The 130,731-nt window shown below is 35.1% G+C and overlaps 8 protein-coding genes and 1 long non-coding RNA gene across 24 annotated transcripts; 6 read left to right on the top strand and 3 right to left on the bottom strand.

The window, feature by feature from the left end:
• The first annotated feature begins 16,324 nt into the window (after positions 1-16,324).
• LOC122315342 (hexose carrier protein HEX6-like) lies at positions 16,325-18,897 on the top strand. 4 transcript variants are annotated; one of them, XM_043131209.1, is made up of 3 exons: positions 16,325-16,617; positions 17,196-17,518; positions 17,625-18,897. In XM_043131209.1, exons 1-3 carry the CDS (start codon positions 16,488-16,490, stop codon positions 18,696-18,698), a joined length of 1,527 nt encoding a protein of 508 aa, XP_042987143.1. In that variant the 5' UTR covers positions 16,325-16,487; the 3' UTR covers positions 18,699-18,897. The 4 variants fall into 4 exon arrangements, with proteins under 4 accessions (XP_042987143.1, XP_042987146.1, XP_042987145.1 ...); XM_043131212.1 differs by having other exon boundaries at positions 16,473-16,625; XM_043131211.1 differs by having other exon boundaries at positions 16,491-16,617; positions 17,091-17,518.
• Positions 18,898-40,902: 22,005 nt separating this feature from the next.
• LOC122315341 lies at positions 40,903-43,118 on the top strand. Its single transcript, XR_006244010.1, has 3 exons — positions 40,903-41,425; positions 41,908-41,995; positions 42,901-43,118. It is a non-coding gene; the product is annotated as an uncharacterized LOC122315341 (long non-coding RNA).
• A 2,931-nt stretch (positions 43,119-46,049) lies between these two features.
• LOC122315339 (hexose carrier protein HEX6-like) lies at positions 46,050-48,501 on the top strand. The gene is made up of 3 exons (XM_043131204.1): positions 46,050-46,280; positions 46,865-47,187; positions 47,294-48,501. The coding sequence occupies exons 1-3, from the start codon at positions 46,151-46,153 to the stop codon at positions 48,365-48,367; spliced, it is 1,527 nt and encodes a 508-aa protein (XP_042987138.1). The 5' UTR covers positions 46,050-46,150; the 3' UTR covers positions 48,368-48,501.
• Positions 48,502-50,999: 2,498 nt separating this feature from the next.
• LOC122315340 (uncharacterized Rho GTPase-activating protein At5g61530) lies at positions 51,000-56,470 on the top strand. Of its 3 annotated transcripts, none has more exons than XM_043131207.1 (10): positions 51,000-51,161; positions 51,377-51,481; positions 51,620-51,882; positions 52,608-52,670; positions 52,803-52,821; positions 53,380-53,478; positions 53,581-53,658; positions 53,754-53,998; positions 54,718-54,877; positions 55,860-56,470. In XM_043131207.1, exons 2-10 carry the CDS (start codon positions 51,421-51,423, stop codon positions 56,003-56,005), a joined length of 1,134 nt encoding a protein of 377 aa, XP_042987141.1. In that variant the 5' UTR covers positions 51,000-51,161; positions 51,377-51,420; the 3' UTR covers positions 56,006-56,470. The 3 variants fall into 3 exon arrangements, with proteins under 3 accessions (XP_042987141.1, XP_042987140.1, XP_042987142.1); XM_043131206.1 differs by having other exon boundaries at positions 51,617-51,882; XM_043131208.1 differs by lacking the exon at positions 51,000-51,161 and having other exon boundaries at positions 51,607-51,882.
• A 3,772-nt stretch (positions 56,471-60,242) lies between these two features.
• LOC122315030 (U-box domain-containing protein 35-like) lies at positions 60,243-68,649 on the top strand. Of its 5 annotated transcripts, XR_006243931.1 has the most exons (11): positions 60,243-60,845; positions 61,437-61,686; positions 62,415-62,533; positions 62,619-62,740; positions 62,891-63,084; positions 63,928-64,247; positions 64,746-64,847; positions 65,893-66,321; positions 66,872-67,621; positions 68,087-68,384; positions 68,464-68,649. XR_006243931.1 is itself a non-coding variant. In XM_043130713.1 (10 exons), the coding sequence occupies exons 1-10, from the start codon at positions 60,711-60,713 to the stop codon at positions 68,267-68,269; spliced, it is 2,604 nt and encodes an 867-aa protein (XP_042986647.1). In that variant the 5' UTR covers positions 60,243-60,710; the 3' UTR covers positions 68,270-68,649. The 5 variants fall into 5 exon arrangements, 4 of the variants coding, with proteins under 4 accessions (XP_042986647.1, XP_042986650.1, XP_042986648.1 ...); XM_043130713.1 differs by having other exon boundaries at positions 68,087-68,649; XM_043130716.1 differs by having other exon boundaries at positions 60,244-60,415; positions 68,087-68,649.
• Positions 68,650-69,297: 648 nt separating this feature from the next.
• LOC122315031 (putative kinase-like protein TMKL1) lies at positions 69,298-72,529 on the bottom strand. Its single transcript, XM_043130717.1, has 2 exons — positions 71,600-72,529; positions 69,298-70,612 (listed from the first exon to the last, which is right to left on the bottom strand). Exons 1-2 carry the CDS (start codon positions 72,081-72,083, stop codon positions 70,020-70,022), a joined length of 1,077 nt encoding a protein of 358 aa, XP_042986651.1. The 5' UTR covers positions 72,084-72,529; the 3' UTR covers positions 69,298-70,019.
• A 3,742-nt stretch (positions 72,530-76,271) lies between these two features.
• On the bottom strand, positions 76,272-82,195 carry LOC122316606 (acid phosphatase 1-like). The gene is made up of 3 exons (XM_043133273.1): positions 81,442-82,195; positions 77,839-78,048; positions 76,272-76,595 (listed from the first exon to the last, which is right to left on the bottom strand). Exons 1-3 carry the CDS (start codon positions 81,852-81,854, stop codon positions 76,418-76,420), a joined length of 801 nt encoding a protein of 266 aa, XP_042989207.1. The 5' UTR covers positions 81,855-82,195; the 3' UTR covers positions 76,272-76,417.
• A 785-nt stretch (positions 82,196-82,980) lies between these two features.
• Positions 82,981-86,996, top strand: LOC122315378 (subtilisin-like protease SBT4.3). The gene is made up of 10 exons (XM_043131251.1): positions 82,981-83,571; positions 83,744-83,844; positions 83,973-84,070; positions 84,140-84,283; positions 84,372-84,474; positions 84,552-85,068; positions 85,187-85,509; positions 85,614-85,725; positions 85,849-86,062; positions 86,146-86,996. Exons 1-10 carry the CDS (start codon positions 83,494-83,496, stop codon positions 86,709-86,711), a joined length of 2,256 nt encoding a protein of 751 aa, XP_042987185.1. The 5' UTR covers positions 82,981-83,493; the 3' UTR covers positions 86,712-86,996.
• A 339-nt stretch (positions 86,997-87,335) lies between these two features.
• On the bottom strand, positions 87,336-121,796 carry LOC122315066 (uncharacterized protein At3g06530). Of its 7 annotated transcripts, none has more exons than XM_043130770.1 (39): positions 121,457-121,796; positions 120,474-120,687; positions 120,262-120,357; positions 120,057-120,174; positions 119,810-119,983; positions 119,048-119,218; positions 114,889-114,944; positions 114,699-114,788; positions 114,463-114,611; positions 114,119-114,201; positions 113,901-114,029; positions 113,642-113,716; positions 113,251-113,419; positions 111,830-111,969; positions 111,625-111,717; positions 109,973-110,195; positions 109,625-109,722; positions 109,355-109,507; positions 109,068-109,224; positions 107,392-107,525; positions 107,114-107,195; positions 106,864-107,026; positions 105,570-105,645; positions 105,275-105,448; positions 105,119-105,184; positions 104,922-105,026; positions 104,633-104,725; positions 100,406-100,617; positions 100,091-100,301; positions 99,791-99,973; positions 99,186-99,281; positions 99,021-99,088; positions 98,552-98,900; positions 91,992-92,204; positions 90,622-91,308; positions 90,104-90,513; positions 89,382-89,622; positions 88,185-88,355; positions 87,336-87,839 (listed from the first exon to the last, which is right to left on the bottom strand). In XM_043130770.1, exons 1-39 carry the CDS (start codon positions 121,614-121,616, stop codon positions 87,609-87,611), a joined length of 6,513 nt encoding a protein of 2,170 aa, XP_042986704.1. In that variant the 5' UTR covers positions 121,617-121,796; the 3' UTR covers positions 87,336-87,608. The 7 variants fall into 7 exon arrangements, with proteins under 7 accessions (XP_042986704.1, XP_042986705.1, XP_042986706.1 ...); XM_043130771.1 differs by having other exon boundaries at positions 104,633-104,722; positions 121,457-121,795; XM_043130772.1 differs by having other exon boundaries at positions 109,973-110,150; positions 121,457-121,795.
• Positions 121,797-130,731: the final 8,935 nt, after the last annotated feature.

Raw genomic sequence — 130,731 nt, 5'->3', positions numbered from 1 at the left:
TCATTAGCAATTTGAAAAAGACAGTATTAGTACTTATATAAAAGAATAATAAGAAAAAATATGAATTATTGTGTTTATTAATTACCATTTTTTCAGCAAGACGATGGAATGATCTTGAACCAGCACGATGGTGAATAGTCAGAGCAGATCTATTATTTGCATTTGTAGAACTTAAGTGCTACAAAAATAATTCTCACCGTTAATTGTAATATATGTACATACATATAATATAAACAACAAATATAAATGTAAATAATTATAGAAAATAAATCTAGAATACCTGATATTCTGGAGAGGCAAAAAGATCACAACACTTTATCCAGTCGTCTAATTTCATCTGCTGGAAAGGGGACTGTGCAGCCTCTTCAAACGTCTCAAATTTCTTGAAATGGTCGTGACATCGTCCCTTGTGACGTCGGAATAGTGTAGCCATTAACTCATTCACAGTTCTCAAATCCTCGCTACGACCAAAGTCGAGGTCAAATTCATCCTAATTATAAATTAATTACGTTAAAAATAAAATAAACTAATGTAGGTGAAAAAAATGATATAATAAGTAAACTCACCAGCACACGACTTCGAATGTGTTCCTTAATCTCATTCGGCACATCTCTCCAGGAGCGCACATAAAATGGAGCGTAAGCTCGAATTACTGTGCCAATATAGGAGGAAAGCGCTGCTGCACTATCATTCACTCCTCCAGTGGAATTATCAGGAATTGTGATTTTCAGTTTACCATGCCTTCGATTTTTCTCAAGTGAGATGCCGCGTGTATAGCCACGACCACGACGAGCCAATTGTTCATCAACTAATAGATAATAGTATAATTTTGAAGGTTATATATATTATTTATTGAAACAAACATCTTGATTATATATAATATTAACGTAAACATTCCTTACCGGTAGGTGTCGATTGTGCATCGTTCTCTGTAATGTTAACTTCATCTTCGGGAACGGACTCCTCAGGTGGGGAGTCCTCAATGGGTTCAGGACTTGGACTCGGTGGAGGAGGCACATTTCTCCTTTGTCTTTTTGGCGGCATACTTGGAAATGATTATATATAACAAAAAAATATTATTAGAATAAATTTATATTTATTATAAAATTCTATAATGGCTGTATATGAATAAACTTTTTAGTACTTTTAGTCTTCATCTTCGGATGTATTTTCCATGTTTGTTTCAGAATCTCTTTGTATAACATCTTCGTCATCATCATCAAGCTCTTGTTCGTCATCCTTATCCACTTCCCCCCCGGATTCTTGTTCGTCTTCTTCTTCTGACTCTTCTTCTGTACTTTTCTCACTTTCTTCAATTGAGTGATAATTTAATGAAGACGGGTCGAGATGGATGAGTGGGACGTCATCTCTACATAAGGGGAGCAACTCGAGTGCACCGAGGTCAACAAATAAGTTAATACCCCCTCCTCCATCTTCCTGGTAGGCCTCTACATTTAGAGTGTCATCTTCATCTCCACTATTATCGTAATCTGCACTCGTTCCTACTTCATATATATTTCGAGGGACAAATTTTTGTACAACTCGCCAAGTTATCTCTCCACTATCTTCATCAGCACTTTTCATTGGATCAATCAAGTAATAGATTTGAGTAGCTTGACAAGCCAGTACGAATGGATCATCTTCGTACCATTTAGATGCAGTATTGACACTCGTAAAATGATTATCCCTATATATCGAATCCCGACCACCGCCTAGATCCCACCAATCACATTTAAAGACATATGTTATAGACCCACCCAGATATTTCAATCCGATAATATCACGAACGACACCATAATAATCAATATCATCTGTTCCATGACTCCCCTCGACCAAGACACCACAGTTTTGAGTTTTTCTATTACGTTCACGGTCCAGAGTATGGAATCTATAACCTCGAACTGTGCATGCAGTGTATCGAAGTGCTCTGTTTGATGGACCACGGGCCAATGCATACAATTCAAAAGAGACTGATCCGGGATCACGAGCACGTTGTTCCAATATCTAACAATTTAAATAATGTCATTTATTAAATATTAGCTAGAGTTAAAACTTTCATCATGTAACATATAGTATAGAGTTTAGTTCATACACGTTGTTCAAACCATCCAGAAAATTCTGACTCGTGTCTTGCCACTATATCCTCGACGCCTTCCATCTTAAGTTTGTCCATGTGCTCACTGTATAGTATAAGTTATCATATTATTTTACATAACAATAGTTAAAGTTGTATATAATCTTTAAAATTATTTAAACCTTGTACAACGACATACCTGAGATAGTGATCAATCTCCTGACAATTATTTAGTACGTACCACCGAACTTTACCCAACTCTGTATCAAGTAAATCGTAACCCGTTTGTGCACCCAAAGGTCGTACATTCTGAGAAAACACTGATAGCTCACGAGAAGGCGGAGCAGCAAGATCAGCATTTCGTTCTTGACGAATAAATCGTGTCTCAACACCACGAAGATATAAAGAGCAAAATGTTAACCATTCATCGTGTATATAGGCCTCTGCTATTGAACCCTCAGCTCTGGCTTTATTCCCAACAGTGCGCTTCAGTCGACCTAAATATCTTTCGACTGGATACATCCAACGGAACTGTACTGGTCCACCCAACATGATCTCCCGGGGTAAATGTATTGCTAAATGGACCATGACATCAAAAAATGACGGTGGAAAGATTTGCTCAAATTTACATAGTATAGTAGCAATGTCTTCTTCCAGTTTCTGCAGCATATCTCGCTTCACTACCCGAGCACACAAATCCTTAAAAAACATACACAGTTCAGTTATGGCAACACGTACAGCAGATGTTAGCTTCCCACGAATTCCCACCGGTAATAACTTCTGCAAAAATACGTGACAGTCATGACTTTTCAATCCACCAATTTTCCAGTCATCATGGCTTACGCATCTACTGATATTTGAAGCATAACCATCTGGCAACTTCACACCTTGCAACCATTTGCAGAAGTCCATCCTCTCCTCCCTTGTCATTGTAAAACATGCATGCGGCATGACCACCCTCTCACCATCCACTCGTAAATGCAAATTATGTTTAATTCCCATTCTCTCAAGATCTTTCCTTGTCTTAATCGTATCTTTCGTCTTTTTATTGATGCTCATTAATGTACCCAGTATATTATCACAAATATTCTTCTCAATATGCATTACATCCAAACTATGTCGCAACATGCAGGACGACCAATACGGCAAGTCAAAAAAAATACTACGCTTTGTCCAATTCAATTCTGCTATGCCTCGTTTTCTCTTGTTCTTTCCCCGACCTTTGCCAAAATTGTTCGCTGCCACATGTACCAATTGTTCCAGGATCTCTTCCCCAGACAACTCATTTGGCGCAATTCTATCTTCTACACGTCCATCAAACTTAGCGGATTCTGTTCTCCATGCATGATTTGTTGGTAGATAACGTCGATGACCCATGAAACACAACTTTTGAGAATATTTTAACCACTCACTAGTAGTTTCTTTATTACACGTCGGACAAGCTAACTTTCCTTTAGTACTCCAGCCGGAAAGATTCCCATATGCCGGAAAGTCATTTATCGTCCACATTACCGCAGCATGCATCTGAAAAGTTGTTGATGTGGATGCATCATAAGTTCTGACGCCTGCTTCCCATAACTCTTTCAACTCTTCAATCAACGGCTGCAAATATACGTCAATGTCATTCCCAGGTGATCTCGGGCCGGGGATAAGCAAAGTTAACAAAAAGTTGGGCGCCTTCATGCACCTCCATGGTGGAAGATTGTACGGAATCAACACTACAGGCCAAGTGCTATAACTTGTACTCATATTTCCAAAAGGGTTGAATCCATCAGTTGTGAGTCCGAGACGCACGTTCCTTGCTTCTATCCCAAACTCTGGATACTGATTATCGAAAGATTGCCACGCAAGTGAGTCAGCCGGGTGCCTCATAAATCCATCATTTTGAACTCTTTTCTCTTTGTGCCACTTCATATCGTGAGCTATTTTCTTACACATGTATAATCTTTGCAATCGGGGTTTCAATGGGAAATATCGCAATACTTTAACCGGAACGCTTTTCTTATCCTTCCACCTCGACTCTCCGCATACAGGACATGCTTGTTTCTCCTCGTTCTCATTCCAAAATAAAACACAATCATTCTTGCACGCATGTATGGACTTATACTCAAATCCTAATCCCTTTCTCAACTGTTTCGCTTCATAAAAGTTCTTCGGCAATGCAGATCCTTCGGGAAGCACTTCGTTAAATAAGTCTAATACCATGTTAATTGCTTTGGTTGACATTCCACACAATGATTTTATGTGAAGCAACCGCACAATAAACGACATTTTAGAATGTTTTGTACAACCTGGATAAAGCTCACGCTTTGCATCTTCCCACATTGCTGGAAAATTATCTGACTCATTCCGTCCCCCACTTGAGCCATTGTCATCAACCTCATCCATAAACATCCCAGCTCCAATGTCACTCAACATCTCCTCCATCTCATCTCGCTCATAATCATCATCCACGTTGTGCAAATTTTCCCGCTGACTGAATAAGTCATCCGCTGATTCAGCATACGGCTCACCATGCAGTACCCATCGAGTATAGCCCAAATCCATACCGTTCACAAATATATGACTTTCAGCTTCATCCAATCTTATCGCACACAAATTTTTACAACCTCGACATGGACACTTAATGTAACCACGACTATCAGCAGAGGCCTTTGCAAAATCAATGAAGACCCTTACTCCACGCGCATAGGGTATGTAATCTTTTCCAAGTCTATCGCGTAGACGCATCCAACTTTTATCCATTTCTAAAAACATCTAATTTTTTAGTAATTAAGGTAAAGTTAAATACACATGCATGTCATGATACATAATGTTCAAAGTACTCTTTCTCAAGGTAGTTGGTCCTATCCCATTCGAGATTATATTCTCCATATTGCACAAGTCTCGTCACTCTACTACTTTGAACGTTAGTAAAAATTTCGGCAGCACTTCCCCATAGTTCTCCAAGTATACATGTTCACATATAGGGATTATGACCCTAAGAACAGTATACCCGAAGAACAAATGAGGAAGACACCGAAACTTCATACTAAACGTTCAAAGTAGGAATAACGTTTATGTGCAATACGGATAATATAATCTCAAACTGTCCACACTGGACAATTCAGGAATTAATGTACACCTAAATGTACACTAATTCCCAAACGGGTCTAAGGTTATTTATGCAATGTTATACAATATCTAACAAAAAAGTCTACAAATAAATTAGCGCACATTGTTTGAATTATCCCGATGTACTAATAATATTTATATTATTAATGATTGATAACACTTAGAAATTATTTATAAACTTATGTAATTCCTAAGTTATTATATTATATGTCATTTATCAGCTATATAATATATAACACTACTATAAAATATCTTATAATTACTATTATAAGTTACTGATAACACTTATATTTTATTTGTTATTATATAGCATAAAATAACAAATTTTACTTATTTATTTCATATTTAATATAATATATAGCAAATTAGATTATAATTACTAGTTATACTATATATTGATAACACTTAATTGTTATAAGTTATTATATAATATGTACCAATTATTGCCAAAATTATTATAATTTTTATAATAATTTTTATAATTAAATAAGTAATTATTATTATAATTACTTATCTATTTCTTAGTAATCATTTTTTAATACTATACATTACATGATAATTATTATTATGGATTAATACTAATATACCCTATACTATATATTATTAGATAAAATATTTAGGATCATCAAGCTATTAGATTTTTAGGAATTATTATTTTATAATACTTATTTATATTATAATTTTAGTAATTCGATTTTTCTGCTATATACTATATAGTTATGCCTTATAATTGACACTTAGTAATATATGATAATTTATTATATTAGTTATTTAACTAATTATATATATAATAGTTTTAATTGTAATATTATAATTTATAATTATGGTTATTAATAATTCATCTCCATAATTTTTATTCTTACACAAATAATCACACTATTTATCTAACAAATAAATTGTTATATATATTCTTTTATCACAACAAATTACTAAAATAGACACATAAACTAACAAATAATTATTATTCAAAAACATACACTATACTAAAACATTATCACATTAAGAATAAACATATTCAATAACAATAATTTTTCTTTTTAATTCATCCAAACAACACAATCTATATCACAAATTAAATCCACAATAAAATGTAACAATATAGTTTAGTATATATACCTTGTGCTTTAAATAAATTCTTCTTCAAAAATCACAACTTCTCAACAATTCACAACAAATGATCCTTCAAAAAATACACAATACTAGTTAGTTAAATATATATGAAATAAAACATTGAAATTATCATGTATATTACAAATAAAAAATGAGAAATATTATTTACCTTAATGCTTAAAACAATATTTCTAGAAAACTCTCTCTCACTATAACCCTCCACTTCTTCTTCACTTCTTCTCTTCTCTTCCCAGCTCCCTCTCTCTAAAACTCTCTCAGTCTCTCACTCTAACACGCACGGAGGAAAGCAGAAATGAATCTGCTTTCCCGTGCGTGAAAGTTTTATTTTCTGCTTGTTATGCAATTAACGTTCGGACGTTCATTAAAGTACGTTCGAACGTTTCATTTTACGTGCGAACGTTTAAGCATAAACGTCCGAACGTACAATAGTCCCGCCCACAAAATATATAATACGTTCGCACGTATTATTGTCATTCCTACGTATTCGTCAGTAACATTCGAACGTTTATATAGTACGTTCGAACGTACTGTGGAAATTTGGTTTAAGCGGGAAATTTCCCTCCGAATTTATTATAACGTCCGAACGTTTCACATGAACGTTCGAACGTAAAAATTATTATTTACATATTAAAATTTAGTATATTCCTCATAATATATTTATATATTAAATTATAAATTATAAAATATTAATTAATAAATAATTTGTACCAATTATAATATATATAACATAAGTATAATATAAGAACGTACTACATATATATTATAACCTTATATTAACTAATAATATAAAATATATATTATATTATAACTATAATATAATAAGTATATTATATATTATAGTTATAACAAGTATATTATAATATATTATATAGTACAAAAATTGTATATTATCCTAGTAATTAGTATAGTATACTTTAATATAGTATATCTAATAACTATATTAAAGTAATATAGTTATTAGATAATATAGTATAAATATTATATAATATATTATCTATATTATAGTCTATAATATAGTATTATTATTTATATAATATATTATCTATATTGTAGTCTATAATATAGTATAAGTAGTATATAGTATGTTAAACATACGTAATAACTATATAATATCGTATAATATTATATATAGTAAATATATAATAGATATAATATAGTACTAGTACTATGTTATATATACTACTTGTATATAATATAGTATATATACTACAAATATCGTAATATATAGTATACTATACATTACTATACATATATATATACTATATATATTATATACTATATATTACTATAGTTAATATATTACTATATATTATATAGTAGTATATAATGTTAATATATATAGTACATACTATAGTTATTATATAGATACTATAGTATATTAACTATAGTATTGGATAAATAAATAACTATATAATACTACTATATAATATATACTATATAATATTAACATTATATACTACTATATAATATATACTATATATATAAACATATTAAATAGTATTAAATATATATATATTAATATTATTACAATAATATATACAATAATATTATATAAGTATACACTAGATATAATATAATATATTAGTATATATAATATAATATATTAGTATATATAATATAATATATCATAACATACGTATATATACTATATCTATATACGTATATAATATAGTATACTATATTACTATATACTATATAATATAGGTTTCAATAATACGTATATAACACTATATACGTATTAAAACTACATACTATATAACAGTATATAGTATACACTATATAGTATATAGTGTAATATACTATATACTATATAGTATACACTATATACACGTACAACAGTATATAGTATACGCTATATACACTATTAACACTATATACTATATAATATACGTATATTATACGTATATAATATTATACATTATATGATATATAATATTACCTATCATATTATATAGTAATATATAGGTAATATAATATATATTATAATAATATATTATATAATATATATAATATAATATATAGTATAAAAACGTTCGAATGTTATAACTAAAACGTTCGGACGTTTTGATTGACGTCCGAACATATACGTTATACGTTCGCATGTTAACACAACGTCCGAACGTAAAAGTTATACGTTCGCACGTTTGATTCAACGTCCGAACGTAATCTACATAACGTTCGCATGTACATTTAACGTTCGAACGTTAATTAATTAACGTTCGAACGTTAACTGTATATAAGGCCAGGCACGACGGTTTCCAGGCCGTAACTTGTACGAAACCGGCCACCGAACTCAAACTCTCTCTTCCTCTCCGCCACGCAAGCCGCCGCAACCGTCGCCATCCTCCACCGCAACCGTCACTAAAAGGTAATGTGCCCTCTCTCTCTTCTATTTCCTTGCTTTTAATCGGTGGGTTTCAAAAATTCGAAACCCACCGTACCCGGTTATAAAACTTGCATTTTCGGCCACCATTCGCAGTAAATTGATAAAATAGGACCGTAGAAACATTCCCCACTGTATATAAATGCTTATTTTGGTTGTTTGTGGCTTCGAAACATGCGTTTCGAAGCTTTCGGTAATGGCTGAGTCGACTCAGCGATTACGTGTCGTAACGTTCGGACGTCACGACACAACGTCCGAACGTGCGACCTTTGGTATTCTTTACGTTCGCACGTTATATTGTAACGTGCGAACGTATTAGTTTCACGTGCGAACGTTTTTATCCAACGCTTTAACAGAACGTTGGATAAAAACGTTCGAACGTAAACCGTTGGTATTCTTCGGCTAGTAAGAATGTCCGAACGTATGACGGTTCAAATTCATTACGTCCGAACGTTTAGATAATACGTCCGGACGTAATGAACTCATTCGCACGTTTTTATCGAACGTTTGAATGAAACGTTCGATAAAAACGTCCTGTACGTATCATCTTTTTGTCGAACGTATCCTGACTAACGTGCGAACGTTCCTTCAATAACGTTCGAACGTTTCCTGTTAAAATATTTTTATATTGTTCCTTTTAAGTATTATTATTTTATATATTGAAAAAGTGAAATTATTTCAAAGTTTTACTGGCGAAATTATGTAAATTTATAATAGATGATATTTTAATTTTCTGTATAATCCATATATGTCATAATACGTATGTATCTGTGATTATAATCATTTTTTTTAAATGTTACAATTTATATATTTTTTTTAATTTTCAGGATATGGCTCAGTATATGACGACAAGGAAGCGAGGGAGGGATGGAGGCAATCCGGACATTGCTCGACTGGGGGCACGAACTGTTATGGGGGAACGAGAAATTCTCATTAATGAGTTTGATGAGCTCAGCTGGGAGCAGAAGACGCTGAGAGACGTCTTCGTCACCAGAGGCTGGGGCCCCATATGCACATTGAGGGGAAAGATTTACCCCACAATGGTTCGAGAGTTTTACATTGGGATGGCCACCATGCCTAACGATGCATCATCCCATACTCTCAGTGTACGCGGTGTACAGTTTCAGTTCTCGGCAGATGTTCTCGCTGACTTACTCCAGATTCCGCGTATACTACCTGAGTCGACAGCTGCTCAGGCTGATGACATAGCAGCTGCATTTTCCCCGGGCATATTCGAGGCAGATCCAGCCGCTTCTGCTTCATCTTCGGGCCCTGTTGAGTTTATGCCCAGTCATGAAGAAGATCGACCCGAGGGCGATCCTATTGCTGCTGAGGTTGGTGACGATGAGCGGGACCAGGATTTCTACATCCTCACTGGCACGGACCGCACAAAGCTCGATAGGCCGAACTCCTTCAGCCAGAATCAGCTGCTGCCTTTCTTTCGCATGTTGCACATTTTTGTTGCAACAAATGTAGACCCGGTGGCACATAAGAGCACATTCAGTCGGGCTCGTGCACAGTTCCTGATTGGCTTGGCACGTGGTGAGCCCATTGACTTGCCCCTTGTTATATTTGAGCGGATCCGTTACGAGGCCAGCATCGTTACCACGGATAATCTCCCGTACGGAGTCATCATCAGCCGCTTATTACTAGCCCGGGGAGTGCCACTCCAGGCAGAGGAGATGGTGATAAACCAGATGAGCCCTATCGACATAACCACACACCGCCGGAGCATTGCACAGGGGAGAGGCTCAGCTCGGCGTCAGTCTGGTCCTACGCCAGATCTTGTTCCCCCGACTGAGTCTGGGGCCGATGTTGCTCGCCCGTCGGCGAGTACTAGTCAGCAGCCGGGAGTTACATCTGCTGGGGATGTGCGACCTGCTTGGGTTGATACAATGATGACAGATATGAAGGCGCATATAGACCGACAGATCGATAGACAGATTGCACATATAGATCAGGCTGTCGCACATCTTGCACATCATGTAGATGTGCTAAACAATAAGGTTGAGACATTGACTGAGGAGTTTCGATCTTTTGTAAACCAGCAGTTCTGAAAGTGATTTGTAAAAATTTATCATTCGAACGTTTTTTATTTTCGACATATGTAATGGACACAAATATTTAATGTATGTATTGTGTAGCTTAATTTCTACTCTTAATTTTTTTTAATATAACGTTACTCAACCTTACTATTAAAAAAATATATATTATGGTTAATTTATGTAATTTAACATATAACGTTCGAACTTTATCACATTAACGTTCGAACATTAGCGCTAATATATTCACGTTCGCACGTAATAAGTTAAAACGTTCGAACGTTCGCGCTAAATTTTTTTACGTTCGCACGTAAATATACATAACATTCGAACGTTACTGTGACGTGCGAACGTATTATGTAAAACGTCCGAACGTTTTGAAATTCTTGCCCAACATTTAGTGACAGTTCTCACAAACCGTCACAATAAATACCTTTTAGTCACAGTTTAGAAACCGTCACTATTTATAATCTGTCACTAAAAGCCATATTTGTTGTAGTGAGGGTTTTTCTTAATTTTTTCATGCATGGATATATGATCAAGAGAATGAGAGCCACAAGATTATCCAAAATATTATGTCGTTTGTACGGAATGGGCTGTCATATATCATCATGTATACATTACGTTAATAATCTAGCACAGTTATGATCTGAACGTACGTCAAACCCAACCCAACCCATTGGTCGACATGATATATGTTTTGCTGTTGTAAACTTGTAAGAAGAGTGCAGCTTTCAAAACAGCCGGGTACGTGCATATTATTGTATTTCCTGGTTTGTATTTTCATGAGTTGTGTAGATAAGGACGCGTTACGGTGATGACGCTAATATTCCAACTGCATTATTAATTAATGAATGAGGGGCACCTACTATTAGTTTATTATTGTATATGGGTCATTTCAACTTTTAATTCCAAGAAGGAAGGGAAAATAAAAATAAAAAATGAAAGCATGAGAGCGACCAGATACCAATCGACGCTAGCTAGTGTATTTGTGTGCCAACGACAGGTTTCATTAATTAATTAATTAATTAACTCGTGTGGTCTACTTATATATGAACCCATGCATTCTTGATATATATAATAGGGGTCAATATATACAGTACAATAGAATAGTAGTGACCAAGCCATTCAACAACTACATCTCATAAGGTCCTAACTAATTCCTTGGACACGTGTAGTCATCATAGACACCGTTCCAAAGTTGGAAGAAGATATTAATTAAGTTTATGGACTTAAGCCTTAACGCTTATTATATCATGCCAGCATAGTATTTAATACAATAACTACATCATTTAAGATTTGATTGGTAATATTTAAATTTTAAAATTTATTTTATAAATTAAATTATATAATGTAAATACTTTATTGACCGTATATGACCCTCAAGCTTAGTAATAGAATTTTTCATAATTAATTTGTTGCACGGATAATGAGAAGATCTCTAAATAGACATGTGTGATGACCCGCTTTTGCGTGTATTTTCACTAAAGGGTTGTTTTTAATTTAATTAATATATTGGTTTATTTATTTTAAATTATTGTGTTTTAAATTGGTTTTTAATTTAATTTAATTTATTTGAGGTTGTGTTTTATTTCTTTTAGTTGTTTTGTGGTTTTAATCTTTTTCGGCGGTTTGTGTCGTTTTCCCGGAGTGAGGATTGGACCTCATTTCTTTTCACATCATTTTTTTTCCTTTTTTCTCTTTTTCCTTTTTTCTTTTTCCATTCTTTTCTTTTTCCTTTCTTTTTCTTTTTCTTCTTTTTCTTTTTTTCTGTTTTTCTTTCTTCTTCCCGCTCGTTCGGACCCCCCCGTGCTCTCTCTCTCTCTCTCCTCCCTCTCCCTTACGCCGGCGTCTCCTTCTCTCTACCAGACCGCCGCCGTCCGGCCACCAATCGACCCCCCATCGGTCCCATTCTCTTCCTCTCCCTCCGGTGCACCACCCCACCCAAGCTCACCCCCAACCGGCCGGCCATTTGGCCGGAAAAAGTCCAACAAAGCCGCACGGTTTTGGCTCCGATCCGCCGCCGTCGCTCCACCTCCGGCCACCACTTCTTCACCACTTCATCACCGACTCCTTGCCGTCCTAACCCACCCATTTCCGGCCTCCAACGACCACCGGAACAGCTCCTACGAGCTTAGTTTCCTTTTTGGGTAATCCGGCCATTTCCGGCCATTCCGCCGCCACCCACGGCCGTTCATCACTTCCAATAGCTTCACAACCATCCCTAGACCATACCCTATCAATCTCGTGTTCTAGTTTGTCCCCGTTCAAAAGTGAGTTTTTCAAACCCACGGCCACAGTGAATTTTCACTGTGACGTTGCTTTTCCGGCGCCGTTTGCAACGCCGCTTGTTTTCTAAAATTGCCGTATAGCGCTGTAAGTATTTTCCAAACCCTATTTTCAGATTTTAATATATATTGCTCATTCAATTATTTACTGTTGTTGGTTGTTGATTCCGGACTGAATCCGAGGAGTTTCGGGGGTCGGATGGATGGAGGACGGAGTTGTCTGTTTAATTGTTTTATGTTGTTTGATTATGGTATTATGCATTGTTATGGCATTTCATGGTGCATGCACGTGTGTTTGTGGAATTGTGTGAAAAGCCTGTGTATTGGCGTAAGTGTATTGCGGGTGCGTGTGTATCACGAGCCCAAGCCGGGATGGGTTATTATCTCGGTGGAGCTCCTCTGGTCACTCGGGAGCGGAATAAACTGAGTGATATCCTCTGAGTTGTCGAGAGCGATGACGGGAGCGGGGCTAGGGGATGCTTGGCTACGAAAGCGCCGGGCGTGGAACCGGGCATCGCCCTACTTACCGACTCCGTGGCCCTTCGCTGGTGAGGGCTAGAGGATGCTTGGCTACGCACGCGCGGGGCGCGGAACTGGGCATCGCTTGTTAGGTGTCACATGCGTGGTGGTACTCTGTGGTGTGACACTGGAGCCAGGGTGTGCGGATGACCCCTAGGGGAGGTCATGGTGCATACGGTTAAAATTGGATAATGGTTTATGAGGCCAAATGGGACTTTTGGCGTGGGCCAGATAGACTTCTGGCGAGATATTGGGCCGGATGGACTTCTGGCGAGATATTGGGCCAAATGGACTTTTGGCGGCCAAATGTGACTTTTGGCGTGTTTTTCGGAAAGGATGTGTTTTTGGGCCAAACGGGTTTTTGGCGTGTGTGGAAAACTGGTGTTTTATGGGCTTTGTGCATTGGGCATGGTTCATGCATCTTGTTTGAGTTTTATGTGTTTTTATCTGGTAGTGTTTGGGTTTTACTTACCTGCGGTACCATTCGTGGTTCCGTAGCTTTTGGTGCAGAGTTAGAGGACGAAGAGGAGGAGGCTGAGCCCGAGGATGCGGCTCCGCCGGGTTGCTGATGCTATCTTTATATTTGTTTAAATCTGTATTTGTGTTTTGTAATATTTTATCTATGTATGTTTTAAACAGCTTGTATTACGTTAAGAAAAATTCTGGTACTTAGTTATGATTTTCGTTATCCGCTGCGTTTCCTTTTTGCACATTTGTTGCCTTTGCACACACTTGGCACCCGTCGATGGGATGGTGACCCGGGTTGTCACCATCCGGACGTCTCAATTTTCCCGTATTCGGGCGTGAGGATTTGGGGGCGTCACAACATATATTAGAAAATTTTATATGAAATAATTATCTTTCTTCCGGACAGTCTATCATAGGAATTAATGAAAAAAGTAGGTTAAAGGAAATGAAATATTGATACTGACGGGTAAAGAATAATAATAAATACCCATAGCCAAGTAAAGGCAGCAATACACGATACATATGTTTTTTCTTTTTGATAAGTAATATATGATACGATATGTGAACATGTTGAATTCAAAGTTTTAAATTTCATATAATTATATATTTACATATTAATTTTAATGATAACAAATAAATTTAAACAATAAAAGAGTTTCAAATTAAAAAATAAAGTAATATATGATACGATATGTTTTTTTTTTTATAAGTAATAGATGATATAATATGTGAATCCTATAAGAATACGATACAAAATTAATAGATTTAGATTTGATATTAATAGATTTAGGTCAAAACAAATTGATCTGTTAAGATATGAATTATAAATGGGTTATTAACGGGTCAATCCACTTAACATGAAAACCAACATTTTTATGATCTATTTAGATTTGTACTCACAATCATAATTTTATTATTGTTGGATTGTAATATTGATATTTTTCAATATATTTATATTTTTATTATTAAAATTATAATTATGAACCTATACTCATATTTGTTAATATCGAGATTGTAATATTGATTTTATTATAAATTAAAATATAAAAAATATCGATATTTATTGTTAGTGGGTAGTCTAATTATTATTATTTTTTATAAAGATATTATGGCCACTAATAAATATAAATTTTAATTTTTATGTGAAATTATGTTAATCAGGTCAAATAAGTTATGCGGTTTAGATCAATTCATTTACATGAAATGGGTTAACATAAGTCATATCGTGTTGATCAATTTCTAATTAATTATTAAACAGGTTAAAATAAGTGACATGACACTACCTGTTATTTAAATGAGTTGTGTTAGGATTTAAAGATCTAATACGTTTAGTTTAATAAGTCAAGTTCGGGTTGAGCCATATAGTTCAATGTCCATAACTTAACAAGACACAAACGCTATCCGCGAATGTGAATTGTTAGACTGTATTTAGATATAGAGTTGAGTTGAGTCTTTTATGAATAATAGTGAGTTGAGATGGTTGACTGAGTTTTTTAATATTTACTTAAGATGAATTTAGATGTATTTAAATAATTAAGATGAATTTAAATATATTTATATGAAATTATAAAATAAATAAATTTTATCATTAAATTCAACTATTTATCTTACCTACTAAAAATGAACTGTCGGCGTCAAATTCGTAAAATGGCAAAAAAAAAATTTCCAAGCTACACTTGCAATCATCCACCTAAAGTTAAATAATGGCAAAATAGACAAAACATGACTTATTTTTCCACCCTTCGGTTTGCAAGCATAATGATGCCACTGCAGAAAGTTGCCATTGGTCAAGACTGGTTACATCTATGTACAATATAGACCACTAAACTGATTTACATATGTTGCAGTCTAAGTTGCTGTTTAGATGATAAAAGATGCTTAAAAGTGAACTGGACACAATAGATCCAGTGTAATCAAGGAAACAATCGGGACCTCACCCTCTCGCCATGGATCCGTTGCCTTCGTTCGTAAGTAATGAAATGAAAATCCATATAGTAAAACGGGCCCTAGGCCTGTAGGCTATTAGTCCGATTGGAACTTAATTGCCTATTCAATGAGAATATTGTATTTATTGCTGCATCTGCGTACGGAAACTTTTTTGTCCTCTTTCCATTCAACAGTTTTCTCGGGCTAGCCAATAAGTCCACGAATCGTGCTGTGATTTTTCTTTTTGAAAATGACGCGTCTCAGTGTCTGATAGTGAAGCCCATAAGGCTCCAAACTCAGCATATCCCCATATAATTCAAACCCACATGCGCGAATGAGCTGCATAAAAAATATCCATATTCTACGTTGTTTAGATTTTTTTTATTGACGACTATGCAGCAAGCATGATTACTTCCAAAATTGACATCAATATCAATAATGCATACTGCCCTCTACCAGTCAAGGAAGGCTGCTTCAGCTGATTCTTTACTTCTCTATCCATAACCGAGTCTCTTGTGCGAGCAGAGAGCTCGTAAAAGGCCATGGCAGTGGGCTTAGCAATTGCAGGTGAAGGCAGGCAGTACAATGGGAGGATAACCCGGTTTGTAGTCCTGTCTTGTATGATGGCCGCCATGGGAGGTGTTCTCTTCGGCTATGATATTGGAACTGCAGGTTTGCAAGTACTGATGCAATGAGATATTCAACCATTAATTCGTACTAAACTTTGTATATATGCTTTAGGAGGATGTGTTATTAGTTATATCTAAAGGAATATTCCATTAGTGCTAGCTGTTCCATCTATCTTAACGTGTTGATTCCATTCAACTACTAAAAAGATATCTATATATCCTTGAAAGAGTACGTGAGATAGAAAACGAAACTAAATTCTGCACTGTTGGATAAACACCCTCCATTGAGTTATTAAGATTTTACATTCAAGAATTAGTTCGTTGTGTGTGTAAATTGAGAGAAGGTGATGATTTTTGGATGCAAAATTTTACTTTTTTCATGAGAAAATGAGAAAATACACTTTTTACAGTAGTCCAACTGGGCAGAATATTTATAATTTCCACTGTAAATTACCAAAATCAACACATTGCAAGCTCAAGATTACTTTTCTTTCATATTCAGTACTATTATATCAGGTGGTGAGCAGGATGGCTCAAGTGTCATTGTCATTGGTTGTGGAACTTGTGTTTAGTCATTGTAGAAAATATCAAACGTTTGTTCTTGGACAATTTACTTTGAAGGTGCAGTGACCTCCATGGAGTCATTTCTCAAGAAGTTCTTCCCAGAGGTGTACACTAGGATGAAAAAAGATATCAATATTAGCAATTACTGCAAGTATGATAGCCAACTGTTGACTTCCTTCACATCTTCACTCTACGTGGCTGGCCTTGTGGCAACTTTCTTCGCTTCCTGGGTCACTAGAGCCCTGGGACGCAAGCCATCAATCCTCGCTGGAGGCGCTGCTTTCCTTGCGGGTGCAGCCCTTGGCGGTGCAGCCTTCAATGTCTACATGCTTATACTTGGCCGCGTCTTGCTCGGAGTTGGGGTCGGTTTTGCGAACCAGGTAGCATTCTTTTAACTTTTCCTTTATATGTTAATGAATTGTTTTGGGTGAAATGATTTTAGTCCTCTTATGAATTATCTTCTACTATATACTGTAAATTTTACAGGCAGTCCCCTTGTATCTCTCTGAAATGGCCCCACCTAAATACAGAGGCGCAATCAACAATGGCTTCCAATTCAGTATTGGCATCGGTGCTCTATCAGCAAACATCATCAACTTTGGTACAGAAAAGATCAAAGCAGGCTGGGGCTGGCGAATCTCTCTAGCAATGGCCGCCGTTCCAGCCTCCATTCTTACATTGGGTGCTTTTTTCCTCCCGGAAACACCCAACAGCCTGATCCAACGCAGCAGCGACCATCACAAGGCCAAACAAATGCTACAGCGTGTCCGAGGCACCAACGATGTCCAAGCAGAATTAGACGATCTCGTCAAAGCTAGTTCCATATCGAAAACCATCGAACACCCATTCAAGAAAATTTTAGAAAGAAAATATAGGCCTCAACTTGTAATGGCAGTAGCCATACCTTTCTTCCAACAGGTGACGGGGATCAATGTCATTGCCTTCTACGCCCCAATACTCTTTCGGACGATTGGTTTGGGGGAAAGCGCATCACTTTTGTCGGCGGTCATGACAGGGATTGTTGGCACAGGCTCAACCTTCATATCCATGCTTATAGTGGATAAACTTGGCCGAAGAGCTTTGTTCATAATAGGGGGTATTCAAATGTTCATCTCCCAGATTATGGTGGGAGGAATAATGGCAGCTCAGCTAGGTGATCAAGGTGGGATAGGCAAAGGGTATGCGTATTTGGTTCTGATTTTGATAGAGGTCTACGTTGCTGGGTTTGCGTGGTCATGGGGTCCATTAGGATGGCTAGTTCCGAGCGAGATTTTTCCAATGGAGATTCGATCGGCCGGGCAAAGTATTACGGTAGCAGTGAGCTTTATATTCACTTTCGTAATTGCTCAAACTTTTCTGGCAATGCTCTGCCACTTCAAGGCCGGGATTTTCTTCTTCTTTGGGGTATGGGTAGTGGTGATGACGGCATTTGTGTACTTTCTATTGCCGGAGACGAAGAATATGCCGATTGAACAGATGGACAGAGTATGGAGGGAGCACTGGTTTTGGAAGGGAATTGTGGGAGAAGTGAGTCAGGAGTGTAAGATTGAAGCAACTTAGGCCGTTTGGCTACAGTTCATATGAGATATGAGATAATTTTGGATAGTAATGAAATTTTTAAGTTAATATGAGATGAAATAATTTGTAAAAAATATATGTTTAGATTGTGAGATGAGATAAGATAGTTTTTAATTTTTAAAATTTAAAAAAGATGCAAGTCCCACCATTTAATAAAAATAGCCGAATTGTTTACTGTTTACGTATGATTTATGTCAGATTTTAGTGTTGATGCATGGTTTATATACTATTTATATCAGTTTTTTACTATTTATATATTTTTTATTACTATTTATTTAAGGAGATATTTTTAAAATTTAAAGACTTAATATAATATGATTGGATAGAGAAAACTAATGTATTATATAGATGAGATGAAATTAGTGTAGTAATCGCTTCTTCCTTTTGTTTGGTTGGCCTTTTCAAAAGCTGGGCTACTTCAAATTTGTAAGAAAAATTAATTTAAATTTTTTTCTTACAAATTAATTACTAATATGTCAAAAATATAAAAACCAAAACATCCAAGGCCTTGGCTATTAGCAATAATTAGTTTTTTCCCCTCGTGTTTATGCTTAATAACCCAAACTATCAATGTTTACCCTTTAATTCCAATTTGAGATCCAACTTCTCTACATTTAGGTTCGGTTTGGCATTAATAAATTTTTGTCTTAATTTTAAAATTTACATCTCATCATTATAATTTTTTAAAATTTTTATATAAAATATAAAAAATAATTTAACTTTTTCGTAATTTTTTTAAATCTTAAAATAATAATAATATTAAAATTTTATCTTAAAATTTAGAATTTTATCTCACAACCAAACCGAACCTTATTTTGAAGTTTAGACAATAAAGTAGGGCAAAGTTGCAAATCAGTCCTATCCCAACCCCTATCAACCGAAAACATTTTGGGCCTTTCGTCATGTTGGACAGCCCAATATTCATGTCTTGGATTTAATAAAGAATGGCAGATAAAAACTACGAAATACTTTTCATTAATGTATTTTTACCTATGTAAAAATTATGAAACTGGGCTTACCCATAAAAATCAGGTCCCTTTATAAATAATAATTAAAATCATGATCATAGTATCTCTTAAACTATACTAAAAATATTCAGTTGATTTAAAATAAGAGAAGTGTTATCCATATAAAAAAATTATACAAAAATAAATTTATAAAAATGATATAATTTAAAGTAATTTGATAAATTTATTTTTAAATTTAATAAAAATAATTTTACAATTTAAATAAATTTATTTTTTTAAAAAAATGAAAAGGAGGAGAATTTATTTTCCGTCAACAATAACTTACCTTTTATCATCAATTTATTTAACTCAGGTCAACTTCTCGATAATTGAAATTTGAGATTCAGTGATAGGGATAAGAGTTGTGCAGTTGCGTGAGATTGATTATTGACAGAGAATTAATTCTCTAAAAATATCGCCAGGTGGAAACACCACGGGGAGAGAGAGCTGTTAAAATACGGGAGAATATTACGAGAGGAAAACCATACGTGACTTTATTTCATTGGTTCGTGCTATCAAACAAAATTACTAACGGCTCTACGTTAAACTATCCTACCTTCCCACGGCGATTGAATGTCTCTCTCTACGTCGTTACGACTTGTAGACCCATTCTCTTTCTAGCCTCGTCTGGCTTAGCTGGGCTGGACAGGCTTTCGAATTTTGCTCGAATTCCTCCGATTAGTCGTCAACCGAAGGTGAATCATTTTCTTCCTTTTTCTTTCTCCATTATTAGGGTTTATATCTTTCTTTCTTTTCTTTTGTTTCATCAACTGTTGATCTTTATTGGAAGCTAATGTACTTTTCCTTCATGATCGGAAAAAGCCTTAAAGATATGTATATAGGAAAATGATAGGGCCACCGCTGGGGGCCACCGCTGGCCCTATTTTTTTTTTAATTTTTTCTTTTTCTTAATGATTAAGTAATTTTTTTATAATATTATTATAATATTTTTATATTTTTTTAAAATGTTTAAAAGTATTAAAAAATAATTTAAAAAAAAATCAAAAAAGCAAAAAAAAATTTTGGTCTAACGGTGACTCCCAGCGGAAGCCACCAACGGTGCCTGTACCACTGTCCATGTATATATAATGCCTTTTTTGAAAAATGAAGAAGTTGAATCTCTGAAACTTGTATTATTACCTACTTATCTTATAGGAATTCTTGTTGGAATTCAATTTCTGTTGATTGAGATTGCTTCAATGCCGTCCGTCACATCGCCCCAGTGGCAAGAGAAGGCTAGCGGTTTCTTTTCTTCCTCAGGTATGGAATTCATATACTCGTACGTAATATAAGCACGTAAACATATCGAGCTATACCCAAATTTTCTTGTTTGCCCTCTTTTATTTTCTTGTTTGGTTATTTGTTGATTTACTTTCATGTAATTTTTTTATGTTTGAAGTATTTTCTTTAAATATTTAGAATATTGAAACGAAAAACGTAGAGAGATTCATGGCATAGTGTGGGTGGCGGGATAAGTTCATACAACGACCATGTAAAAGTTTTGTTTGTTTTCATAAATAAGATGAGATGAGTTAAAATTAAATTTAAAAATTAAATAAAATATTATTAGAATATATTGTTTTAATATTATTTTTATATTAAAATTTAAATTATTTATTTTATTTTGTATAAAAATTTGAAAAGATCGTAATGATTAAATGACATAAGATAAAATAAGATGAGATATTTTTTAAAAAATAAACTAGGCTAATTGTTTTTAAGTTGTTCATCTCAACTAATCAATATAATTTTTTAAATTGTGATATTTGTATAACTAAATAAACCCTGTTCCTAGCATGGGTGAAGCCAAAAGTCCTCCGATGGCATAGGCATGGTCAGTCATTCTAATGAGTTTTGCTACATACAAGTAAAGTCGCGTACTAATCTGCGTACCAATACTGATTCTTTCATACTTAAAAGTTAAATTAGCATTGTTTTCAATAAAATCTACTTTTTGACCAATCACAATAAATTAGTGCACATATTAGTATACAAGTATACTTGCAACTAGATTTTTTCCATTCCAATACCCTAACTAAAAGGTATTGTACGTATAGCCATAGGCATGGCCATTCACGGTCCCCAAGTTCTAACTGCACCTATATATATGTAGGTTGCGGTCTCCATTGCCCTAAGCCTTTTATGATCTTCATTGCTGACTTCGTAGGGAATTGCCCTAAGTAGGGTTGTTCATCTGACCTGGGCCGACTCGAAAACAACTAATTCTGAACCAACCCGAAAATGTGGCGTTCCAAAGTATGACTTACGAGCCCGAAAAATTAACCGCTTATCCGAACCGTCCTTTTCTTCTCGAAAATTCAGTTTTCCGAACCGATTAGAAAAATGTCGGATTCAAGAGATCGACTTTAAATGAATAAGTTTCTGGCATGACTGAAACAAGAAACTGAAACCTCCTTGTCGACAGCCCATTTCTGGTAATCGACAGAGGGTTTCTCAAGATTGTCGTGCCAAAACTTCCTTCCAAACAAACAACACACAAATTTACATTTTCAGCCAAGCCTTTAGCATTAAAAATTGAAAAACTATAATACCTGAAATTTAACAACCAGTTCAGATCAACCAAACCTTATGTCAGAGAGAGAGATTGAAAGAACAAACGAGCTGCGAGCTAGAGCCTGGGAGACAAAGAAATCCTTACTTAAGGTGTTGAACCCAAGGTTTCAAGTTTCATGTGATTATAAATCTACACATGAATTTTGATGATAACAAATGAATTCAAAGAATAAAGGAGTTTCAAGCTCAAGTTGTTCACACAATGGAATCAAGCACATCAAAGAACCAAGCATGAGCAAGAAGGAAACAAGTTCACATTAAAGTCATAGAGTAATGTTGTAAATCTCTTAAAATTTGAAATTAGGATTAATGCTCAAAATTAATATTTTATCATAAAGCATTAAAATACATTTTTCACATCTGCATGAATTTTTTTGAAAATTAAATTTGAAAATTTTGAAAGATGATTGATTGTCATCTTTTGCATGTGCATGCCTTGATTAAAGGGTTGAACTTTGAAAATATTAAAGATGATTGATTGTCATCTTTCACATGTGTATGTTTTATTTGAATATTTTCAAAAGTGATTGATGCTTTTTTAGACTTATACAAAAGGTAGATGATTTTGTTTGAAAAATTTGAAAAGTAAAGTGTGCTCATTTTGTCATATGCAAAAAGTAAAAGATTATGTTTGAATTTTTTGAAAAGGAAAGTGTACTCATTTTGTTATATGCCAAAAGTAAAAGATTAGGTTTGATTTTTTTGAAAAAGTGAATGATGTTGTCTTTGACAATTGAAAAAGAAAAATCTTTTATTTGAATTTTTTGAAAAAGTGAATGATGTTGTCTTTGACATGTGAATCTTTTTAAATCTGAATATAAAGTCTCATATGCCTATAAATAGATCATTTGAGAGCTTCACATTTACAACACAAAGAGCATACAACATTCATTCAAAGTTTTCATTCTCTCTTCTCTAAGCATTGAGCCCTAATCCTTATTCATTTTGAGAGATATAGTTTGCGCTGTATTATTCTTATTTCACTCATTGATGAGTGTTTTCTGATAACCTACCCACTATCAGCTTTTGTATAAGAAAAATGGTGTGTATAACTCTTGTGCGTGTAGAAAGTATTCTACACGGGGAATAGTTGAATCACCACGTGTAAGGTGATTGCAAGTGTAGAGGGTGTTCTACACGGATCCTTTGTAGCGGTGTTGTTCAAAGGTGTAATAGGTTTCTATCTCCACCTGAAGGAGGTTGAATAATGAATTTGGAAATTCTCAAGGGGTAGCTTGAGGCGAGGACGTAGGCAGTGGGGTCTAACCTTGTTAACATACTGAGTTTGCTTCTCTCTTACCCTTACTCTTTATATTTATTATTATTTCATATTTTGTTTATATTTTATATTATATATTTGATTTATAATTATTATTTTTTTTAATACAACTCAATTCACCCCCTTTTGTGTTAGTCATCTGGGCAACAATTGGTATCAGAGCTAAAAGCTCTATTATAAGATTAACTATCTTTTAAGTTAAGATCTTATGGCTAACATTGCAGCTTCATTTGGTGAATGTCAATCTAGCAGTCGGCCTCCACTTTTTTGTGGAGATAATTACTCATTCTGGAAAGTTAGAATGAGAATATTTTTTCAAACTCAAGGTAGAGAAATCTAGAAATGTATTGTAAATGGACCTTATATTCCAACAAAAGTGGTTGATGGGGTAAAGGTCAAAAAGGAAGAAGAAGAGTTTGATCGTGAAGACGATAGACTTTATACTTTAAATTTAACTGCTATGAATTTATTATATAATGCTCTTAATGGAAATGAGTTTAATAGAATAATGAATTGCGCTACGACAAAGGAAATTTGGGATAACTTGAAAGTAACTTATGAAAGAATTTCGCAAGTTAAGGAATCAAAAATTTATATTCTTACTCATGAATATGAAATGTTTAAGATAAATGATGATGAATCTATTTCTAGTATGCACACTCGTTTTACCAACATCATAAACAGCTTGACAGCTCTTGGCAAAATTTATTCCAAGGTGGAGATAGTAAGAAAAATTCTCAACTTTTTACCAAAACGTTGGGAATCAAAAGTTACAACGATTATTGAAGCTAGAGATCTCAAGAAGCTCGAAGTCAATGAACTCATTGGGTCACTTGTCACCCATGAGTACACATTGAAAAGAGGAGAAGAAGAAGGAAAGCCAAAGAAGAGCTTAGCACTTAAAGCTGATCATCATGAAAGTGAAAATGATGAAGATGAGGAAAATGACGATAAAGATGAAGAAGTTGCGATGATAACAAAAAGAATTCAGAGGTTCTTGAAGAAAAATAGAAATCTTCCGAGGAAATCCTTAAAAAAGTTTTCCAAGAAAGATTCAGGTAAAAATGACACTTTAATTTGTTATAAATGCAATAAACTTGGTCATATCAAGCCAGATTGTCCTATGCTAAAGAAAGATCGAAACAAGGGCAAGAAAGCAATGAAAGCTACATGGGATGATGATTCAAGTAGCTCAGATAGTGAAGCAAGCAATGAAAAATCAGCAAATCTTTGTCTTATGGCTAAAGATGACATTGAGGTAACAAATCTTGATAATATTGAAAATCGTTCATATGAAGAATTGTAAAATGTTTTAGAAGAGATTTATGAGGAATTTGAAAAATTGGGTATCAAGTATACTGCTTTGAAAAAGAAAAATTCTTCTTTAACAAACGAAATTGAAATTTTAAGAAAAGAAAGTATCATTTTGAAAGATGAAAATCTTGAATTGAATAAGAAGAAAACCGATTTAGAAAATATTGTTGAAAACTTTACAAATGGAAAAAGAAATTTTGAAAAACTTCTTAGTAGTCAAAGATGTATTTTTAACAATGCAGGATTGAGATATATGCCAAAACAAAAATACAAACCTTATAAAAATTTCTTTGATAATCATTCTACATCAAAGACTAATATTCAAAATTCTTTTCATAAAAATAATTTTGTCAAAAAAGGATATTATTATAATCATTCAAGTTTTTCATATATGTTACATGCTATTTGTAATTTTTGTAATAGAAATGGTCATAATTATCATACTTGTCCTATTAGAAGAAATCATACAATAACTATTAGGGCCATATGGGTACCTAAAAATCTTGTTTCTTCTAATACTAATAAATAAAGGACCTAAAGTGTAACAGCCGCTAGAAATTTAATTGTGGAATTTCTATTGACTTTAGGAACCTCGTGAAAACTCCGTAAATTTACACGAATTGATTAATCGCATAGGTTTTAGCATGTCAACCTAGTTAGTGTTATCACTCACTATGGTACTAGAAATGCGATTTTAATTATTTGAGATAGTCAGAAGTGTCAGAATACATTATAGTCTACACCACTATGCTTAATTGAATATTTAAGATTTTTCAGTACTAAGTTTGTTACGTTTATTTTTGGAGTGAATAGTAACCTTGGTAAACGTACTAAGCACAGTGTTTTTCAAAATCACAGTGTGTAATGTCTAAATTAGGTTAGCAAAATTTTATTTGGACACATGGAAATATTTTAGCCACCTTACTCCTCCAAGTCTACTCCACATTTGGAAAATATATTGAACTGATTTTTGTAGACATTATTGGATAGAATATTTTGAGATAATCTTTTATAGATATTTTGGGTAGGAGAAAACCACACTCAACTCTCAACTCCAGCCTTATCACCTCCCTTATCTCGTCCATAAGTATGTCCAGCCAGCACCCATGAACTTATCTTCAATTACACCTTCCAATAAAAGATTATCAAACACTCTCTCTCGGACAGCTTTTAGGAGTTCTTTTGCACGCCCATTTCGAGGCTGTTGTAAGTGTTTTATCATAAAGTCTCCTTCATATAAGTTGTTCCATTTTGAGTCTAGTTTACATGGATATCTTATTTTCCCCATTTGAAGATCATTTGGTCAGTCAAATGTTGTATAAACTATAGAAAGGTCATTCTGGGAGATAAACTGGAGAATATGTTATAGTTTGGAGTTTTTGACCAAGCTAATGGATAGATATTGGTCCGAAATTTTTATGGAGTATTGTTAACATGTATATATGACTATTGGTTGAGGATTTTTGCATGATTAAAGGTTTTGATAAAAGATTTTCTTAGATTTAAAAACTTAGAAACTGGAAGAGGAAAAACAGTTTCTATTTTGAGAAAATTTAACTCTTTGGTGGTCTAAACCTATTCTAATGACTTTGATAATTTTATTGGAGGATCCTAAGCATCTTATATACATGTTCTATTATTATTTTGAAGATATTTGATGTTAGTTTCAAAGATATAAAATTTTATGCAAAGAGATATTCAGATAAGCCAAAGTGTGGATATTCTTGGCTAAATTTATGTTTTGGTTAATTTCTAACCATGTGATCTTGAATTAGAAGCTTATATATGTTTTAGGACATATTTTTAAACCATGAAATGGTTTGGTTTGAAGATCATATATTTATAAGTCATAGATCAAGAGATTTATCAAAACTAGTTGAGGAAAAAGTTTCTGTTTTTGGACTAAGTGTAAAACCAAAAACTCCAAATGTTATTTTGTGATTTTGGTGACTTTAGTTTGATGATTTAAAGTATGGTTGATGTTAGGATGATATTATGAATATGTTAGAAGTAAGATTTGATTTTTGAAATTCTTGGAGATGTTTTGATTTAAGATCAAAACTTGTGATTCAAGTGCTTGGATCTTTTTACAAAAAAAAGTTTGGTGTTGATTATTAGCTTTTTCTAAATGGATGTTTTAAGTATGGTTTTGAACTTAGGATTGGAAAATGTTTTTTGCAAAATTTTGGTTTAAGCATGAGTTTTGAAGTTGGAAGGAATTGCAAAAAAAATAAAGGGAAATGGCCTATGGATGTTTCGACCATAGTGTGTTCTTCATAGTTGTGTTTTGTTTTAAATTTTTCTGAGTTGATATTTAAGTTTAGGACAAGATTTACATAAGGAATGTAAATTTTGGAAATTTTTGGAGTTAGTATGCAAAATCCTTAAGTTATGGGTAAAACGGTCATTTTCCCACATGTAGAGAGTAAAATGAAAATTTTACTCTTTAAGTTAGTATTTTCCATATTTCAAATTATTAGTGATTTAGTTCTAACTTTTAGAATCACTAATTACAGTTCCTCGTGATCGCACTTGAAGTTTTATAAGAAACGCGGAGATCGAGGTAAGTTAGCTTTTAACTTACTAGCAGTCTACTGTGTATGTGTGCTAAGTAAAAGAACTACAGTGTATGTATGTATGTTATCATATGTGTCATGCCATGTCAAGTTATCATGTAATTGTCTATTATACAGAATTTATTCTGTCATCAATTTTTATCTGTTACATAATATATTCTGTTATATATTACTGTACATTACAAGTACGTCATGCTAAGTATGTCATCCATTACATGTAAGTCAAGTCATGTAATATTCACTGTTGCAAGTATGTCATGTTAAATATGTTGTCTATTATATGTTATGCCATGTTACGAAATATTTCTATCTCAAGTTGGTCATGTATTCTAAGTTATGTTCAAGTCACGTTATGTTACGTCAGGACTTCAGTCCTTTTGTATTCCAGTCACATTTCATCTTGAGTACATTATGATGTGTAGAATACATGGGGCCACAACAACTGTGGAGTATGTATTTAACTACAATTGTGATGCGTAAAATACATGGGGCCACAACAACTGTGGAGTATGTATTTTTCATGTTAAGTCAAGTTTGTGTAGAATACATGGGGCCACAACAACTGTGGAGTATGTATTTTTAATGTTAAGTCAAGTTTGTATAGAATACATGGTGCCACAACAACTGTGGAGTATGTATTTTTCATGTTAATTCAAGTTTCAGAGCAAGTTCATGCTAAGTCAAGTTCAGTTCATGATTCAATTTAAGCTATGTCAATTATGCTATGTTGTACGCTAAGTTATGCTTTAATTACTTATGAATTTGATTATGCATTTATGCTTTTACTGTCATACATGTATCATTAGTCTGTATGGAAGTTTTTTGTTAACTTGCTGAGATTTGTAATCAAATCTCACTTTGGTAGTCCCAACTACGATTCCCCCCGAATGGTAGATCTTGTTACAGGACCTAAAGGAGAATCAGGAGCTGATCAACTAGACACAGTTGACTAAGTGACGGTGCGACATAAATGTTGATATAGTAATTAACGTAAATTACTACTTGTACGATTGAGTTGCATCTCTACTACTTTTTGGATCATAACCATTTTGGACTAGTGTTGTGATCTTAGTTGTTCAATGGATTTTTATGTATGAAGTATGTTTTAAGCATTTGGGATATTTTCAATTTGGTGCATAGTATTGCTAAAGAAAAAATTTATCCGCTGCGAATATTGCATATTGTTAGATGCATATTAGGAATATTGCATCTTATATGTCATGAACGGGGGCAGGTAACCTTGTGTTGCATGTCTCGACGCTTCAAATGTCCGTCCGATCCCAAACGAAATTTAGGGGCGTCACACAAAGAACTTGGGTACCAAGAAAAATCATTTTAATTGTTTTTATAGGTATGCATGAAGTCATCCACAAGTAAAAATAAGTGGTTTTTAGATAGTGGATGTTCAAGACACATGACGGGAGACAAGACTAAATTCTTTGATCTTAGATTTAAAGAAGAAGGACACGTGACATTTGGAGACAACTCGAAAGGGAAGATCGCGGGAATAGGTAAAATTAGTAATGAATCTTCTCTCATAATTGAAGATGTTCTACTTATTGAAGGTTTAAAACATAATATTTTGAGCATAAGTCAATTATGTGATAAAGGATTTACAGTTACTTTCAAAATGGATAAATGCATTATTTTGAATGATCATGATTGTAATATTTGTTTTATTGCTTTTAGAAACAATAATGTTTATACAATCGATTTTGAAGAAATTACCTCACAAGATGCTATTTGCTTTTCAGATCAAAATGAAATTAGTTGGCTATGGCATAGAAGATTAGGTCATGCCAATATGGAACTTATTTCCAAACTTTCAAAAAATGATCTTGTGAGAGGCTTACCAAAAACAAATTTTCTTAAAGACAAAATTTGTGATGCATGTCAATTTGGTAAACAAACAAAAACTTCTTTTAAAACTAAGAAACATATTTTCACTACTAGACCATTGCAATTGATACACATGGATCTTTTTGGACCAAACAGAGTTGCAAGTCTAGGAGGAAAATATTATGCATTTGTTATTGTTGATGATTTCTCTAGATATACTTGGGTCATCTTTCTTGCTCATAAAGATGAGACACATAATGCTTTTACCAAGTTATGCAAGAGAATTCAAAATGAAAAGGGCTATACTATTTCAAGTATCCGAAGTGATAGAGGAAAAGAGTTTGTTAATAAAAATATTGAAACATTTTGTGATGAAAACGGTTTTGTGCATAATTTTTCTGCTCCTCGAACTCCTCAACAAAATGGGGTAGTAGAGAGGAAAAATAGATCTCTTCAAGAGATGGCAAGAACAATACTCAATGAGAACAACTTGCCTAGTTATTTTTGGGCCGAAGCGGTAAGTACTGCATGTTATGTTATAAATAGAGTTATGCTAAGGTCTAAGTTAGATAAAACCCCATATGAGCTTTGGAATGAGAAAAAGCCCAACATTAGTTACTTTCATGTATTTGGATGCAAATGTTTTATTTTGAATGACAGGGATAATTTAGGCAAGTTTGATACAAAATCTGATGAAGGTATCTTTCTCGGGTATTCTACTAATAGTAAAGCTTATAGAGTATTCAATAAAAAGATTTGACTGTACAAGAATCTATACATGTAGTATTTGATGAATCTAATTCTCCACTTTCCAAGAAATCTATTGATGAAGAAACAGAAGGTATAAATAACACAGAAAGTGTCAATCTCAACAAAGAGAAAACAATAGAGGAAGTTCAACAAGGAGCCATCAGGAAAGATCATCAAAATTTAATACAAGATGCAACCAAACAGTAGAAATTTATGAAAGATCATCCAGTGGAACAAATTTTGGGAGAACCTTCACAAGGTGTAAGTACTCGATCATCTCTTAGAAATATTTGCAATCATACTGCTTTTCTATCTCAAATTGAACCCAAAAATATTGATGACGCACTTCTTGATGAATCTTGGATTCTAGCTATGCAAGAAGAGTTGAATCAATTTGAAAGAAATGATGTTTGGACACTTGTTCCTAGACCCAAAAATCATACTATTATTAGAACAAAATGGGTTTTTAGAAACAAGAAAGATGAGTCCGGAGTCATTACTAGAAATAAGACTCGACTTGTAGCCCAATGTTTTAATCAAGAAGAAGGAATCGATTATGATGAGACATATGCACCTGTCACAAGATTAGAAGCTATTCGAATGCTACTTGCATATGCTTGTTATAAAGATTTCAAACTTTTTCAAATGGATGTTAAAAGTGTTTTCTTAAATGGTTTTATAAATGAAGAGGTATATGTTGAGCAACCTCCAGATTTTGAAAATCATATTTCTCCAAATCATGTTTTCAAACTCACAAAAGCATTATATGGACTTAAACAAGCTCCTAGAGTTCGGTACGAGAGACTCAGTGGTTTCTTGATTGAAAAAGGTTTTTTAAGAGAAAAAATCGACACAACTCTTTTCATTAAATATGAAAATGATGATATTCTTTTGATTCAGATTTATGTTGATGATATAATATTTGGTGCTACTAATGAAAATATGTGTCAAGTTTTTTCTAAGACTATGCAGGAAGAATTTAAGATGAGCATGATGGGAGAACTTACATTGTTTCTCGGATTACAAATTAAACAAGAAAAAAGTGGGACATTCATCAATCAATCAAAATATATTAAGGAATTACTGAAAAAGTTTGGGATGAAAAATGCTAAGGAAATTGGAACACTAATGAGCCCATCAACTAAACTTGATAAAGATGAATCCGGTAAGCCAGTTGACTCGAAGATATATCGAGGTATGATTGGTAGCTTATTATATTTAACAGCCAGTAGACCAGATATTATGTTTAGTGTGTACTTATGTGCACGCTTTCAATCATCTCCAAAAGAATCACATTTAAGTGTAGTTAAGCGCATTTTTAGATATCTTAGTGGTACAATTAACCTAGGGTTATGGTACCCTAAGCATACATCTTTCGATCTAATCAGTTACACAGATGCAGATTATGCTGGCTGTAAAATAGATCGAAAAAGCACTAGTGGAGCATGTCATTTCTTAGGTCATGCACTAGTTTCCTGATTTAGTAAAAAATAAAATTCTGTTGCACTATCTACTGCTGAGGCAGAATATGTTGCTGCGGGTAGTTGTTGTGCTCAAGTTCTCTACATGAAGCAACAACTTGAAGATTTTAAACTCATGTATAATCACATTCCAATCAAATGTGATAATACAATTGCTATAAATCTTTCAAAGAACCGAATACAACATTCTAGAACTAAACATATTAAAATAAGATATCATTTTCTTCGAGATCATGTGCAGAAAGGCGATATAGTACTAGAATTCACAAACACACACGATCAGTTAGCAGATATTTTCACAAAGCCTTTACCAGAAGATAGATTATGTATGATCAGAAGAGAAATAGGTATGATGCATGCTATGAATATCTCTTAAAAGATAGACTAGAGTCAATAAAAATAGAGATAAGATTTTTTAAATACTTTTACATAAACTTGAGATTCTTAGCCTCATGTTTCAGACGCTCATTCTCTTCATACAATATCATGTCATTCTTATCCATGGGAACCAGCAAGCGAAATGAAGAATCTAATAAAGATTTCAACTGTTTATTATTTTGTCGAATGATTCATTCTCTTGTGTGAGACTTTTGAACAATTCGTTGAAGTACAACAATTTGTTCTTTGAGCTTTTCAACTTCATGATTTTTAGCTTGTAGCTGCTGAGAAAAAGCAACAATAGAGGAAGAGTAGCGAGTCCCAAGACTCACCAAGTCATAAATAGCATCAGAATCTGACTTATTAGTCAGAGTATTATTTTCCTGCTGCAACATGGCACCAATGGCAGCTGCAGAAAAGACAGGAGGTTGAGATGCAGAATGCCTCATGGATGGATCTAGAGAAATGTTAGAAGAATGAGCCATTGAGAAAAGAGTAGAAGGCTTAAAACGAGAATGCTGAAGGAATGCAGATGAGTTATAGAGATGAGATGAAAACTTGATGCGAATTAGATGAACTTCAGGATTGATTTTATAGAGATAGCATAAAGAATAAGACAAACTATTGTCTTTTCAAATCTTATTTAGTCAAAAGAAATACAAGATATGCTGGACACACATTGTCAAAAGTTTTCTTACTAAGCCAGCAAGATTAACAGTAGATTGTCTCTATTTTTCTAGTAAACGATGAACCTCTGTTGTTATCTGCCGATGTTGACCTTGTATCTGAACCCTTTCTCGTTCCAGCTCCTCTATTCGTGGTTGCAGATCATGAGCATACCAATCTGCAAATTTTTTCAACTCTTGGTTTTCTTGCTTTAGCATTTTATTCTCACTATCCTTATTAGTAAGCTTTTGTCGTAACTCAAATATTTGCATGTTAAGATGATCAATCTCACTCACCCTCGCCATTAACCTCCGAGACATGATCGTAACAGAGGCAGCATATTGACTACTGAGCATTCTTGATTCTGCAATAATCTCAGAATCAACCTTACTAGAAAAACGGTTCACTGCTCCTATCATGGTATTGACGGCCTCAGGAGAGAAGATTGATGATTGATGCGTCAAGGGTTCCTGATTTAAGTCTGGAACATTAGTGGAAGAGAATTGCTCAACCATTCTATCGTTGTGGTAAAACAGAACTCAGGTCAAGAAGCAATTATTTTTTTGGCATCCGATAGATAAAAATGATCATTTTTTTATAGCAACTCAGAGCCTTCAATCACGTTTGTCAACAACATCAGGCGATTGTTTAAATCTCTAGTCGCACTAAATTTATAGAGTTAGGCCTCGAGACTTTGCAGCATTTGTCGGGTCATGGACCACTCCTTTTTCAACTATCTACAGTGACTATTAAACGCATCGTTTTCTTCAGTCCATTTACTTGCTGCCGATCCTTTTTAATGATGCCAAAAGGGGGAGAAGTTTTAGACTAGAACATTAACATTTATTAAATTGCTAAACTTGTTATATATGCTTGAAATTATATTTATACTTTTGCTTGAAAAACTAACGCATATTTTCAGATGGAGCTTAAGTATTAATACAGGTTTCAAATTCTATCAAGTATTTGTCATCATCAAAAAGGGGGAGATTGTTGAACCCAAGGTTTCAAGTTTCATGTGCTTATAAATCTACACATGGATTTTGATGATAACAAATGAATTCAAAGAATAAAGGAATTTCAAACTCAAGTTGTTCACACAATGGAATCAAGCACATTAAAAAACCAAGCATGAGCAAGAAGGAAATAAGTTCACATTAAAGTCATAGAGTAATGTTGTAAATCTCTTAAAATTTGAAATTAGGATTAATGTTCAAAATTAATATTTTATCATAAAACATTAAAATACATTTTCCACATGTGCATGAATTTTTTTGAAAATTAAATTTGAAAATTTTGAAAGATGATTGATTGTCATCTTTTGCATGTGCATGCCTTGATTAAAGGGTTGAACTTTGAAAATATTAAAGATGATTGATTGTCATCTTTCACATGTGCATGTTTTATTTGAATATTTTCAAAAGTGATTGATGCTTTTTTAGACTTATACAAAAGGTAGATAATTTTGTTTGAAAAATTTGAAAAGTAAAGTGTGCTCATTTTGTCATATGCAAAAAGTAAAAGATTATGTTTGAATTTTTTGAAAAGGAAAGTGTGCTCATTTTGTTATATGCCAAAAGTAAAAGATTAGGTTTGATTTTTTTGAAAAAGTGAATGATGTTATCTTTGACAATTGAAAAAGAAGAATCTTTTATTTGAATTTTTTGAAAAAGTGAATGATGTTGTCTTTGACATGTGAATCTTTTTAAATTTGAATATGAAGTCTCATATGCCTATAAATAGATCATTTGAGAGCTTCACATTTACAACACAAAGAGCATACAACATTCATTCAAAGCTTTCATTCTCTATTCTCTAAGCATTGAGCCTTAATCCTTATTCATTTTGAGAGATATAGTTTGCGTTGTATTGTTCTTATTTCACTCATTGAGGAGTGTTTTCTGATAACCTACCCACTATCAGCTTTTGTATAAGAAAAAGGGTGTGTATAACTCTTGTGCGTGTAGAAAGTATTCTACATAGGGAATAGTTGAATCACCACGTGTAAGGTGATTGCAAGTGTAGAGGGTGTTCTACACGGATCCTTTGTAGCAGTGTTGTTCAAAGGTGTAATAGATTTCTATCTCCACCTGAAAGAGATTGAATAGTGAATTTGGAAATCCTCAAGGGGTAGCTTGAGGCGATGACGTAGGCAGTGGGGTTGAACCTCGTTAACATACTGAGTTTGCTTCTCTCTTACCCTTACTCTTTATATTTATTGTTATTTCATATTTTGTTTATATTTTATATTATATATTTGATTTATAATTGTTATTTTTTTTAATACAACTCAATTCACCCCCCTCTTGTGTTAGTCATCTGGGCAACATAAGGCAAGTGAGTTGTGAGAGAAAAGCGAAAAAGAGGGAGCTGCGAGCTGGAGCAGTGGAACTGTTCAACAAAGAAATCCTCCTTAGGGCTGCGATTGCAAGGGACTAATGGAGCTGAGAGGGAGAGCAATGGAATTTGTAAACGGTAAACATAAACTCACAATGATTTATTTTTAGATTTCAGAGGTAGAGCCATGGCATTCAATCTCGAGGGAGAGGAGAGTTTCTATGGAAGGAAGTATATAAAACGAAGTTGTTTCAAAGGGGGATAGGTGTGACGCCCCCAAATTCCGTTTGGGATCGGACGGACATTTGAAGCGTCGAGACATGCAACACAAGGTTACCTGCCCCCGTTCATGACATATAAGATGCAATATTCCTAACATGCATCTAACAATATGCAATATTCGCAGCGGATAAATTTTTTCTTTAGCAATACTATGCACCAAATTGAAAATATCCCAAATGCTTAAAACATACTTCATACATAAAAATCCATTGAACAACTAAGATCACAACACTAGTCCAAAATGGTTATGATCCAAAAAGTAGTAGAGATGCAACTCAATCGTACAAGTAGTAATTTACGTTAATTACTATATCAACATTTATGTCGCACCGTCACTTAGTCAACTGTGTCTAGTTGATCAGCTCCTGATTCTCCTTCAGGTCCTGTAACAAGATCTACCATTCGGGGGGAATGGTAGTTGGGACTACCAAAGTGAGATTTGATTACAAATCTCAGCAAGTTAACAAAAAACTTCCATACAGACTAATGATACATGTATGACAGTAAAAGCATAAATGCATAATCAAATTCATAAGTAATTAAAGCATAACTTAGCGTACAACATAGCATAATTGACATAGCTTAAATTGAATTATGAACTGAACTTGACTTGACATGAACTTGATCTGAAACTTGACTTAGCATGAACTTGCTCTGAAACTTGAATTAACATGAAAAATACATACTCCACAGTTGTTGTGGCCCCATGTATTCTACACAAACTTGACTTAACATTAAAAATACATACTCCACAGTTGTTGTGGCCCCATGTATTCGACATAAACTTGACTTAACATGAAAAATACATACTCCACAGTTGTTGTGGCCCCATGTATTCTACGTGTAAATACATACTCCACAGTTGTTGTGGCCCCATGTATTCTACACAAACTTGACTTAACATGAAAAATACATACTCCACAGTTGTTTTGGCCCCATGTATTCTACACAAACTTGACTTAACATGAAAAATACATACTCCACAGTTGTTGTGGCCCCATGTATTCTACGCATCACAATTGTAGTAAAATACATACTCCACAGTTGTTGTGGCCCCATGTATTCTACACAAACATAATGTACTCAAGATGAAACGTGACTTGAACATAACTTGAAATACATGACCAACTTGAGATAGAAACATTTCGTAACATGGCATAGCATATAATAGACAACATATTTAACATGACATACTTGCAACAGTGAATATTACATGACTTGACATACATGTAATAGATGGCATACTTAGCATGACGTACTTGTAATGTACAGTAATACATAACAGAATATATTATGTAACAGATAAAAATTGATGACAGAATAAATTCTGTATAATAAACAATTACGTGATAACTTGGCGTGGCATGACATATATGATAACACACATACATACACTATAGTTCTTTTACTTAGCACACATACACAGTAGACTGCTAGTAAGTTAAAAGCTAACTTACCTCGATCTCCGCGTTTCTTATAAAACCTCAAGCGCGATCACGAGGAACTGTAATTAGTGATTCTAAAAGTTAGTACTAAATCACTAATAATTTGAAATATGGAAAAATACTAACTTAAAGAGTAAAATTTCCATTTTACTTCCTACATGTAGGAAAATGACCGTTTTACCCATAACTTAAGGATTTTGCATACTAACTCCAAAAGTCACCAAAATTTACATGCCTCATGTAAATTTTATCCTAAACTCAAATATCAATTTAGAAAAATTTAAAACTAATCACAACTATTAAAACTCCATAGGGCCGAAATTCTCATATGCTATTTCTATTGATTTTTGTTTCTAACTTGTTTTGATCAACCTTTTGATCTATGACTTATAAATATGTGATCTTCAAACCAAACCATCACATGGTTTAAAAAGATGTCCTAAAACATATATAAGCTTCTAATTCAAGATCACATGGTTAAAAATTAACCAAAACATAAATTTAGCCAAGAACATCCACACTTTGGCTTATCTGAATATCTCTTTGTATAAAATTTCATATCTTTGAAACTAACATCAAATATTTTCAAAATAATAATATAACATGTATATAAGATGCTTAGGATCCTCCAATAAAATTATCAAAGTCATTAGAATAGGTTTAGACCACCAAAGAGTTAAACTTTTTCAAAATAGAAACTGTTTTTCTTCTTCCAGTTTCTAAGTTTCTAAATCTAAGCAAATATTTCATCAAAACCTTCAATCATGCAAAACTCCTCAACCAATAGTCATATATACATGTTAACAATACTCCATAAAAATTTCGGACCAATATCTATCCATTAGCTTGGTCAAAAACTCCAAACTATAACATATTCTCCAGTTTATCTCCCAGAATGACCTTTCTATAGTTTACACAATATTTGACTGACCAAATGATTTTTAAATGGGGCAAATAAGATATCCATGTAAACTAGACTCAAAAAGGAACAACTTATATGAAGGAGACTTTATGATAAAACACTTACAACAGCTTCGAAATGGGCATGCAAAAGAACTCCTAAAAGCTGTCCGAGAGAGAATGTTTGATATTCTTTTAAAGAAACGTGTAAATGAAGATAAGTTCGTGGATGATGGCTGGAGATGCTTATGGAAGAGATAAGGAAGATGATAAGGCTGGAGTTGAGAGTTGAGTGTGGTTTTCTCCTACCCAAAATATCTATAAAATATTATCTCAAAATATTCTATCCAATAATATCTATAAAAATCAGCTCAATATATTTTCCAAATGTGGAGTAGACTTGGAAGAGTAAGGTGGCTAAAATCTTTCTATGTGTATTTTAAATCTCTATTCTTAAGATATTTTCCAAATGTGTATTTTGCTTAGGTGTCATGATCTCACACCTTGATTTCCTTCACAATTCCATCTAATGGTTTCTCTTTGTGCCAAGTATCTAATACTATTCATTATGTGTGGTTAAGATCTTGCCAAGTGTCCAAATAAAATATTGCTATCCTAATTTGGACATTTCACACTATGATTTTGAAAACACTGCGCTCAGTACATTTACCGAGGTTACTATTCACTCCAAAAATAAACGTAGTAAACTTAGTACTGAAAAATTCTATATATTTAATTAAGCCTAGTGGTGTAGACTATAATGTATTCTGACACTTTTAACTATCTCAAATAATTAAAATCGCATTTCTAGCACCATAGTGAGTGATAACACTAACTATGTTGACAGGCTAAAATTTATGCGATTAGTCGATTCGTGTAAACTTACAGAGTTTTCACGAGATTCCTAAAGTCAATAGAAATTCCTTAATTGAATTTCTAGCGGGCTGTTACAATAGGACTGGCTTTCGGTTATCGGGTAATCCACCGACCCTAACTGTAGTATTTCAAAAATAAAACGGAATTCTTTTGGTTCCGATTATTTCATTCCAGTTCGGGTAATTCGGATCAGAAGTTTTGGAAATAACGGGTCAGTTCGGGTTTGCGGGTAAATTGTACAGTCTTAGCCCTAAGCCTTTCTTTTTGAGATTTTTTTTTTTTGTATTTTTTTACATATATTTTTTAATACATTTAAATATTTTTTTAAAAAATAAAAAAATTTATAATATTATTAAAAAATACTTACTTAATCATTAAATAAATAATAAAAAAAAAAAAGTCAAAGTGAGAGAAATCAATAGTAAAAATCATTAGTAAGAATAGCATTTTCTTTGTTTAAGAGTATTTACATCCAATTTTTGTTTTTTTTTTTTTTTTTTGTCTTTGGGGAAAGGATTCGAAGAAGACTTTTTAACATTTTTTTCATATTTTTTTAATTATTTAATTATTTATTGTACTTGTACTTATATTTTCGATTTTTCATCTTGGTTTTTTTTAATTACTTGTCTCTCTAAATAATAATACTTTTTAAATCAGTGCTTTCACAATAATAATATTTTAAAAAAAATCATATTTTCTCAATTGGTTAATTAAAAAAAATTTGGTTGGTGGCATTTTTTTTTTCAAAATCTAACTATAATAAATATGAAATAAAGTGTAAATGATTGAAAAATAAATTTATTTTATTTATTACAATAAAATATTGATAAAAAATAATTTAAAAATAAATAATGACTTATCATATTTAGGGAGCTACTGATCAGATCCTAAAATCTTTTTCCTAAAATGGGGGAACGGTTGGAGATGAGTTTTTGTCAAAAGTTAATTTTTTTTGATAAATTTAGAGAAATAGAAGTTTTAGACATCTAGATATGCCCTAACCATAGGAAGCTTATTCAACTTCAGTCAAACCAAGTACTGAAAGCTTATTTGTAACTCTAATTTTATCTCAAGTACACATTTTTTATAAAAATAATATTTGTAATTATAAAATGTGTAAATATTGAGTATTATTTTTTTGAAAAGTGAGTAAATATAAGATTTATATAAAAAATTAATAATAATTTTTTTTTTTTTTAAAATACGCAACATTTATACAACACATAAGTACTTTATCTAACATTATTATGCTTAGACAGAGATGTCACTTTTATGATTTATCCTATATTTTTTTAGTAATAGCTTTTATTTATTTTTTTAAAAATATTGCACGATAATTATATAACAGATAACTTTATATAACATTACTATACTTAGAGATGACGCTATTATAATTTATCATATACACTCTTTTTGCTTGTAAAAGAAAAATAAATAATTAAATAATTGCCATAAAATACATTATTGATCTGTAGGTCCCCTCAGGGCCTCAAATGGGGCGGGGCTTTTTTCTATCAATGCAGCTAATTCGATCAGCACATGGGCATCGAGTTCGTTGATCACATTTATAATAAGATGGGTACGAATTATAACGCCGGCCACTTGCTAACCAATTGGCAACTACCACTGCCCGCCGAAGCTTAATTGATGACAAATGCCACCTCATAAAGGCTGATCGAGTATTTCCTAATGCAAACCCCTTCTATCTCTTAATAATCTGCGTCCAATTTTGGTTCTCTTGGCAATGATCATCAACATCTCCAAACGAGTCATTGAATTCAGATATGAGATGAGATGATTTTAAATAAAAGTTAAATAAAATATTATTAAAATTTAAAATATTTTTTTAATATTATTATTATTTTAAAATTAAAAAAAATTAAATTATTTATTATATTTTGTATAAAAATTATAATAATGAGACAAGATGAAATGAAATACTCTCAAATCGAACCTTTCAAATAAAAGCAATTGGAGAGTATTAAATGCTGATGATCGATGATATCAAAGAACCGGCATATACTTGACATTCGAAAATCATGTCTAGATATTTAATAATAATAATAATATAACATATCAGATCGAGGGAACTAACTAACTAATTTGCATAACAAAGACTAGTACGTACGTGGATCGAACTCAAGGATCACCAGTGCATGCATGCCAGACTAGTCGGCAAATTGACAGCATAAATCGATATATAGTTATGTGTCACCCTCCCAAAATGATTACGTCTAGCTTGTTTGGTTTCATGGGTAACGCTCACAAGTTTAAGTCCCACAATTCGAGGGTTTTTCTTAATTTTCTCATGCATGGATATATGATCAAGAGAATGAGAGCCACAAGATTAACCAAAATATTATGTCGTTCGTATGGAATGGGCTGTCATATATCATCATGTATACATTACGTTAATAATATGCACAGTTATGATCTGAACGTACGTCAAACCCAACCCAACCCATTGGTCGACATGATATATGTTTTACTGTTGTAAACTTGTAAGAAGAGTGCAGTTTTCAAAACACGCCGGGTACGTGCATATAGGACTGTTCATCCAGACTGGATTTTATCCGGCCCAGACTGGAACCCGGATAACCGGGTTCCTGGTTATGGGGTACCCGAATTTAAAACCCGGTTCTAGGTTTTAAACCCGGTACCTGGGTTTTTTGAAAAATCCATCAAACATTCGAAACCCTACTACTCTCACTCTCATTTCTCACGCTGGTTCTCTCTCTCTCTCTCTCTCTCTCTCTCTCTCTCTCTCTCTCTCTCTCTCTCTCTCTCTCTCTCTCTCTCTCTCTCTCTCTCTCTCTCTCTCTCTCTCATGCCGAAACCCTAGCTTCCTGTGCTGTCCGAATCTTCGTCGCTCGTGTCGTCGTCTTCATCATCACTCTCCATCGCTCCATCTCCTTCTCGGTTTCTTGGGTCAATGAATTTTATACTTGTGGGTTTGGGTGAGCATGGTGTTGTCGGTTTCTCGGTCTCTTCCCTTTAAAAACGAGGTTCGTGTAGATCATGCTGTTAGTGATTTTGTTTGTTGTTTGATACTTGTTACCTTTATTGTTTGTTATTGTCGATTTTTCTGGATATATGAGTGTGTATGCCGTTAGTGATTTCTCTTGCTCGAGATGTTCATTTCTTGTGTATCCTTTATTTTAATCGATTTTTTAAGGTTAGATCTATGCTAGCATCTATTCAAGTTTAGATCTGCATCAGTTTTTTTAGGGTTTTTTTTTTTTCCTTTTTTTACTTCTTTGATTTGGGTCTATTTTGTTTTCATTTCTTTGCATTTTATGCCCATGTACAACAGTGCCCTGTTCTATTTAGAAGTTCTATTATTCATCTGATTGCTGTTTAGAAGTTTGTTCAATGTGTGTGTGTGAGGAAACCCCACTTGAGTCCTATAATCACAGCCCATACTGTTTTAGTTTGTTAATATTTATGGTTCAAATCTTAATGTTCATAATTTTTTTGTTCATTGCAGCCACCATCATGCTGCCTGAAGTACGAATCAATGCATTCTTGCATTAAGCTCAGGCTCGTGGTTTGTTTTTTGAGATGCAAGAGTGGAGGTATGATTTTTATTTTTGCTCTCCTCTTCATTTTTGCACAATATATTTTCTGCTACTATCATATTCATTAGGAAGTAGATTGGTTGAGAAAGAAATGCCTTTCGGTAAATGGTGATTCTATCCTGCTTGATGAATCATGATTTAGCATGATCTTGATCTATTGAATCACTCAACCTTAGGTTGAGAAAATCGTGAAATTTTATGGTCTTGAACTCTTAATATTATAAAAAGTAATTTGTAATTGAGAACAATCAAGAGATACTCATCTACCCCTCTATAATTCTGAAATGAAATTTATTTAAGTTCCAGATTATTTTGTTAGTTTTTGTCTAGGGTATACTGTGTGTTTTTGTTTCATCAATATGTTTACAATCATAAAATAGTTACATATATATATATTCAATCCTAAAAAACATATTGCTAGCTATAAGCACTGCTATCTTTTAAAAATAATTTATTTCCTCAATCTTGTTCTTTAAGATGCTATTTTGTTGAAGACTTGTTTGCTATCACCTTAATTGTTTAATGTATTTGCTGGTTGATGTTTTTTTAAAGTCAGAGCCTTTTCCCTTTTAATATATTCATTTGATTAGTATATTCTTTTTAGCTTCTGGCTTGTATATATTTTGCCATCTTCTTCTGTGTGTTCCTTAGATTTGATCTTTTCAATTGACATTTTCTTTTCCTCAAACATTGGCATTTAAGTTATTGATGTGACCACTTATTTTACTTCCATCAACAGTTTGTTGTGTTTGGAAGGAAACTTAGCAAATAGAGCTAGGAAATAATATTTTCATAACTATTTGGGCTTACTGAAAACCAATACCTCTTGACCCCCTGTTTCCCTTCAAGATGATGGTATTGAATTCTATTTAAGATGATGGCTAGTTGGGAAGGTTCTGCAGGTTGTGGAGCACTGGAGGCAATAAAGCTGAGTGGAGGATGATTCCTTTGTGTTTGTTTTGGTGTTTATGGCTTGAGAGAAATGGGAGGTACCTCCAAGATATCTGCACATTTTTGTCGATTATATCTCAATGGCATCATTTTTATAGACTTCATATCTCATAAAAATATCTTGTAATTTTATATTTTGTAATGTAATGTAATATGTAGTGGATTGCATGCATTTTAATTTTTAATTTTTATATATTTTATTATTCTGGACAATTTTATGCTTTTTAACATTACCTCTTAGAAAAATTTCACAAAATATAAGCGTTAAAAAAAAAAAAGTATGATTTTCAACATTATTTAAAAAATTTCTATAATAAATATAGGTTTTTACATAAAGAGAATTATGTTTTTTAACAATGATTTTTCTTAAAAGATCTTTAATATAATATAGGTTTTTATTAAAAAAAATATTATACTTTTAAAGCCCAAATACAGCGAAAAAAAAAAAACGGTTTTAATCTGGAACCCGGAATCTAGATTTTACAAAACCTGGGTTTATCCTGATTCTTGTCCTGGCTAACCCGGTCTGGATTTCGGCCCGAATTTTAAATCCGAATTCTAAATTAAATATACCTAAATTTCTGAATCAGAATTCAGATGAATAGCCCTACATGCATATTATTGTATTTCCTGGTTTGTATTTTCATGAGTTGTTTAGATAAGGACGCGTTACGGTGATGACGCTAATATTCCAACTGCATTATTAATTAATGAATGAAGGGCACCTACTATTAGTTTATTATTGAATATGGGTCATTTCAACTTATAATTCCAAGAAGGAAGGGAAAATAAAAATAAAAAAAATGAAAGCATGAGAGCGACCAGATACCAATCGACGCTAGCTAGTGTATTTGTGTGCCAACGACAGGTTTCATTAATTAATTAATTAATTAACTTGTGTGGTCTACTTATATATGAACCCATGCATTCTTGATATATATATATAATAGGGGTCAATATATACAGTACAATAGAATAGTAGTGACCAAGCCATTCAACAACTACATCTCATAAAGTCCTAACTAATTCCATGGACACGTGTAGTCATCATAGACACCGTTCCAAAGTTGGAAGAAGATATTAATTAAGTTTATGGACTTAAGCCTTAACGCTTATTATATCATGCCAGCATAGTATTTAATACAATAACTTCATCATTTAGATAGTAATATTTGATAGGTAATATTTAAATTTTAAAATTTATTTTATAAATTAAATTATGTAATGTAAATATTTTATAAATTAAAGGCAACAATACATGATACAATATGTTTTTTCTTTTTGATAAGTAATACATGATATGATATGTGAACATGTTGAATCTAAAGTTTTAAATTTCATATAATTATATATTTATATATTAATTTTGATGATAACAAATGAATTTAAAAAATAAAAAGTTTCAAATTCAAAAATAAAGTAATATATGATACGATATTTTTTTATAAGTAATATATGATACGATATGTCAACCCTATATGAATACGATACAAAATTAATATGTTTAGATTTGATATTAACGGATTTGGGTCAAAACAGATTGATCCATTAAGATACGAATTATAAATGGATCATTAACGGGTCAACCCACTTAACATGAAAATCAACCTTTTTATGATCTATTTTGATTTGTACTCACAATTATAATTTTATTATTGTTGGATTGTAATATTGATATTTTTCAATATGTTTATATTTTTATTATTGAAGTTATAATTATGAACCTATACTCATATTGTTGATATTGAGATTGTAATATTGATTTTATTATAAATTAAAATATAAAAAATATCGATATTTATTGTTAGTGGGTAGTCTAATTATTATTATTTTTTACATAGATATTGTGGCTACTACTAAATATAAATTTTAATTTTTATGTGAAATTATATTAATCAGGTCAAATAAGTTATGCAGATTAGTTTAATTCATTTACATGAAACGGGTTAACATAAATCATATTGTGTTGATCAATTTCTAATTAATTATTAAATGGATTAAAATAAGTGACATGACATGACCTGTTATTTAAATGAATTGTATTAGGATTTGAAGATCTAATACGTTTAGTTTAACAAGTCAGGTTCGGGTTGAGCCATATAATTCAATGTCCATAACTTAACACGATACGAACACTCTCCGCGAATGTGAATTGTTAAGTTGTATTTAAATATGGAATTGAGTTGAGTTTTTTATGAATAGTAATGAGCTTAGATGGTTGTGTAAGTTTTATAAAGTTCATTTGAGATGAGTTTAAATGTATTTAAATAATTAATATGAGTTTAGATATATTTATATGAAGTTATAAAATAAATAAATTTCATCTTTAAATTTAATTATTAATATGAATACCAAAAATGAACCATCGGCATCAAATTCGTAAAATGGCAAAAATTTTTTTTTCCAAGCTGCATTTGTAATCATCCACCTAAAGTTAAGTATGGATAAAATGGACAAAACATGACTTCTCTTTCCACCCTTCAGTTTGCAAGCAAATGATGCCTGCATAAAGTTGCCATTGGTCAAGACTGGTTACATCTATATACAATACAGACCACTAAACTTATTTACATATTTTGCAGTCTAAGTTGCTGTTTAGATGATAGAAGATGCTTAAAAGTGCACTGACCCAATAGACCCAGTGTAATCAAGGAACCAATCGGAAACTTACCCTCTCGCCATGGATCCGTTGCCTTCGTTCGTAAGTAATGAAATGAAAATCCATCTAGTAAAATGGGCCCTAGGCCTGTAGGCTATTAGTCCGATTGGAACTTAATTGCCTATTCAATGAGAATATTGTATTCGTTGCTGCATCTGCGTACGGAAACTTTTTTGTCCTCTTTCCATTCAACAGTTTTCTCGGGCTAGCCAATAAGTCCACGAGCCCTGCTTTGATTTTTCTTTTTGAAAATGACGTGTCCCAGTGTCTGATAGTGAAGCCCATAAGGCTCCAAACTCAGCATATGCCCGTATAATTCAAACCCACACGCGCGAATGAGGTGCACAAAAAATATCCATATTCTACGTCGTTTAGATTTTTTTATTGACGATTATGCAGCATGCATGGTTACTTCCAAAATTGACATCAATATCAATAATGCATACTGCCCTCTACCAGTCAAGGAAGGCTGCTTCAGCTGATTCTTTACTTCTCTATCCATAACCGAGTCTCTTGTGCGTGCAGAGAGCTCGGAAAAGGCCATGGCAGTGGGCTTAGCAATTGCAGGTGAAGGCAGGCAGTACAATGGGAGGATAACCCGGTTTGTAGTCCTGTCTTGTATGATGGCCGCCATGGGAGGAGTTCTCTTCGGCTATGATATTGGAATTTCAGGTCTGCACAAGTACTGATTCAATGAGATATTCAACCATTAATTCGTACTAAACTTTGTATATATGCTTTAGGAGGATGTGTTATTAGTTATATCTAAAGGAATATTCCATTAATGCTAGCTGTTCCATCTATATTGATGTGTTGATTCCATTCGACTACTAAAAAGATTTCTATACATCCTTTCATAAGAAAGAAAGAGTACGTGAGATAAAAAAGGAAACTAAATTCTGCACTGTTGGATAAACACCCTCCATTGAGTGATTAAGATTTTACATTCAAGAATTAGTTCGTTGTGTGTGTAAATTGAAAGAAGGTGATGATTTTTGGATGCAAAATTTTATTTTTTTCATGAGAAAATGGGAAAATACACTTTTTACAGTAGTCCAACTGGGTAGAATTTTTATAATTTCCACTATAAATTACCAAAATCAACACATTGCAAGCTCAAGATTACTTTTCTTTCATATTCAGTACTGGTATATCAGAGCAGGATGGCTAAAGTGTCATTGTCATTAGTTGTGGAACTTGTGTTTAGCCATAGTAAAAAATATCAAACGTTTGTTCTTGGACAATTTACTTTGAAGGTGGGGTGACCTCTATGGAGTCATTTCTCAAGAAGTTCTTCCCAGAGGTGTACACTAGGATGAAAAAAGATATCAATATTAGCAATTACTGCAAGTATGATAGCCAACTGTTGACTTCCTTCACATCTTCACTCTACGTGGCTGGCCTTGTATCAACTTTCTTCGCTTCCTGGGTCACTAGAGCCCTGGGACGCAAGCCATCAATCCTCGCTGGAGGTGCTGCTTTCCTTGCGGGTGCTGCCCTTGGCGGTGCAGCCTTCAATTTCTACATGCTTATACTTGGCCGCGTCTTGCTCGGAGTTGGGGTCGGTTTTGCGAACCAGGTAGCTTTCTTTTAACTTTTCCTTTATATGTAAATGAATTATTTCGGGCGAAATGATTTTAGTCCTCTTATGAATTATCTTCTACTATATACTGTAAATTTTACAGGCAGTTCCCTTGTATCTCTCTGAAATGGCCCCACCTAAATACAGAGGCGCAATCAACAATGGCTTCCAATTCAGTATTGGCATCGGTGCTCTATCAGCAAACATCATCAACTTTGGTACAGAAAAGATCAAAGCAGGCTGGGGCTGGCGAATCTCTCTAGCAATGGCCGCCGTTCCAGCCTCCATTCTTACATTGGGTGCTCTTTTCCTCCCGGAAACACCCAACAGCCTGATCCAACGCAGCAGCGACCATCACAAGGCCAAACAAATGCTACAGCGTGTCCGAGGCACCAACGATGTCCAAGCAGAATTAGACGATCTCGTCAAAGCTAGTTCCATATCGAAAACCATCGAACACCCATTCAAGAAAATTTTAGAAAGAAAATATAGGCCTCAACTTGTAATGGCAATATCCATACCTTTCTTCCAACAGGTGACGGGAATCAATGTCATTGCCTTCTACGCCCCAATACTCTTTCGGACGATTGGTTTGGGGGAAAGCGCATCGCTTTTGTCGGCGGTCACGACAGGGATTGTTGGCACAGTCTCAACCTTCATATCCATGCTTATAGTGGATAAACTTGGCCGAAGAGCTTTGTTTATAATAGGGGGTATTCAAATGTTCATTTCCCAGATTATGGTGGGAGGAATAATGGCAGCTCAGCTAGGTGATCAAGGTGGGATAGGCAAAGGGTATGCGTATTTGGTTCTGATTTTGATTGGTGTGTACGTTGCTGGGTTTGGGTGGTCATGGGGCCCATTGGGATGGCTAGTTCCGAGCGAGATTTTTCCATTGGAGATTCGATCGGCCGGGCAAAGTATTACGGTAGCAGTGAGCTTTATATTCACTTTCGTAGTTGCTCAAACTTTTCTGGCAATGCTCTGCCACTTCAAGGCGGGGATTTTCTTCTTCTTTGGGGTATGGGTAGTGGTGATGACGGCATTTGTGTACTTTCTATTGCCGGAGACGAAGAATATGCCGATTGAACAGATGGATAGAGTATGGAGGGAGCACTGGTTTTGGAGGAGAATTGTGGGAGAAGTGATTCGGGAGTGTAAGATTGAAGCACCTTAAGTATGGTAGTCGCTTCTTACTTTTGTTTGATTGGCCTTTTAAAAGCTGGGGCTATTCAAATTTGTAAGAAAATTTAAATTTAAATATTTTCTTACAAATTAAATACTAATATGTCAAAAATATAAAAATCAAAACATCCAAGGCCTTGGCTATTAGCAATAATTAGTTTTTTTCCCCTCGTGCTTATGCTTAATAATCCAAACTATCAATGTTTACCCTTTAATTCCAATTTGAAACCCAACTTCTCTATATTTAAATTCGGTTTGGTATTAAAAAAATTTTCATCTCAATCTTAAAATTATTATCTCATCATTATAAATTTTTTAAATCTCCATATAAAACATAATAAAGAATTTAACTTTTTTTTAATTTTTTTAAATTTTAAAATAATAATATTAAAATATCATCTCAAAATTTAAAATTCTATCACACTACCAAACCGAACCTTATTTTGAAGTTTAGACGATAAAGTAGGGGCAAAGTTGCAAATCAGTCATATCCCAACTCCTATCAACGGAAACCATTTTGGGCCTTTCGTCATGTTGGACAGCCCAATATTGATGTCCTGGATTTAATAAATAATGGCAGATAAAAACTAAGAAATACTTTTCATTAATGTGTTTTTACCTATGTAAAAATTATGAAACTGGACTTACCCATAAAAATCAGGTCCCTTTATAAATAATAATTAAAATCATGATCATAAAAAACATCTTACATAACATAATAAATCCTAGTAAGAAAAACTTTCCCTTCTCTCTAAGAAAAGTTTAGGAAAACCGTTTGAGGGAGGTGGAGCTTTGGCTCCTCCTTCCCTCCTCCATCTTTTCGTTTCTATTTTTGAGCTACAATTTTTCTTTGATAATAAAAATCGTTTTGGTTGTGTTTATGTTCATTAAAAGACTATCACCAGCTGTTATTTTCGAGTCCTCTTGCTTAACAAATCACCAAGCTGGACGGAGAAACATTCCACGATGGAGGTGGAGGATTTCGGCTTCGAATGGTAGGTGTTACTTACCGTTTGGTTTTGGTCTTCTGAGGGGACATATTTGAGAGTTTACGGTGTGAGTTGGTCATGGAGTTTTGCTCATGGAGATGGAGTTAGTTTGGTGGTTGAGATGCTCTTCTATGGGGTATAGGAATTCTATTTTATCCATAGAAAATAGAGGATTATTTTGACGATGCATGCCGAGCTGTATGGAGGGGATAAAGCGTCTTCCGGGGTGGATCTCGAGCGTAGCTCATGGTGGACGTCCTCATGGATGGTGATTGGAGTTTCAAGCGACGTAGAGTCAGATGGTGGTTGGAGTTTTCTGTGTTGTTTTTTTTCTTCTTTCGTTTTGTTTAATTTTGTTAAGATTTGTTATGGTTATGGATGTCTCTATTTTGGATGTCTGTGAATAAACTCCTGGTGGCTCTATGCATGGATGTTACACGTTGTCTGTGAATAAGCTTATTCACCGATGTTTGGGAATAAGCTCCCGGTGTCTCTGGTTTTTGTCTCTGCCAGTCCAAACAGTAGTTGTCCCGATTGGAGTACCGCTAATGGGAGAGGTTGAAGGTGACGGGACTGGATACCTGGATTGGGAGGTGGGGGATGGTTCGGTAATGGGAGGTGGGTATGGGCAGCACCATACTAGAGTAGATGGAGAACGTGCATACGACATGGGCATTCGACTTGGGCAGTTAGTGGAGTGCGCAGTACTTTATTTATTTATTTTTTGTCTTTCCTTTAGGGAATGTCAGTGGAGTTTTATTTGTTTTACTGTTAGGTTAATGATAATAATTTGAAATAGACAATTCTTTTTTCTCTTTAGAAGAGTAAAGTAGTGAGTCTATATCCTCTTTGGAGGATGAGGGAGAATTCTTTGGAGGGTTTGGGTAAAATGAGTTGTTTTTCTCACAGACAAGTTGGGATGGACACTTTTTTTTTTTTTTTTTTTTTTACAGAGTCTCGCATCTTAGAAAGGCTGTATCATTAGAGAGTTTTTGAAGTTTTTTAGACAGTGTCTGACACAATGAAATTTGTGTACAGGGAAATTTAAAACTGTTGAGTAGTTGACTTGTAATCGGGATTTGTATCCAGATTTATTGGTTATAGTTATAATTTCCTTAATTCATTCATGAATTGAAGTCTATTTCAAAAAATTAAAAAAATAATTAAAATCATGATCATAATATCTCTTAAACTATACTAAACATATTCAGTTGATTAAAATAAGAGAAATGTAATTCTTATGAAAAAATTATATAATATAAAAGTGATATAATTTAAAATAATTTGATAAATTTATTTTTAAATTTAATAAAAATAATTTTAGAATAAATTTAAATTTTTTTTAAAAATGAAAAGGAGGAGAATTTATTTTCCGTCAACAATAACTTATTTTTTATGGTTAATTTATTTAACTCAGGTCAACTTCTCGATAATTGAAATTTGAGATTCAGTGATAGGGATAAGAGTTGTGCAGTTGCGTTACATTGATTATTGACAGAGAATTAATTCTCTGAAAACATCGCCAGGTGGAAACACCACAGGGAGAGAGCCGTTAAAACACGGGAGAATATTACGAGAAGAAAACCATACGTGGCTTTATGTCATTGGTTCGTGCTATCAAACAAAATTATTGACGGCTCTACTTTAAACTATCCTACCTTCCCACGGCGATTGAATGTCTCTCTCTACGTCGTTACGACTTGTAGACCCATTCTCTTTCTAGCCTCGTCTGGCTTGGCTGGGCTGGACAGGCTTTCGAATTTTGCTCGAGTTCCTCCGATTAGTTGTCAACCGAAGGTGAATCATTCCCTTCCTTTTTCTTTCTCCATTATTAGGGTTTATATCTTTCTTTTTTTTCTTTTGTTGCATCGACTTTTGATCTTTATTGGAAGCTAAAGTACTTTTCCTTCGTGATCGGAAAAAGCCTTAAAGATATGTATATATAATTTATTTTTTGACAAATGAAGAAGTTGAATCTCTGAAACTTGTATTATTACCTACTTATCTTATAGGAATTCTTGTTGGAATTCGATTTCTGTTGATTGAGACTGCTTCAATGCCGTCCGTCACATCGCCCCAGTGGCAAGAGAAGGCTAGCGGTTTTTTTTCTTCCTCAGGTATGGAATTCATATACTCGTAGGTAATATAAGCACGTAAACATATCGAGCTGTACCCAAATTTTCTTGTTTGCCCTCTTTTATTTTCTTGTTTGGTTATTTATATGTATATATTCAAAATTAAGGTTTTTAAAGCAGGGGTGAAGCTTAAAGAAGCCGGGCAATCAGCCGGGACATTTGTTGGGGAGGTTGCAAAAGATGCGAAGTACAACTTCACTGACGTGGCGGAGCGTGTTGGCTCCATGGTGAAAAGTCGATGGGCATTTCTACAGCAGCCATCCACAAGGCACGCCGTTCAGGAACGTCTTATATCCGCTGCTGCTACCACCGGCACATTGCTTAGGAAGGGCGTCTCCGAGACAAAGGACAAGGTCGTCGTCGGGAAGACAAAAGTTGAAGAGGTAAATTTAGCTAACCAGCTAGACCTTTCCTTCCTTTCAAAACTCTCGTATTAATTTTCTTGGTTCGAGTCATACAGAATAGATTGTGAAAGTTAAAGAGTGAGGAGCCGAGGTGACTTTCCTGACATTTTTTTTCTTTGAAGTCTGAGTCTGAAGAATTTTAGAGGTGTATCCGATTGATTTGCATATCAAGTGTTCTTTAGTGTTATCTATAATTCAATATATTTAATCGTCTGAAAATTGATGCCAAGACGCACTTATCTTTTGTTGAAGTTGAACAAGAAATAGCCTTAACGCTGAACCTATTAATGCACAGTTGAAAAGAAGCTCTTGTAAAACCAGGCAAAATCAAGATAGTCGACTTTTGGCTGATTTGAGTTATTTACTTGCTCTTCATATTAATCAAATTTGCCAATTAAGATTGGAAAGAGTGATGTCTGTAGTTGTTTTGGGGCTGATGAGCTCATGTATGGAATTATTATTTTCAGTCGTTCGAGTTCTTTTAAGATATATTCATTTTAATGCAGCATCTTTGATTGTTTTATTATCTACATTAAAATGACTAATTATTACTTGTGTGGAATTATCTGCATTAAAATTTAAAATGACGCATCTTTGATTGTTTTGGGGCTAATGAGCTGGTGTGTGGAATTATCGCTTGCCTGACATCTTTGATGTGTCACATAATTTGAACTGACACATCTGAGATTCTGAGTTTGTTCCAGGTGGCAAAGAAGACTGCACAAAAAAGTAAGACCATCTTGACTGACATTGAACGATGGCAGAAGGTATTAGGATTCTTAGGCAATTAGTAGTTCTTATTCCTTGTCTTGTTTCCCGTTTGTTATTCATATTTTTTTGGTTCTCTCTCTGTCCATCACTAAGTTTCAAAATTCTTATGTTGTTTTGGTCTCTTGCAGGGAGTTGCTAGCACTGATGGTAAGTTGCTTAAACTTGGATCATTTTAAGCCTTTGAAATAGTGTTTTAATTTTTATTCTAACTTCTGCCCGTTGAACTTGAATTGATTGTCTCTAGAAAGACTTGCTGCCTAGGAGATGGTCATTATGTTAATTTAATGAAACTGAGATGGTAAAAGTTTCTCTGTTTTTTTTTTTTAATAAGTAGCCTTATTGAAGAGAATGTAATAGGTGTCGTCCAAGTAGATAGGGAGTATACAAAAGAAAAAACTTCATTACATTCTAGCAACCAGAAAAAGAAGTAAAAGTTCCTCTGTTTTGTGAAATTGGAGACTTTTTTCTATGTAGGTGCAGTTTTAAGTAGTGGCATTATTCTTTTAGATTCCTGTGGTGGTTGGAACTTCCAATATATGTTGGTTTGTAATATTGTTCTATGTTAGCACTTCCATCCTGGCAGATCTGTAATAACTTAGGAATGCTTTTAATTTAACCTTTTAGCTTGGGCTGTCAACATGACCTTTTTCTGGTCTGTATGGTGATATTTCCCCTATTTTTTTATTTTTTATTTTTCTTTCCTAGTATTTGGAGTTCCAATTGAGGTCACAGTGCAACGACAACAATCCAGCAGGCCCATTCCCCATATTTTGGTCATTTGTGCAGACTATCTCATAGTATCTGGTAATTGAATTTAAACAAAGTACAATTTGCCAAATCATTAACAAATGAGCTTCACTTCAATTTCATTTTCTGAGAGTAACTTATTTTTTGTTAATTTTTAAGGATTAAACTCACCAGACCTTTTTAAGTCTGAAGGAGATAAAAAGGTCATTCAACAAATGGTTTCAATGTACAACCAAGGTATCTTCACTGTTGTCTTCATTTATTCAATTTTGATGATCTTATTATCTCATGCCGTGAATCTGTGATATAATGCCATAACATGTTGATTACAGATTCAAATGCATCATTACCAGAGGTAGTAAATCCAGTTGACATAGCAGCTCTGATAAAATGCTATCTAGCCTGCCTTCCTGAGCCACTAACTACATTTGAGCTTTATAATGAGATCAAAGGTGCCCGTTCTAGCATACATGCAATGAGAAACATACTTAAGAGGCTTCCTATTGTAAACTACACGACCCTGGAATTTATTACTGCTCTGTTACTCCGCGTTAGCCAGAAGTCACTTCTTAACAAGGTATGAATCTTCTCTCTCCCTCTCTGAATTGGGGTTGTGACCGTCAATGCCACCTATAGTGGTTGATTGTGTGAGCTGAGGCATATGCTTATTAGATATGAACTTCTGACTTGATAGAGGATTATATTTACTGCATTCTTTCCAAACACCAAGAGGATTATTCAGTTGATCAAGTGAGATATGCATCATAGTTCTACTTGTAAAGATAAAACTATCCGAAGGAAATTTTTTAGGATCATTAGATGCTTTTGAATGGAAAATATGTGCTGATTTATTAAAAAATTCATACCATGCGGCATCTAAACTTATGGAATCGTGTTTATATGATTCAGACACCCCATATTTTGATATGCATTTTGCTGCTTGCTTTGTTTTTATCTTCACTGGTTTAAAAACTACTTTTCCCTAATTATTTGCCTCTGATTCTGGGGGGGAATTCTTCATTTGACTTATTTCATAGTTAACCTGCTCCTCCATCTTGATCGTGAAGGAAATATTGTTAGTTGTATCTGTTGTTTGTCACTATCTGCTGCTTTTATTTTCGTTTGCCAAGTTATAGAAATCCTTGTCTAATTCTGTTATGGCGATTCGATCAAGAATTATTTTCTATTTTAATTCTTTTTTCTTGTCGAATGAGCTACTGTGGAACAGTGAATAAAATTATTATTATATAATCTGCATTTCATAAGCTTTCTCAATTGTTGTTAACCTCTCAACAGATGGATGTCCGAAGCCTTGCGATGGACATGGCCCCTGTTATTATTTGGCAGAGGGGACGGAAACCGGAGTTTTATAAGAAATATTGGAGTGAACCATCCAAAGGTCCTTCCAAAAACTTGGATCCCCCGCCTAATTACAGTGCATGGGACATGCTTGCTGGTTAGTAGTCTTGTTTCCTATAGTTTGTTCATATATATATATTTGCATATATATCAGCTTTGTGCCTAGGCTAGCATGCTCTTGCATCTCACTCTGTGACTCCAGAGGTTGAATAAATCTTGCGGGGCATCTAGGCTCTTGTTTCAATGGATTTCATTTTTCATGGGCTTAATTACATATGCTTTACACGTATATGAATGGAAAGGCCATTGCAATGCTTGGGATCACAACATTTAAACCATTTTTTTTTTTTCTGGGATTGTCAAGCTTTTGTTTTCTTTTTGAGTTGAATTGCAAGGGTTATCTGGAAATTTCCTTTTCTTTTCATTTTCCCCAGTGCTATATTATTGTAGAATGGAAAAATATAGTTGCAAGCACAATTGTGCACTAATCTGTACACCAATATGATGTGATTGGTCAAAAAGTAGATTTTATTGAAAACAGTGTTAATTTAAATTTTAAGTATGAATAAATCAGTATTGGTACACAGATTAGTGCGCGACTGTACTTGTATGTAGCAAAACTCTTGTAGAATTGAGATCACAATGTCCATGCAAGTTCTTTTTTGGTTCTTTTTATTTTGCGAGTGAAGACTGACTTTGTAGAGTATCTATGGGAAACTTAATATTGACTAGGCCTCGTTTGTTTTCAAAGATGAGATGAGATGAGATGAGTTGAAATTAAAGTTAAAACTTGAATAAAATATTATTAGAATATATTATTTTAATATTATTTTTATATTGGGACTTGAAAAAGTTGAATTGCTTATTTTATTTTGTATGGGAATTTAGAAAAGTTATAATTATTAGATGAGATGAAAAGTTTTGTGAAAGTAAACAATGCGTTAATGCTTATTTGTTATATATACTCTTTAGGTTTTTTTTTTTTTCACTGATAAAAAATGTCGGATTATGCCAAGCTATTTGCTGTGTTTTTTTTTGACTGGTAAGTCCTTATTATTTCCTTAACCTCATGGATACAGAGGAGGGTGAAGCTATGGATGCATCCTCTCTCATTCCCTTGGACGATGGCATGCCAGTTGACTTTGGTGCTATTGAGGTTGTTCAGTGTCTTATAGAACATCACAATGCAATTTTCACAGACGCAAATGAGACGATTTGGAGATGAATTGGAATGACATTTTCCTCATACATCATGGATTTGTGTGTTGATCAATCATATAACCAGTTATTTGGCAAGGATGAATTCCTAATCTGGTCGTGATTGATGATCATGGGACAGCTAGCACGAGACGTGATGTTTGATAAAGTTGGCTGAATTACTGTATATTGGTCTATATGTTGCAATTAGGGATCAGGGTGTACTGGAACTAGGATTAAAATGAGTATTGAATTTTTGCCGCTTGAGAAATGGTATTGCACCCATGCATATCTTCAAACACTTTACAAATTCAGTGTTATATATAGCTTTGAAATTCTCGTCTGTGTGATTGCAAATGCTGTTTTCATTTTACAAGATTGAGTGTGAGTGCGGATGGAGGAATGATGTGAGTTTTGTAAGCGTTGCATTTTAGACTGAATTAAGTAATTGTATTGTGATTATGTATTGGTTTATGGTGAACTGGCTTTACCATTGGCATTTGTCTATAGTATTGATAAATTATATCAAGATTTATGATATATACTTCTTGGGAAACTAAATTGCACATACATATCCCCCGTATCGACTTGTAAGTAGAAAGGTTTTCTTTTGACATTTGGGAGTAAATTGGGAAGCAAGAATTAATACTCGTCTGGGATTTACAGATTGGCCTTCAGAGAGAGAGGAACAATTTATTTTTGTGGGGCTTGCCATCATCATCACATTTTTCTTTCAACTCACAAATATCTTCATGCATGCATGGGCGACTCAGAGCGAGGATATATGACACAATTAGTAGACTAGTAGTCCTTAAACATATAAGGGGATCGATGAAATAGATATAATCCATCCGAATTGTATGGTCTAGTGGATGATCTCTCTCTCTCTCTCTCTCTCTCTCTCTCTCTCTCTCTCTCTCTCTCTCGTTTTTTTCCTTCTTCTTCAAACCAGATATATTTGGTAACATTTTAGATGCCTTAGCTTTTTTTTTTTCTGTGCTATTTAATGGTTTGTCAAGACTGATGAATGAGTATGAATTAAGGCCGGTTCTAAATGTGACGATATAAATGAAAGATGAAAAAGTGATAATCATTATCTAATTTTTAGGGTGATAAAGTGTGCTTTACTTTCCATACATGAACTCACATTTTGGTGGCCACGGCCCATGCAAACCCAAACACCACCCTAATCTGATCCATATGTATAATTCGTGGCTGGCTAGCTTTCTTTGAATGTTCTGATCATCGAGGACTACCATTGCACCAATTGAAAAACAGCTGTCAAGTACTTGATCACATGGATATATCGAACAATATTGACTTGTAAGTCTACATGATTGTACGTCTCTAGCAGTCAAAGATGACTCCTAACGTTGCAATAACAATGACTCAAATTAATTGAAGTTTCAATGTCATGTCTTGGGTTGTTGACGACCTTAATTTGCACATGGCCTGGTTTCACACTGACTCGTACACATTATACATTTTATTCAACTAAAGAGTACTATCAATAATGTAAGCTGGTACGTTGCATTATATTCGTCAAGCACGAGTACTCTTTGAATTCAACAGTACTCTTCTTTAAAAAGCATCATCATTGAACAGTGTTTATCATAAGTATCAACGAAATTAGATATATGTATACACATATAGGTACGTAGAACATAGCTCATAAAGCTTTATTACTTTTAATATATAATTAATAATTTTAATGGTACTTGTATGATCAGTATGCACCCGCTAACTCGTGCATGCATGATTGCTGCCTTATTAATACTATGTGAAGTACGTACTGAAAATATATAATTTGTAGGCTTTTTCGTAAATATTTAAATATATAATTTTAAACTCGTAATGATGACCTGCTTCCAGATTAAATTTTATTTTATGTTTGAGAAGTACATTGGATGCATAATGCATATTGGCATGGGGCCAGTAAGCAACAAATTAAATAAACCTGCCAGTAATTAATTAGATGAATCAATTGGCCGGGAAGAGACATGAAGTTTGTTAACATATATATTGTGATACAGGAAGTCCAAAATAAATTTGATCATAAACAACGATCGATCCGAGCAATGCCATTTGAAATGGAATTGAAAAGTCTCCATTAACGCGTACGTGCTGCATGCAAGAGACGATAACGACTTTTACAATATTGTCTCCGTCTCGTCGCCTTCTCGGAAATTCCTGCCTGCGTTATATCAAACTGATTGGACCTAGCTATAATCGAGCCTAACCTAGTCGATTTTTAGTTTGTTAAGCTCGATTCGATTTAAAATTTTTATTTTTATTCTTTTTTAAGTTCGACCCAATAAACTAATTAATTTTCAACTCGAGTTCAAACTCGGGTAGAATTGTTTTTTTTTGTAATTTTTTAAATAAGATTTAGTAATTACTAAATTAGATAAATAAAAAAATTTAATATTAAATTTATATAACTGATAAGTATAACTTTTATTGATTTATAAGATTTTAAAAATTTATAAATAACTATTGTCCTTTTTTTTTTTTTTTTTTTTTTTTTTTTCCAAGCAAGCATATTTCATTGAAGTAAAAGATGATACAAGTTAGAGAGGGTAGGGTTTTCCAACAAATTCTCCAAAACAAACAACCACAATACAAATGAAGTGAAAAAAAAAGAAAAAAAAAAAAGATTTTGAGACCAATTTCTTAATCTCTATCCAAACCCTACAGAGAGTGTATCGTCTCAAAAGACGTTTTAAAGGTAAGCCACCGCCAAAGACAGTGCAAGCGGAAGCATTGTAGTTAAAAGTTTTGAAATATTTGTTGGTGAGGTATAAATAACTATTATCTAATTAGTTAGTATTTATTTATAATAACAATATATTATATGCCTACAGAAATTATTAATACATATACATAATATGATAGCATATACCTATTTCAGATATGGTTCTCACGTATTAGTATATGAAATTATTAAATCTTATCAATTAATTATTATACAAATTATAAAATATAACTATAAAGTATATTTAATATATATACATAATTAGTAATTAGGTTACATATTATATATTTAATTATAAAAGTGTTATGTTTATATTATTAGCTAATATATATATATGTCTCTATATACATTAGTGTATTTATATATTTATCAATATATGAATTAGTTTTAATTAAATCGAGTTAAGAAGTTGACTTGGTCATAAACGAGCGGGCCTTAATAAACGTTAGTCAAGTCAAGTTTTATTAGATATGTACTATTTACTAATTAATCAGATATTTATTTTTATGGATAAATTTTTTTTGTAAGTCAAATTCGATTCGAATTTAATTAGGTCGGTACCTAGGGAATATTGAATATATTCTTATTCATTTACATCCTAAAACAGATTCGTTTCTAAAAGTCCACAAATTTCACATCAACCTTGTCGCTAAACTGATTAATGAATAATGTGGAAAGAATATTGTGAAAAAACCTTTTTACGAGGAGGGCATTGAGGGGCCACCAATTGAATCGTGTGATATTGTTCTCGTTGCTGCTGTTTCTTCTTCTTCACATTAATTGTGCAGAAAACGACATGAAACCAGAGTTAAGATTCTAGTCCAATTGTCCATGGGAACCATGAATCTGAGAATTGGAATTGAGTTTACTTGGGAAGGTCGTATTAGGTTTATATAATTAGCTAGATATATTATAAGGATTTGGACAGACAGCTGTCTACATCTCCATCGACAAGGATGCATTCCCTTGATCAGCCTTTGATTTGTTTGATTTTATTTTTTTTAAATACAGCCTTTGATTTTGTAAAACATACATATTTGCATCATAAAAGTCGAATGAATTAGAACAAATAATTTTTATCACCAGAGAGAGATTGCCAATAAAAAGAAGGGAAAAAGAGGAAAATATTAATTTAAGTCATCCCATCAAAGTTTAATAACCACACAACTTTAACGAGGCATTAAATTAGTCTGATATGACCAAGTTTTGCAGGTAATTTCCACGGTAGGGAACATAAATAATTGGTTGAAGAAGGGTATAGATGTATTTTACCTAAGAGAATATACTACTTGTATTAAAATTAGGAATTATGCGTTATTTTTCATGTTTCATTTTCTCTCCAAAATATCTTCCAAAGAAGGCTTAGTAATCAGATAATTAAAGAGTTAATGACAATGCTTAGTAATCTAGTACCTAAAGATTTCATTGGAGATTTTAATCAAAGATTCAAAAGAGTTGTATAAATATATATATATATATAATATAAATATTCCTTGAAGTTTTCGAAACATTTTCAAACCAAAAGAATATTCCTCAAGCATCCATCCCAAATGTTTCAAAAACGCGTAGCCTTGATTGATTCCACAGAAGTTTCCCTGCAGTTTCCTTACATTCTCAAACATCTGGTGACCATGGATATGAGTTGAGTTATTGTCATGGTGTCTGGTCTCAGTTCCCAAGGATGTAAGTTCATGTACCCCACGATCCACAGTGCATCCAAAAAAAAGCAAGAAAATCCAAGCGTTGTACTGGGTCAAAAATCAGATCAGATCGCATGAACTGCCGCAATACGTGACGTTATTGTTAACAACCACCCCATTTTTTTTGTAATCAGTTGTGAAAATATATGCTTTTATTAATTCTTTTATTTTAATAAAATTAAATTCCACGAATTATTAGGAAGGTTTTTGCGAGTAGTTTTCTTCTAGTCTAAATAGTTGTGAGAGTTATGTAGTCATTACCGTCTGAAAATGGGAAGATGGGGAAATCTTGTTGGAAACAAAAGGAAACCCAATCCTACAAGTTGTTGCTGGTGATTGGCAGAAATGAATTTCTTCTTGGGGCAGTCTGTCACGTCAACTCAAATCTGGATTATCTTGTTATATCCATAAAAGTATGTTCGTTTATAAATGTGACGAAATTAGCTCCCCTGTTTTTAATGTTTGTATTTGTGAAATAACCGGTGACCGAAAATAGTATTTGGACTTTTTAAAATCGTTTTGAAGAGATGGGTGGTGGGTGCGGTTTAGTTTCTGTTCTGTTTTGAGGATTTGGCCGTTTCTGCATGTTTACTTTCTGGTTATTTTGTTTTGCATTCAGCGTTTGTCATTCAATGGAGTTTTTGAATGCATGTGGAATTGTGGGTGCGAGTCCTACTGAGTTTATAAAATTCTTCTTGTTCTTTGAAGTTTGAGTAGTATTTTCGGGGAAGCTTTCTTCGGGGTTTAAAATTAGGAAATAGAATCAAGACTGAACCTTCTGTCTTTGCATATTTGGCTGCTATGCCATGAATTATCATCTCTCTAGGCCATGCATAATAAGCTCTTGGGTTGTTGAGTTTCTTTCGGTTTATCACGGAGTTTGAGTAGGAGCAGTGTTCTTATGAAATTTCCTCTCCGGATTCTGAAAGTCAAGGATTTTTTCCAGTGCTAAGATTTTTCTGAATACCTGCTCCTGATTTGATTCGTGGCTAGGACTTCTGTAGGCTTTCCTTTGTCATGTTGCAAAGAAACGTTTTTTAGCAAGGAGCACTGCCATGGATAAAAGCGAAATTGCAGCAGACGACAATCTTGCACCACTGCCCTCGTCATCTTTAGTTGTTGCAGTAGCCATCAACGGAAAAAGAAAAAGCAAATATGCAGTAAAGTGGGCACTGGAGAAGTTTGTTCCTGAGGGAAAGGCTACCTTCAAGCTGATGCACGTCCGTGCAAGGATTAATTCAGTTCCCACACCTCGTAAGTTCTCTGCCTTTTAAGTTTATTTGTTCAGAGGATGGGGGAAATGTTATTTAGCATTTGAAAACTACAGAGGCATAAGAAATGTAGGATTCGTTTAACTCTTTTTTTTCCCTAAAATCCGGTAAGCGAAGCTTTTGATCTAGTCATTAAAGTGATGCTTTTTTTTCCCACCTCAAAGGTTATTAACATGAGTAGAGTTCGGTGAATAACAATAACCGATATGAGTATCCGGTTTACATTACAATATATGCGGACATACCTTTGTTTAGTTTCGATACGTTCATGTAAAATTTACAATTGCTTTTTGTCTGAAGGATAAATATAACTTCTTGATTGTATTTTTCTTTGGGATTTGAGGAAGAAGAAAGGGAAATTGCAAATATTCTTCAGGCAGGAAGCTAAGTTCTCAAGCGATTTGATGATTTTCCTGTCCTTCAAATCTACTTTCTCATGATGTAAACTATTCTTTTTTTTAAAAAAAGGATGAGACCCCAAGTTTATTGAAGCCCTCAGGCAGGGGAACACCGTGGAAACAACCCTCAACCTAAAGAGAAAAACATATATGAAAAACAAGGCCTATTATGTAAACTGACCCAGTATATCACTTTCACCGTGCAAACTTTAGAAGGACTACTTTTTTCATTTTATTATGTGCAAGTAAAAGAAAAGAATATATGGATTTTGCTTAGGAATTTTCTTCTGACTATATGACGTTGCCATTCCAGTGGGAACAATTCCAGTTTCACAAGTTCGGGATGAGGTGGCAGCAGCTTATAGAAAGGATGTGGAGTGGCGAACAAGTGAAACGCTTCTTCCTTACAAGAAGTTGTGTGCTCAGAAAAAGGTAATATATCTAGCATTATGACTTTTGAATTTGATCTAGAATAGATCCAGGAATAAGATCTCAACTTGCTTTGTTCTGGTTATAGGTGGAAGTGGATGTTCTAGTGATTGAATCTGATGATGTGGTGAATGCCCTAGCAGAGGAGATTGCCAAGCATGGTATCAACAAGTTGGTTATAGGAGCTTCATACCGTGGCTTATTTACACGGTACTTACTTCCCATGGTTTGCATCCTCTCTACTATCAGCTTTTTACTTCTAAGAAAAGATTGACATATCCCTCTAATTTTTACGTCTATATCTTTCTAAACTCGCTTATCTTGAGTGCTCTTATTACAAGACAACTTTAATGTTTGTAGGAAACTTAAAGGTCTATCCTCGAAAATCTCAGTGCGCACTCCGAGATTCTGTACAGTCTATGCTATTTCAAAGGGAAAGTTGTCTTCTATACGCCCATCGAATATTGAAACAACTGGAAGCGTTAAAGATGACAGAAGTGGGAAAAGTTATTCTACCAGAAGTTCATCATGCTACACTTCCAGTTCACTGACAGGTATATGCACTTCACGCAAACTTCACATTGGGGAATAATCAACCGTAAACAACAAGTAGTCTTTAAGTTTCCTACATTTCTCAGTTGGAGTCCAAGATTGAAGTGATTGTAATTGAATTTAGACCTTTGCTTCAAGAATTTGTGAGTTGGAAAAAGATGTATTAGTTTCACAAGAGCAAAGCTTGATGCTTCCAAAATGATCTATTTTTACCGGTCATGCACCAGTGCAATGTTTGGAAAAGATGTTAATTTTTATTTTGTTTATAGCCTTATTTTGAAGTTGTTTGAATGTGATATATATTTTTTTATCACTAATTATAATGAATTATATACATAGTAAGGGAAGCAAAATGTTATAGACGAAGGAAGACATAATGTTCTTGGCCTTAAAAATTCCATGATATTTCAAATTAATTTTAAATTTATTGTCTTTTAACACATGAATAGATGACATTACTCTTTAGAACAAAGCTATTACTTCGAAAATTTTATATTATAGATTGTACAGATATTAAAGGCCTGTTGATTACTTTTTTTTTTCTCAAAAGATTGTTTAAATTCACACCGTTCCCTAAGTTTGTTACCCCCCCCCCCCCCCCCCCCCCCAAACCCGAAAAAAAAAAAAAAACACTCACGTTTGTCCAATACTCAGAATAGGATTTCAGCAGTTCTAACTGGGATCTGGGATGCCTTTTGTCCATCTATTATAGAACTGAACTGGAAATCCATTGCTATTGCATGGTTTTTTTGTTTGATTAATTAGATTCTTAGCTCCTAATAATACGGTGATAAATTAGCAGTTGAAAGTTGTGATACGTCTCGTCTGTTTTCTGGCTTACACAGACCTTGGTTCAGTTGCTTCCTACTCTCATGCCCGTTCTCCTTCCCTACTAATGCAGCGATTTCAAGCTCTTGCAACTATTAACCAGATCCTTCTTAAGACAGGAACAAGTTCATTTGAAACCAGCCATTCTAGACGCCAGTCTTTAGATGTCGAGGAAGGGAAGGATGATATGAGTTCTTGTCCCACTAATGCAGATTCTGAACATGCCCTGCGTCAGGTCTCTATCTTTAAAAGCATGCCAATAGATAATCAGTCATGCATTTCTGATCAAGCTTCCGCCACAGAAATGCTCACCGAGTATCCTTCATCTGAGACCCAGGTAGTCTTTCCTAATTTCTTTTGAATTTATATGGTGCTTGTGACTGCATCATACATAAACTGTATTTTGGCATTGCTGATGAATTACGTCTTCGAAAATGCTCATCTGATGGGGATTAACTTTGGATCTTGCTTGTGCTTTGGATGGAGATTATATTTCTTTTGGACTTGAACTTGAACTTGTATGTGAAATAGCTCTAACATCACCAAAATGTTGGTACATACAAGTTTCATTAATGATTATAAAGGTAGTGCAAACTTTTTTTATTTGAGTTGTATGTATTTTCTTTTTAAATGCATGCATGCTGGAGTCATGAATTTATGAATCTCTGAAGAATTATCGCGTTACCTATCTTTTCCTGTGAGCTAGCAGAAGGCAGATGAAGATAGTCAATGTAACCAAGTGTGAATACTTTATGGTGATTGAGAAATGCACAATGCTCTCTGAAGTTTGTATTTCTGACGTTTTATATGGGTTTCCTTCCACTTATATGGACAGGAAAATATTAGTTTTGAGCTAGAAAAGTTAAGAACTGAACTCAGACATGCCCGAGGAATGTATGCAATAGCTCAAAGTGAGACAATTGATGCCTCCTTGAAGGTAAATGTTTGTTTTCTTTTATTGTTTTATTGACTTCTGAATCCTTTAAACTGCTGTTTCTCTCTGGAGAATTATTTTCCAAGATCTTGGATTTTGACCAAATTGGTGAATTCTAGCAATGAATATTTGTTTGTGGTATTTTATTACTTCATCTTCTCTTTCTTTGTCTTTATTTCACCTTTCATCAAAGATTTCAATTATGCAACCAGCTTATCTGCTTATATATAGAAAATAATGAGTATCATATTGTTCAGCTATTTATGTAGGTGACCCCAACTAGTAAGGATTCAGAATTAAATATGTTAAGCTGAGTTGTTTCCTCATTCAGGCCAATGGCTATCTGAAATGAAATATAACACAAAACTTGGAACCAAACCTTGCCAGGACTTCTATCATACAAGCACTCTTAGCCTCCATTTGTTTTTTCCTTGCAATTCTAGAATTTCGAAATTGTTTGCATATATTGCAAATTATATAGTTTTACTTTGGGAATTGTTTGTGGAACTTGCTTGACTCGACTCTATATGCATCAATACTATTAGTACCTATAGAAAGATGTCTGATGCAAGTCTGGGTCTATCTGTCTAGCTTGCACGCAAATATACATAACCAGTTGAACCTTTCCTAATTTTTCTTTCTGTCAAAAAAAGCACCCTCATTGTCTCTGAATATGGTTGTAAGAGTTGGTCATGAGTCATAAAGAACCAATGGATTCAGTGGCAATCTTTCTAGGAAACATACTATTATGATATTTCGGCTAATAAAGGGATCAGAATGTGCAAGGTTTTCCTAGAAATAGATTGGAGGATTATGCACATAAATTCTTTTGTTGTTTTCATTAATTCTGCATCATCAATCTTACTAATTGTTATACCTGTTCCTTCTCCTGGTGGTTAATTGGCTATATTCTGGTGCACCATTATGGATGGGACTGAATCTCTCCATGGGCATTTCCAATTTTCTTCTTTCCTGATTATATCATTTCTTCCTCTCTCTAATGGACTTCACAAATGAAGTGACATGCTAATGTTATTTCTTTGATCAGCTGATCAGTCTGAATAAAGACCGATTGGAGGAAGCAATGAAGCTCAAGGAGATCAATCTCAAAGAGGAGATGGCCAAAGAATTAGCAAGACAAGAGAAAAAGAGGTATGAAGCTGCTATAACAGAAGCCACATATGCCAGACACTGTGCTGAAAGAGAAGGTTCCCAACGAAAAGAAGCAGAGATGAAGGCTATTCGTGATGCAAAAGAGATAGAGAAACTTGAGAATGCTCTTGTGGGTCCAGTGCAGTCATACCGCAAGATCACATGGGAAGAGATTGTGTCTGCCTCTTCATCTTTTTCTGAAGAACTTAAAATAGGGATGGGAGCATATGGAGCAGTTTATAAATGCAGTTTGCATCATACAACTGCCGCAGTGAAAGTTCTTCACTCTAAAGGGAGTCACATGACTAAGCAATTCCAGCAGGAGGTAAAACAAAATTGCTAGTAAAATGGAAAAAAGAAAGGCTATTTCTTAATCACACACCTGCACACATATTATGTATATGTAAAGGTTTTCATTAAAAATTATTATTAAGATGTTTTGGGGCGATCTTCAGGGATTCATAAAAGACAGCTGTCCATTTCATATTGCTGTAGCTGAGTTGCATAGTCTTTCATTTGAAGTTAAGATGATATTCTTGAGGTTTTTCTCAACAAAATAAAAAAATAGAATCTTCAAGATTAATCCTTGTACAGAAATGTGCTAGTATTATTGTGAAGTTTCAAGCCTTTAATTAATCCTGTTCACTTTGCAACTCAGTTGATTTCCAGTTTCTAAGTCACTGCTTCACCCAAGATAGAAAATAAAGGGCAATTTACCAACTTTCTTCGCTTCGTTCCTGTGTAATAAAGGGTCCAATTCATGCTGTGCGATGTGCAATTATTCTTCTAGGATGTCAACTGAGAAAAGGGGGAATATAGAGTTACCCTGACTGAAATATTGACTTGAATTCATGCATTTTTCTATTGGCTTTCAGCTTAAAATCTTGAGCGAAATTCGTCATCCACATCTACTTCTCCTTCTTGGAGCATGTGTAGATCATGGTTGCCTCGTGTATGAGTACATGGAGAATGGTAGCTTGGAGGACAGGTTGCTCAGGAAAAATGGTACAACCCCTATCCCTTGGTTTGAGAGGTACCGAATAGCTTGGGAAGTAGCCTCAGTGCTTGCCTTTCTTCACAACTCAAAGCCAAAACCAATTATCCATCGAGATCTGAAACCAGCAAACATATTGCTCGACTATAACCTTGTAAGCAAGATCGGTGATGTTGGCCTTTCTACAATGCTTCGTTCAGATTCTACTTCTATGTCTACTTCATACAAGGACACGGGGCCTGTTGGGACACTTTGCTACATAGATCCCGAGTATCAGAGAACTGGATCAATCTCTCCAGAATCTGATGTCTATGCTTTTGGGATGGTGATTTTGCAGTTGCTGACTGCAAAACCAGCTATGGCACTGGCCCATGTGGTGGAAACTGCTTTGATTGATGGTCATTTACATGAAATTTTGGACCAAGAGGCTGGGAATTGGCCAATTGAGGAGACGAAGGCATTGGCTGAACTGGGACTGAGCTGTGCTGAGCTTCGACGTAGAGATAGACCTGATTTGAAAGATAAAGTACTTCCTGCACTGGAGAGATTGAAGGAGGTTGGCGAGAGGGCTCGAGACTCGATTTCCATTGTTCAATCCCCACCTAACCACTTCATCTGCCCAATCCTAAAGGTATGATTGTTTAATCTTCAATTAGCAATATGTGTAGTTCCTGTTTTGGGGAAACAAATATGCTAACCTTCTGGTGGCTGAAAAGTAGCTATCTAGGCAGAATACTGTCTGCTAAACCTGGAAGCAACCTCGTAGATGGGAAAAAAGGGGACAGTTTGAAAGAAATAGATGTTTCTCAACACGCACACACACAATGAAAGATGCATTCAAGCATCATCTATACGACCTCTTAATTTGATATTCACTAGGGCGTGCATAGATCTGGCTGGGAGAATACTTGTTAAAACAGTCCCCTTCCCAAATGCCTGCTTGGCTGCTTCTATTTTACGTTACCTTTGAGGTTTATGCCATTTTTTCGGTTCCTGGATTTCAATTTGGCATAGAGTCTTTTCATGTTTGCTTTTCACCATCTTCATGAGAGTCCCCTCACACTAATTTGGCAATGATGTGTCATTTTTGTTACAGGAGGTGATGAATGACCCTTGTGTTGCTGCGGATGGTTACACTTATGACCGCGGAGCAATAGACCAATGGCTTGAAGTGAACAATAAATCGCCAATGACCAATATGCTATTGCCCAATAAGAATCTGATCCCAAATTTCACGCTTTTATCTGCGATTATGGAATGGAAGTCTAGCGACCAATAACATCTTCTACAAACTTGTCCGAATGACACAGATTTGCTACAGAATTACTTGATTTTTCTGAGGTTGTCGAGTAGAGGAGTCCAGGGACACACGACATCTGCCTCGGTTTATAATGGTGCAATTTCTCAAAATAAGAGTTCTCTCACAGTTTCCAGGAAAGTATTGATGCTAACACTTCAATTGTTTCTTTGCAGAGTCCTTAGCTGAAAATGACATGTATTTATCTCAATCACGATAGTGGCCTCTTAGAACCTTAGAGCTTTGAATGAAACAGATGTTAGCGTGCAGATGTTAACTGATGTCTTAGTAGTTCTTACATGTTGATATTATGAATGCATGTTTCGAAGGCAGATATCACTTCTTTACCAGGGTTTCATCTATCTTCGCCAGTGTTCAATCTGTCTTCAATTTCATCTTCACTTAGTTATCTTAAGAATATAAAAGACAGATTTAATTTATCTCACTCCCGATGGATTATAATTTCTTGGTTTCTTCCAATCAGGCGATTTCTTAATCTCCTCGTAAATCATCTTATTCTTATCCTGTTTTTTCAGGAGGACGGTACTTATCCTGTTCTTCAACACAATTAAGAGAAAAAAATGTTATTTATTATGATTTAATTACAATCCTTTTCCATAATATTAACAAATATCATAATTTCCTAAATAAATAAAGAGTTATCTATTTTGACAATAAAAGAAACGCCATTTTTGTCTGGGAAGCTTGAAAATCAGGAGTTTGGAATCATTGGATACAAGTCAAATTCAAGAATTACAAAACCGTCGATATAAGATGCTTGTTGGAGGACACCTTACCCATTGCAGATTCCTCTAATGTCTGTCCCCAAACTTGGTCTGTTTCTAAAGCATTACTCTTAAAAAATGAAAACATTGGGTGCGCATAGTTAGCTCAGCATTACCCTTAAACAATGAAAACATTGGGTGCGCATAGTTAACTACTCATATATGATTGTTCCAATGACAACTTCTAAAGCAAGAATATCTGGAAAAAAAAAAAAAAACAGAGAATCACTTTAATGCCTTGATTGATTGATTGGCCCCAGGGTTACAGAAGGTGCAGAAAGCACAGCTGACCAAAGTGATATCTCTTTTAAGAGGTAGTTGTGGTTATTATGACATTAGTATAATCCCCTCCCCACCGCAGCGAGATATTGATGTCTCCGACTCTCCACAGCTAGACCAAGTCCATTCACACCCACCACCTCCTTTGCCAACTACACTCAGAGAGAGAGAGAGAGAGAGAGAGAGAGGCATTTTGGTATTTGATTTCTTCGTAGGACCATACCTGTGATTATCTGCCGAGTATTGGAATTATCTGTGAGGACAAAGTGTAACCCATGTTTTAAGCAAACCATGATAAACCAATGTTGACACCGTCTTGAAATGGGCTACTAAACAAAGAGATGGAATCATAGACACCATACATAGAACTGCAAAACTACCCCCCACTTCTAAGAGAAGCATTACCTAAATTCTTGGTGAAACTTGGAAACTCACCTGATTGAAATCTAACGAGCATAGTCACCGATTCTATGATCCTTGTTGGATGGCCAAAATTTTCAACTATTTTGCTTTGAAAGTGTACTCGTTTATGTTTTTCCTATATACATCAATGCTATTCATCATTATCAATCACGTTGATTTTGGAGAAACTGATATCTCAACATGCATCCCTTTGCATTGACCTACCAGGGGTACCTAGTTTGATTCTCTGCTAAACGGCTAACTTCTTATTTTCCAATATCTTCAAGCTTCCAGAGAACTTGCTTAATATTGGGCCGGAGAGCAGGAGAAGGAGAACAACAAGTCATAGCAAGCTGAAAGAGTTTGAGAATGCGTTCTTCAGTAACCCGGCTTTGATCCCCATTGTCGCTGCTGAGAAGTATTTCAGGACGAAATAAGTCTCCAATCCTATGTCCAAGGACAGCATTCCTCATGAAATTGGGCAGATAAAAACCCTCATCAGGAGTTGGGTTCTCATTGATAGGCTCCCTCCCTGAAATTAGTTCGAGTAAGATCACCCCAAGGCTGTATATATCAGTCTCTTCGCTCGCATCTTTCATTTTGATCAGCTCTGGAGCCTTGTAACCGTCAGCTGCTGAAGCTTCAAGCATTTCTTGGCTAGCAGTAGCATTCAAGAGAAGATGAAGGCCGAAGTCAGAGATGTAAGGATGGTAATTGCGATCCAAAAGTACGTTTTTTGACTTGAGGTTTCCATGGATTATGGGCTTCTGAAATCCTGTATGGAGATGTTCCAATCCCTTGGATATTCCAATTGAGATGCTATAAATAATGGCCCATGTTTGAGATTCACCATTTCCATCTGTCAATACGAAAACAGAGGTGGGTCTGTTCAAAATGTTTGGATTTCAAATTAAAATATACATCATACAGAAATTAACTCAGAAAATGATTGACTGTTTATGCAAGGAAAATACATTGTCCAACCAAGAAGAAAGGATACGTCAAAACAACGAAAAATGAAAGGATGACAGGGGACAATGGGGAACCAGCATTATCATCAACTCATTTTCAAGGGAAGGGGACATGAGAAACTGACAATGGTCGGTGCCGATATAAATTATGCAAAAGCTTCCAAATCTTTTTTTTTTTTTTTTTGGGGGGGGGGGGGGTGGGTTTAAAATGTGCATGATTCATCCAGAGAAAACAAATTCCATCTGGATTGAGGTAACTGGTAAGGACGTCTCATCAACACCCCCTTCTCTTTCCACGCAATAGAACAAAGAAAAAGCCCTCAATATATCGAAATTGACGTCACCCTGATAATCCAAGGTACTAAGCTTAGAGAGGGTAAAATCAGGGGAACACGGGGACTGAAAATTTTAAACAAATGGGAATCATTTTCCAGGACACTGATTTGAAACTTGAGTCAGCCATTCGTTTTCAGTTTGATGAACTGCTCCTGTTTTATTTCCCCCTTAATTTGCCTAACCTAAACCAGGGATTCAAGCAATCCAATAACTCAAATATCCGTTTATAAATCAAGCATCGCTACGAAAATTAGCAAACCGTTTAATCTAAAGAATTATCAAACAACCAAAAATAAAATAGCCATCTGTTTGTATAAAGAAACCAAAGTATCGAGTAAGAGAAAAAGGATTATGATTGCAGGTTCTGCTTTTAAAACGTGAAGCATGGCTGAAAGCTTTATCGAACAGGATATGGGGCTTCAGTTCCCTCATATCCTCTAAATTTTACCGAAAAAGAAAATAAGTTTCTGACATCCAACTTTATTTCTTTTACTTTCCATCATTTTTATCAAAACCAAAAGGAAAATGATATAGATTACCTCGAATGAATTCTGCCAAATTGCCGCGCCTGTAAAAGGGGTGAACAAGAAGCTTCTCTCCCCTCGGCCCTGCGTAGAATCCCAGAAGAGGCACCAAGTTGGGATGCCTTACGCACCCCAGAAGCTGAATCACATCGCCAAATTCCATACCTCTAGCAGTGCATACTGGCCTCAGAAACCTGAGCAGCCTCAACGTACTATTCTGCTGCATTAAGGCCTTGTACAGCGTGCCAAAGTTGGATTTTCCGATCACCTCTCCTGGAGCATCCAGTATGTCACTTATCGTTAGGTCCTGCCCGCCATGGAATTTTATCAAGTCCTCCGTCTGTGCCTCAACTCCCTGTTTCTGATCCATGTTTTCTACGTCTTCACGTTCATTTTCTGCAGTTCTTTTGCGGTAAAAGAAGACGAAAAGTACGAGAATTACCAACAAAGTTGTTGAAGTTAGTCCAAGAACTACTTTGATCATGTGGGTGTTCTTCATCCTACAAAAATTCTTGCTTTTGCGTGAGGCTAATGAGAAAACAGTGTGAAACAAAGCATTAGTAGATTCTAGGATTGTGAGATTGAGTAGGGAACAGGTAATTAAGATCCGGGTAGAGGGTGTCAGATCGGAAAGTGACGGACAGAACGAAAATTCGACGCATTTATTGACGGGAAAAGATTTTCATACAGCTGGAAAATACAGGATGAGAAGAAGAACAAGAAGAAAGAACGGAACTTTGCCGGGGTGTGAACTGTGAACCCCGAAATTCTTTAGAACTATAAAATGAAAAACATGGTTGTCATTTAGTTAGCAGTTAGACTTTGAGATCCAAGGACGAGAGAGTCAGAGACACATTTGCTTTTGCAGTGAGGAGCTTGTAAACAAAAAATGAAAAAACATAGCAAGTATACGATTGCTGAGTGTAGTGAGACAGATCTGGCCATGTGATGTTTCATCCAAATTGACCGCTTATGTTTTTTATTTTTTATTTTTTTATATTTCTTTGAATTTCTTCTTTTTCAGTAACTAAAGATTCATTGATAGATATGTGCCTCATCTTTATTGGATACTCCGAGAGTAACACCTTCTTAATCACACAAACATGGGTCCCTCTTGAATAATCTATGATCAGATATCACGCTGTAACGGGAAACCCTGAATGATAACAAGTTCAGAACCAACTGTCAGTTTTTTCTCTCTCTCTCTCTTCTCTCTCTGAGTTTTGTTAAGTAAAATCGCATATCAATATGTATATTAATATTAATTTTTTAAAATTTAAATTAATATTATTTTTAATAATATTTACTTTTTAATAAATCATATTAAATTGATACATATATAAATATATAATTATGCTTGTAATTAGATTTTTTCTCATTCTTATAATTGACATATGATCTCTAATAAAATGTACTAACAATTGCATGTGTGTATATTTACAACAAACATAACAAAATAATAATTTATTCATACATCTTTGGAGTACAAAACTAGTACATTATGTGTTCATATATATGTTGATTTTCATGAACTAATATTCTCTAATTTCATTATTTATAAGAGTTAAAAGCAATCCCTACTCTTTCTCCAACCCATCCCATGAACCGGATGGATATCAACCACCAATGATTTGTAACATTGTAATAGTTTTAGATCTACAATGATTATATATACCATCTATGGGCTCCATAGAAGAGGGTGTTGATGAAAATAAAAAGAGTTTTCAACCTTGAAAGTTTTGGCAATCTGGCATAAAATAAAAGATGATGGCCATAACTATAATGCACCATAGACACTACATAATTCTTATTGTTCAGATATGGGTCCACTTTGGCTGCTTTTTAGGAGTAGAATTAGGGTGATTAGTCAGTGGTCACCATCACATTACAACTTCCACTAAAACTTTTTTTTTTTTTTTTTTTTGTAAAATTTCTACCGAAATTTTCTACCGATTAATCTATTCCTTTTTTTTTTTCTTTCACCATTTTTTAAAAATTATTTAGATATTTTTCAAAAAAAAAAAAGAATCACATATTTATTAAAATATACTAACTTAATTAAAAAAATTTCGATAAAGAATTTCGGTATAAAACTTATGTGGCATGTTTTCCTTTTTCTTTTTTCTTTTATTCTGTTGGTTTTGAAGGTTGGTGAGGATTTAATAAATAAATATAATCACTACGTTATATTAAAAATTTGTTTAGTTATACAATTTATAGATGAGATGAGATATTTTGTTAAAATTTGAATAAAATATTGTTATAATATAATTTTTTAATATTAATTTTGTTTTAAAATTTAAAAAAGTTGAATTGTTTATTATATTTTGTATGGAAATTTGAAAAGATTATAATAATGAGATGAAATGAGATGAGATGAGATACTGACTTTGACAAACAAACGACATCGGTTTCCAAATTCTTGTAACGCAGTTCCGTGATTTTGGAGATATTATAATTTATTATTATTATTTTGTATTAATTAATTAAGAACCTGAATTTGTTTGCTTATTGGTCTGTAAACATCACCATCGTTTTGTTGAAATCGGTAGTTATAATTATATATAATTTGTTAGTATGATCATGATAATGCCAATTTTGTAATGGAAGATAAATTGACCAAACCAAAATTGATGGGAGGTGTGTGGACCCTAACCACAACATGCGGCATGATGCATGATCTACTTATTTCTCTCAGTTCGGAATTTTAAGCAAAGCGTACGTGTTTCCTTCCACCTTTATCACTTCACATCACAACTTTCACTTAGGAAGGAATACACCAAACGAGATCTGATCAGGCTGGTCATTTTTATAGCTTCGAAGCGGCCAGCCGGAGTTGGAGGCATTTGAATTAGTTTGGCTGTGTAAAAGGAACAGTACCGGATGAAATGAGCCTGCTCTAACTAAATATATATATATATATATATATCGGTCTTTTCCAACCATTTTATTAAGTCGTGTTAGCTTTAATTAGCTGCACCCACCTCAATACCATCGATGTTACTGTTATTAGTGGCTTCAAAACACTTGCATTGTACGTCTTATGTCTGGCAAGCTGCAGATGGAGTACTACATATTGGTGTAATTTATTTCCTGATCCGCTCCCACCCGGCCGGCCACCATCTTTTATATTGCCTCAAGCACTACTGATCTCTACCATCGTCGCCACTCTTATATTTTAGTTGATTATCATTATCTTGTTTACTATTCTCGTCATAATTACCAGTACTACCAATAATGGAGAATAACTTTAATAAAGATTTGGAATAGCATGGCCTTTTAATGGGGACCTTCCATATCAGTCTCTCATGACAGAATAACCTAAAGCCACATGACCCTGATCGCTCTCTCTCGATTGCACATTAGTGCAAGTAGATAGAGGACAAAGATCAAATCAATCAAGAATAGCTGTAATTGGCCGGAATAGATAAGAGTAACAAAAAACGTGTTCAGATTCATATAATTCTGAGCTAGCTAGCTAGACTAATTTGTCAAGAGATGTGATCAATTATGCATGAGTTCAAGAAATTATTATTGAATTCAGGAAGCACATGGACTAAATGGAACATACAAATCTAATGTCAATCTGTCTCACAATATCTATATTTATTACGTACACACTTAGGAATAATCCAATCACCTTTTTTGCCTGATCACTTTATTTAAGATTACGCAACCAAATGCAATAAGCATTTCAAAGAATCGTACCACGCGAGCCCCACAACAGGGAGAAAATGAAACAGGAATTATGAAAGGTTGTGTTTTTATATTTCATTTTAGCCACTTTTTGTTCTACTTGTTTGCCCCTTATTTATTAGGTGTAGGAAAAAAAGAAAAAAAACAAACAAACTCCATTTTCCCTTAAATATCATGCTAAAGGATTCAAACCAGTAAAGTCGGGTGGAATCCTAATCCCAGTCTAAATTTAAGAGAGACCAACATAGAAAATAATAGAACTCATAAGACAGTCTTTTGGCGGGGGGGGGGCGCCTTTAATGCAAAGGGACTAAGGAATTTATTTTTAGTCTTTAATTAGTGGCAGAAAGTGCATGCATCAAAAGAACTAAAGAGTAATGGTCCGTATACAATGCTGTTATGAGGGGTAGAAAGAAAGGAAAGCAAAGGAACCAACAGTCAAAAAGACTCAAGGTTGGTACCATAGACCGTTCCTCTTTAATAATTGAATCATCGGAAAAAGAATCTTCATGGCTGTACTCCCCTAAAATCCCAATGAACTTGAATACAGCTTGATTCGGTGAGGATAAGGGTTACAAACCACAAAAATCAATTCCAAACAGAATGTGGGCAAAAAAGGTCGTAGCATGTGATCTTCTTTCTTGGTTTCCAGGAGAAAAAGGATAGAACTTGCTACCTCCCATCTAATAAGGCCAATGGACCCTTGTGTGTTTGGACTAGTGGTACAAAATACATAATTTATGAGCAGGTATATGTATGATTGATTCAAGAGAAATAATATTTACAGTCGTCATAGAGTGTGCTGTGCACTCCTTTTGAAAAAAGTGAAAGATGTCAAAGCATGCAGGGAGTGTATCAAATATGGATTTACAACAAAACAAGTATGGCTTTGACTGGGAAGAAATACTATCAACCATCAAAGCAAAGCACCTGCACCGCATGCACGTAGAAATAAGTTTTGAGGAATATATACCATGAGCGTAAACGGGGCTGCAAAAATCAATCTGTATTTATGAGATAAATGCTTAATTTGATCCCCCAATTTATACAGTTAGACATGAAGGATTTGAAATGTACAGTTACATATAAAGGATTTGAAATTACAGTTACATGTAAAGGATTTGAAATGACTCCCAATCAGGGAATGTAATACATAGGATTTGGAAGCTTGAAAGAGCGGTTGGCTGTTGAGGAGCCCAATAAATCGCTCCACTGGTCCCCAGAGTTCCCGAGAATCCTATATCCCTCTTTTACCATCTCGTTCCTCTTCTCCGACTTGAATATTGTGGCTAATTTTCCATGGTCCTCAGGGGCCCTGACAATTTGAGAAACTTCAGATTCTGTGAAAATTATGACACCGGTAAAAAGTACCACACTGTCCTTAAAATAGCAAGTTTGAGTCCTTGACCATATGATCCACAAAGTAAATATAAAAATGGAAGATATCAAAGTAAGATTTTCGTAGTTTTTTCTGTTTGCTATTTCTTCCAAGATATTGTATAAAGTTCATCCAAGATACATATACCAGAAGGAAGGGGACTGCATAGACATTGGTTCCAGCTCTGGACTACCTCATACACTGTAAATATAATTTTTCTGAAGAAAGCATATACAATGAGGATGCTAAAGAAACAAAGGAGATTTCTGTATGAATGAATGGAGGGAAAAGTTAGTTTTGAACTCAACATCTTAGTAAAGAAAAGGAAATCTGGTGTCCAGGCCAACTTCTGGGGGTTAAACAAACTTGGAATTCAAGAGCCAGCTAGACTAGAGGACATTCTATGGCATAGATTGAAACTTGAAAGAGAGCAATAAAGTTACTTAATCCATCGACAAAGAAGCTACTGCACTAGCGAAAAATGGAGAGTGCCATTATAGGGCAGAAAATAATGACATTCACGAATAACTCAATGAAAAGTGCCATTACAGGCCTCATCCATCATCCCTGTTTTCATACCGTTATGTCCAACTCAGGTAAGGTCATTATAAAGTACTGTATAAATCCCATTTGGTCTAAGATAATCTGCTAGCTAGAATTGCAACTGTTTTTTCTAATGCTAAGTAAAATTATTGCTCTAGATATCCCATTTGCTCAAGACAATGATTTCTTATGTTCACTCAGAAAAAGCAACAAAAGCCCCCAAGTGTTAATATGAAAACTTATTTTATTCTCTGTTCTTGTAAGCAATGGTATCATTACCTAGCATGTATCCTTTAATCGCATTTATAGAAATCTCTTTAACCTAATATACATACAGTTATATGTCATAAATAAAATGCATTCAGTATAAGATGGGATTTAACATTTCATGACTATCGGCTAATAACAGGTGCAATGCTTCAATATACCCACACAAAAACACATAAGTACAAACATGCACATGCATTTGTTCTTAGATCTATGAAAAAATTTGAAAGGAAAATGATATAGTATAGTTTCAAATAAATTCAATGGCTAAGGGTTATAATTTTAGCAGGCAGTTTATATATGGCAATAGCTGTTGCATCCTATCAATCATAACCACTTGCTTTTTTGTGTACACAACGTTTCTCCTCACCTCAATATGAGCTTGTCCCAATTCTGAAATCCTGCATTATTCAAATTCCCAACAGTAATCTCCCTTTGCCTCTCACTGCGCCCAGTCAGCAAGAAAACCTTGAATCCCAAACCCAAAACCTCTTCATAGAGTTTCAAACTGGGTTCTATAGCAGGTGCCATCGCCTTCTCAACCCACTTATCAAACTCCACAAGATCAAAAACCTCCAAGCTGCAAAACCCAAATCAAATATCAATTACTTCTCATGCTAGCCCATCACCACCTCAGATGTCAATTATTGCTCATAAAAGCCCATTAATAACAATACAAATAAATTCAGTTAATTCCCAAAGCCCAAATTACTCAAATCTAATCTTTACACCCTCCCTGACAAACATAAAAACAAAAAAAGAGAAACTGGATTCGTTTTAATATAATGCAAACTCCACCTCTATAGGCTCTAGTTTTTACATATTTTGATTTCTATAATTCTCACAAATTATAGATGGTGCTCGGAGAAAGATGGTGCCAGTGGATAAAGCATTGTATCTCAACAATCAGATTCTCGGTTTTGGTCAATGGTACTCCGGAAGGCTTCTTCAACAGCTCTCGAGGTCTGCGACAAGGGGATCCTCTCTCCCCACTTCTTTTCATTCTTGTAATGGATGTCTTGAGCAGAATGCTGGAAGGGGCAGTGGAAGGCGGCTTCGTCTCGGGCTTCTCGGTAGGTGGTTCTCCTCATGGAAGCTTGACAATCTCCCACCTCCTCTTCGCTGACGACACCTTGATTTTCTGCCATCCGGATCTAGCCCAACTTAGATCCCTTCGTGCTCTTCTTCTTTGCTTTGAAGCTGTTTCTGGCCTCAAAGTGAACTTAGCAAAATCGGAGGTAGTTCCCGTTGGCTCGGTTATCAACTTAAGCGAGGTGGCTGCCATCTTGGGCTGCAAGGTCTCTTCCTTGCCTATGAAATACCTTGGACTTCCCTTGGGAGCCCCTCATAAATCCAAAGTAATATGGGAAGGGATGATTGAGAAAATTGAAAGCAAACTGGCAGGGTGGAAGAGAATTTACTTGTCCAAGGGGGGAAGAATCACGCTTATTAAGAGCACGCTCTCTAACCTCCCAACATATTTCCTCTCTTTATTCCCCGTGCCTGCAGGGGTAGCGACCAGACTAGAGAAGACTTTCCGCGATTTCTTATGGGGTGGGTTAGAGGATGAAAAGAAATGTCACTTGATCAAATGGGATAAAGTATGCACTCCGTTGTCTTGTGGTGGTTTGGGCCTAAGAAATTTGCGAACCTTCAACAAGGCACTCCTGGGGAAATGGTTATGGCGGTATCATCTTGAGGGAGATGCTCTTTGGAGGCATACCTTAGATGCCAAATATGGGAGCATTTGGGGGGGATGGTGCACTAAAGAAGCAAGAGGGACATACGGCGTGGAAGTCTGGAAATTTATTCAGAATGGATGGAATAACTTTCTCGGTAACTGCAAATTTGCGGTGGGAAGAGGCACACGCATCCGCTTTTGGCATGACATTTGGTGTGGGGATGTCGCCCTGAAAAATGCTTTCCCCTCTCTTTTCAGGATCGCTTTTGATCAGGGTTCCTCGGTAGCCGATAATATGTGTAGTGCTGATGACTCTATCCAGTGGTCTGTGAGATTCTCTAGAGCTGCCCAGGATTGGGAGGTGGGAGTCATCACTGATTTCTATAGCGCTTTGTATGAAATGAAGCTAAGGGCTGGAGGGGAGGATTGCTTACTTTGGATACGCACAGGAAATAAGAAATTCTCAGTCCGTTCTTATTACAAGGCCTTGACAAATCACCCCTGCAATGTCTTCCCGTGGAAGAACATCTGGAGGTGCAATGTTCCCCTTAAGGTAGCTTTCTTTGGATGGGTGGCTTCTCATGGTAAAATTTTGACTATAGACAAGTTAAGAAAACGTGGACTCTACTTATTGGATTGGTGCTTCATGTGCAAACATGACAGTGAATCTGTGGACCACCTCCTTCTTCACTGCGAAGTAGTTAAGACCTTATGGGATGAAATCCTATCCAGGCTTGGTATTGCATGGGCTATGCCTAGGAGGGTGATTGATTTATTGTCTTGTTGGCAAGGGATGAGGGGCAATCGTCAGATAGCTACTGTCTGGAAGATGGTACCTTTATGCTTAATGTGGTGCACATGGATCGAAAGGAATAGACGCTGTTTTGAGAACAAGGAACGCTCCCTCGACGGTCTCAGGGCTTTCTTCTTTCACACCCTATTACTTTGGGCGTCCTTTATTGTATTGAACAGAACAAGTCTTCATGACTTTTATGCTACTATTCGTAGCACTTAGTTTGTAACTAGGCTCTCTTTTGTATACATCCTGTGTACTCGGGCTTTGCCTTTTTACGTGGATCAATAAAATCTCTTACTTATCAAAAAAAAAAAATAATTCTCACAAATCAAACAACGTTTAACCAATTTGATTGTACAATTTCCAAAAGATAGCTAAACCCCCATCTTCCAAGAGATATCGAATAATAAGGGGATAAATGAATAAATCAGCAAGATGCAACTGTGGCTGATTCTCTCTCTTTTTCGAATAATAGCATTCAATGGATCGTTGACTTCATGAGAAATGTAAATGATTGGGAAGTTAATGTTATTTCAGATTTTCCCAGCAGATTATATGAGTTGAAGATTGTCCAAGGAAGTGTAGACAGATTGTTGTGGATTCATGAAAGAAATTTCAGATTCTCAGTACACTCCTAATATAAACCTGCCAAAGTGTATGTGATTACCCCTGGAAAAGTATTTGGAAAGTTAAAGTGCCAAGTAAGGTAGCTTTTCTTCTATTGGCTGGTGTCTCATGATAAAATTTTGACTACAGAAAATCTAAGAATGCGTGGTCTTTGTATTATTGATTGGTGTTCTATGTGCAAGATTGATGGTGAATCAGTTAATCACTTGTTTCTCCATGGTGAGGTGGCTAATATTTTGTGGAATGTCATTTTTGGAAGGATGGGTATTTCCTGGGTGATGCCAAAGCATGCGGTGAAATTACTAGCTTGTTGGAGGTATGCTGGGAGGAGTCTACCTACTGCAGCCATTTGGAAAATAATGCCTTTGTGCTTGATGTGATATTTATGGCTAGAAAGAAATGAGAGATATTTTGAAAGTCTATGTCTATGGGCCAAGGCTAATGTAATGAATGGTGATGATGTGTTGGAGTTAACTTAGTATTTTTCTATCTTTTTAGTCGTTGTGTGTAGGTATTTCCTCTTGTATACTTATTGTATATTTGGACTATGCCTATTCATGTTAATAAAATTCTTATTAATTATAAAAAAAATAAGGGAAAAAACGGAAAACAAATGTTTAAACAAAAGGTAGAAGCTACAATTGTGCCCTATGATCTGCGCTATACAAGGAAAGTAAATCTGCACATTGACCAAGAAAAGAAGGTAAAGAAAATAAAAATTCTACTTATCGTTCCCTCCACCACACTGCAGAGTCTGTGATTTATTTGCTGTAATACACTGTTCTATTTTCTTTCTATTTAAGCAACCTAAGTTATAAAAAAAGAAAACACTTTAGAAAAGAAGCAAGCTTTAAGAATCAGGATGATACCCATAACCATGTTCAGCATAATACGGAAGATTCGAAAGCAAGGTCTCGTCAACATCGAAAACCCAAACATCCTTCCCATCCCCACTCAATTCCACACTTTTCGCGTAAATTCCTGCCTCCTTCGACACCCTCTGGATATCGATAGTGTAGGCCCGGCCCCTTATGTAATCCTTCACATAGTCCGCACATTCCTGGGGAATTATTTTCCAGGGGCTGAGATTGTTAGCCTCGACCGCGAATCTCCAACTGGTACACTGTAATTTGAGCTCCTCATCGAACTCCTTGAACTGATTCTCGATGTTCTCCTGGTATTCGAGGATCAAAGGCCTCGGAAGAAGATGGGAATTGTGAGTTTCGTAAGAAAAAGCGAGGGAAAGTAGAGAGAAAACAACAAAGAATCTCAAGAAAGCCATCCTGGGGACGAAGAGAATTGATCGTTTTCAAGATGTGAAATTCTGGGTATCCGAGATAGGATTTATTTGTAAAAGGGAATGCGTGAGGAAAACAAATTGAGAGAAGAACTCAATATATAAACATATAAGATAATACGTTTCTTCTGCAGGGAGAAGGGAGGAGAGGAAACTTGTTCGGAACAGTAAAAGCAAAGCTCTCTCTCCCCTGTCAGAGGAAGAGAGAAAGACGAGGTTGCGTGTGAGCGGAGCAACGAGGGAGCTTTCAAAGTTCGGTTTCATGTATAAGTTGCATGCGTGTTTTGGGTTTTCGGAGTTTTTGAAATAACCAGGAAACCTCTCCAAAGTAAAATTCTACCACTCATATATTTATGGAAAAATCTCATATATTTATGGAAAAATCTTATAAGAAAAATTATTAAATATCTAAGATATTGATGATATTATGATAAGCACAAGAAATTAATTAATTTAGAAATAATAAAATCAAAATATATATATTTTTTAAAATAAAAATAATTATAATATATGGTGTGTGAGAATGAGAGTAGTAAAACTTAGATATAGTGTTAAAATTTGCGCAAATCTAAATAAATAAAATATGTAAATCTTCTAATTTATTATTCCAATTTATATGTAAATCTTCTAAGATTACTTGGTATTTCTGACTCGGTCGTAGACTCGTAGGAAAGGCATTATCCACAACGGGATGTTATGTTTTGTAGTCTTGGCACAGCTGGTTGCCCATAAGAGACACGTGGATTTTTTTATTTTTTTTTAATTGGCTTTTGATAACTGGCTGTTTGATCTTGATCCAATTGATTCAGTTGCTCCTGTTCTTTACCGCCTAGTACAGATGAGAAATATCTAAATCTCCCTAATTAGATTCACTTGCCGGTTTCTGGGCGTCCCGACTAACCCGGGAGAGACAAATGGGTTTATTTCATTAGTAATAAATGTTGGATTGAACATGAATACCAAAGCAATAACAAAACATTAATGCATGGAATTTTGATTCGTTGGAGAAACTTTTGATTTTCTTGAACGAGAGAATGTGAACAGTGTTGCCGCTGGTCTTTAAAACAGGCCTTCAACGTTCCTAAAATAAGAGTTTTCAGAGCCGACCAATGGATTATGAATGACAGACAAAATACGATGTACGTGTACTCTTGTGAATGTTTTGTTTTTCATTGGCACCACTCCCCATTCTAAAAGTGAGGGGAATAGGGAATAAGTTTCAATATTAAAGAGAAGGAAGAAAAAGAGCGTGAGAGTATAAACAAATTTCTCATCTCCACACTCTTTTGTTCTACAAAAAGAATTCAGAGGTATTGGCTAGTTGCTATTTGCCCATGTTGGAAATTGTATGCTCATCTCTTATTAAGCAAAACGAAAATATCTACCTACTAAGATTCAAGGCAACTCCCTTTCTTCTTTTAGTATTGAATAATGGAATGAGAATCACAAATTCATAAGCAACCAAAGCACAACATTAACATTCATGGAAGTGATGGGATCCAAATGCTGTGGGACAAGCCCTCCAATATTCATGTTCATTATAAATAACCTGAAATCTCATCCTACATGAGACACCAAATTCACCTTCACCGGTCACAAAGGTCCCGAAGGAAACGACATCAGAATGCCCAAGCCACGACTACTTGCTCTTCTCTACCTCATAACAGCTTTTGTGATGCACTGCAATTGCCAGGAGCGAAAGGTACGCTTGAATTTCCTGTTGTGCTTATTCTTATAATAAGGTTTAGTGCTCTAAAATCGTACGCCTTTTAAGTTGAATTAGATGTATAGTTCGCATAATTCCACTAGATGCTTTTCACATGAGTGCATAGTGATTTGGTGATCAACTCCTAGTTTCATGGTTTCAAATTCAGGTCCATGTTGTATACATGGGGGAAAAACCAAGGGGCGGAATTTTCGGGGCATCCACACCTCATGTCATGCATTGCTCCATGTTGGAAAAGGTTCTCGGAAGGTACTGCACAAATAATGGAGTCATTAAATGGATCGTTAGTATTCACTGGCTTCCATTATCGTTATAACAAAGTAGTAGGGACTCATAATTAGGAGAATAATTCTGGTTCTTGAAACTTTGAATTGCAGCACTACAGCTGCAAAGGATTCACTAATTTACAGTTATGGAAAGAGTTTTAATGGATTTGCGGCTAAACTAACAGATGAAGAAGTTGCAAGATTTGCAGGTGAGATTGTCATGCATGTATTGAAGACCGATCTTTATTTGCATGAATTAAACTGATGTTCCTTTGCAGAGATTGAAGAAGTGGTGTCAGTTTTTCCTAACACGATGTTTGAACTTCATACAACAAGATCATGGGACTTCTTGGGATTTACTCGATCCCATGTTCGACGTTCTCGAGGAGGAAAAGACGTAATCGTTGGAATAATAGATTCGGGTAGAAATGTGGAACTCCAATATTTCTCTGTATTTCAGGCTCAGTTTTAAACTTAAAGGAAAGTTTTGAACTTACTGTTGTTCTACAGGAATCTGGCCAGAATCGGATAGCTTTAATGATAAAGGTTTTGGCCCTCCACCTGCAAAATGGAAGGGAACTTGCCAAACTAATGAAAACTTCACCTGCAACAAGTGAGCAATCTGTCTTCTTTGGCCTTCTTAATCTCCTCGATAAATGATAGCTCATCTAATTACTAATATCGTTGCAGCAAAATCATTGGAGCTCGATACTATAACAGCCGAGGTGTCTATTCTCCAGAAGACATCCAGTCTCCAAGGGACTCCCGGGGACATGGTACACATACTGCTGCAATTGCAGCAGGTATAAAGGTATCCAGAGCAAGTTACTATGGCTTGGCCATGGGGAATGCAAGGGGTGGAGCCCCAAATGCGAGACTATCTGTGTACAAAGTTTGTTGGTCTGGTGTTGGCTGCTATGCTGCAGATATCCTTGCAGCTTTCGATGATGCAATTGCTGATGGAGTCGACATCTTATCAATTTCTATTGGAGCACCATATGCATTTCCATATTGGGAAGACCCAGTAGCGATCGGATCTTTTCATGCAATGATGCGGGGGATATTGACCTCAGCTTCTGCTGGAAATAATGGACCAGACCGAGCAGTGGTCCAAAACTACTCGCCATGGTTACTAACTGTCGCGGCTAGCAGTATTGACAGGAGATTTGTGTCCCAATTGGTTCTTGGAAATGGACAGATATACACGGTGAAGTATTGTTCAGTAAACTACACTTTACTTTTGTCTCCTTTAAAATGGCCCAAAGCTTCAAGCTGACAAGTGCTTTTTTTTTTTTTTTTATTGATGGTGAATCAACACATTATAGGGATCTGCTATAAATAGCTTTGATCTCAACGGGACCCTATTTCCTTTGACTTGGGCTGGAGATGCTACAAACTACTCTGCCAATTCCATCTCCGAAATCTCGAGTCACTGCTATCCCGGCACGTTGGACTCTAAAAAGGTTGAGGGTAAAATTGTTCTATGTGAAGGGCGCTCAGATGGTTCTGCTATCATCATGGCAAATGGAGTGGGTGTCATAATGCCTAGTCGACCTATGGATAACTTAGCTGCTCCTTTCCCTCTGCCTTCCACACTCATCAGTACAGAAAACATTTCTGAAGTATTAGATTACATAACATCTTCCAAGTAAGCAACCCCCTGAATCTTTTTTTCTTAACACAATTGCTTAAGTTATATTTTTTTCATAATATTCGAAGTAATAACGATGATGATGATGACCATCTTCACAGTAATCCAGAAGCTACTATATTGGTAAGTGAGGAAGTAGAAGATACCGTGGCTCCCTCAGCTGCCTCCTTTTCATCTAGAGGTCCCAATCCGATTGCTCCTGACATTCTTAAGGTAAAAGAAAAGATAACTAGAAAAACTAGTAAACTGTAAATTTTTAATTTTTTTTTATATAATACCAAACTGCTTGGAAGTATTTTCTGAATTGAGCTCTTGGATTAATGATAATAATCACAGCCTGATCTCTCTGCACCGGGTGTTAATATCCTTGCTGCTTGGTCTCCCATTGGACCTGCTTCAGTTTACGACCAGGATACCAGGAGTACCAAGTACTTTATAGACTCTGGAACATCAATTTCTTGCCCTCATGCTAGTGGAGCTGCAGCTCACGTGAAGGCTGCTCACCCAAGTTGGTCTCCTGCAGCAATCAAATCCGCACTCATGACCACAGGTAAGGTAATGAGATAGGCTTTTTGTTTTTAATGTTTTGAGACATGAAGAGTCGTTTTAACATTGTTGTTTTTTTCATTTTAGCATACATGATGGACCCAGATAGACATGAAAATGAAGAGGAATTCGCTTATGGATCTGGTCTCCTAAACCCTGCGAAGGCTGTGGATCCTGGGCTGGTCTTCAACGCATCTGCTAGTGATTATATCGGCTTTCTCTGCCACCAAGGCTACAACACGACAACCCTAAGACTAGTCACAGGTGACCGCAGTGTCTGTGAAAGCACCAAACCTGGTAGGGGTTGGCATCTCAACTATCCTTCCTTCTCCTTAGCCATTGAAGATGGCCACAAGATCAGAGGCACTTTCAGAAGAACAGTTACAAACGTTGGCTCGCCAGACTCAACCTACTATGCTTCCATAGATATACCAGATCCTCTGATCCACATCCATGTGAAACCGTCTGTTCTTTCATTCTCTGCCGTTGGAGAAGAGAAAAGCTTCACTGTGACGGTTAGAGGACCATACCTATCACAAATGCCAATTATATCAGGTTCTATTGTTTGGAGTGATGGTGTGCATGGGGTGAGAACCCCACTCGTAATTTACACAGTCCTTCATCAGCATTTGCCTACAGTCCCTCACGACTAACAACAAAACCTTCGCCAACAAGTTCTTCAATATATCACAAAAGCAGCATCATGGATCCAAATTGAGATCCGAGGCTATATCGCCCAGATGTAGAAGTGCCATAAATAGATGCATCGTTCCAATATCACCTCCCTATTGTGCACTTTAATCTGTTGCAATGCAGTTCTGTAACAATTCGAGAATATTTACCATGTATATTCTTTAATAATCTATTTTCAAGTGTCCACAGTTCACCATGTATCTACAAAACACAACTGATTAAAAATATTATTAAATAATTTCATACATCGAGAATATTTTCCTTGTTGCGGTGCTGCTCCCACAGCTGGGAGCTCCCGCTTTTATATATATATATACATTTGCTATTTTTTTATATATATTTTTTAACACTTTTAGATATTTTTAAAAAAAAATCACAATATTATTAAAAAAGCACTTACTTAATCATGAAGTAAAAATAATAATAATAATAATAATAATAAAAGTCCCGATGCTAACTTCCAACGGGAGCCATAGCAGAAAGAGTAGCATTTTCCTTTCCACTGACTCTGTTTGTGATCGTTCCATAATAACACAATAACTACAACTACGTAGAGCTTACTGATATAACAGTAGAGGGATTCCTTAAGGGATAAAAACTGCTTATATAGAACTGAAATAAGTATACATGAGGCAATTGCTGACACAATAATTTCATTACAGGGCCTTAACCTTACAAGTAAATTCTCAATTCCCAAACCCGAGCTTGAGCTTGTTGGTTGTCCTCAGCCTCCAATAAAATCAAAATCTACAAAATTTTCTTTCTTTTCCTAAGCAAAATCTACAATTTACAGCTTTCCCAGAAAAGCTCTACCAAAAGCAACGGCCCAAGAGCCCGTATCTGCTACACCGAAAATATCAGAGGTACTGCCGGAGGCTTTCACCACTCATGGACTCCATTTCCTTGAGAATCTCTTGTGCAAGAGATTTAACAGGTAGCTCCACATCCTCCAGCAATTCACCGAGGAAGGGGATTGTTTCAGCTACAAGTACCAGATACTCTTCTTTCAGTTTCTCCAGAAGATATTTAACAATTCTCAGGCCCAAAATTCGAGACCGCACTTTGTCACAACGAGTTTGCATCAAAACCTGCAACACAATTTGAAAAAGGAAAACTGAGAGAGAGAGAGAGAGAGAGAGAGAGACTGTTGTTCCAGATAATTATGGAGATGAAGTCAGAGCCTCAAAGTTTGATAGGTAAAAATATAAAAGGCATGGCAATTACGGTTCAAAGGAATTACAGATATAAGATCATACAAGTTAGAGTAGACCTCTATCAGATTGTGAAATTAAAGACCCAAAAATTCTTGCATATAATCTTTAAACCCAATTATTTAAAGACCAATAACTTTGGGTTCAAAAGCAAAAGGTTAATCCTTCTGGTGATGGGAATTGACAAATTGCTACAGCAAGAAAACTAGCTTGTATACTTACTTCATGGTTCAAGGGTTTCCATAAAAGATCAGTCCCTGCAGTAACAGCCATTTGACCAACGCAAAGAACCAATAAGTCATCAACTTCCTTCACAGATGGTATGTTAGGATTATCTTCAAGAGAAGCAGGTGGATCTATGACAAGCTGTGAGACAATGGGTTTCAACAGAACCTGCAAAATAGATGCCTAGATAAAATCAATACAAGGATATAACAAAGAACTTAAAAAATAAATGTAAATCTTAAGAATGTAATTCCAGTAACTTCATATCTTTATTTTTTTTATAAGTAAAAGATTTACAATATCTTAAGAATGAAATTCCCGTTACTTCTTCCGGTTTGCATCTTCAGTTCAAATTTCAGAAAGATGTAGTGTATACTCACTCGTCTCTCAAACTCATTCGACTAACATGATCGTTTATGGCCCCTATGGTACAACAAAATTGAAAATAATAACGTCTCTTTGAATAAGTCTATTATAATTATCAGCACGCACAAACAGAAACCATACAGGGTAAAAAAGACTAAAGACATGTTTGGATAATGAGATAAGACGAAAATTCTATGAATAGTAGTGAAATAGTTTGAGTTAAGATGTTGTATTGAGTTTTGCAAAATGAGAGAAAAAATTAAATATAAATATTAAAAAATTAATTATTAGAATATTATTTTTTTATTTGAAATTTGAAAAAGTTACTTGAACCACGTGGAACCATGACCATGCAAGTCATTTTCTGGAGAGTGAAATTGAAACCCACATCCTAGCGGCTGGATAATAAAAACCTACTGAAAAGCATATCACTTAACGGGAACTCGTGAACTCAGTGAATCTTGGTAATGGGAAAATCTAAGGTGCAGTTTGGATAATGAATTGAGGTGAGATGAGTTAAGATGAAAGTTGAATAAAATATTGTTAAAATATTATTTTTTAATATTATTATTGTTTTTGGATTTGAAAAAATTGAATTATTTATTATATTTTGTGTGGGAATTTGGAAAAGTTGTAATAATTAGATGATATGAGTCTTGTATCCAAACCAGGCCACGTCAAGGCAACTAGATACAACACCACAGCAGTTATGTATCTATTAAAAGTGATATCTTTATTTGGAGAAGTAATATAAATAGCAGCTATTTATTTATTAAAAATATATTCCACGTTCTAAAAAATTTCAGAGATAGTGGTAGAGTGACTAGCCTGAAAATTTGATTCGAGAAACTTAAGGCTCCCAGTATCATAGAGAAAGCATTTATGTAACGATGATATGACCAATGCCCTGAGATGCCATTTGTTTTCCTCTTTCATGTGTTTGCCTGCTTCCTGAATCTTGGCCCTCTTTTTCTTTCGCATCAAACCAGAAGTTTTTGCATCTCCAACATCAGTGAGATGACGTACACAACCCTCGAGCAAATATTTGAAGTAGGGAACAAATAAGGACCTGTAGCATAGATAAATAGGAATGAGATGACTGCTTATGTTAGCATAAGAGTTGCATACATGGATGAGAATTTGAAATAATAATTGTCTTTTTAAGTGCAATCAAAGATTTTAATTGAAATAATATAATTGTATGCCCCACATACCATTGAAAGATGGAAGAGAACGAGCTAAAAGTCCCAGAAAGATTTCAAGAAATTTTTTTTTTTTTTTTTTTTTGACAAGTAAGATTTCAAGAAAATCTCTCTCATACTAGTTTCGTATTTCACCCATATGGGTGGTTAACACCCACAAAGGGACAGATTATTTGAACTTGGTACTCAGGAAGCCATCCTAGGTTTGTCCTACTCAAACAAATCAAGAGACAAAAAATTCAAACCAATAACATACAGATTGGTATATTAGTGGTAGTAAAGGAAAAAAAAAAAAAAAATAGAAACCATAAATAGTGTAGCAAAGACATAAACAGGATGTCTACCCACCGATGATTTTCAGCAAGTTTATTCACGAGGCTGTAAAAAGATACAGCCCTATCAATATTGGTGCTTCCTGTACTTGCATTTTCCTCTACATCCGAGTCTGCCCACTCGATACTCCTAATAAAAAGAGGCTTGAACATGGTCTCAGTAAGTTTCATAGACAGAGAAATTGTTGCGTTGATGACACTTTTTTCTACAACATCTATATCCTGAATTGAAACAGGGTGTTGGCGGCGTAGATCGAGAGCAAGCAAGCAAAGGTCATAAATATTTGTATGGTATCCATAAATAGATGATCTATCCATCGTACGAACTAATTTTTCTAGCATTTCAAAACCAATTGCCAAGCTTGAATCTCCAGACTGAACAGCCTTAGAGTATATTTTTAGCAAAGGCGGAAGAACAAGTCGCACCTGGAAAAGAAAATAAAAATCAGGTTTAAACAGATAAATGAACCGGAAACCAATTCCATGGGTTTTCAGATCAAAGAAAATACTAGATCTCTAATTAGGATGGCTTACCGGGATTTTCTCAGTAAGGAGCTTTCGTACGACATCAGCTTTCAATTTCAACTTTGGATCCGATCCTGATATGTATTCAGGACGAAGCACTAAGATTTCCACGATATCTCCAAGATATGGGTTTAAAAAACCACCCAGCTTGTCTACAACTGCCTCCAACGCAAGAAGAATAGACAGAGCAAGAGACTCCTTGGGAGTCGATATCGAAACAGGAGCGTTGCCATCACCACATTTTGTTTTTAGATCTGAACGTGAAGAGACTTTGCCAGACATCTTTATGACATTGTCCATTATGAGAGGAATCTCGGCTACTGACCTTGGCCCAAGCACATTGACCAAACCATTGGTTGCACGAAGGCAGCCAGTGGATATGGCCAAGTTGTGTGAAGTAATACCTTTTGCGACACAGCTAAGGGACTTGCTAAAGATAGAATAATTAGAAGGAAACCTACTGGCCAGGGCTTCTAGTGCCAAAACAGCTGCCAGATTCAAGGAAGTATCTGAATCGTTGAGAGATTCATCAACTAAATGAATAATTTCAAAAGACATCTTTTCAAATGATTCAAGAGCAGTCTCATCCAAATGCAGCCAATTACTACTTGGGCTTGGGTTGAAGCCTCTTCTACCCTTACGCTTTGATTTAACCGAGTCATGACCCCTGACTGTTTCACATAGAAGCCCAAGACCCTGCATTGAAGTATACTCCATCTATGAAGTAACGAGATAACTATAGTGCACTTGAATGACTGAAGTCATCTAGGCTCATAGATCAAAATAAAGGATAATACGACCACTACTACACCAAAGCTCTTTTATCCTAACACAATCAAAGTATAGGTGCAAAATTGATACACTGTAATACTACCAGGGACATAGGAGTTTTATTATGGACCAACAGTAAACATTCTAAGCATTCGATTATGAAAATAAAAATTAAGAACCTCAAATACATTTTTTTTAATAGGTAAAAACATTTCAAACTTATTTTCGTCACTTTTGGTTACTATTTCTATCTTCTTTTTTTCCATCTCATCGTCACAAGATCTACTTCAAATTAAAACCAACTTGAATTGTTTTACAATGGGTATCCCATTATTTACCAAACAGAAAAGGTAGCAGTAACACACTAAGTAAAGTCGCACTTGACTTCCAATTTATGTACTTGGAAAATTGACACATTCAAAATGGTAAGAATGAAGAGAAAAAAAATTATATTTAGGCATGCAACTGATTTAAAGTAAAGCGTACTAAGTGCCCTCAGACCCCATAAGTCAACATTAATGATAATCTCCAAGCCTAGTTACAGATGCAAATCCTATTAAACTCATCGTATACAAATCATATACAAATGGTCTTATCACAGGGTGTACCTTCCTTTTCACGTTTCCATCCGTATGGCCAAGCAATCTGATAATGCCTTTAAAGTATGCTGAAGGGATCATATGCATGGTAACGCATTTCAAGACAGCTCGCAGACACTCCTTTAATTCTTTCCTGATGACAACAACATATATTTCCTTCCTACTAGCATCCACAAGTTGTGAGAGCAAAACAACCTGTTCCATCAGCTCTCCAAGTGTTCTCTGCGAAATTAAAGCATCCATCATCATCGTTGTAATTTTAAATTGCTTGCTACCATAGATACCCACAACCCAAATAAAAAAAGGAAAAGGCTAAAAGAACTATATAGCAGCAGATATGGTTGAGACAGATGTCAGAGTCTCAAATTGGCTCATTCAAACACATTCAGAACATATATAAAACGTACTGATAGTGTTGATCGCCCAACATGCAAAATAATCTATCACCCAAAAATAAAAAAACATAAGAGTGCACGAATCATTTTGAAAACTATTCTCATGGCAATCCCAATACGGGCCATACGGCCTACGCACCAAAACAAAAAAAAAGAAAGAATAGGGATTTCCACTAATATTATATGATCACGTTCAAGGAATAATAGTCATAGACACCTTATCATCAAGAGTGCATGTAGATGCTTCAGCTTACCCAATAAGGGATTCATTTTGTACATATCCATGGAGTTCCATAAGCAATTGAAGAGTTATGAACCGTGGCTTACAAATGAATTAGTTTTAGTTAGATCCCATTGGGAAAGTAAGGTTTCCATTTATAGAATTTAAACTTTGAGTAAAGCACCATATCATTCCAGAAGCACAATTTCCTTTTTTTTCAATAAGCAACAAATTTACCACTAATAAAGAATTACTATATTCATTGGGGAGCGTAATCAGGTGTAGAAAACACCAACATAGAAGTTACATTCTAAGATTTAAAAGATCGAGGAAAAAGAAAAGTAGAACAGTTACTGATGTAAAACTGTTGGAAAACTTTCCAGAGGAATCCTCTTGGACATATCTACTCCATAGGAAACCAGTGCTGGGAGCCATATAACAATAGACCCTTTCCAGAGACTGATAAAAAAAAGCAATTCTCAAATTTTTCTAGTCCTCTATTTTAGCCTCCAACACATTCAATCCTTGCATAAACTGGAGTAACTAGAGAGCAAGACCAAGTAGCGATTAACTTTGAATCCCAATCTGTACTTGATCACAAAAATTGAGATTCAAGGTTAAGAGTTAAACACCTCTCTCTCTCTCTCTCCCTTTTCATTCTTTGCCAAAATCCCCCATAGTAAGGACTGATCTTCCATCCTACCCCCACAAATAGGTTCCTTTCTAAATTCTTGAATAACATTTTATTTTCAAAATGCTAATTGTTGTTCTTGTGGTGTGTGTGTGTGTGTGTGTGTGTGGGGGGGGGGGGGGGGGGGGGGGGGGGGGGTGTGGTACACTTTAGATTTGAAGTAGGTATGGGCTCTAGAGTTTTTCGGCCAGTATACATTTTGGCAAAGTTTGTCCATCAACAGCTGAATGTTTCAATCTGGTTCGATTCATAATCGCATCTGAAAACGTTTTCCCATGGGCCAACACCCCCCAGTCCAGGCACTGATATATATCACTCCAGAAGAAACGAAATAAAAGTACCTTCTCCTTGGTGAGTAGAAGTGGGGTTCTGTCCTCCCTTGCGTGCGACCTACTCTTTCACTTTTCAGGTTTTAATAAACTCTTGTACCCCTAACTCATGCCAAACCCTTATCTTATGAGGTATCTGACTTTTTCCAGTTCTGTCTTTGTGACATCATCAGTCTACCAATAGCAGTATGCCAATACTTTGGCACAATGTTTGGTGTGGTGCTTGGGCCCTCAAGAGCACATTCCCTACTCTATTTCTGATTGCACGTGATAAGGAGGCTATAGTGGCAGATTTGATGGATATCTCCAACAGTTCATCAGAGTGAACATCTAATTTCTAAAAGCAGCTCAAGTAATGCTGTGGTGGATAGGATAATATGGACTTTGGCTGGGAGTAGGAGATGCACGGTTCAATCCTTTTACAAGAATCTATCAGTTCAACACAGCAACCATTTTCCTTGGAAGAGCATTTGGAGATGCAAGGTACCCCCCCAAAGGTAGCTTTTTTTGGTTGGATTGCTTCCCTTGGGAAAATCCTTAGGATGATATGAGGAAATGTGGTCTTTTGTTATGGACTAGAGTTATTTGTACAAGAAAAATGAGGAAACAGCAGATCATTTACAATTACATTGTAACACCTCGCTCCCCACAGTTAACAATAACATCAGTATGATCAAATATGCTGAGAGTTTAAAATCATGCTTGATCATACTGATGTTTATGCTATGCATGACTGATTTATCTGAATTAACTAACTGGTCTAATTTATCTGACTAGTCAAAGCACTAAACCTTGTTTGCGAGGTTGTGCACTAGCCCCACATCCCGCAATTGCAAGGGGAGCCGCTAATAGTATTCTGGCATACTATGGTGGACCACGCTTGAGTCCGTGGCTTGCACATTAACCCTGAAACTGCATTGGTACCATGCATTTGAAGGGTCATCTGATTAACTGTTCTGAGTTTATCTTACACTTGATCTTATGAAAACTTACACGTTTTATGTAATGTAAGATGCATAATACATACATAACTAGGGGTGTACAAAAAACTGCCAAACTGGCCGGGAACAGATCAGACCAACCGCTGGAGGTTGGAACCGGTCGGCGGGTAGCAGAATTTTATGAAAACCAAATGTCATCAATTCGATCGCAGTTTAAGGCCAGCTCAAACCGTGGAACGGTGTCATTTTACGCCTTTCGTTGTGTTTAAACACAACTGAAACGACATCATTTGGTATTAAACCAAACGGCGTTGTTTTATCCATTACAGAGCAAAAAAAAATAAGTGGAACGACGCCATTGGATTTAAAACCAAACGGTGTTGTTTCCAATTTGTATAGTCTTCTTCCACCTTCTTCCTCGATATGTTTTCTGTTTCTCACGTCCTCTTTCTCCTCTGCAACTCTCTATCTCTCTTTGACAACCATCGTCGGCAAGGGGAACCGAGAACCGACCGTGAACCGCCAGAGTCGATATGGACGGTTTTTCTCCTCCCCCTCAACCGGTGACGGTCAGTTGCTCCAAGGGTTTCAGGTCGGCAGCGGTTTTGCCCAAAAACTGTGCCTAATGGGTCGGTGTTCACCCCCATACATAACTATAATATGCAGAATGAAACATGATGAATTACGTGCTTGAAAATATCATGACATGTGGGTACGTAAACACTGGCTTTGAAAGAACTAGCTTTAATAATAATAATATATATAACTAACTAACGTTGTTAATCCCAATTATGATCAAGTTACTTAACTCGCAGCGTTAATCCAATATTTCTGGTATGAAATCAATCAGGTAAACTAGAAGAAGAGAGAAAACGTGAGGAATGTTGTGAGAGGAATGAGGCAGTCGACTATTGGCGTGGTGAACATGGGTCATGCATGGTGTTGGATTGGGTATCTGGGGTTCATCCGTTAAACTTATGGAGGTTTATAGTTTTTTACCAAATAACATACAGAAGGGAGATATGTATAGAGAGATTTGGGAGAGGGTGCCGACAAGTTTGAGTTCGAGTTGACTTGATCATGATCATTCAATAAGAGAGTTTGAATTTAAAAACATGATCTAATAGTTCATTCAATGTAGGATTGATAGTGACTGAGACTACGTCGGGGGCTTCAATTAGTGATGATTTTAAATTAAAATAAATTTCTAATGGCCAATTTTTAAATTCTAAAAGGAGTCTTAACTCCTTCAATAAATAATAAATGGGATTTAACCCCAAGGGGTTGGCCCAAGTGATGAAGGCCTTCGCCTTGGGGCATCACTCCCTTCAAGGTCAAGGTCCAAAGGCCCTGCCTTGGAAAGGTTCTCCGACATAAAAAATAAAAACAATAAAAAAAAAAAGTCCAAAATTAAACACCTCATGGGTGCAAACAATCATTTGAGGCGACACCCCTTGATGAGAAGCCAATAATTTAACCAGTTTTGTGCAGGGAAACTTTTGAGGATGCGGTGCACGGGACCAAGGTTTACTCTGTAGGGGTGGGTCCAAAGGGCCCTGCCTTGGAAAGGTTCCCAGACATAAAAAAATAATAATAATAAATGAGATTTAACCTAGTTATTTATCCAAATTAAAACTCCTAACTAACGTCAATAATTTATCGCTCGTGAGCTTATCCAATATGAACCATTAAGTATAATTTAGGCCTAATAAAAATGATCAATTTTCCAACCTTACAATTATTGGGTCAGGTCGTTACATACACTGCAAGGTGCCAGCTTTCTTAGGACAACATCTTCAATCGGACCGGAGTGGCACAGGTAATGCCCAAAAGGGTTGTGGACATTTTTGGGTGTTGGAGAGGTCTTCTGAGTCACACCCATATTGTTGCTATATGGAAAATGATTCCTCTGTGGTAAGGAATCATTACTAGGTTCAAAGACCATAACCGTTCCTAGATGAGCTGAAGAGATTATTTTTCACCACACTAAGCTTTGGTGGTAAATAGTTTTGGTGGTACCAACAAGAAATGGGGGCCCTATGGAAGTCTGTTATAGAATCGAAGTTTGGGGAGGATGGTGCTCGAATGTGGTACGCGAACCCACTTGTGGAAATACATTAGAAAAGGGTGGGAGACTATCTTAAGCCTTGCACGTATTGAAATAGGTGATGGCTCTGGAGTCAAATTTTGGCACGACAAATAGTGTGATGAACAAAGCCTCAAAGAAACATTCCCTAACCTTTTTTGACCTTGTACAGGTGAAGGATGCTTCAATAGTTGATCTCTTGTTCTTCTCTCACGGCTCCCCTCAATGGAATGTAGATTTCAATAAGGTTGCACAAGATTCGGAGTTGGAGGTTATCACCGAGTTCTTTGCCTACTATATTCTGCTAGGATGACTAAGGGCACCATAGATAAGATCAGCTAGAGCCCCTCCACAAAAGGTAGATTCACAATTTGATCATTCTACCAAGTTCTAACTAGCCAAGGCATGACATCTTTTCCATGGAGGAATCTATGGAAGACAAAAGCCCCTCTAAAAGCAGTTTTTTGTTTGAACAGCATTCCTACACAAGATTCGATCACCAGTTTCTAATTGGGAGGTGGCCAGGACCTCATGGGATGATTTTTTGTGGGAATAAGATTATCCTGGGCCATGCCTAGTAGGCTGGTGGATTTTCTAGCAAGCTACAGAGGACTTCAAGGCAATCCTCAAGTGGTAGCAATATGAAAGATGGTCCCTATAAGTATGCGTTGGTGCATTTGGAGGGAGCAAAATGATAGAAGTTTCGAGGATCACCAGAGGACAATAGATGAGTTTGAAGTTCTCTTCTTTAAAACCTTGTTTTTCTAGGTGGGGGTCCTTGATTTAAATGGTCTAAATGTCCATGATTTTCTACTTTCGATTGTAAACCCTAGTTAGGTACTTCTCATGTATACTTTCTATGTACTTAGTTTATACTTCCTCATAACACCCCACTCCCCCACGGTTAAGAATAAAGTCATTTTTACGAAATGGAGGGATCTAGAGTACTACTGGTGGGTGCAATGTATATCAACTTCAACCTGGGGGCTTGTTTTGATTCTAGAAAAGGTGGTTTGCTAGGACAAAATATAAAGAGGGCTTCAACATTTCAATTTGAATCAGTTACAATGTGATCTATTGTAACGTGATCACCCGAGAGAGAGAGAGAGAGAGAGAGAGAGAGAGAGAGAGAGAGAGAGCTTAAAATACTTAAATACATTTATTCTATTAGGTTCCATGGGTGAGTCCTAAGGGCTCTACTATGGGGCAATTCCCCCGTCATCAAAATAATAATAATAACAATAATGATAACTTGAATTAAATTACACATCTTATTAATAGAATTTGAAAAAATTCATTATAAAATATTTTTGATAATATTTTAAGATACAAATAAATAAATTTATTATATGGTCTAATTTAGGATCCACATTATACAAACCTCAATAAATAATAGCCCATCAGCTTATCCAAAATGGCCCATTAAACCTAATTTAGACCCAATAAAATTATCAATATTAAATCCCTAATAATATTGGGATTGGATTGTTACATTCCTTTTCTTATGAATATAATTCTTAATTCTTGATTACCTATCAAAAAAAGGATATCTAAACACAGAATGGAAATCCCAATGGTATAGATATCTAAAGCAAAACAAGTCTTTGATGGGTGACAACTGATGCTAGTCAATTTTGGATTAGTATTTTGGGTCAGTTCGTTTTCAAGAGGATTTACCATCCCTGCCCTCAGAAAAGATATGCTTTAAACTATTATGCGAGCCCTGAAATATTGAATGGCGGTATACGGAAGTGAATAACAGGATAGCAAAGTACAATGAAAAGTTGCAGATGATGACAGAATGCAGGCAAGAGGTTCCTGAAGAACAAATCCAAGGCCTTCTGAACAAACAATTAATGATTCAGAAAGCTATAGTAAAGGGAGTGAAAAAGCTAAATGATTCATACCTGAATATCATCTGAATCTTCCCCCGATTCAAGCTTGACAGCGAACTCTGGATCTTCCATTTTATGTACAGTGAATTGCAATGTGAATAGCAATTCCATAAAAAGTTCTTGACACAGACTACCTTTCCCTATTTGTTGAAGCAGCGGAACAAGAGCTGGAAGCCATATCAGGCATGAATATTGCTCACAAATTTGAAATGCAAAGTCATACTCCCACTCTTTGTGCATCAATAATGTGAAATTCTCTGAATCGCACAAGTTTTTAAGGCAAGATAATCCTTTCCTTGAAACCAATGAACGGAATAGAAGAGCAAGCAATGAAGCCAAGCTACTATGTTCTCCCAGAGTCCTGTGGAGGAGCACGAACTTAAGCAGGAGATGAAGAACCAACAAGAAAGATTATAAAAAACAGGATTTAAGCAGCCTTAAGCAGGAGTAACAAAAAACCATTATAAAAAACTGATGCTACCTTAATAAGTATACAACAATTAGCAGCCTTCTGTGCTCAGCTACTTCAGGCAGCACCTTCAAAAAAACCTTTAGGAAAAACTCAACCAAATTAGAACACTACCCTAGACATAATTATAGCCAATGGAGCAGAAGAGATGGTGACAGCTAAAGACAGATAGTTTACTTGAAGTAATTTGTCCACGTTATGTGTCTTTGATAACCAATATGGAACCAATGCAGATATAAGATCCTCAAATACACGCTGAGAATGATTGTCAATCTGCAGACAGATTAGAAAGATTATGTGATTAGTACAGATCTAAGATTTAGAATGCCTTCCAATCATTGTTTTACTAAATGTCATCCCTTCTTCCTATACACAAGGAGTGAAGGGTGAGATAATAGGTACAATCCCATATGGATGTGTAAGTTATGTTCGCCAGTAGATTTTTTTCTCTTTTCCTGTAAAGAGAAGGGAATTTAATTAAGAACCTAGGTGGAGTAAGCCGGAGCTGGCCAACCAACCGTACCTACTTTATTCTACATTATACATCAGGCAACTAAAACTGTTAAGGTTGAAATTGAAAGCATGAGAAAATATCTAATATGCTGTTCAAAAAGTCCCTAAGCTTTCATAAAATTTGTATTTTTTCCTCTATATGAGTACAAGGGCTATCCAGGTAACGGGGCATTGATCCAACAGACATACCATGTTTAGTCACAAAATTAAAATAAAATTAGCTGTGGTACATCGTAATCTATGCAAAAAATATATATATATCAACAAACCTGGGATACAGTGGATTCTCCAATGATACTAAGAATATCTAGTATGTGGTCCAAAACTTTTTCTGGGACGACCTTTGCTACAGAGGAAATAAGTGAAAATACATGGTTACGGGTGACTCCATCTTTCGCAGAATTGGCACACTTGACCAACAACTTGATGTTCGTTTCATGTATGATGTCACCCTGCAAGGAACATGAGCCAAGCGTAATTTAAAAAAATGAATAAATAATGGGAGAGTAATAGAGACTGTTAGCATCGCCAAATGATGTTTTCCAAATCCAAAAAAATGGGTGGCACACCTTAAGTGGAACAGCATTGATAAGTGAAGCACAAATATCTTCCAGGATTACTAACAGTGTCTGCTGAATGTAACACATTGCGCTAGACATGGCCTGAGAAATGTTGGGTGATACTTGGATCACCTTTTCATCCTGGATAAGAGTGCCTTGTATCCATTCATCTGAAAAGACTTTGCCAAGAAGCTTAAATAAGAGTCCTAATAGAGAATCCCTGCAACCAGTAAATTGAATCAATTTAGTCTGAGAAAGTACTTTGCTCCAACACCACAGAGAATTTTACTAAATTCAGAATTAGAAACATTCCAAAAAGCAGACCTGTTTGCAATGTCTTTCTTCAGTAGCAAAACATCAAGCAGAGAGCTAAGTAAAGACAATGCATCTCCTCCTTTACATATCACGTTATGAGGAAGGTTTGACCTACTACGCTCAAGTAACTTCTTCTTCTTCTTTCCATATGCTGAACTAATTATGAGACTTTCCTGGCTGAGAATAAAATTGAGCATCTGACCAACAGAGGAACAGGATATCTGCAAAATCCAAAAGGAATCGTTTTCCTTCACATCACTAAAACAAACTAAAAGTAAATTCACTCCAAAAAACTCGCCAGCATATTTAATTAGATTTTTCCTTTTTGATATATTCAATACAATATAATAATCACAACAAGTAATAATCAAAAAATAGAAACAAAGCAACATCTAGAACACTCACACTCTATGCATGCAAGACGATTATGTTGCAATTATAGAAAAGTTTACAGCACTTAAGTTTAGATTGGCAGGATATGAAACCATTCCTTTTTTTTTAATCAATGGAAAGATATGAAACCATTCTGAAACACAAACAATCCTATTTCCTTTTCAAACGTGCTTTTGCTCCTAATATATGTGATCTTTCAAGCCCAAAAAAATCAAAACAAAATGGTCCCTAACTAAAGAATTTTAACATTGAATAAATTTCCTTAAGATTTTTGTGTGGAAATATGCACCATGGACAAAGAAACAGGGTGGTTCAGCAATCTCGATATAGTTGTTTTTTTTTTTTAAAGAAAACAAACAAAGAAAATGTCTAAAGGAAGAGTAACAGTATGACAATCCTTTTATCAGCAAAGATTCCACATGTACAGGCTTCTTTTCACATAAGCATAAGAAGCAAACCCTCATATAGCTCAATTAATTTTGAGTATCTGAGGGTTGGTTCAAGTGGTGAAGGCCAAAGCCCCATGAAATGACTGTGAGGAAGCCAAAGCCCTATGGAATGACTTAATTAGCAGAATGGGGTTAGCATGGGTAATGCCCAGAAGGGAGGTAGGTCTCTTTATAATAGTGTGGAAGATGGCCACTATATGTCTTTTCTGGTGCATTTTGACGAAGAGGAATGGTCGGAACTTCAAAGATCGAGAAAGGAAAAGGATGAACTTACACGTCTTTTTTCAAAAAAAAAAAAAAATCCTTTTGAGCATTAGCTATAGATTACAATGGACTAAGCTTTCATATTTTTTTGATAAGTAATAAGTAATTTTATTGAAATAAAGGGGCATAGCCCGGGTACACTGGAAGTATACATGTGCATACACCTAATTAAGAGCTAGAAGAAGTTACAAAGAAATCATGGAAGTTGAGGTCATTAAAATCTATGGCAATGGCCCACAAGAACAAAGACTTCCAGAAAAAACACTGAAACTCATCCGAGGAATGTTCATGATCCTCGAATAGTCTCTCATTTATTTCACTCCAAATACACCAAAAAATACATATTGGAGCCATCTTCCACACCGCTGCGATCTATGGTGTCCCCGTGATCCCTCTCCAGTTTGCTAGCATATCAACCACCCTACCCAGCATCACCCATGCCATACCCATTCTGCTGAATAAGTAATTCCATATTTCCCTAGCAAACTCACAATTTAGGAGTAAATGGTCCACTGTTTCACCATTATTCTTGCACAAACAACACCAATCCATAAGTATTAGGCCAAGTCTTCTAAGATTATCAATGGTCAAAATCTTCCCCAAAGCTTCTGTCCATACAAAGAATGCAACCCTAGTGGGTGCTTTACTTCTCCAAATATTCTTCCAAGGAAAATTGAGCCTTTGTTGTATGGTAATGACATCATAAAAAGAGAGTACCAAGAATTTCCCATTTCTAGAAGGACTCCATACAATCACATCTTCGGTTGTGGCAACAATAGGAATATTATACAGCAAGTTAAAAAATTCCACCAGCACATTCACTTCCCAATCATGTGCATCCCTAATAAGGCTAAGATTCCACTCCTATGAGCCTTGATTGATTACCCTCAAATTAGCCACCAAAGCTTCTTTTTACCATGCAATACTAAAAATTGTAGGATAAGCATCTTTTAAAGCCGTGTCTCCCACCCACATATCCGTCCAAAAACTGATCCTACTACCATCCCCCAAACACAACCAGGTATTACTTAAAAAAAAGCCCCACCCCTTCCTAATATACTTCCATATGTCCCCCTACCCTCTTTAGAACACCAACCCCCTCGTTCACTCCCATACTTCATGTCACTCAACCCTTTCCATAAGGCTTCCCTCTCATAATTATAATGCCACAACCATTTCCCCAACAAAGTCTTATTAAAAGCCCTCACATTCCGAACCCCTATACCACCCCATAAAAAATCTCGTTGTAATTTCTCTATCCTCATTGCAATGCTAGCAGGGAGGGGAAATAAGGATAAATAGTATGTGGGAAGTTTGGATAATGTACTTTTGATGAGTGTGATCCGCCCCCCTTTTGATAAATACATCATTTTCCACCCAACCAACCTACGCTCGAATTTTTCCAACACCCCCTCCCAAATTGACTTTGCTTTGAAAAAACCCCCCAACAGAAGACCAAGATACTTCAAAGGCAATGGAGAGACCATGCAACCCAAAATATTAGCCAATCCTCCAATATTGCTTACTCACCAACCGCAACCATCTCCATCTTACTAAGATTAATCTTCTACCCGGAAACTGCTTCAAAACAAAGTAAAATAGCCTTCAGAGATTGGATATGTCCTGCATCTGCCTCACAAAATAACAAAGTGTCATCTGCAAACAAAAGGTGAGAAATAATGGTGGAGCCATGGATATCACCCATGGGAAAACTTGAAAAAAATCCTCCCCCTACTACTGCCGACACCATTCTACTTAGGCCTCCATTACCAGAACAAATAGGAGGGGTGATAAGGGATCTCCTTGTCGCAATCTCCGCGAGCGATTAAAGAATCCCACCGGCTCACCATTTACCAAGACCGAGAAGCGCACTGTTGACACACAATGTTTTATCCACTTCCTCCATCTTTCCCAAACCCGCATCTACTCAACATGTATACCAAGAATTCCTAGTTCACAGGGTCATATGCCTTGTCCATATCAAGTTTGCATAAAATACCTGGGACTCCCAACCTGATTCTACTATCCAAGCATTCATTGGCTATAAGAACCGAGTCTAAAATTTGTCTCCCCTTCACAAAGGCATTTTGAGTTTTAGAGATGATCTTCTCCATGACCGTGCTCATCCTATTGGCCAGCACTTTTGAAAGTACCTTATACATACTACCCACAAGACTAATCGGTTTGCAATCAGGTACCTCCATTGCCCCAACCTTTTTAGGGACTAGAGCAATAAAAGTAGCATGAGCAATAAAAGTAGCATTTAGGCTTTTTTCAAATTTTCCATGAGTGAAAAATTCTTGAAAAATCAGCATTACATCCTCTTTCACCACCTCCCAACAAGTCCAAAAAAAAGCCATAGTGAATCCATCTGGGCATGGGGCTTTATCTTTGTTCATTTTCCTGATTACTTGGTGTACTTCTTCCTTTTCAAATGGTCTCTCCAACCAAACCCTACTAAGCTTTCATGATTACCTAGTATCTACTGCCACCTCTAAACTAGGTGTCCTCTCTTGTATAGTCTTGTATATCTGGGTTACACCTACACTTTATTATTAACAAAAGCTTTTATAGCTTCTCAAAAAGAGATTTTTTTGATAGATAATCAAGAAGTTATATTCATAGAGATAGGCAAAACCCAGGTCCACAGGAAGTATGCATGAGGATCTTCTCAAAGAGAAATCACAATCGACTCTCCAATAAAAGTGATTCACAGCTAATTTGATCGAGCTTTGGACTTTTCAGAACCTTTTTGCCTGTAAACTGACAGTAAGGACTTCAAAAGCACCAAGATTTCCTTATCCGTTTTGCTCATCAGAGATGAAGCCTGACTCATCCCATTCAGGCACAAAGTTCTCATAATAATTTTTTTTCAATGTGTTAATTTCCATTATATTTTATGAATACTAATTCACTTTCTCCTCAAAGGTTGGTCATCATGATCATACTAAGAAATTAAATTGCATTCTTCTTCAAAGTGTCAAATAACAGTCCAAAATTGAAGTAGAAGCCTAAGCAAAAGCAAAAATTTTCTACCAACAGATTTAAAATACTTGATAAGTGGTGCAATAACAAAAAATGCTGAAGGTACTCCAACAAAGAAAAGAAACTGAAAAAGCAAGAGACAAACATTTAACCGCAGCAAGGCATCTCTGGTTGCATTTTGTACATCCCCATTAGCATGCCGGAATAAGAACACCAGTTGATAAAACAGACGCTCCTGCTTGGAACAGAAAAGCAAAACCACAGATTTCAGCCATAACAGGAATAAAAAGTATTTTATATTTAAAAAAAAAAAAAAACATAGGAGAGAATATACATTATTGTTCCATGATTACATATAGTAGTTAAAGAAAAATATTGAGACTCAATAGGATTTCCAAGCAATACATGGGTCCCAGTTAATGAGTAAAAGTCACCTGTACATCATTCTGCAACCCATAGTAAAGATGACCATTGAGCTTCTTTAAAACAGTGATAATAGGCAGTATAACAGCTGGGTCTTCTGAAGTCATGCTGTCCAACTGAAGAGTCCAACACCAGATGTCATTACATCAAGGCAACAGCAAAATCCAGAATATAGGAACAAATCTTAAACAAGTTGCAACCAACTTACTTGCAACGCCTTCAATAAATAATCTCCAAAAGCATATTCATCAAGAACAGAGCTTGAAGCACAGCTCTATTTAACAAGATGATGAAGTCCAAATTAAATACAGAAAGACAAAGGGAAGCATAAACTCACAAACATTCAGAACCATATTTAACTTACCTCCAGAAGAAGGCATAGGATCTCAATCTCATTTTTCAACAATTTCTGGCAAGACTTGTCCGGTTCAAAGTAATATTGACTGCGTCTTTCCAAAAGTAAAGATAAAAAGGACTTGACATCTTTAATGTGCATAACAGCACTGTCCATTCCTTTGAGTAAAGATAGAATCATTAGCTGCATATGACATTCAAGTCCCATTTAATTTTATCTCCACCCTATTAAAAGTGTCTAGAGAAGGTCTACATAAATGAAAATAATAAACATGAAATTATGGTGAAAAAAGATAGTGTGAAACCTTCCCATAATCAGAAAGTTTGAGAGCAGAACCCAAAATAAAGGCAAGAATATTTTCTTTTGTAGATTGATCAAACCTGTCAAAGAAGGTTGGAGAATAAAAAACTAGGATTAGAATATGCTTATTAATGGACATTAGTTTTTGATGAATAAAAAAAAAATTTTTGATGAATTATTAATGGACATTAGTTAAAAACTAAATACTTAGAAACTGTTCTTGAAGGACCTATAAAAAATGATATGATCATTTATTAAAATAAAATAAAAAACTACTACTCAAATAATTATTGATAAAAAAGTTCATTAAAAAACCATCACAAATGCATGATGAAAAACTTTCTACTTTCCAAGCAATAAATCCATAAGATGTAAAAAGAGGAAGAGGGAGAGAATTTCAATTATAAGCTCCACATCTCAAAAGACAAAAGGCATTATGAAGGAATCAGAAACACGACGTGAGATATATTAATGAAGATCATACCTAAGATCAACAGATGCAACATGGTAATTTGCCCACTAACAGATGAACTAAAGCAACCAACTCACATCCTAAACCCCAAGGCAGCTGCTAACTAGGCATCACAATCCAAATTGTGCACACTTTTGCTCCAAAATGATAAACTTGCCAAGACTTCGTTTTATCCTAGTTGCATCTTTTTATCACGCAACATACAAGAATCTTAAAATAATTGAAAATCAAGTATTGGGGCAGGCTAAATAAAAAGGAAATAAACATCAAGAGAAATAAAAACAAAGTTATCAGTACTAGCAGAAGAGGTGCCTAATTATCCACATCCTCAGACTCATACACATTCAATCTCTATGAAAACCAATACATCCCTTAATCAAGAAAATTGTTAGTATAAACCATATATGCCCCACGCTAGAAACTACCAAAATTGTTGTAGTATATAAAATTAAGCAGTATCCAGCAAAGGAATACTATGACCATATTCTTTCATGGGAGAAGTACTTCTGAACTTGTATTGATGAATAACAACCATGGGGGACCTTCGATTTAAATCTTAAATTTTGGATGTTAAGCATGCTTAGTCGCACACATCACAAGGAGAACGGTGAAAAGAAACCCCCAAATAAATAATTCCAAAATCCAACCAAAAAGGCAACAACACAAACAGAAAAACCATATATATATATATATATATATTATATAAACTGGAGAAGCATCAATACATTTACAGCATAATCTTCAGAGTGAATGAGAATGATGAATTAAGATGATCAAGATGGGGTACAAAGGTTTTATATAACGACAGCATTTCATAGGTACCTACCTCTGTTGAATACTTTGAGGCACTAGAAGGCTACAGGAAGATGAGCCAAGCAAAGATTCCAACAATGATGGCAAGAATTGTTTGTCTGATAGTATAAGCCTTTTTTGTTGAACCATCAAGCCCAAAAGTTCACCAAGAAAATGACTCCAAATACAATTATTCCCTGCCAATGAATAGATTGAGAATATGCCCATACTGGAGCAAAAAATAGAGAGAACATATAACAACTTCATTACGACAGCAATGATACCATTTTTCTTGCTAGAAAAGTCTGCACGAGCCCATAGGGCATATAGTCCTTCAATGCAGTTCATTGCAGCAACCCTTATATCCTGAAAGGAAAGACAACGGATCCTTAAGGAATCAGAACCTAATAATACGCATGCTTTCAATGTAACAACTACAGGAGGTAAATAATTGCCTGCTACAGTAGAAATGTTTAAGAAACCCCTTTCTTAAAATCTAGAAACTCAAAGTTGCCACAGCAATGAAAATACGATACTAAATAATGGTAATTGACATTGATACCTGGTCATCACTGGTCAATGGGACAAGAACTGAAGGAAATTCAGCAAAAAGTTCAATTGGCAATCTATCTTCGGAATGAAAGCAAAGGAGTGCAAAACAGCGGAGACTCTCAATTTTGACAGTAACAGGAACACCTACAAAAAGGAATAGCCAGCATAGGATCAATGTGAAGGCACATTGATTCAAAACAAAATATTCAAAGAATCAGAAAATGCCTCAAAAATGCAATACTTCCAGAAAACAAATTATCTTCATCAATCAAATGATTGAATGAAAAAAGGGTTAAATACTAAAATAGTCTATGCAGTTTGGCCTTTAGATAAACTACTCCCTAACTTTTAATTTTGAACTTTTTCATCGATGTACTCTCAACTTGGATCATTTTGATCCATCCGCTGCACATCCATGAGACCCAATAATAAAAATGGAACCCACTCATAAGCCACATCATCGCCAATAAAAATGCACCACATGTCAACAAATAAAATTATAAAATATAAAAAAATTAAAAAAATAAAATAAAAACTTAAAAACCCAAAAAAAAATCAAAAAATATTTTGATTTATTAAAATAAACTTTCAGATCATAAGGGGGAGGTTCCCCTTCCCCTCCCCATCAAATGGGTGGCTTGGCTTTTTTGCTTTTCAAAAATTTTTCTTGCAGGTTTTTAATATATTTTATTTTTATTTGTTGACACTTGACGCATTTTTATTGGTGATGATGTGGCTTATGAGCCACGTGGTGGGGGTTCCATTAATGGGTCAACAGAACAACCAAAATGATCAAAGTTGAGAGTAATAGAGAAAAAGTTCAAAAACTAAAAGTCACAGAATAAACTGTCTGAAGGTCAAATCAGTAGGACTACTTTAATAGTTGATAGAAAAAATACAAAATATTGGAGTAATAAATAACTTATAGAAAAAATTCAATCATTAAATATCACGCTAAAAACCGTGCACTAAAAAAATGACAACATGCCCATTGGCCTTCATTTTTCTCCAAGTAAAAACAATGATATAGAAAATGTTCAATTTTGGATGATGCATGCTTTTTCACGTCTTCATCTTTACTAGCAGCAACAGTGTAGAAACTGAAAAAAGTGAAATACTGAGGAATTCAACTTAAAAAAAGGGTCCATAAGCCCAAGAATATTGCAAAAACAAAGTAGTTATACCAACTCTCAAGTTCTGCATTCATATGTCCAGGAAGTCATTTTTATGCCCATTGATTGGATCGCAACTCAAAAGATTCTTACTCTACCTTTCCTGGAGTTTTGGGTGTTTGTTTTTTTTGTAGTTACCCTCAATATTTTTTAATTTTTCAGTTTTCACCCTTTCTACTTCCCTTGTACCAAGCTTGACCCTGTGTTTTTTCTCACTCGCTCAATTACTTCTAAAAAAAATATCATGGTTCAACACATGTTAAAGGTCATGAAGAAAGGGGGCAGACTTTTTCTATTTAAGCCAGAAAGTTCTGTATGGACAACGAAAGAGGTAGATATAAACACCAGGAAAAGCTGCAATAACAACTAGAACTGAAGAATGGGGAAAAACCAGCAGCGAATAAGAAAGCCATGGTAAGCAAATGATAGAAAGAGCAATGGTGACAGAGAATGTTATTTGAGGTGAATGGAAGAAGAAGAAAGCAAGTACTAAAAGGAGAATCCATATAAGCACCTTCTTCTGTAAAAAATGGGGAAAGAAAATGTGCAGGAGCTGTCTTGCACCTAGTGACAAGGTAATTAAGGTGTTCCTTGAAAACATCCTTAAACCGAGAGGTAGCGAAAAAAATGAACAAATCTTGAAGCCTGAGAACCCATTTGTCATCAGCATCCTGCAATGATCATAAAGATTCATATCCAGCACTGAAAACTTATAAATCCAGCAATGATGTCAATGACCACTCACCAGAGCAGCCTTAGAAAATAAGAAAAATAAACAGCCAAAGAAAGAAAAATACTAACCGTCAAGTCATCTCCATGTACTGTTGATATCAACTTCTCCAGTAACCTCCAAAATATGCAAATCAGGATCTTTGTATTTAATGCACTGAGATTAGAATCAAACATCTGCTCTAAAAATCTTTGGCACTCCCAACTTAGAATTTCTGGATTGAACTGTTAATCAAATAAGGAAGACAGACCAAACCACCAGAAAAAATTAAAATTCAACTCCATCAGGGTGAACACAGAATCTAACAACAAAATCCAACTGCTATTAATTTTCTTTCCTACCTCTTCCATGGAAACATCAACCACAGATGCCAATGCTTCCAACTCTCTCTTCAAAACTGGATAGCAAGCTTCAAACAGTACTGAAAATTGGCCATTTTCTAACAAACAAGAAAATACAGGGCTAAGAATCCTAGATTCATCAAAAAAAGCATTATACATGAAAAAGAAAAGAACATAGCCAAAGAAAAACCAATCTTGCAAAATTCTATAAGAAAGACATGCATCAGTTACTTGATTAGAAAAGTAAACATCGCAAACCAGAGATTATGATGTGGAAAGCCACAGCGACATGGAATGAGTAGCATTTTAGTACTTGCAGAAAAAAGTAGAAGTGGAGAGAGAACGTACTATTATGCATCATAACTGATTGCATCAGCATAAAAAAGAAGAGTGTCTTCGACGACTCGAAATCATAACTGCTACTGATAAGCCAAGCCAAGTTTTCCTCAGGGTTCATCAAAAAAGTCTCCGCCAAACTCGTAATCGTCTTCATGTTAATTGAAGAAAGATTTCGAGGTTGTGATGTCTGCACTTCATATGCAACTTCATGAAAACTAACCATACAACTTTCCTAATGGGAGAAAAAATAAATTAAAAGAAAAAAAGGTAAAAAAGGAAAAGTATATATTAGATGAATATGGATCAGAAAAATTGTATATTCCAAAGTAGAATGGTACCATGGGGATGTCTCAGGAATCCACCCCAGCCATGAGTCCATATTACTATGAAACACAGTCCAAGCCCAATGAAATGAAATTTTGAAATTGAGTAGTTCTAGATACAGAATGTTGTTATCCATATCTAGTTTGAATTAAAGGAACATTATAATATAAACTAGGTGCTAAACCAAATAAGATTACAATATGATATATTTTATTAGTCAAAAGGGCCATCTCATCAAGGTTCAAAGAAACAAACACTCAAATTAAAAGTAGCAGGCTTTAATTCATATGGCATTGGCAATTCGTTATCCCAAGTGACAATATAAAGACCAATTGCTTACGTAGACTCTCAGAAAACATTAATATTTCCTTTGATTGATTCCAAATCAAAATTGCTCCTATAAAGTCACGTTGCCACACTACATTGCTGCTTCATGCACTTAGCTTTCCCGATGCCCTAATATTAATCTTCTCGTCCATTTCCAACAAAATGAAAGTCCAAATGTGCCATCTGGCAATGTTACTAGTCTTCAGAATTAAAAACACTCAAGAGTCAAAACCTGTGCTTATAAACCTCTAAGAAAACAAAAAGGTCGATAGGTCTCCTCAACATTGACACATTGCAGTTTTACAATCACCTTACAAATGTTTTTTTTTTTATAAGTAATAAGTAGATTTTATTCATACAAATGAAATAGGCATAGCCCGTGTACACAGGAAGTATACAAAAGATCACCTAAATACATTCTAGGTTAAGGAAATCATCTTACAGATGTTAAAGGAACATCACCTAATTTTAACATTAAAAAGGTCATTATATGAAGCTGGTAAAAAAGAATATGCAGAAAGTTATACAGGACTGTTCTCTTGAAAGAAAACTGTTATGTCAAAGACTTTTGACACAAACGTTGTGCCAGACACAAGTTTCATATCTCCAAAATTGGTCAAGCCTATTTATATAGAGCCAAATTTGTTATGTCTTCTTGTTTTGGAAGTTGACTGGACAAAAATTTAGAAATAGAATATCAAAACACCCATAGTCCTTCACTATTGTAGGCTTATATATCTTCCCATAGACAAAATTTAATACAAAAAATAAACGAAAACGAAGCATACAGGCAAACATGTATAGAAACACCCTCTCTTGTCTTATACTCACCACTTTCTAACTCTTGCAACACACATGCACAGATGAGTCAATATTTTCCCTTGTACATGAAAAACCAAGAATAATCGGGACATTAAAATTACCCACAAACTCTTCACACAGGTGTTTTGGTGAAAATAAAGACAACTATCATAATGGAGTAAATAGAATCTCACAATTAAATAATTTACCATTGTTGTTCTGGAGGCACCAGAAAGATCAGAGAAAAGTGGCCATTTTACTTCCTTGGCTAATTGCAGAGCTTTCAAATTCAGTATCTGTGTCTGCAGGTAGTATGATAGAAAAATCAAACACCAAAGACAGAAACATAAATAATATGCTACATGGAAACCGAAAAAATCAACCAAACACAAGTTCAAGACAGAAAAACAAAACCTTTGGTAGAATTAAGAGTAAAGGAAACAGCATGGCAGAAAATTTCTTCAGGCCATCATCATGATGATGGAAGTTTGAGTTGGCATTATTCAGGCAGGCAACAGCAACATCAGCAGCTAGATTCGTTTTATCTGATGAACCTACAAATGGGAACAGAACAAGAAATGAGACGTAGGTTCATAATGAGCTAGCAAAGAAAAGCTTTTAGTTTTTAATTTTTATTGTTTGAGTTCCAGTCTGCTAGACACATCACCAATGAATTTATCTTTTTAAGAAGAGCGGATCCAGATAAATCTGTGGTTGAAAACTCCTTAAAGACTTCCCATGAGAAACTTCTCTGACTAAAGGACTTCCACTTTAAGAATCTCCAAAATCTGATTATTAAAGAGCCAATTTGTTCATCCTTTTTCTCTATAGTAACCATTCTGTAGATCCTAAATGTATAGCTCCGTTGCTTACAGAAACTTTTCTTCAACAGTGTGTGCAGGCCAAAGGTTCAAATTGTATTATTTGATACACAAAACTATTGAAGAGAATAAAAGTTTAAATTCATTTAGACCCCAAACATGTCCAACTTAGGGATGCCAATTTTTTGGCCAGAAAAACCATGCATTTCAATATCTTTATCAGCATGACAGAACTACAAAAAGTTTTTATCCGCAAACAAAATTTTATTGATGACATAACTACAATATGAGTTGACTCTGCCTACAGTCAATCATACTAATTATTGCACCTCCATCCCGTCAATTTGTCAATGCTTCCTTAATTAATTTCTCCTCCTTCAAAAGGGAATCATAATACCTAGCAATCTCTTGTAAAATAAGACATGATTCACCAGCTTTCTAAAAATCAACAAAGACACGTCAATTGAAAACCACAATCCTGATGTAAGCCTTCTATAAGCAATATATAAGGTGGCTTTTTAGTTCATATTTGTATCACAGTCTAACAATTGGGGAATTGGGAGGGGACCACAGCTAATATCAAAACTAGATACAAATAAGAAATCGAATCAAAGCCACCGATCTAGGCAAGTGTAAGTCCAGAACATTTTTTTTTTTTTTTTGACAAGTCCAGAACATAATAGACCGCCCATGGAAATCCAATGAAATTAGCATCATATGTAGGCTTTACCGCCTTTCAAATCAACATTGAGACATGTTTTTTTTATACGTAAACATTTAGACAGATGTTTTTTTTATACGTAAACATTTAGACAGATGTAAACAGGAGCCAATTCACTATGGTGACACTGAAGTCCAAAACCTAAAATTAGAAGCCAAACATCAAGTGCATAATGTCAGCCACCAATTATAGCAGAAGAGAACCATATCAGCGCACTGGCAGAGATAGTGAACATATAGAACAAAACACTTCAGGTCAGTCTGGCCAGAGCATTTATTACATGTCAAACTCACCCGACATCAGAATGCCAATGCATCTTTTAAGCACATTCTGCAATTCTTTAATAAAATCAGAATAAGTAATCATATCCAACAATCCATCTAAAGATAGAGCTGCCTGAACCACAGTTAGATCATCATCGTAAAGCTGCCGTAACACAGCATCCTGAATAGTTACAAGGCTCTGGTCCACAAGAGAAAAGAAAATTATGAGCAAAATATTTTGAATCTGGAATCAGTATCCAAAGGTATAATACCTTGATATGTGGAAATGATTTCAAAAAACCCTCTCCCCCAAGTGGGCGGCTTTTTTTCTCTCTTTGTATGCATGGCACAATGGAAAACACATGCACACAAGAAATGTATATATCACATGCATATATATGTCAAAGAGACTAGAAAATACCTGCGAATCAACAGCCTTGGATTTAAAAAACCCAGAGGATTTTAAACCAGACAATGTCGCACATCGGACTGCAGCCTACACCACATTATAGATGGATAAAAAGACACTACAACAAATATTGATAGGAAACAATTCTGATAAAAATAAAGTAAAAGCATTACCAAAGCACGCAATCCCAAACCATTTTTATCGGTAAAGCAGCATTTTACTGATAAAAGAAATAGGCATAGCCCAAGCATACAGGAATCTGATATAATACCTTTGGATGATGCAATGCAAACCAAACTTTTGAATCTGATATACCAAGTGACGTATCCAAGTTTGCATCCAGCACCTTCCCTAATATCTCATATGCCGATTCACCTTTCTTAGACTGCGGTTTAGTATCCTATTAAAAAATTCCAAAAGATCAAATTCTTGGAATTACAAAGAGGGGGGCACAAAGAGAGAGGAAGAGAGAGAATATGGTCAAAAAACCTCAAGGAACTTGCAAACTGCTATTCGCAGTTCAGTCGGATAATGCTGGCTAACCACTACCAAAATTTTCTTTGCCCATGTTCCTAATGAAAATCCAAAATCACGGTGAGAAATAAGAACTAACCAACTAAAGATAGTTGTACAAAATAATAAAACCTCGATGATGTAGCTCTAGGATCAGATAAAAGAAAGGCAAGCTACACATCTGAGGATGCACTCACTCAAAGTACATCCCATAATCTTGCAGAAATTATGAGTAAATGAAGATGAAATGTAACAAAAAAATCCATATGTGTGAATATATAATATACAAATGATGTAAAAGAAAAACAAAAATAAGGTACCAGATTCAGATAATGCTGGATCGCCAACTTTTTTAGACAATTTCAAGCATGACAATAGCACATTTCTGACCAACTGGAAAACTAAATGCTTTATGGGGACTGTCTCTACTATTGATGCCAAAGCCAGATGGCACAATTCATCAGAAGAGCTGCAAATGAATGATAATCAGTAACAAATGCTGAATAAAAGAGTTGACATCAACAGGGATTATTGGGAATGACAATGGGATTCCCACCTGTAGTCAACCAGAACCTCCATAAGCATAGAAAGGAATCGATCAATATTGAACTCCTTAGACAATCCCATAAGGATTACAGCCAAATCTCTACAAATGGGAGCATGAAAAAAATTTGAGCAAATACAAATGAGAAAATAGCCTGCGAAGTATGTCTTATCCTCAAAAATGTTAAAGGAAGTAGGACTACCTTATATCCTTCAGAGTCTCCAATGCCTTCTTCGGGAACACATCCAGAGATTGCATCTGACAGATTTCATCCAAACTAAAAAATGAGGGGAAAAAAAAAAATTGCATGTAACATATAATATATATATGTACACACGCATACATACATCATACATATATATATATATATGCAAGTGCGGCAAAAACCATTGAATGAGTTAAAAACCATTGAATGAGTTAAGCGTCTTTGATGCCATTGAACAAGAGAGAGTTCTAGCCATTGAGAAGAAAGTGAAGAGGGATTCATGTTGGTGAAAATGTGATTTGTGACAAGGGGGAGATTGAAGATAATATTGTGAATTTCTATGAGAATCTTTTTCTTGAAGAACATTCATGGAGGCCCAAGTTAGATGGGCTGGTTTTTGACCCCAATGATCAGTCTACAGCAGTTTGGTTGAAGAGGCACTTTGAGGAAGATGAAGTTCTTGATGTAGTTATGGGCATGTCTAAGGATAAGGCTCCGGGTCCCAATGGTTTTTCCATGGCATTTTTCCAAGCTTGCTGGGATATTGTGAAGGATGACATTATGAAAGTTTTTGACGAATTCTATTCCTTCAGGAAATTTGAAAAAAAATTTAACACAACTTTTATAGCTCTCATCCCTAAAAAGGCGGGTGCTGTAGAAATGAGGGATTTTCACCCTATTAGCTTGATAAATGGGGTTTATAAGATCATCTCTAAGGTGTTAGCTAACCGCCTTTGTGTGGTTATGGATAAGATTATAACAAAGTCCCAAAATGCATTCATGAAGGGAAGACATCCTTGACTTGATATTAGTTGCTCATGAGTGTTTGGAAAGTAGAAAAGGGATGGGACAATCTGGAATTTTAGTCAAATTGGACATGGAAAAGGCTTTTGATCATGTCAATTGGGATTTTCTCCTTTACTTGCTTGGGAGATTTGGATTTGGGGAGAAATGGTGCTCATGGATAAGACATTGTATTTCGACGGCTAAGTTCTCTATTTTGGTGAATGGTTCTTCGGCTGGCTTTTTCAGCAGCTCCTGTGGATTAAGGCAAGGAGACCCATTATCTCCTTTCCTTTTTGTCTTAGTCATGGATGCCTTGAGTCGTATGATTGAAGTGGTTGTTGAAGGAGGTTTTGTATCGGGATTTAAGGTGGGAGATGTTTCTAGGGGCTGCATCACAGTTTCTCATCTTCTCTTCGCAGATGATACTTTAATTTTCAGTGATGCTAACAAGGATCATCTTCATGCTTTAAGAGCTTTATTGTTATGTTTTGAAGCTGTCTCCGGGCTTAGAATTAATTTATCTAAGTCTGAAATTGTTCCTGTGGGTTCAGTCAGCAATATTTTTTATCTGACCAATATTCTGGACTGTAAAGTTTCTTCTTTAGCCATGAAATATCTTGGGTTACCTTTGGGGGCTCATCATAAATCTGTGTCTATTTGGGATGGGGTGATTGAGAAGATCGAGAGGAGGCTAGTTGGCTGCAAAAAACTATATTTGTCCAAAGGGGGTAGAGTTACTTTGATTAAAAGCACCTTGTCTAATTTACCCACTTATTACCTCTCTCTTTTCCCTATTCCAGCAGGGGTGGTCAAAAAAATTGAGAGGATTTTTAGAAATTTCTTATGGGATGGTATTGGGGAGGAACGTAAATTTCACTTGGTGAGTTCGAATAAGGTTTGTACTCCGGTGTCTACTAGAGGTTTGGGTGTGTGGAATTTAAAGCTTTTTAATAAAGCCCTCCTTAGGAAGTGGCTTTGGAGGTACAACAATGAGAGAAACGCATTGTGGAGACAGATTGTAGATGCTAAATATGGAAGGATGTGGGGAAATTGGTGTACTAATGAAATAAAAGGAGTTTTTGGGATGGGATTATGGAAGTCCATTCAGATGGGATGGGGGGATTTTGTCAAAAATATTAATTTCAAAGTGGGGCCCGGGACTAATATTTTCTTTTGGCATGATGTTTGGTGTGGTAATTCACCCTTAAATTAGCATTCCCTAGCCTTTTCAGGATTGCTAAAAATAAAGGGGCTGCTGTGGCTGATTCATACTTGTTTCTAACAATATGCTGAATTGGAATGTGGATTTTTCTAGAGATTTACAGGACTGGGAGGTGAGTGAAGCTGCTGATTTTTATGTAAAACTTTATAATTCGAAGATTGATCTGATCAGGAAGGATAGGATGCTGTGGGTTAATGATAATAAGTCCAGATTCTCTGTGAATTCCTATTATAAGGTTTTAAATAGTCGTGGTAATAAAATATACCCCTGGAAATGCATTTGGAAAGCTAGAGCGTACAGTAAAGTTGCATTTTTCTGCTGGTTGGTGTCACTGGAGAAAGTTTTAATTACTGATAATTTGAGGAAAAGGGGTTTATATGGGATGGATTGGTGCTTCGTGTGTAAAAAAGATGGTGAATCTGTTAACCACCTGTTTCTTCATTGCGAAATGGTGACTGTTTTGTGGAATGAGTTATTCGCAAGGGTAGGCATTGCTTGGGTGATGCCCTTTCATGTGGTGAATTTCTTGGCTAGTTGGGAAGGTGCTGCAGGTTGTGGAGGCAATAAAGCTGAGTGGAGGATGATTCCTTCGTGTTTGTTTTGGTGTTTATGGCTTGAGAGAAACGGGAGGTGTTTCCAAGATTGTGAACGCACTATGGGGGAATTTAGGGATTTTTTCTTTAGCACTTCAAATTTTTGGGTGAACAATCTAGTGAGGGATATGAATATTTGTAATGCTGTTCTTTAATTTTGTTTTGCTTTATTTTGTATTTAGGTGTATTCTCTTGTACACTTCCCATGTACTTGGGCTATGCCTATTTACTTGGAATAAAATTTTTTATAACCTATCAAAAAAAAAACTATTAGAGAATATAACAATGATTACTCTCCTTGAGAAAGTACCGAGGATAATAAAAAGATATTAGTCTAAACTGTAAGATAACAACTACAGATACACCAAAAAAAGTGAATTTATAGAGGAGTACAAATTAATAAAACTATTAGATGTTGTAAATCAAAACAGGAGTGCAGCAACCATGGTCATCACATCCTCCAAAACAAGTGAAAATAATATCTTACATGTGCATGTTATGCAAGTAATCAATAGAAATTGAAAAGCTAATAAAGGAGCAATACCAATCCACTTGATGGAACAAGAAGTTGATAATTGCTCCTTTATTTTCAATAAATTGTATTACGAATATCAATGATTTACAAAGTAATTAAGCAGAGCGCTTACTTCAAATCATGAGAATCAAACCATCCAACAAAAGGGGATTCCTTCAAGTATTTAATTGAGAGGAAAATAGTCCAAGTGTAATATCGGCATAGAATGAAGAAAGGCATAATTACAAAGACAAGAATTTGATGCTTGAAGCCATACTAAGGTCATTGTGGAACTATGAAGGAAAAACAATTAATTCAAACCTAATAAAAAAACACAACCTATCAAAAAACTAAAAGAACAAATAAGTAAAGAAACCTTTAAGTCACCTTTATTAATCCTTTTTAAGGCAAAGCCAGTTGATTCTAAATGTAAGGATGCTGACCTGTTAAAGTTAGTTGTCATGATTTCCCAGTATCTAATATTGTCAGTCTCCAGAAATTATGTTCTTAAAAAAAAAAAACATCACACTAGTAATGTCATAATTGCTTCAATATCTATGCATTGGACAATGGGCAACTAAAAGAACCCTTTTGTAGGAGCATCACGAGGGTGTTGATAATTGAGAACTTTGTTGAAAGAAAATAAAATATAATGTCAAGAAAAACTCCCATTGATTTCTACTTGTGAGATATCAAATTGACAACCAATTCAATAGAATAGGATGTACAGTTGAGGATCTCAAGCAGTCATTGATTTATAAATCACTTTTAACAACATATTTGCAAAATAAAAGAAGCCATCATAATATCATTTGTTTACAATAAACAAAAAGGTTTCATATAATAGTAATAACAAAATATATATATAAAAGAATGAAATGAAAGTCTAATTTGATATGCACATAACATAGTGAAAAACCGATTAAACATAAGAAGATTATCACAACTTAGTTAGTAAGGATACTGCATAAGTGCAAAAAAAATGACTGATGTTTCAAAGCTTATGTAACTGGAAAGTTAGCTGCCTACAAAAATGATCACCTGAACAAGGTTGATCAAAGCCATAAGTGACAACCGAAACCATTGCAAATCAGCTGACTCTTTTGCATCCTCACGAGCAATCTCAGCAATTGATCGAATCAAACTCTTGACAAGTTTAGGCGACAAAGCAACTTTATTTGCAAGTAAACCGACAATCATCAAAGCACCAGCCTGCATATAAAACGGTAAGAGTATACTTAAACTATGAAATATCACCATCTTCATCCACAGAACTAGAGATTTTTTGTGGGAGGTAAGAAGGGATAAGAAGCAAGACAATCAAACGTGGATACACCTTGCCTTAAGGCAAGTATGCAGCCAAATGTAACAGTCACATGAAGAAGAAGAAGAAGAAGACTACATTTGCAACTGAGAGACCAACACAGAGAAATATTCACAATATTGACAACATAAGAACAAATGCCTGTAGTAGAATACATGACCTATACTGAAGTATTCCTTGATTCCCTTTACTTTTAGATTATTTTTACAGGCTTTCTTTCTCTTTTTTCATTTTATGTTTAGTTATGTCTATGTATACTCCGTGTATATTTGGGTAGCACCCTGATGGATTTCTCTAAGTAAAATTTTAACCTGCTAACAAAGAAATGAAGATGTGGAAAAAAATCCATATATGTTGATTAGAACTAAAAAACCCAAGATGATGATGAAAGCTCCAAATCATTGCCTTGCATTAAGCAAAAAGATGCTTAAAATAGCAGAATCTACTTCATTTAAGGATATTGTGCCTTTGAGCCTCACCCTGTGATCAGGCCCTCTTCTTTTGCCAGGCTGAAGTCCAGAAAATACAAATGGAAGGATTCTCTTTACAATGTCGTCATCCAGATTTGTAATAGAACCCACAGCCTCAACAACAACTGCTGTGCAAAAGCTGATCATGAAGCTTGAAGGCTGATACTTTTTAGATGGAGATGCCTGCAGTAAAACAATTCAATAATATGTTTCTAGAGTAACTAAACAATAAATTACATCAGAAGTGAAAACTCACATAGTTGCAAATAGCCTCTAAAACCCCGTTATCCCGAATACATTGCTGAACTATAACCTTTCTAGGAGGTGGTGCACCTGAGGCTTTCACACCATCAAGAAACTTCCATTTAGTGTTTCTACATGCCAATGAGTGAAAATATCAGATTCCCTTAATAGGACTTAAAACTTTGTAAAATAACATGTAATTATCGTAACTTCCTAACCCTGTGTCAATCAACTGCATTATTCGAACAAATGCATGGGTGTCATGGAATGGCAAAGCACATAAAATCAATTCCTCAAAATTGAAAACATGAACCCTGCAAATCCAATATATGCCCCATTAAGAACATGCACAAAAATAAATAAATAAATAAATAGACAAGAAGTACAGCACGAATTATAATGAGGCAGCAATGGTTGAAGAAGTGCTCACACATATCTGCGTATCAAGTACTCAAGTGTCTTTAGCGATGAAGGAAGTTGAAAATGACCCGACAATAACCGTAAATACGAACTGATTGAAGCATTAATATGATTGTTTAACTCTATGGTCATCACCTCTCTATCCAATTCTCTGCTTCTATGGCTGAACAGATCATTCTTGTAGTTTCTGAAACGCTCATCTATGCCTATAAGAACCTCCAAACCTGAAAAACCAAATAACCAATACACGATAATAGTTATCTGAAAGTAGGACAGTAAATAGGAAAAGTGTCCGTACTCTTGACTTCAGCCGAGTAAATTATCAGCAATAATTCAAAAACCGTTAAAATGAAACATAATTTTTCATTTTATTTTAGTAATGTTTCATTCGCGAGGAGCTGGATGAGAAGAAACTCTCATGTCCGGTTCTGTAGTAGAGATGGAATTGCTCCAAACCCCGCGGGATGAGGCCAACTTTGGTCTAAAGGAAAGGGCGATCCATTTCGATGAGAAAAAGAACAATAACCGGCTGCGGGAAAGAACTCCAGAAGAAGGTGGACGTGGGAAGAGGAAAGATCGAAAGAATTAGAAAGAATGAAGGAAACTCTATCGACCGGTCTTGGAAGCGCTGGTTCGCAAATCAGGATATGAAGTAGCGATCGCATTAGAGCCCAAACCGCAAAAGGAAGGAGATTCGACTGAGCCTAACAAACATAAAACTTCCTATATTTCTTTTCGCAATTTTTTCATATAACAAAAGCTGGATCTTAGATCATTGCCTCTCAGTCTTTCAACCAACTGAAATGAAAAACTCTCACTTCCATTTTCTTTCTCGACAGAAAACTTTCTCCATACAAAATTCTTCAAAACTTCAACCTTTCCCAAGCACATGTTACGGTTAAGGGGAACAAACTACTAATATCCTCTACAAAACTATTTTCTAGAGAGCAAAACAGAAAAGACTAGAGGTAAATTCGACTAAATTGAGCTAACCTTGTAGCGCCGTGGCCAGTATGGTATCAACATCGATGTCGGCAGCTTCCTTGGGATCGAAGAGTATAGACGGACGAGTGAAAGGCCTCTTGAGCGGCTGCGATTCTCCCTGTCTGAACGACTTGATTATCTGAAACTGCGCGGCTATGGAGGTAGCCATTAAATTTAAGCGAAACAAAAACAAAACTGGAAGAAGATCCCTCGGAGACTTCCGGATAAATGATAAACCCTCGATGGCGCAGAGGATAGAAAGAACCGCGCTCGGGTTGTGTGTGTGACTTAAACCCTAAAAGCAACTCTTCAAATGCAGGGTTTTGTTTGTTTTGGTTGTTAGGTTTTTGGCCCAGTCGGAGTGTGGGAGCATTCACATTGAATTTATGAAAATTATATTCAAAATTTGATAAAAATACAAATTTTTTATAAATTTAAAACCTTCTTATCTATAATTTTACATTGAATTAACTATTGAATTAATCAAAATAATAATATAATATTATTTTTTTAATAATAATATTTTTTTTCATTTTTAGCAATTAAACTAACTATAGATACATTAATAATTTAATTTTATATTTGGGGCTGACCATAAATCCAAAACTGAAATAAAATTTAGGTTGCAGGGAAAAAAAATGAGAGAGGAAAAATAAAGTATAACAGTTGGAAATTAAAATGTAATAAAATAATTGATTGATGAGTGTATAGTAACCCTTTAAATTTGAAAGAAACTATAGATTTACTGTAACTCAAAACTCCACATTTCTCATTTAATGAATCAAATGTAGTTTTGATTTACACATATTTATCATTTTATACATTTAGCTTGACTTTTGATGAAGTCAATGCCAATGCTCTAGGGTTGGTTTCTATATGTTTAGTCCGTTAATTTATGCCCCAAAAAATATTTCCGTTATTTTATGTTGGAAAATGATGGGCGAAAATTGTCTTTAAACTCAGTTTGGATAGTGAGTTGAGTTAAGATGAAAGTTTAAAATATTATTTTTTAATATTATTATTAGTTTAAGATTTGAAAAAGTGGAATTGAAATTTAAAAAAGTTAAATTATTTATTGTATTTTGTGTTTAGAAGTTATAAAAGTTGTAATGATTAGATAAGATGAATTGAGTTAAGTTGGCTAACCAAACGGTATCAACTCTTATTAAATTATTTTTGGAAAATAAAATTATTTTGTAATTTTATTGTGTTTTGTACAAGTGGTATTTCTAAATTTTAAATCTTCAATTTTTTCATCTAATTATTATTTAATTATTACAATTTTCAATTCTCAAATAAGGTACAAAAAATAATACTATTTTTTCAATTTTAAAATAAAAATAATATTAAAAATAGTCATAAAGTACGCAAGCGTCACACACATATTTTGAAATAAGTTAGTAAATATAACACCTACACAAAAAAAAATTAATTTGTTAATAATAGACACTATTTTTTTCAAAATAAACTCGCGATGCTTACACAATTTATGATTATATCTAGCATTTAATCTAAAAAATAATATCTATATAAATTTTTAACTTTATAATATTTGTATTCAACTTTTTCTCTATTATTTTTTAAAATCTAATAAGATATTTTAATTCAAACTATTTTATTAATATTTATAAATATACTAAAATAGTCAACGAGGAACAAAAAAATGAATACGTGCAAGTGTGTACAAGCAAACGCACTAGGCATTTGATTACAAAAACGGTAGCGTTACAAATTTGCATGTCAACATGCATTTTTTTTTAGAGGAAAGGTACTCTGCCTACACCGTACATTATTGGTATTTTATTTATTTATTTTATTACTGTTAAACTAATTAGTTATTTTACTTATTATTCTTATTATCTCTCTCTAAAGATGCCGTGTCTTTATAAATTTATGATTGAGTTATTGGTTGTTGATCGACCCCCGTCACAAATAGCAACAAGTAGTGTTTGAACATATTGTACCATCTCAAACAAGTGGTGTTTGAATGTCAATTTATTGTCACCCCTTGCAACTATTTTAATTATTATTGTTAATAATGAATAATATTACATATAGCACTTATAATTTTACATATAAAACTAATTTTATTAGTTTTATTTTGAAATTAAAATTTTAAATTTTAAATTTAATAGTTTTTAACATGTTAATAATTGACACGTGGAGAAGTAAATTTTTTTTTAACGCAATATAATGCGATGACAAAAAATGAGACTATAAAGCTTATCAATTCAATTTATCTTAAAAAGTAGTATGAATGTACCCAGGCTGACAATGGGAGGTGTTTCCTCTTTTTTAACTTTTGCATGATTGAGCAAATCACCTGAATGGACAAGAGTGTCAATACAGACAAAAATGTCCCTAGACTGATTTTGCTAGGGTTATACATTTATAGAAAACTTTCAAACCGGTCCAACTGTTCTTATTCAATAAATAGTCTTCTAATAACAACTCTCCACGTCAGTCTTCTTTTTTGAAAAATGCCTGTTGCAAGTGTCAGGTGCAATCCATGTCATTTAATAAATAAATAAAAATATTTGATCTCTTATCTTTTTCATTCTCTCTCTATCAATTTTGTCGATTGCCGACTCAAACTTAAGAGAAAAGAGAGAGAGAGAGAGAGAGAGGAGTTAAGAAGAAGGAAAAAATAAATAAATAAAAATAAATGGTGTGTCAACTTTCTCTGTAAAGCTCCTAGATTTACACATTATCGACGTCCAGCAAGTTGATTGTTGTAAGGGTGGGCAACGGGGTTCCGGACCCCACTGCTCCGCCCCGTTCGCCCCGTCCCTGCATATGCGGGGCGGGACATTGGCACATCAAGGGCGGGGGACAAGGGACCTCACCCGTATGGGACGCCCCCAGCGAAGGCGGGGGACGGAGGGGCAACGACCCCGCTCCGGTTTTCCCCCTCCCCGCCCCGTTATACATATACATATAATATATATATTATATTATATATTTATATATAATAAATAGATTTTATAGATGAAACGACATCGTTTTGTACATGACAAAACGGCGTCGTTTCATCTATAAAAGGGTGCTCGCTGATTAAGTTACTTAATGAAATGGCACCATTTTGTCCATGTTTTAACCCAGGGGTAACCCCCCCACCCCGCGTCGCCCCCTTCCCTTGAATCCCTTCGACAGCTTCTCGAAATCTCTCTCTCTCAGTCGCACCCTCACAGTCTTGTAGTCTCTCCTCTCTCTCGCAGTCTTGCAGCCTCTCGTTCTCTCCTCTCTCTCGCACGGCACACGGTAAGAACACACAATTTTTTTCTCTGTTATTTTTTATTTTTTATTTTTGAGTTTTGATCGAAGATTGAAAAAATGATGGATTGAATCGGAGATGGAAGATGGGAATATTTGTGACTTGTGTGCTATGGATTCATGATCATTGTGCATGTGTTTTCTTGCTGTGATTGTAATTTGTTTCGAATTCCGTGGTTCCAATCCGAAACCCTAATATTTTTTGGAGTTCTAATCAATGAAACCCCTAAAAAAACAATTAAAAAGATGTGTGGGTCTACTATTTATATGCAGTTTTTTATTATTATGTTGAATTGCACTTTGAAAATTTTTTTTCGTGTTAGAGAATAAGGAATGTTTTCGGATTTCAGTGATAGCTCACCTGCCCCAGCCAATACCCCTAACCCAGAATATAACCATACTCTTACCCCTATAGGGAATACACCTTGCCCTACCTCGAAACCCGCATAGGGCAAGAAACCTATATCCATAGTTTGGCAACACTTTACCAAATTAGAGGATGGTGATCCCAACAACCCACAAGCTAAATGTAATCATTGTGAAAAAAATCTATGGATGTCATTATAGGAAACATGATACATCCTAAATGAAGGTCCATTTAGAGGAACAATACAATAAGAGTCCAATTTTAAAATTTTTAGTAGAGAATGATCAATCTAGACTAGATTTTAAAATGGCGGATTGGAGTAGTGGGGCCGGGGGTTCAACATTGAAGGGGCATACGAAGTATAATCTCGATGAATGTAGAAGAAAGTTAGCTCGTATGATTGTCATGGACGAGCTGCCTTTTCAGTTTGTGGAGGGTAAAGGGTTCCAAGAGTTAGAACCGAGATTTGTATTTCATTCTCGTCACAATGTGGCAAAAGATATTAAAAAGATGTACTTCCATGATAAAAATGTTTTTAAGGGTCAATTGGCGGGTTTAGTAGTTTGTCTCGTTACCGATACTTGGACTTCTATCCAAAATATGAATTACATGCGTTGACTGTGTATTTTATTGATTCTGATTGGGTTCTTCACAAAAAGATTATTAAATTTTGTCAAATAACTGATCATAAGGATGAGACAATTGGAAAAACCTTAGAGGCCGCAATAAAGCAGTGGGGATTGGAAAAAATTTTGACTGTTTCGGTTAATAATGTTGTCTTAGGATATCTAAAAAATTATTTTAAATATCAAATAAGACAATCTTGAGTGATGAATATTTGCATGTTAGATGTGCTACACATATTTTAAATTTAATTATGACTGAGGAGTTGAAAAATGTTGATGACTCGGTTGCACGAGTTAGAATGACTGTGAAATTTGTAAGGTATTCTCTTTCTAAATTTGTGAAATTCAAAGTTGTTGCAAAGGCTGCGGGTATAACATCGAAGAAATGTCTTTATACTGATGTTCCTACCAGATGGAACTTAACCTTTTTGATGTTAGAGGCGGCCTAAGAATAGAAGGTAGCCTTTCAATTATTGGGTGATTAAGACATCCAATATGTCAAATACTTTGATGAGCACAGGGGATTACGAAAGCCTAATGATGATGATTGGGTGGTAGTTTCTATTTTTGTTGATTTTCTCAGATTATTTTACGATGTCACATTGAATATATCTGGTTTTTTGTACCCTAAATCCTATGGATTTTGTTAACAAATATGTAAGGTGAAAGAAGAATTAGAAGATATACGTAGGGGTTCAAATGAAATAATGGGGGGATGGCAGTGATTATGATACTAAAATATGACAAGTTTTGGGAGATTTGACTATAATGAATATTTTATTATATGTGGCAGTTATTCTTGATCCCCGTCTGAAAGTTTCAGGCTTGTTATATGGGTTGTGACTTGCTCACGATCGGATATGGATTGAATTTATTGGTGAATTGGCCCGATATACCCTGATTAAATTGTATTATGAGTTTAATGCAATTAAGGGTAGTACTGCATCCAAGACACATACACCTACCCCAACGCCTTCTACAGACACCGTGACCGAGCCTCCTACAAAGAAGTGCAGAATGTCGTGGACTAAAACCCTCGCACAAAATCCCACACTAGTCCATCAATCTACGGAGGTGGTTTTCGAGTTAGACAACTATTTATCAGCGGATATGGTCCAAGATGATGATGATAATTTCGATATATTAGGATGGTGGAAGAATGTCTCAAATAAATATCCTATTATTTCTGAGATTGCCCATTGTATTTTGGTCATCCCTATTAGTGCTGTTATCTCAGAGTCAACCTTTAGTACTGGAGATCGTATATTGGATTCTTTCCGTAGTTCATTGTCTCCTACAACTGTAGATGTATTGATATGCACACAGAGTTGGACGATAGGAAAGGATATTCATGTTCCGGATATTTTAAATTTTAAGAAGACCGATAAGGGTGGTGATCAATCTGAATTTGGACCACCTGATAATTGTTTTTTATTTTATTATTTTGATTTATTTATATTCATTTCGATTTCGTCGTTATTAATTTTAATATTAATTCTTGTAATAACACATGAGACGACGTCTAGCACCTCTGCAGTATAAAAATGTGCTCAAGTTCGGACCGCCTCAAGTGTCACAGTCAAAGACAAACCACAGCTGACAGCTCTCTGAATCCCTCTTTAGGATATTCAATTTTTAATTATATGTTCATATTTTGTATTCAATGATTTGTAATGTTGATACAATGTCCCTTTGACATTTTTATGTTTGTAATTTTGTAATTGTTTAGCCTTTCAATTTTGTAATAGTTTAGTTATTATTATTAGTTTATTAGGTATTAGACTCTTAGACTAGTAACTTTTATTAGTCATAAAATCAATTACCATCAAAGATAATTTTTTTTTATTCTGGTTTTTAAAATTTTTTTTTCTTTTTACTTATAATTTTATGGGTTGAAAATAGCCTCCAAGCTTTTTAGGGCAAAAAATAAAAGCTTGTGGGCCATTTTTGGCTCATTGCTGAGGTTTATGAGTCATTTTTGACCCATAAATTGCTTCTGGACCCAAGGCCCAGTAGTGGTGCTAGGAGGTGGACGGATTGCCCTCCAATTCGCATCCCGTCATGCGGGACGGGGTATCCTACCCCCACACATCGGGGGCGGGGGGGTCTACCCTGCACCGTATGGTGCGGGCAGCACTCCTAGATTGTTGTGTGGGTCTTTGGCTTCATATCAGTGCAAAGTTTCATGAAATGTCTTGAATAAGTGTGGTTATTTATTCCCTAAGTTTGACCATAGTCTTCAATTCATTTTGTGGTTTTCAAATCTTCAAGTGGAGATGAGGTGGAGAGATTAGTGTCGTTCAGTGCTCCCTCCCTCGTTGAAGACGATGACAAGCTGTGGTAAAGATAAACTAAGAATGTTCTTTTTAGAATAATAAAAAAGAAGGTGCATCTATAGTTGAATGTATTTGCCTTTAGATCCATTTCAAAGGCCAACCGCTTGCATTTATCCATAGAGATTCGGGTTTTAAGACAGGAAAAAAAAATAATAAAATGAAAAAAACATTTGATTGAATACTATGGGATGATGGGACATTTTAAAACCAACCTGACATTTTCCCATCGAAAAGAAAATCTAACCGGTAGCAGAGAGATAAACGGGACTGAAAAAAATATAAGAATACCAAAATACGAGAGAGAGAGAGAGAGAGAGAGAGAGAGAGAGAGAGAGAGAGAGAGAGAGAGAGAGAGAGAGAGAGAGAGAGAGAGAGAGAGAGAGGAATATATCAAAGAGAGTTTGTCGGTGTTAGGTGGTTTTGGCAAAATGGATACGGTATAAGGTGAACCAGTGAAGGACAACAGAGACAAGTTTGAAAGAAATAAGATGGGGGAAGAAGATGATGAGAAAGAAGAACCCAGAGGCGAGAAGGAGATTAGCAAAAAATAAAAAAAAATAGAGAGATGAGAAAGAAGAAAAAGAAAGAGAGAGGTAAGTTTTTGTCATTTTTATTATTATTATTTATTCATTCCGTACATTCGCTTACACGCCGCTTGTATATGATGACTGTACCTAATAGTTCTGTTCTATTTTACATATTGTGCATTTGCCTACACCTGATCAACAATTCATCACAGCTTTCCCATGCCCTCCATCAATCTTTGTCTTCCCTTCCATCCCAACCCAAACTGAGATCTCGACCCCATTCTCATCCCCTGCAAGATATTAGGCCAAATTCCTTGCCTTCTCAAACTCTCCCCAAATATTGTATGACTATACCTATATGCACCTAGTTTTAAAGTGATAATTGCTAGGTAGACAATGGCATTTGAACCGGTGCATTTTTGTTTTTTTTCCTAAATGTTAAAAAATGTCGTGGATTGAAATGGATAAAAAAACACACACAACATCTTATATATAGAAAGAACATTGAAGAAATATCTCAAGAACTTTTGTTCTTGAAATGGTTTATACGGTAATGAATGATGGGGTTGGTTGAAGGAGAAGGCTAACTATACTCATCAAGAAGCCCATAAATGTAAAGCTTGAGAAGCTTGAACCTCTTTACCCTTCTTGCTTTCTTAAGAAATATTAGCTTTGAGATTATGACTTATATAATTTTGGCAATGAAAATCGAGAACTTTATAAGATTTCAAACCTCAAGTTATGAGAATCAAAGACACACTCTTTATGGAAACAAAAAGGTTGGCTTGAAATTTGTTAGGGTTTCAAAGGTTGAGGCATGGGTAGGGAAGGATTTTAAGGATATAGAAATGGGATTAATTTAAGAGGACATGATCTCTACTAAGGAATAGAGAGCCAAGGTGTAAAATGATGGTGTGGACAGAACTTGTACACGAGGCGGTGACGATCGAACGTTTCTCTGCTATCATTCACAGAGCTATGAAGTGGGGTAGGGGCACGAGTTCGTACGAATTTTTGAAGCTTTTCCCTTTCTCTTTTCATTTGTTATGGGTTTTAATCGGGTGTGTCTATGTAGTGTGCATTTTCCCACTTTCTACGTTTCTACGTGTCTAATTGTTACTGACGGGCTGTAATTCTCCTATGTTCAGACAGGTTGTTTCGAAGAGGCTTTGATACCTCTCAACTTTATCAAAAATTCTATTTACAGTTATTTTTACGTGCTCTCTTATATACTTTAATAATATTATTAGTTATATATTAAAAAAATTAATCCAGTCAATCATATTAGTGGAGTGCACAGGTAATACACAAAAGTGATTGTATGTAGCAATACTTTAATTTTACATATCAATTTTTTAAATTTTTATTTATTTGAAATAAGAGATAATTCAAAAGTGATAAAAAAAATACAACACTAGCAAAATGAGACGAAAATTGCATAATTTTCATTAAAAATGGAAAAAATCAAGGGTATGTGTACTTTATATTTCTGAAAAATAGAAAAAATGTTCTATATTTTGTATTTAAGTCGAATGTTCAAACATTTGTATCTAACAAGCTTATACAATTGGAGACAAAAACGAAATAATGATTTGGGAAAGTTAACAATTATTTTTATTTTTTGTATTTTTTTGAAAAAAACTGTCACCATTCATCCATCAAGAAACTAACATTATGAGATATCTCATATCAAACATGACATCATAAATTAAAATAATGCATTTGGAATTCGACCAATATACTATTTATTTTTGTGATTGTTCTGATTTTCATTACTTCTGATACTCTCTACAGACAGACGTCCAAGAGACATCACTCTCTACTTAAATAGAGACTTGACCTCACATTCATAGAAAGAGATGACTCAATCTCTACAAATAAAAGTTTGAGAGATGAACTATTTTTTATATATATATATTTTAAATTTTAATTAACAATAATGAAATAAAAAAGAAAAACGGTAAGATAAATACGAAAAAATATGAATTATAGTTTGGACCAACTTCAATAGATTTCAGAATATGTGATGACGCGTGAAAACAACGCACTTGTCTTTTTTTAGCTATAAAGATCATACTTAAAATATCAGATCTAAAAGATGGTGAATCTAATAATCTAACATGTATAACGAGAAGAACTGTTAAATTGGATAGCG

Source organism: Carya illinoinensis, chromosome 7 (assembly GCF_018687715.1).
Source record: "Carya illinoinensis cultivar Pawnee chromosome 7, C.illinoinensisPawnee_v1, whole genome shotgun sequence".
NCBI lineage: Eukaryota > Viridiplantae > Streptophyta > Magnoliopsida > Fagales > Juglandaceae > Carya > Carya illinoinensis.
The sequence above is the reverse complement of the archived record's forward strand: the minus strand, read 5'-3'. Positions and strand labels throughout refer to the sequence as shown.

Coding starts and splice junctions, on each gene's coding strand:
- LOC122315342 (XM_043131209.1), top strand. CDS start 16,488: ATGGCAGTGGGCTTAGCAATTGCAGGTGAAGGCAGGCAGTACAATGGG. Junction 16,618..17,195: donor CTATGATATTGGAACTGCAG/GTTTGCAAGTAC, acceptor TTTACTTTGAAG/GTGCAGTGACCTCCATGGAG. Junction 17,519..17,624: donor GGGTCGGTTTTGCGAACCAG/GTAGCATTCTTT, acceptor TAAATTTTACAG/GCAGTCCCCTTGTATCTCTC.
- LOC122315339 (XM_043131204.1), top strand. CDS start 46,151: ATGGCAGTGGGCTTAGCAATTGCAGGTGAAGGCAGGCAGTACAATGGG. Junction 46,281..46,864: donor CTATGATATTGGAATTTCAG/GTCTGCACAAGT, acceptor TTTACTTTGAAG/GTGGGGTGACCTCTATGGAG. Junction 47,188..47,293: donor GGGTCGGTTTTGCGAACCAG/GTAGCTTTCTTT, acceptor TAAATTTTACAG/GCAGTTCCCTTGTATCTCTC.
- LOC122315340 (XM_043131206.1), top strand. CDS start 51,421: ATGCCGTCCGTCACATCGCCCCAGTGGCAAGAGAAGGCTAGCGGTTTT. Junction 51,482..51,616: donor CGGTTTTTTTTCTTCCTCAG/GTATGGAATTCA, acceptor AGGTTTTTAAAG/CAGGGGTGAAGCTTAAAGAA. Junction 53,659..53,753: donor GGTTTCAATGTACAACCAAG/GTATCTTCACTG, acceptor TGTTGATTACAG/ATTCAAATGCATCATTACCA.
- LOC122315030 (XM_043130713.1), top strand. CDS start 60,711: ATGGGGAAATCTTGTTGGAAACAAAAGGAAACCCAATCCTACAAGTTG. Junction 61,687..62,414: donor TAATTCAGTTCCCACACCTC/GTAAGTTCTCTG, acceptor TTGCCATTCCAG/TGGGAACAATTCCAGTTTCA. Junction 64,848..65,892: donor CAATTGATGCCTCCTTGAAG/GTAAATGTTTGT, acceptor TTCTTTGATCAG/CTGATCAGTCTGAATAAAGA.
- LOC122315031 (XM_043130717.1), bottom strand. CDS start 72,083: ATGAAGAACACCCACATGATCAAAGTAGTTCTTGGACTAACTTCAACA. Junction 70,613..71,599: donor TTTGGCAGAATTCATTCGAG/GTAATCTATATC, acceptor TCGTATTGACAG/ATGGAAATGGTGAATCTCAA.
- LOC122316606 (XM_043133273.1), bottom strand. CDS start 81,854: ATGGCTTTCTTGAGATTCTTTGTTGTTTTCTCTCTACTTTCCCTCGCT. Junction 78,049..81,441: donor TATGCTGAACATGGTTATGG/GTATCATCCTGA, acceptor TGGGTTTTGCAG/CTTGGAGGTTTTTGATCTTG. Junction 76,596..77,838: donor TGGGACAAGCTCATATTGAG/GTGAGGAGAAAC, acceptor TCAAATTGTCAG/GGCCCCTGAGGACCATGGAA.
- LOC122315378 (XM_043131251.1), top strand. CDS start 83,494: ATGCCCAAGCCACGACTACTTGCTCTTCTCTACCTCATAACAGCTTTT. Junction 84,475..84,551: donor GAAAACTTCACCTGCAACAA/GTGAGCAATCTG, acceptor ATATCGTTGCAG/CAAAATCATTGGAGCTCGAT. Junction 85,510..85,613: donor GATTACATAACATCTTCCAA/GTAAGCAACCCC, acceptor CCATCTTCACAG/TAATCCAGAAGCTACTATAT.
- LOC122315066 (XM_043130770.1), bottom strand. CDS start 121,616: ATGGCTACCTCCATAGCCGCGCAGTTTCAGATAATCAAGTCGTTCAGA. Junction 107,526..109,067: donor CCCATTTTTTACAGAAGAAG/GTGCTTATATGG, acceptor TCCTTTTTGTAG/GTGTTCCTGTTACTGTCAAA. Junction 89,623..90,103: donor AAACTTGCTGAAAATCATCG/GTGGGTAGACAT, acceptor TCTATGCTACAG/GTCCTTATTTGTTCCCTACT.